General features: G+C 44.1%; 2 protein-coding genes across 26 annotated transcripts; both read left to right on the top strand.

Moving 5' to 3' along the window:
• Positions 1 to 11,147: 11,147 nt before the first annotated feature.
• EIF5 (eukaryotic translation initiation factor 5) lies at positions 11,148 to 19,077 on the top strand. Of its 5 annotated transcripts, none has more exons than XM_082317507.1 (13): positions 11,153 to 11,336; positions 11,507 to 11,699; positions 13,073 to 13,216; positions 13,771 to 14,050; positions 14,330 to 14,411; positions 14,646 to 14,818; positions 15,138 to 15,249; positions 15,831 to 15,970; positions 16,480 to 16,638; positions 16,834 to 16,995; positions 17,288 to 17,452; positions 17,725 to 17,859; positions 18,678 to 19,077. In XM_082317507.1, exons 4-13 carry the CDS (start codon positions 13,979 to 13,981, stop codon positions 18,768 to 18,770), a joined length of 1,293 nt encoding a protein of 430 aa, XP_082173633.1. In that variant the 5' UTR covers positions 11,153 to 11,336; positions 11,507 to 11,699; positions 13,073 to 13,216; positions 13,771 to 13,978; the 3' UTR covers positions 18,771 to 19,077. The 5 variants fall into 5 exon arrangements, with proteins under 5 accessions (XP_082173634.1, XP_082173633.1, XP_082173632.1 ...); XM_082317506.1 differs by having other exon boundaries at positions 13,020 to 13,216; XM_082317508.1 differs by lacking the exon at positions 13,073 to 13,216 and having other exon boundaries at positions 11,148 to 11,336; positions 16,483 to 16,638.
• A 32,437-nt stretch (positions 19,078 to 51,514) lies between these two features.
• Positions 51,515 to 116,788, top strand: MARK3 (microtubule affinity regulating kinase 3). 21 transcript variants are annotated; one of them, XM_082318727.1, is made up of 22 exons: positions 51,515 to 52,257; positions 54,330 to 54,445; positions 54,565 to 55,015; positions 56,324 to 56,465; positions 64,843 to 65,034; positions 71,017 to 71,070; positions 78,795 to 78,843; positions 79,555 to 79,620; positions 82,150 to 82,220; positions 87,733 to 87,789; positions 88,802 to 89,038; positions 89,133 to 89,252; positions 89,981 to 90,080; positions 90,370 to 90,482; positions 91,269 to 91,422; positions 93,169 to 93,386; positions 98,753 to 98,856; positions 103,646 to 103,810; positions 104,537 to 104,794; positions 107,170 to 107,196; positions 111,978 to 112,022; positions 114,232 to 116,785. In XM_082318727.1, exons 5-22 carry the CDS (start codon positions 64,846 to 64,848, stop codon positions 114,575 to 114,577), a joined length of 2,373 nt encoding a protein of 790 aa, XP_082174853.1. In that variant the 5' UTR covers positions 51,515 to 52,257; positions 54,330 to 54,445; positions 54,565 to 55,015; positions 56,324 to 56,465; positions 64,843 to 64,845; the 3' UTR covers positions 114,578 to 116,785. The 21 variants fall into 21 exon arrangements, with proteins under 21 accessions (XP_082174853.1, XP_082174854.1, XP_082174852.1 ...); XM_082318728.1 differs by having other exon boundaries at positions 54,569 to 56,465; XM_082318726.1 differs by having other exon boundaries at positions 54,565 to 56,465.
• Positions 116,789 to 122,867: the final 6,079 nt, after the last annotated feature.

The raw sequence follows: 122,867 nt of genomic DNA, 5'->3' as shown, positions 1-122,867 counted from the left end.
CAGCTCTGGGGTCCCCAACATAAGAAGGACATGGACCTGTTGGAGCAGGTCCAGAGGAGGGCCACAAAAATGATCAGAGGGCTGGAGCACCTCTCCTACAAAGACAGGCTGAGAGAGTTGGGGTTGTTCAGCCTGGAGAAGAGAAGGCTGTGGGAAGACCTTATTGCGGCATTCCAGTACTTAAAGGGGGCTTATAAGAAAGATGAGGACAGACTTTTTAGCAGGGCCTGTTGCGATAGGACAAGGGGTAATGGTTTTAACCTAAAAGAGAGTAGATTTAGACTAGATATAAGGAAGACATTTTTTACAATGAGGGTGGTGAACCACTGGAACAAGTTGCCCAGAGAGGTGGTATATCCCCCATCCCTGGAAACATTCAAGGCCAGGCTGGATGGGGCTCTGAGCAACCTGCTCTAGTTGAAGATGTCCCTGCTGACTGCAGGGGGGTTGGGCTAGATGGCCTTTGAAGGTCCCTTCCATCCCAAACCATTCTATGATTCTATGATCTTTTGAATGCTGCCAAAGTTCAGGAAAACACAGAACTGATATCTCTCATGTTCAGTTTTATGGCTTCAAGGCCCACAGTCTGACCATTTTGCCAGTCCAGAAATAGATAAGAAAGACAGTCTGAAAAGAAAACCAGTTGTAACTGGAAGTCGAGTCCATTTCATCATGTTATCTATAGCGAATGGCAGGGGGGATGTTATTGACAGGATTTATCAAGGTGGCAAAGCCTCGTCAGAACAAGAAGGAATTGTGCATATCCAGGTGAAATGCAAGAACTCTGATAAGACCATTCCTTGTAAAACTGATAAGAAACGCCGTCCTGTCTCTTTGAGGGATACGCACAGACACAGCAGGGCTTCTGCCAGAGCAAGGCTTGCATTAGCTGTGTTCAAAATAAGGTCTGGAAATGCAGGTCACACTGGTCAAGCTCTAATCCAAATGGGAACAGGGGAGCAATACAAATACTGTCATGCTGTGTGACATGGGATCAGGCAGACACACCAGCCAGTGCTAAGGGGCAGGTGATGGTTAAAGGTCTCCTCCCCACCTCTGCTCCCCGCTCCTTCCGAGACACAGAGGAAGAACTTCAGTCTCTTTCTCCTGTCTCCCAGCTGTGATTCAGCAGTGAATTCTCTTGTTAGAGAGGTGCCCCAGCATTCAGACACCCTCTCTGTCCCCTAGCCTGCACATTAGGGAGAGGGGAACTGCAAAGCCAGCTGCACAAATATCTCTGCTTGGCTGGGACTGAGACATACACAATGGCCCAACACATTCAAGGCCTTTCTGAGCACAACAAAGCAATGCCAAGAAACAGAAAAATGTCATCAAGGCCATATAGGTGGGTTTCTTGCATTTGTTCTGCATCTCCATCAAAACAGGCAGGCATAATGCAGGGAGACAAAGAGGCCTTTCTCAGCAAGCAGCGTGGCATGCGCTCCTGGGTCACCTCAGGCGGCTGTCTGTCTGCCCAGTCCCCTTTCCCCTGTTTTGATTGTAGCTGCATCCTTTCTGTACCAAGATGTGGATACTTAATGCATGCTCACCTTTGCCCTCAGCTACAAGCTGTTTCTGCTTAGCTAATGCTTTTCTTGGCAGGCTCAGCCAGGGAAGCCAGGGTTCAGTTTGCACCCCGATCAGCTGAAGCACAGATGACTGGCTCTGGGAAATGCTGCAGAGATGTGGCCAAAATGACTGAAGTCACTTATATGGAGCTGCAAATTGCTCTGTGTTGGTACTCGGCCAGTTTGACTCTGGCCCATGACTGGGCGTCCAGCCACAGCCAAAGGACAAATCAAAATAAACAAACCAGGAGTTTCTTCTAGGGACGTATTATGAAGAGATTTTCAAAGCAGGATTTAAGAACAGAATCCTGTCTGTCCTTAATGCCTCAGCATGGACTGTGCACAATGACGGACCCTCTAAAAAGCTTTAAACACAGTTAGTGTAAGTGGGAAATGGGCAAGGTATAAGACACGGGGCAAGAGTTAAGACATATAGGGCTTTTCACAGCTCTGGAAGAGCTCTCCCATGTAAGTGATGCACACCAAGCTTTCAAAAGCAGTCAGGGAGAATGGCTGAAGCTTAGCTGGTCCTGAGTAAAGGCTTAAAAATTTGACTTCACTTTATCTGATATTTTTATTTATTTCTTGAGAAGCAGCCATTAGTCAGCGCTCCATGAAAGAGACTGCTATGGGAAACCCATAACTAATAACTCTCCTTTGATTCGCTTGTTCTCATTACCAGGTTTTTTGGAAGAATACATTGCACAGCCTCTTGTGCAATAGCCCTGTGCAGAGTCCATGGATCTAGGGAGACGCACCTCCCCAACACTGATCACGTCTTCCAAAGATCTCTCAGCAGAAATACACAGGTTGGAATCACTATGGCAAACACAACACTACAGATCTGGAGCACAATAAGTAAACAGGCAAAAATCAGGCAAATCTGCCACAACCCAAAGTAAGATACAGAGCTGCCTCTTTAAGACCTTTGCTAGGGTAAGACAAGACATTACTGAGCGGTTTATTCCATAGCAGGGGATAAGGAGGTTTGTGCTGACTCTCAAGCAACCTAGCTAGCAGGCTGTGACTTGGCAGCCCATCGCTATTTTGCCCGCTTCCCTGCTGCTCCAGGAATTAAGCTGCGAGCGATCTGCCTGCACAGATCACGGCATACGCCTCCCCGCGCACCAGAATTAGCACGCTGCCGGGCAAGGTGGAGGGGCCAAGCCCTTCACCCTCCTGCCCACCCGAACGTGTTGCAGGGTGCAGAATGCAGTAGCTCAGGACTCTCTGCAGAGGAAGCGGTGGGACTCCCCACATCTGCAAGGGGAGCCATTGCAGGCTTCATCTGCATGACTCAGCTGTTCGCTGCAAGCCTCTGCGGGAGCAGCAGTGGCACTGAGATTCACAATTCGTTACCTATAAAATGAAAACAAGTTTTATCAAACGTGTACTAGTAAACATCCTCCAGAGCACACAGACTCGCGCAGAGACTTACCCTCACAGCAGATAGACTAAACTATCAAAACCCCTTGTCGCAGCACTTCTTGTCTTAGTGCACCAGGAAAAAAAGCAAGCAGGGAAAATAAGGGCCTTCTTTAGCCACAGTAGTGCTACTAATCAAAAGAACCAAATATCTACAAACTAAAAATAACCATTTATAAGCGTACATCTTTGAAGGCAGAAGTATTATATCTGTATGGCATAATCAGGGATAATTGCACAAAGCCACTACCAGGAAAGACATCCCAGAAGTAGCCTCTGAGTTAAACCGGCACATTACCCACTGGTATAAAATGGTGCATCTGCATGGACATGAATGAGCTCACAAGTATTTACATATGACCTTCGAGATCCCACCTGCACCCACACACCCTCCCTAACTTCATCTTGAAAGAGAATTCATCCATCACCTAGTCATCCATTAATCTGTCGACTGTGCAAACAATCAGAAACGAGAGGAGCTGTGTATTTATTACACATTTCTGAATAAGTCATGCCCAATATCTAGGACAAACAATACATTAAACCCTAAAGAACCCTTTGAAAGCTTTTTGCCTGATGGAGACAACAATGAAAAAGTAACATGATAGAAAGGGAACAGTAAATCATTCATGAGAAAACAAACTGTGGGTGAGGTGCAGCAAAACAACACTGAAAACAGCCAGTGTATTCTTCTTGAGTATCTCATCTTTTAGAGGGTGGAGTGGTTGTGAGCAACTTTAAGAAGTCCTGCTTTTTGTTCTTTAGTGCAGAGAAGACATACCAGATACAAAATGCATGGAAAACTGCACAACCGCAAGTAACAGCTTATTCAGGTGCCCCGTGACTACATCAGGCACTGAAGCAAAAATGCTATTGTGCTTAAAATTACTTGTGCAAATAAGGCTTAACTTAACAAAAAGGCACGTTACGGACACTAGTGAAATAAGGATCAATTAGACTCCCAAGGGCTGAATAACGCTTTACACCAGTGATCTCGCTTACACGCACACGATCATTTTGGAATCCTCAGATCAACTTCTGAAAGAGTTAGTGCCAAAATGTTCACAGCTACCACCTAATCCAATCCAGTTGCTCGTACCATAGTTTCCCAGATGAGTGTGGTAGCCACAAATCATGTTATTAGCATTTATTTTAGGTCCCTTCAACTCTACGAAAATGCCTGTTTCAGGAAAGCTTGTTTCCTAAAACTATCTCAAGTAAAAAGTTCAAAAACAATCAATGCAGACAAGATTTGTTTCTTAAAGAGTCTTAAAATAACATCCTTGAGCTTTAAAGCAAAATTCAGCCTCCATTATGCATTTGAGCATTCATTGACCCAACTGTGTGTCTTAAGACCTTTCAAAAACTGATTCTGAAAACAGCTCAAGGCAGTAATATCCTTGTAAGAAAGTTCTGACTTCAGTTTGTCTCCTGGGTTGTTCTCAAAAAGAAAAATCTACATCAGGTCAATAAAATCATGCTAGGCTTTACAGTCAACACCATGTTTGACCTGGATTCACATTCAAGGGTATTTTTAGCCTCATTTCTTAAACAAGCAAGATTTATGTGATCGTGGTGTGTGTATCTGTGTGTGTGTGTGCACCCGCCTGTCTCTTCAGCCCCGTCTACCTCTTCCTGAACCCCCTGGATAATTCCAAATACACTTGACATTCAGGTACATGAGGCATGGATAGACGGGTAGAGTGAGACATTATTAGTGCTTCAAGTCAGCTTTTATTAGCCATCACAGGGTCCCCACAGGCCAAAACCAGACAATTCATTACACCACTCTTGGAAACCATGTGTGTTATCAGCTATTTTAATAATGCTACTAGTCTATGTAATATCCTAAGCATACATAACGCTTGGCGTGTACAAAACATAGAACAAAGTTTCTGCCTCTATTTTCTTATTTTAAGTACCACTGCTTTTTTTTTTCAGTTTGGCAAATAATTTACTTTAGTAATATAAATATTTGAGCTGCAAACCACCAGAGCATTCAAAGACTTTGGCACTGCATCACAATCATGTATTATTTGCTTCATTACAAAGGGTAATCCCTGCATTTTTATTAAGAAGCCTGCACCAGCTGTACTCAAGCTCAAGGCAAAGCATACCAAGCAAGCAGCAAATTCTGAATTACAACCTACAAATTCAACATTACGCACTACAAAACCGGTAGTGCCCACAAAATACTTTCAGTGTTGCAAGAGAGGCAACTCCGTAAGGGATATAAAATCAGACTTTGGAGACAAAACTTTTTCTGCTATATGTCTAGCTGTCTGTTTGCAAATGCACGGCTCTGCCCTCCCAGCCAAACAGCACCTTCAAAGGTTTAGTTCTGGAGAATATGAAGGTTTTCCTTTGCCTTCAAAACAGACTTTTCCTTTGCTTTCAGCACAAGCATCAGGGATACCTGCTCCTTTACTAGATCTGCCAGCAGAAGCACAAACGTAATCCCTAGCTGGGCCTCAGCGCTGCCTCCAAACCCCCGCTCTCCCAGCAATGCCCTCATACTATTCTAAAGCAAAGAAACTCCTCCATGCTCAAATGAGCAGAACAGAAGAGCAAAACAGCTGTAAGCAGCAGTGCAGACCCCTAGAAAGTAGCTCAGCAGCCACATGTTTCTGCCCACTGGAGAAGGGCTTTGAGAGCACTTAAGATCTCCGAGGTCTCCCCAGACTGGGAGGAGGTTCTGGAGACAGGCTCTCAAAACAAGCAGCTACCACATCTTCCTCTTAGGAAAAGCAGAAAGCCGACAGGTAACTCTAAGCACTCATTACTCTTTTTTACCACTTAGAGTTAACATCTGCTGGGATCAATACTGATAATCACAGCACTGGTTGCCAGACCATCAGAGGCCAAAGAAAAAGGATGAGAGAGGACGTGTATGTGGAGGTGTTGGCAAAGCGCATGACAGCTGCTGTGGACCTGAGCAATTTCTTCAATGAAATGGAAATGAAAGCGTAAATCGCTAAAATGATACTGGAAGAGAGATTTAACTTAACGCACAAGCAGACAGATTTTGATGTCTGAAGCCTGGCTACGACAAGTAGCAGGGAAATGTAAATGCAGAGGTTGCTAATGGGCATAATGAACAGGCAGGCAGCTTTGACAGCATGCTCTCAGCTGAAAGCGATATTCCCCACAGACTCCTTATCTTCCACATACATTTCTTTCAGCAACCATATAAATGTAGCAGGCAGATTTGCCAACCACAAGCATGCAACTGCTGGATAATGCTAGTGGTTGCCAGTTAGGCCCGTAGCCAAGGCTGCTACCTGGACAAAACGAGGAAACCTGGCTTCTCCGACTCAATCGCCAACACTTCCACCTCTGCTGAGACACGGGGAGAAAAGGCAGCTCTCCAAGCCGGGGGCACCCCTCTTTCACAGACCTCCAGACTCTGCTGTGCTGAATTCACCTCCTGACTGAACTTCCACCCCATTTGCACTCTTCATTTCTGTGAGTTTGCCTTTGTTTATTTGCCTCTTTAAAAACAGACAGCCTGGTTTTATTTGCTCAAAAGGATGTTTTATTTTGTCCTTTCATCCAAACAACGACTGTCTGTAAAATTCCCAACAGACTCCTCCCACAGACAAAGAACCAGCCAAGTGCAATGCCAAAGGTAAAGGTACACTATTGAAAAACCACCAACACAGGAAAAAACATGCAAAGCAAATCAACGTGTTCATGTTAAAAAATAAAGAAATACCATGATGAAAATCCACAGTACCCCACCGAACACAGTGGGATCACTCAAATGGCCACTGAGTACATGCTGCCTGCTAGCCCAAATATCCACTTTTCTAATGCATTGCTGAAGATATGCACTGCTTAAAATTCAGAGATGCACATGACAGCCTTTAGCCCTTCTCTCAGCCCACACGGACAGGTATTACTCAGCTGTTCAGGAAGCTTGCTAGTTCTTCCAGATGTATCAGCTGGTCTAAGAAAAGACACGTTACTACAATTATTTTGGAAAGGGTATTCCAGCAAACATACATCCAGACGGAGCCAGGATACTCTCTGCCCACCTTAGCCTTACCCCTGGAAGCCCAAGTGACAACAGGCCCGCTAGGTTCGATGATGCTCTGGGAAGCCACCCCCTACTCTGTTTAATGCAACACGGTGAATGTACTCGGTGGTGGACGTAGCGTTGGTACAGGCGGGCAGCGACCCACCTCAGCAGATGACCCAGTGTGTGGGCCTCCTATCGCGCAGCGCTAACTGGAGCGTCAGGCCCAGCATCCCCTTAGCCCTGCTCCCCTACCCAGCCAGCCTGCACTCATCCCCCGCATTGCATCCCGATAGGAAACCCTAGGATATAGAAAAAGCATCCTTTTCCCTTAGCACTTACAGCTATCAAACACTAGTTAATATTCTGCAGAGAAATCCGGCTGCTTCTCCTTGCTGAGGCACCTCCCTTACGCAGGCAGATACTGGAAGGGAAAGAGGGAGGGCAGGAGGGAGCCTCACAGTGTCTATTGAGAGGGTAACAACAGATTTGGGGCAGAGCCTGCCTCATGCTGTCAGCTGAACACTGGGCCCTTTCAGGGCACTCAGACCCAAACACTAGCTGGGAGATTTTAGCATTTCTGCACAGTAATAGAAGCAGCAAAAACAACTACCACAAATAATGGCTATATGTGTATCTAACACCATACACTTGCTCTGCTTTTTTTCTCTGTTTACTGATTCCTGAACTACTAATAACAGCTAGCAAGAATGATAATGTTGCAGAGCATGGAAAGGAAGGCATTTCACAAAGTGAGTCTCCCCGAGATGAACAGTGAGCTGCCGGACAGCAATGAGTGTGGAGCTCCTGAACAGTAAAACCAGAATCAACCTCTGCCCTCGCTACTGATCAGTACCTAGAGTCAATCCTGATGGATTTTGGACTCATGTTTCTCCAAAGGTTGCCCATTCAAACCTGGCATGTAAATAATTAAACTTTCTCTACACATTTCCAAGATAGGAAGAAGAAAGGCTATTGCTATTCAGGGTTCAGTGTAACTATACTTAATCTTGGCCCTCTTTCCATCTTCTGAAATTACTGAAATTACAGCCAAAGCTGTGGAGACGGCATGACGAGGAATCACTTACTCAGCTGCTAAGGGTTCCTGCCTGCACTGGACAAAATAACAGCTCTGAACCAGCCACTGGGAGATAACACGTGTGGCTTACAGCAGAGAAAAAACATTCTTCAAGGCCAAGGTTACCGAGTGGGTATTGAAATAGGGTTATGTTTATAGCTAACCACATCACTGATAGAAGACAAACTTGCTGAAGAATAAACCGCAGACAGGACACAAGGTTTTCTATCAGAGAATATAAACACACATGATTACAATGCCCATTTTTGAAGATCTACATTTTAAATATAGACTTATATTAAGACTTGCAATAGAATTTTGATTTTGCTGCATTATCACAGACATTGATTCTTTGTTATTTTTAATAAAGACTGACTAAGGCAACATAGAACAAACTTGAATTGTTCAAGGCTGAACTGAATGATAATACAGCATTCCTGTGATAAGGAAACGCACCCTAAGGTCCAGTGGGAAAACTTCCCGTTCTCAGGCACGAAACCACTTCCAAACCCCGACTTACTAATGCCATTTAAAATGCCTTAACTACAATAGTATATATAAAACCTGCTTAGTTTCTACCAGTGAAATGCAAAGCACACAAGTGGTCTGTATTTTGAAGGTCAGACAAGCAATGTGAACTATGAACTTCAGGATTCATGAAACCATGACATTTGAAAGCAGGAGGAAAGAAAATATTTTTCTCTCTTGTCCAAGCCACGAGATACTAAAATGAACAAACCATAAATATTAAGATTCAGTAAAAATATTTGGGATCCAACATTTAATATTAATGAATTGTTCTGGTGAGAAAAAATTCGACGAGACACCGAGAAGACAATAATCCACAATTTTAGTCTGTTTTGTATAATCCAGGAGAATATCATATGACTTCATCCGTATAGGACCTGTGTTTTGCAGAAGGAACACTACCTTAAAAATTAACTCTCTAACTTCATGATGGCAATTTATATACTATAAAATAAAAAAAAAATCCTTCTTTATACTACTAATCGTAACTGTTCAGAGTTATTCATTATGTCAAATAGTACCAAATTCAGGGTCTCGTTTCCCTTTTGGTGATCAGTAAAGTGGTGTTGGCAGCAGTATGCTTTAACACTTGTAATTTATTAACCTCACAGGTGTTGTAGCATGGAACTAAAACCACAGACAGGAGGCATTTAGCAAGTTACACATGCTGCATATTTTCACAGCAAAGGAGTTCCTGCTGTGCTTTTCTTGCCTCCCACATTTTTATGATTTTTTTCCCCTCACGGTAACTGCCAAGCCTCACGTATTTTGGAGACGCTTCCTTATTTTGCCCTAACCCTATTTCTCATGTTTTAGAAAGCATTGCTGTGTATTTATCAAGGAGACATTTAACATATCCTGAAGAATTTTTAACTTTTTCAAATGCAGATAGTGAAGTCCAAAACAGACTCACATGACGTTTTACAGGTAGTGTCCTGGCTACAAAGATTTGCTATTCCATAGGCTGAAGAGAGACATGTAACTAGGGCAGCAGCCATCACATAGCAGGGTCTTGTTAGAAAGCACTGAGATGTGCACGTTTATCTCTGGTTGCTCCAGCTGAGGGAACAAGATTTTTATTATTGTGTGTCACTGGAAGTGTTCATAACAATAGCCCAGCTTTTATGATTTCTAAGAAAACCTCTTTTATCAGTCACCTTCATATTTTAATGCAGTTCTTTTGTATATCGCACCAAAAATGTTCGAGATGTACTTGAAGGTTCAATAGGAGGGGTGTTTCCTTTGACCACATCAACACATTATCAGTCAGCCGGGAAACCTACGTGTCAAAACTAACTTCAGGCAGGAAGAGATTTAGAGTATATGACGTTATTTAATGTCACTACGAGTTTTATCTTCGTTCCCTCTCTTTTCCTCTATACACCCACATAGCCATCAAGAAGCTTTACAATGTTCTTCAGCAAGACACGGTGACAGGAACTGAGGAGTATTGCTGGGAGTATTTATAGGGATAAGAGAGTTGGTTCATCACCCAGTTGAAAGTCAAAAAAAGTTCTTTGCCACTTGAATATTACTCGCATTTTAGAATGTCCAAAATACGTAATTCCTGTGATACTGAAAGAGCGAAGATGGAAGAAGATGGCAAAGAATAGAGCACAGGGAAGAAAGGACCAGTTTTCTGCTTTTTAAGTGAATGTAAATCCAAGCATGCATTTCATCCAGGGTCCCAATTCAGCTAGGGAGGGCTGGCAACATTTTACATTGAGAACAGAGAGTATATGCACATGGCAATTGGATCACCCTTGTAAGGCAGCCCAAGCACCCAGAGCTACCCAAAGCTGAGTCTTCATGACACTGAAGTTAAATAAGAGGCTCTTTCCTGCACCCTGAAAGCAGGCTGGACAGGAAAAACACAACTTATGCAGCAACTTAATTGCCTTAAATTATTTGTAACACAGTTCCTGTGATGTCAAGCATTCGGTCACTGCCGGTCTATTACGAGCCGAAACCCACCCAAATTTTCATTCCTACAGCATTGCAGGCTTCGCTTCCACCAGAAGCGCGGCCCCGCACGCCTCTCCCCAGCCCGGGCCGGCCCCGGGCCGGCCGCCACGGAGAGCGGGAGGGCGGCGGGGCCGGAGCTCCGCCGGCCTCCCCCGGGCCTGCCCGCCGCCTCCCTGCGGAAATCGAGGGCGGGGAGCGGGACTCGGGCCTTCCCCGAAGCGCCCAGCGCCGCCGGCCCGCGCGGGCCCGGCCCCCACGCGAGGGGCGCTTCTGGGCCGCGGGGGCTGCGGCGCCCCGCTCGCCTCCCCGAGAGCCACGGCGGCCCTGAGGGGAAGCCGAGGGGCCCCTCCCTGCCGCGGGGCGCGAAGCGGCGGTGACCGCAGCGGGCCGGGGGGAGGCCTCTCGGCACGGCCGGGGGAGGCGGGGGAGGCGGGAAGCCCCGGGCCGCACTGACTCAGCCCTCGCCCGCCCCCCCGGCCCGTTCCCGCGCTCTCTCGCGAGACTGGGGGGCTGTAGACGCGATGTCCTTCGGGGCACTGGCGGGGGGAGGGCGGAGGGGGAGGGAGGCGAAGCCGGAGGTGTTTTGATTGATAGCGGTGTCCGCCAGTGGGTAGGGGGGACGGCGAGCCCTCAACCAATAGCTTCGCCCCAAGGCGAGAGGCGAGCCAATGGAGGGGCTGGGGAGGCGGGGCACGCCGCTGGCTGATTGATCCCAGCTTTGGCGTTGTTCAGTCAGAGCGAGAACATTCTAGAGGTGAGTACGGGGCAGCCATTGCCGGGGTCCCGTCAACCGCCCCCTTCTGCCTGAGCTGCGCGCCGGCCGCCGCCTCTCCCTCCCCCCTTCCCTTTTCTCCCCCCTCCTCCTCCTCCCTCTCCTCACAGGTGTCGCCGCTAACGATGCCCCTGATTGTGTCTTGCCCGCAGATTGCCCGGCATTGCTGTCCCTGTTGATACCGCCCGCCCCAGGACGCCGGGACCCGGAGGCTGCGGCGTCCGCCTCCGCCTCCCTCTCCGTCCGGATATAAGCGCCCCCACGGCCCTGTTCTCCTCGCATACTCGGCTTCGTCGCAGCCCGGGGCGAGCAGCGTTGGGTTTATGTCTTTATTGGACGAAAACGGTGAGTATTAGGACTGGGTTAGGGCGGATGAGGGCTGTCGGGATTGAGAGGAGGCTTTGGGTCCTGAGAAGGTGGGGGGAACGGGCGGGCGCCTTCGGGTTGTGGGGCGTCGGGTTGTGGGTGAACGGTGGGTAGGGGGAGAGGTTTTGTGTAACGAAGTGTCCGGGACCTTGATAGGAGCGGGGGGGGGAGATAAAAAAACCCCAAATCTCCCAACGCTTCAATTGCGCCCTTTTGTTGGATTTTTTTGGTTGGTTGGGGTTTTTTTTCCCGTTTCCTTTTTTTTTTTTTTTTAATCGCCCACCAGCGCCATGCGACGAGACAAGATGGCGGCGGCTGGGGCCGCGCCTCCCCGTGCAGTGGGCGGGCGGGGAGGGGAGGGGGCGCGCGGCGGGGGGAGCTGTGGCGCAGTTACAAACCCGGGGGGCGGGGGGGGGGCTGCTCTGCCAGGGGGAGCCCCGGGGGGGACAAGGAGCGGGGGGGTAGCCGCGGAGCGTCCCCCTGCCGCGGCTGGAGAGCGCATGCGTGCCTGGGGGTGACTTCCCCCCTCTCTTCCAGGGCTGACTCAGTGCTTAATTGCTGCATTTATGACTCATCACAGGGCTGAGTGGGGCGGGGAAACGGCGCTTTGAAGCGGGGAGTCTGTCTGGCTTCCCGCTTTTTCCTCTGTGCATAGCATATGGGGGGGTGGGGTGTGCTTGGGATGAGATGTCCTAGGGACCAGGAGAGGGAGCTTTAGTCTACGGCAGACAAAAGCTGTAATCTGGAAGGAGGGGAAACCGCCCGTTCTGTCTGAGAGCTCATGCTCAGTCACCGAGATACCTGCTTCCTCAGCGCTGCTGCGAGCACGTGGTCGGGTCACATGGTGGCTCTTTTTAGACATTTTGGGGAAGGAAGCCTCGTGCTTGACACAAAGTCCACGGTGCGCTTTTCGCTGAGGAAGGGCAGAACTGTATCTGGGATAATGAAGAACATGAGGCACATACAAATCTATTTGCTTCTTGTGTAAAGAATTTGGAAGCCTGACTGGAGGGACTCAGACCACGTCGATAGACGTGCATATATACTTACGCATAAATACTAAGAGGGCTATTTTAATGTGTCAACGCTTCTGTCATTAATGATAACAACATGATGACGTGTCAGAATAGCTGTGCTGTAGTCAGGGTTGCCTGTGTAGTCAACCAGCTGTGGCTTAAGTACTCTTAGATCTGATTATAGAGACACATGTTAATTTAAATATGTAAATACTGCTTAAGGCAACTTTAATAATAGGATTCATCCTCCTTCCCCTTCCTCCCCCTCCCCCCTTCCCCTAAGAAAAAAATCAACTGGAAAAGCTGCTGCACTGCTCTGTACCTCTGCATTGCTAGGCTTTCTACAGTGAAGCAACTTATGTCAGACTTTATCAGGCTTATTGTTAAGTCAAAACTCAACAGAAGCTGCTATGAGAATCCATAAGTGAGAGGGAGAATTACCTAATTTTCAACTCTTTTCCACTCCGATCCAAAAAACTGGTAAGCCATGTAAAAATTATGTTGGGCTACAGATTGCTGCTGCTTCATCTTACTGATACTTCTCAACATTCTGACAGACTTCGGTTTATGTGATAGGTTCATGCTATGATGTGGAATTTGAAACTGTTTTCCAGATCTTTCTCCTGCTTCCTGCAGCCTGAAACGTATCACATGACCCTCTCGGTGCAAGAGCCGTTGGTCTCCATAATAAATCACACAGTGTTCCTTTCCCTTCCTTATTGATTGCAGCACTCCTTCAGGAGTTAATTGTACAGAAAATAGTCTTAAGCTGTTCAGTGCTTTTTGGGTAATGAGAAAGAAGAGGGTGGAAAGCGCTCTGGTGTAGTTGAGGAAAAGTTATTTAGCAGTACAATTCAAGGCTGTTGTTTTCAGTTGCAGAAGTTGAAGAAAGCCATAGCATAAAGAATGTACTTATCTTTTTTTTTCTTCTCCTTTTCACCCTAAATAAAGTCCCTTTTGTAGCTCTGTAGCAGAATCTGATTGGTGCACATTAAGATAAACTTAATTTCTTTTCTGTTTATTAACACTTGCAGAGCTGTTGCGCAGCCACTGGTACCTGTATTGGGGAAACATAGCATACAAGCAAGAACCTTACAGCCTCAGTGGCGAAAATTTTTTCATGTCAGAGACCGAGAACTCTTGCAGTCGTTTATGTCATCCCGTCTTCTCCAGACAGAAGATACCAAAAAACTGCAATCAAAGATCTCTTCATCTTATTGATAAAGCTACTAATAAGGCAAAATGTCTGTCAACGTCAACCGCAGTGTTTCAGATCAGTTCTATCGCTACAAAATGCCCCGTCTGATTGCCAAGGTAACTTCCTAACCATTAGTGCTAAGTAGGTAGTGTTTCATATTGCTTACTGTCTTGATAGAAGAGAAATAGAGATGTGAGGTAATGATGCCGATGTTTAGCCAGTCATAGGGCAGGGAGGATGTCTGCTCCTTTCTGTCCAGACTAAGTGCACATTAGCTCTTCTAAGAAGACGCACTTCAAAGCGGGACTTTGATGTAGTGACATGGGGAATACATACTGGGTTTGGCTGTTGAGTCACTTAGTCTTAAAATGACTTTTTTTTTTTTTTTTCTTTAGGTGGAGGGCAAAGGGAATGGAATAAAGACAGTTATAGTCAACATGGTTGACGTTGCAAAGGCGCTTAATCGGCCTCCAACGTGTAAGTAGACTGGAGTGACGTGGCATTTTTTTTTTATGCTTTTGTGTTTGAAGTAGTAGTGTTAAGTAGCTAATAAAGCATTAATCAGTACTGTTCTTTCAAGATTTCTAAGAAAGAAATGTTATTATTTCGGAATTAAATAATGAACAGAAAGAAGCAGTGGCATATTTACTTGCTGTTAAAAATCACAGTGAAGATACAAGGGCAGTGGTGGTTATTATACTTTCTTTACAGATCCTACCAAATTTTTTGGTTGTGAGCTGGGAGCACAGACCCAGTTTGATGTTAAGAATGACCGTTACATTGTCAATGGATCTCATGAGGCGAATAAGCTGCAAGACATGTTGGATGGATTCATTAAAAAATTTGTTCTCTGTCCTGAGTGTGAGAATCCTGAAACTGATCTGGTGAGTGCTTTCCCTCTGTATTAATGGTAACACTGTGGAAACACTTCATTAGATGTTTATGGAAGTAGTGCAAAGTTAATAGCTGACTTGCGTACCTATGAAGAGAAAATCCAGTATACGCCCACCTCCCCTTGGAAGGTTTTGGACTTCTAACAGCCCAAAACTTCTACTGCTAAACTTGCTCTGTTGGGGGTGATGTAAAGTATTTAAACCTCTGGCTTAATCCTGTGGAGGTGGTAATGTAAACATCAGGTTTAGGCTTTAATGCATACTTGTTTTGTAAGTGATGTGTTAACTGGAGGTTGTTCTTTTTGTACAGCATGTCAATCCTAAGAAACAAACTATAGGTAACTCTTGCAAAGCCTGTGGCTATCGAGGCATGCTTGACACAAACCATAAACTCTGCACGTTCATTCTCAAAAACCCACCTGGTAAGTGTATTTCCTTATTTGTTGGGGGTAAAGGGAACTTCTTCAGTGTGAGTGCTGTTAATGGAAGTAGAAAAACAGCTAGCTTGCATCTAATTAAAGTGTAAAAAGGCTCCAGCGTGCTCCTGGAGGACATTCGTAGGTTAGGATGAAGTAGCTGCGCTCATAGTTTCCATATGAGTAGTCTCTTCCCTTGTCATCCTGTATTCTTCCCAAGTAGAAATGTCTGTGAAAAGCTGCATTTGCCTGTGCTGGACAAAACTGAGCAGGAGGAGAGCTGGTCAGCAGGTGCTCCTTGCAGTTTTGCCCTTAAGTCAGCATGCAGTAAAAGGGTAGGAAGTAAAATGCTAACTGTAACATACCTGTCCCGTGCAAGCAACACTCTGTAGTAAGCATCTAGTTGCCTGCTGCAATTTAAGCTTGCTAGAATAGAAAAGTCTAACCTATTCCAGGGGCCTCTGCTTTGTGAGGTCTCCTGTTATATGGACTTGGACAACGTTGTTATGGATTTGGCAGAGGTACAATAGTGCAGGGACTTCATTCTATGAACTGGAGAGCGCTAAAACATTAAAATTCACTTGCAGAAAGTGGTGACACTGGTACAGGAAAGAAAGAAAAGGAAAAGAAGAACAGAAAAGGCAAGGACAAAGAGAATGGTTCTGTGTCCAGCAATGAGACACTTCCGCCCCCACCTCCGGAGGAGATTACTGCTCCACAGGTTGTGGTAAGTAGAAGGGAAAGTGGGGAGGTGAGGGTGTGTGGTGTCATGCTCTGATTTAAAACTTGCAAGTCAACATTGCACTGAAAGTTCTTGCTGTATCCAGAACTTCACTGCTGGAATAAAGTATTCCTGTCCCCCCTCAACAGCAGCTTCATCAGCTCTTCAGTAACAGTCAGTATGTGTGCTCCTTGCTAAGTGAAAGCTGCGTACCCTTTACAATCCACGTCCCTGGAAAGGAGTAGCTCATGAGTGTATGTACTAGGTAGAGTGGTGAAACACCACACCTAAGTAATCCTACAGATGGCTGCAAACGCATGTCTAGCTTCCATTACTTCTTTCCTACGTCTGGCCTTCCCTTGTTGTGTTTGACAATTAGTGTAACCCTCTCTTTAGGGAAAAATCAAAAATACTTGTTTACAAAAATGCTCTCAAGTCTGTGTCTAGAAACAACACTCATCTGTTACTAAGCTTGTAACATTGTATGAACCTGTTGGTTTGGTTTTGTTTTTGAGGAGGAGGAGGATGATGATGACTGGGGTGAAGACACAACAGAAGAAGCCCAGAGGCGTAGAATGGATGAAATCAGTGACCATGCAAAGAACCTCACACTTAGTGAAGACCTGGAAAGAACAGTGGAGGAGAGAGTCAACATACTGTTTGATTTTGTGAAGGTCAGTATTCTGTTGTCATCTGCTTGGTACCCGCTCTGCTGTAGTTGTACAAAACGTTGGTAAGGAGACTAAGAGCAAGCTGCTTATGCTTCTGCCAGAGCCCTGCTTCCACCGGTGGGGAAGGAAGTGGTGCAACAGAGCATGGACACAGACCTCAGTAGCTTTAAAAGGTTTCTACCTGTTCCTGTCTTGCAGAAAAAGAAGGAAGAAGGTGTCATTGATACTTCTGATAAAGACATTGTAGCAGAAGCAGAGAGACTGGATGTAAAGGCTATGGGCCCTCTAGTTCTCACTGAAGTCCTTTTCGACGAAAAGATTCGTGAACAGATAAGGAAATACAGGCGTCACTTCCTTCGTGTAAGCGGTCTCTTCTTCCGCACCCACCGTAACAACTGTTGTGTTGGGTTTTTGTAGCAACTGCTTGACTGAGTTCTGGGTTGCTTGGTACTGTGGGGAAGAAGGCTTTTTGTAGGGGTGGTTTTGTTTGTTTTTAAACCATTACTTCTTAGCTGGGGAAAACTGCTCGGAAGGGATAATATGAGCCGTTGTAAATTCTGATGTCTTGTTGATTTGAGAGCAGAAGCAGCAGCTCTTTCTGGAGAGGGGAAAAAAAGTTAATTTAATCACTTTGGTTTTATCACAATTTTAGTTCTGCCACAACAACAAGAAAGCTCAGAGGTACCTTCTCCATGGCTTTGAGTGTGTGGTAGCCATGCATCAGTCTCAGCTTATTTCTAAAATACCACATATTTTGAAGGAAATGTATGATGCAGATCTTCTGGAAGAAGAAGTCATCCTTGGCTGGGCAGAAAAGGTAAGGGGTAGTATTTCACATACCATACCAGTGGAGTACCTGAATGTAGCATCTGGCATCTGGTTTCTCCGTTCTGGTGCAGCTTCTTGTGCAGTTGTCTTTAAACAACTAATCCGAGCTGCGTTAACCGTCTGGGAGAAACCTCCCTTTCGAAACGGGGTTGTCGAAGGCAGTGGGGTGAGGTTAGAGCTCTGAGGCTCTCTGTGTTGGGGTATGATCTGGTGTACGCTCCTTCAGCATTCAAGCAAAGTCTGTGTACTTCTGTCTTTCAGGCCTCAAAGAAATACGTTTCAAAGGAGCTTGCCAAAGAAATCCGTGTCAAAGCAGAACCATTTATTAAATGGCTAAAGGAAGCTGAAGAAGAATCTTCCGGTAATGAAGAAGAGGATGAAGATGAAAACATAGAGGTAGGAAGGGCTCACTTACTGTAAACAGCTCTAAGGTTGCACTGTTCCTGCACGTTTAAGTCTTGTACTTTGTCCTGGTGCACTATAACATAGCTTTCTTCATGGGTTACTTGTGCATGTGGGGCACTGGAGGAGCACCTCCTTCCTCATGCTTTGGCAGAGCCTTTTTGCTGCACAGAGTCACTAAGATCGTCTTTGTAACAGTACAGATGCATCTTAATGGCCCAAGACTTGCACTGGGCAAGGGTACAAACGGTCTCTGCACAGCAGTAGTGCATATAGTGGAAGATTGACAAGAGGTATTGAGCGTAGAGCCTCGTATTTTGTAAGAGTGGGTGGGTCTGTGTTAGAAAAGCTGATTAAAGATCAAAGGGCTGTTTTCCTCACACTTCAGGCCTAGGTAACATCTGTTGGCTACACTCCAGCTGACTCTGGCTGGGATTTTTTTTTTTTTTTTTTTGCATGTGGGTTTTTTGTTTTGTTTCCTCCCGGTAGTACCTACTCCTGTTCCTGGATATGACATCCTGCTTCCTGCAAGCACACGTGCACACCTCTGCCTTCTAAAGACAGGGCGTTAAGGTGTAGTTGTAGTTTCAGCATGCCTGAACTCAGGTTTCCTGTACAGCCTTAGTTCTGCTGCTGGAAGGTGCTGCGCAGAGCGTTTCCCCTCGCGGAGCAGCGGCGTGTTAGGCAGCTCCCAGCAGTTGACAGGAGGGCTGTTGAGCGGGAGGGTGTTGCAACTCCTGATGATAAAACGATTCTGGTGCTTAACGATGGCAGTAGGTGCTGTAGTAAAAGGAAGTGTCTTGTCTCCACAGGTGGTGTACTCTACAACTGCCAGTGTACCTAAAGTTGAAACTGTGAAGCCTGCAAACAGTAAAGATGACGATATTGATATTGATGCCATTTAAAGCGATGCAGCGTAGCTTCCAGCATAATAATGCAGACTTCTCCGCATTTTCTGCCAGAAGTGTGACTTGTATGTGCACAAGCTGAAATGGCTTAACATCCTGCTACTCTTTGTACTCTAAAATGTATCTTTTTACTGTGACTGGTCTTGTGTAACTAAGCCTAATACCAAGGAGTCAGCACGTCGGTGAACTGATCTAGTTTGCAACTGGCATGTTCTATTTTGTTTTTCGAACTTGTGTTGGACACATGCTTGGAGCACATTTATACAGTTGTGGAAATAAAGGATTGGGTTTTGGTCAATCTTCATTTGTGACTCTGAACTCCCTTATTTCTTTTCCAAGTAAGTATTTACACAGCTTAATAAAATGTGTAAAGTTTGAGACAAAATGACAAAAACCTCTTGAATGAGACAAAAAAAAAAATGGCCTTAGAGGCTGTTGCAAGGGGGGAGATTTGAAATCTGGGCAAGAAGCGGGTGTTGGGTAATCTCCAGTGTACGGATGCCAGCTTCTTAAAGCAGAAGGAGACTGTCTGGATTCTGATCCTTGCAGGCTTTTTCTAACAAAAACGTCCACAGGTGTTCACTGTGTAAGTTTGGGTTGTTTTTGGGGGTGTGTTTTGAGGTTTTTCAAAGCTCTGCTGAATACTAGTTTTGGTGCTTTGACTGGCGCTGGGGAAAGGGGTACCGCTGTTAGCGTGCAGTGCTGCTGAACAGCTGGGGTGGGCGGGGGCTGTTGCCTTGGGCGCTTGTGTAGCTCTGGAAGTCGGTTTTGTGGGTCCTCGGCGCCAGCGCTGAGGCACCCGGTTCCTTCAGAAACGGTACCGAGGGAAACGGGGTCCCTCTGAATCGGGAAAGGGATGCGGCACGGTGAGTGGCGGGTTTTGGCCTGGGAGTATGGGTCAGTGCGGGGCTTGGGGGCGATTTTATCCTTCGCAGCCTTTTGCTCTGGAAAACCGAGACTGGCACGAGAGCGACAATGGGTTTTCATTGTGAGATTCAGTATTTCCCGTTTCGAGAGACTGAGGCTCCAGCGCACAGCGAGCTGCTTTAACTAATGGAATTGTTCCAGCAGAGCTCACGGTCGGATGAAGGGGAGGATTTTGTGTGCTAGTGACAGTAGCGGGGGCTTGAGCTGCCCTTTGTCACCCCCGAAACGGGGGTCTAGGTCTGCGAGCTCGCTGTTGTGGGGCGGGAGGCCCCAGCATCACGCTGTCACTTGGCACTAGCAGCTGTGGCAAACGGCGCTCAAAAGATGGGGTGAAGCCATGAGGCGTGTGCAAGTGTTCTTGTTTTACTTTAGATGGGTGTCTCACTGCAGTAGTACAAAAGTGTATTTAAATTTTTTTAAAAAAAAAAGGTGTACTCCTGGCTCCTTCCTCCTCTTAAAAAAACACTTGTTCTCCTTCCTGTTTAAACTGGATTTCTGTTTCAAAAATGCCACTGCTTGTGCTTGCCGGGAACCTGGAAGGTGAACTGCTGATCCCCGTGTGACCTCTCCAGAAGCTCCCTCCTCCCGGCGCAGGCACCAGCCTCCCGCCTCCCGTGTGTAGCAGCTGGGTGCGCACCCTCACAGGCGTTTGTCCGCCGGGCTGGAAGCGGACTCCGGGAGGGTGAGATCCTCTGGAAAAATACCGTGGAGCTGTTGGAGAGCTGGTGACTTTTGCCTGGTGCTGCCGTAGGCGACTGTACGGGCGGGTTTTAGTTCCGGTGGGTAGCGATAAGAGACTGGAATCTGCAGAACTTTTTTTAAAGCCAAAGGCTTTTAAAGGCCAAAGGGGCAGTGGCAGAGAGGGAAGGGTTAAAAAGACGGCCGGGTTGGAGGCCAGGTTTCAGCCCTGCTGGCCTGTACCAACAGGTCGGGCATCAGCTACACCCAGGAAACAAAACGGTTGGCGACCTGGGTGTCGGACTGCTCTTCCTCGGGTTGTGCCTCCCTGGTAGTCGCTTACCTGTTGCGGTGGGAGGTGGGTGCTCGTGCATCGGGCTGGTTCCTCGGGCGGGGGTCCGAGTTGGGTTTGCCTTTCTGAGCAGAATTCCCGCTTGCGGAGGGGATAACGAGAAGCCTTGCGCTTTCCCAGGAGCGCGTCGCAGCTGCGATGTTGAGAAATGCTGTGGCCCCTTCACCAGCTGCGCGAGAGTCCCCTGCAGCGCGGGCAGCACCCTCTCCTGATCCTCCCAGCCCGTCCTTCGCTAGCGTAGGTCAGCGCCTTCACCAGCCCCATCGGTTCATGGTCCGCAGGCGCGGCTTCGCGGATCCGGGGCGATACCGTCTCTAGGACGTGACCAGAAGGTGTCTGTCTCAAGTACGTGTTGCGCGGTGCTGGCTGCTACCGGCTGTGACGGGGTTGAAGCCTCATTTAGGGTGTAGTTACTTTCATTGTAGAGCAGACTGGATCGCAGTTGCAGGCTGCTGCCAAAGGCAATAATCTCTTATTTTCCACCCCAAGACCTAGTGACTAGCAGGACAGCCTGTTCCCTCCGGTAGGGAAACTAGGAAATAAATCCACCAAAAAAAAGTGTTTTCCATAGGATCAGTGAACTGATGATGTCATAGCAAAGCTATATGATGGTAGATTTGGGGTAAACACGGTGGGAGCGCGCAGGGAGTGGAAGTGTTGCTGTCTGTAGCAGCCTACAGGTGGGTCAGATGAAGTGTGTTGTAAAGTGGTGCCCTCATGTTCAGACACGGGGCACAGAAGCAGCGAGGCCAGCGCTGACTGGGAAACGCCGGGCACTCAGTTACGCTTCTCACCCTGTTTTCACGTACACATGGCTCTTTCCATCTCGGATCGTTGGGATTCCACCAGCAAATAAAAATGTGTTTTGTGAGTATTTCTTTAGGGAAGGAAGAAGTCTGACTTAAAAGTTTCCTGAGTCTTTGAATTTATTGCAGCTGCTATCTGATTAAAAATAAGTACATCTTCAAAAGGCAACCTGGTGTTTGGATACAATCTGCTGGAAGCTTCAAAGAGACTCCTGGCACCTGGAAAGGGAACAGTGAGTGCTGGCTGATTGCCCTCACTTCATCCCATGCCGTCTCGCTGTTTAAAGCCCTCCGCGCGCATGCCGCCGTTTGGCGGGTGGAAGGTAGCGGCCGGTCCATCAGCCTTGCCTTTACATCGTCTCCCTCCAGGAGCCTGCGCTCCGGAGCTTCGCTGCCGCTCGGCAGCCTTCAGCGGCGGCTTCTCTTCGTCCAGCACAACGGGGAGCTTCTCGGCTGACGGCTTTCCCGGGAGCGGCATCGCCAGCGGGTGAAAGGAGTGCCGTGGCTTCAACCGGCGTTTGAAATCCTGATTGGTGTGTGCGTGTGTGTGTGTAAAAGAAGTAAAATTGCTTGGTTTTACTTTTATCAATGAGAGCTTAAAAATTGTCATCAGAGGCCAGGGCCTCGCTCAGCTGGGTGTGGTAGACCTGTATGATATGAAAGGACGCTCTTCGCTCCCGAGAGCGTACAGCTCGGCCACGTAGCGAGGCGATGACTAAAGATAAGGGAAAAGCGACCTGAAGGGATCGCAGTAGGCGTAGTACTGTGCTGAACACTTTCTATTCCCCCTCGCTGTGGTAGCGGCTGCCCCAGCCAACGCAACCGCGATGCGATGCTCCCAAAGAGGTCCGCTTTTTAAACGGGGTGCGGTTTGCTCCGCGGGGCCTCTCGCGTGAGGCGTTACCACGAGGTTATCGTTCCTCCCCGCTAAGATCTTCCTTGTTCTTTGGGTTGCGATACTCGCTCAAAGATCCCGATCTCCACCCGTGTCAAACAGCTCGGTTGATTTGTTGCTGGCCAGATGTACCATGGAGTTAAAAGAGTTGATTTATAACTCTAACACTTAGTATGTGGGTGTATTCCAGTTGTGCAAGTTCTGAACCGCCATGTTTGAAAAGAGGAGGTATCACTGAAAAGTAGTTAATGTAGCGATCTGTAACACAGCTGTCCTTTCATTTGAGGGCTGCTACAGGGCAGTAATAAAGGTGAGAGCAATTCTGGACTCCCAGTGAATGGAAACAGCAAGGAGAGATGGAACAAAAGTAGGTGACCCACCAGTTTGCCTTCCAAACTGTGGCAGCTACTTTCTTCTCAAACTAATTATTCTGAAAGAGCCTCGGAGGGCTGTTGCTGAGGCTTGACTCCTTGGCATTCAGTAACACCGCTGAACCGTGAAGATGTGGAACAGAAAACCCAGAAGTAAAGATGATAAAAAGCAGCTTGAAAACAATGCTCTTCAAAGCCTTATCTGTGAAATGCTGTTTGCAGGCTTAACTTCCAGCTTACGTCTCGTGAAGTTTCTGGAGCCATTGGGATCGCTTCCCTGTGTGACAGGCTGCTGGCGTTGTCGATGGTTTTCATTTTGAAGGCAATCATCTTGCTGCCGCGGAGGTGTCGGAGCCAGTCTCCGGACCTGGCACTGGTGAGGAGCTGTTCTGGGGCTGCTGACCAGCTTTCCCAGGATGTCACTTCCTCACCTGCTGTGGACCAGCACCGGGGTATCTCCACAGCTTCATTAGAGCTGTTCTGATTGGCATCCATCAAGGATATGGCACCAGCACTCAGGTGATGCTGCTTTTAATTCAGTAAAATTCTGCAACTCCTTAATGTTTTTTGGAGGAAAAAGAAAAAAATCTTGGATATCTTGGGTTAGGAACCCAAGAAACAGGGGTTCACCTGATCATTGTCAGCAAAACAGAGGGAGCCGTTCCTTCTGTTGCGGTGAATGTTAGGGAAATCCAGTAAATGTTAAACCATTTTTTATGGGCATTGGCTTGTCTACTTGCACATGCTTCCAAGCTGGTGTTTATTAAATAGCTAAGGCTCCTTAGTAATTTAGCCTCAGCAAACACCTGTGTCCTGGCTTTCTGTAAATGGGATGCCATTACCTTCCAGTGGTGGCCACGCAAATCCGTCATGAGCGAGCAGGTCCAGGCTGAAGCCTGGAAGCCAGGTCAGTAAGGCAAGGCTGGGACCAGCAAGGCCGGGACCAGCAAGGCCGGTGGCCGGGTGCAGGCGTGCCCACGGGGGCCCAGCTTCCCAGGGGCCCCAGCGTAGGAGCGGCTCCCGAGCCGAGGTGGGGAGGCCCCAGGCAGCTGCTCCCAGCTCCTTCTCACGCTGCTCCTTCCATGTCACTCAGCTCCAAGGTTACTTGGCTGCACCGTATCGGAGCTGACCTTCAGCACAGGCAGCCACGCACCTGCGAGGTGGGGGAAGAGGTTGCAGAGCCTGTTCCTGCTCCCAGGACCCTGCCATTTTCTGAGGCTGGAGCTGCAGAGTGCTGTTTTTCCCACTGCTAATCTTATCTCATTACCGTGGTGGTAGATGTATTCTCTGCACCGTATTTTCTTTCCCAAGAGGGGAAGAGGTGATGCAAAAAGGAGAGCTCTGGTCTGAGCGTAGGGTTGTAGGTACTTCAGCCTCACATTGCAAATAAGGGAAGTATCAGCACCGGGAACTCTTCAACGGGAGGTTTGTGTGGGTGCTGCGTTATTCTCTCTGAATTTTTGCTTGATACTGATTTTTATATTTACCTGATATTAATAAAACTCAGCTACCAGCACTGACGTCAATGGAGTTTGGCTTTGTATCTGTGCAATTAAGGTAGACATCTGGCATCTTTAAAAGAAACATGAGGAAAGTATATTTCCCCAGGAGAATCCCATCCCTGTGTTGTCAGGGAATTGTTAATAAATTATAAATTAATTAATAATCACTCTTATGGACAAACTTACAGGTATACAAATTGTGAGCAGAGTAGCTCACATAGGAAAAGACTAAATAAAGAAGGAAAAGACTAAATAAAGAGACTAAGGCTTTTTCATGTGGCCTCTGAGGCTGGGAAGCCTGGATTTAAAGGCTTCCATCTCCTGCCTCCGTTGTTTCTTCCGCCTGTGCTCATATTCGGTATCGGGAGCCGGCGGTCCCAGCTGGACGTGCTGTGGGGCTCGGGGTGGTCACAGTCAGTGGGGAGGCACACTCGGGGGGGAAATGGGAAGCAGGAGCACAGCTGCGATGAGAGGAAAATACTGCTCTGTGTGGGAAGGTCACAGGATTTTAAATAATCTCTTTTAGGTTCTTATTTATCACCTGACATTTAACCCAGGAGTTTGCCTTCTCCATGAACAGGATGGCTAGATTTTAGTCTCCATTTATTCTGTTGAAAGACTCCTAGGTAAGATCCAGAACACAGAAGGGGCAATTTTAAGGAAAAAGACATTGACTGCTGGTGGACTTTTAACAAAATCCAAAGAACCAGTTTAAATGAGACGGACGATGTCAGGCAGGTCCCATGAGGTCAGATCAAGGCAGTAACCGCCTCCACTCAAGCTGCTGTCAGGAACACACCACCTCCAGAAGAGCCAAGTCCCCACTTAGGTGGAGCAGTACAGAAAGAGGGAGGGAAACCTTTCTGTAAGGAAAGCGGGCTGGATCCTACCCAGGAGGTCACTGAAGAACAACGCCTTCACCTTGCAGCCAAATGGAGGAGCCAGAGATTTTAGCTAGTAGCACGACTTGCTGAAGTCAAGAGTCCAGGGATGAAAAAGCATGATAGAAAGTACTTACGTGTAGGCAGAATGAATTAACTTTATGTTCCTCATGCTGATTAAAAACAAAGGGGATGGGCCGTGATGAGTCCTCCTGGCCAGCTCCTGGTCAAGCCTGATGCCGGAAGAGAGGAGCAACGCATTTGACTTTGGCAAAACAAATGACATAGGAAGAAAGGGGTGCTCATGAAGGCCCCAGAGCTGCGCAGCCAGCCTCTCCCCGCTAACCAGTCCCGGTGGACCTGGAGATGCTTTCAGTTTTGCACGGCCAGGTTTGGGTGCCCGGGTGAAACGTCTGCTCGGGACCTGTCCTTTGGGGAGGGCTGGGAGGGAGGCACGAGGGAAGCCAGGCTCAGCACCACGGGCACGGCTGGCTGCATCCCGGTCCAGGTCGGCGAGCGGGAAGCCAGGAGGTGAAGGTGGCTGCTGTATGTGGGTGGTGGAGGAGTGAGAGGCGACCGGTGAGGCCTTCCTGTTTTGTAACGCCAAGAGGCCGGTCCCGGGCAAGGGGCTGCTTTTATCTGAATCATCGAGGGGGAACCGAGTGTTCCTGGTGGGAGGAGAAGTGGGAGAGCAGGTACCTGTCTGTCGTGAGAGCCTCTTCTGGGGGCGTTCGGTGATGTGCACCGGGGAGCTGCGGTGCTTCACGAGCGCAAGGCTCTAACTGCTGCAGTTTCTTTTTTTTTTTACACAGTCTTTTATGATATTGTCGCTGCCTTTGTTCCTTTATTTTCTCAGCACTGGGGGGGTGGGACTGGAAGACAGAAAGCAGCAGCGGTATTGCTAATACCAGAAAACCTGTTCTGCAGGAAAACCTGCCAATGCGTGCGGACGGGGAAGGAGCGGCTGCGCTCATGACCCAACCTGCCCTGCACGTAGCAGGCCAGGAGGGTGATGGGGGATGACAGGCACCTTCCGCTGTCCTCCCCCTTCCCCATGAACCCATTCGCAGCCCTGGATCAGAGAGGCCGGCTGCTCTTCAGGGTCTGACTTGGTGACCTGTGAGGAGCTACTGGAGGGAATGCCTCCTCCTGGACCACTCTGCCTTTCCTGCTCCATGGGACTTGCTCTGCTTCGGTGGCAAAGAGTCCCTGCCTTGGTCCAGAGCTGCTCAGTGGGGGGGGATTTTGGTGTCTGTAAGGGAGACGCCTGTAGCTGTCAGAGGGTTGACCTCACGGAGCGGTCCGTGCCCTGCGGAGGTGCCTGGGCTTCAGAGGAGCCGCCGGTGCCGGGAATTTCCCACGACCCGCTTTCCCTCCCTAAATTCTGTTTCTTGGCAGTAGCAGAGACCCATTTCCCAGGAACGTCCCCAGGCTGTAGCGCAGGAGAACCTGGCCGGGGATCTCAGCTGGGACCGACCCCGCTCCCTCAAAGGCACGGCCGCAAGGCAGCCCGCGCCCGCACGGCCGCTCCGGGGTGCCGGGGCCGCAGCCGGGGCCCGCACGGCCGCTCCGGGGTGCCGGGGCCGCAGCCGGGGCCCGCACGGCCGCTCCGGGGTGCCGGGGCCGCAGCCGGGGTCCGCACGGCCGCTCCGGGGTGCCGGGGCCGCAGCCGGGGCCCGCACGGCCGCTCCGGGGTGCCGGGGCCGCAGCCGGGGCCCGCACGGCCGCTCCGGGGTGCCGGGGCCGCAGCCCGGGCGGGCGGGCGGGGGAAGGCAGCAGGGACAGATTTTGACCCGCACGCAGCCTGCGTGCCACCTGCGGCCCTGCGCACCCTGCCACCGCCCTGCCGTGGGTTTCGTGACCCCGGGTGTTTGTTTGTCAGCCCGGGCAGGAGGGCGCACGCCGGGGCGCAGAACGGCCCACGGAGCCATGGCGAGGTGTTTCGCCCCGCGGGGAGCGCGGGAGCAGGCTGGGGGAGCTGGGGCCGCGCACAGGCTACGGCGGGGACCCCTTCGTCCAGCGTCTGCGGGAAACGCGGAGGGGGAACGCGGGTTTCCCGGCCGGGACCCGCGCAGCCCGGCCGCCGCGCCGCGGCCACCGCCGCCGGGCCCCCCACAGGCCGCGGCCCGGCCCCGCCCCGCCCGCCGCGCTGCCGCGGCGCGGCCGCCAGGGGGCGCCCATGCGCCGGCGGCACCGCCCGCCCCGGCCCCGGCCGCGGCCCAAAGCGGCCCTGCGGCGGCAGCGAACACAAAGGGACAGAGGGAAAGAGAAAAAAAAATAAAAGAAACTAAGAAAAAACGAAAAAGAAAACGAAAACGAAAACGAAAAAGAAAAAGAGAAAAAGGAAAAGAAAGAAAAAACAAAAGAAAAAGAAAATAAAAAAGAAAAACAATAAAATGAAGCGGAAAATAGAAAAGAAGAAAAAAAAGAAATAAGAAAAAAAGAAAAAATAAGAAAAAAGAAAGAAAATTAAAAAGAAAAACAAGAAAAAAAAAGAAAATCAAAGAAAAAACACAAAAAAATCCCCCCCTCCTCCAATTTTCACACTCCCAAATATTTTATGGCTTCAGATCTGCCAGGATTGGTCTCCTCTCTCCCAGTACCCATTGAGCACTCATCTCCTTCCAGACGTTTTTGGGGAATAAGCGCAAAATTCTCTGTGTTGGATGGGAAGGGGGATCCCGGCCCTGGCCTCACACCTGGCCCTGCCAAGAGCCCCTGTGGAAAGCGGGGTCAGGCCCGCCACAGCGCCCCAAGAGACATGGGGAGCCTCGGGACAGGGGGGTGCCACAGTGGCCACCTTGTCACCCTCCACGCTCAGACGGCCATGGGCTTGCAGCGGAGGAGACGCCTCTCTGGAGGGAAACAGTGGGGAGCCGTGTGATGGGGCAGGTGGTGGATGGAGATAAGGGTGGTGGAAATAATCCTCTCCTGAAACTGCTGTTGAGAGAGAGGGAGAGATACAGCTGCCTCTCCATGACACACAGTCTATAAATCAGGAGATATTTTCTTCCAGAAGCTACAGAGCACATCCACGTTACACGCGGGGAGCTGACTTCCTTGCCGATACCCTCCAGCCTGTGTTATGCAGGATGGCCTTAAACCCCTGGTCCATGTAATCTCAGTTCACATGCTCCGAGGGCAAAATGATGTTCTTTATGTTGGGGGATATATTCAGGCCATACGTAGCCTGCTTACCATCGGCAGCACTTTTGCCTGCAGGAACAAGTACCACATCGCCACGCCCGGTGGAGCGAACGCTGCAGTGCAGAGGATGCTGAATCTGTTTCCAGGTAACGCGTCCTGTGAACGAGCCATTTCACCAGCTGCCCTTGCCCAAATGCCACACGCGAGGGGATCCTGCACACGCAGCCGGGTGCTGCTTTGCCCATGTGGGTGCCTGCCCTGTCCCGCTGCTGCTCTCGGGGGTTCAACCTTCCTCCTCCAGCGCGGGCTGCGGTGGCGGTGCTGGGAAGGAGACCGTCCCCTCTCAGGCACCAGTGACTCACCACGCAGCACCCTGCTGTTCCATGGTTCCCCCTCCAGCTGCATTCATGGCCCCTGAGATGCTGTAATTAAACACCTCCGAAGAGCTGTGTTGGTGTGAGGGGTACTCACAACCACAGGGAGCTGCAGAAAAAATACAACTAATGGCCTGGCAACGCCGTCCAGCTCCTGCCCAGCAGTCCAAGGGGATGAATCTGAGTATCTGGTTTTTTCCCACTCTCCTGTGATGGTATTTTTCTGCAATTATGTTGCACGCAGCAAAACTTAAATGAAAAGCACAACGGCAAAAGCATCAACCATGCAGGAGAGAGCTCCCTACGTGATCCCACCTGAAGCTGTTGCTGGACAGCAGGGCTGAGCATCTTGGCTTTGCTTGGGCAGTGAGAGAGGTGGCACAGGAGTGGTGGGATGGGTTGATGCAGGCTGAGTCGTCTGCCAGTGCAGAGTGCTGGGGGCACCGGCTGCTCTGCCATCCCCTTGGCTCTGGCAGAGATTGGTCTGAAAACTCACCTCCGGCATCTGGCTGCATCCATGTAGCTCTGCCGGGCACGCTAGCGTGGATTCACCTCTCCCTGTGGGATGCTGCGCCTGCCCGTGCCTGTGGAGGGGCTGACCAAGCTGCCACCCAAAAAGTAGCTGCAAATCAGCAGTGGGTGCAAATCCACGTGGCTGACAGCTCCGTGCATCACCTTAGCACCTCTGGTTGATTCACCCAACCTTTCCCACCAGCATCCTGGAGCCAAATGACTCCGCTCGCCCAGGGGCTATGGATATCTCTGGGAGACATGTGTGAGCATCTCCTTCTTGCCTAGGAACCGAAGGGATGCTCCTCAAGAAGGTGGTTTCACAGTGCGAGTAGCTGCTGAGCATCAGGCAAGCTTTGCCCAGCATCTCTACACACAGTGAGCAGGAAAAGATCATCATGGAAAAAAGGGAAAATTTTGGGGCGATGTCTTTTCTTGAAAATGGAAAAAAAATATATTTTTTTGGTAAATGAAGACAGCAGGGTGGGTTTTTTTGAAATGTTCTTTTTTCCCCATGTCTTCCTAACTTCAAACACAAGCGCCGCCTGCATCTTCTGGAAGGGCTTTTAGGTGACTGCCAGACAAGTGAATTTCTGGCCTTGCAGGTGTCAAGGAAGCAAAAACCTGATTGTCTGACTCAGATTCGGGCAATTTTAATGTATTTGAACTCCTCTCTCTTGATATCTGTGAGATGAGATGCCTGGGGAAAGGCTGCTCGGCCCCGAGTCTCTCCGGGAGGTGGGACCAGTTGGACACCGAAGTCAAAAAGCCGTGTGAGTCGTCATCCTGGGCCCGGGTGCTGAGTGCTGTTTGCAGGGATAGCATGAAGGCAGTGCCACTCACATCACCCGCAGCAGGACGGGGGGCTCCGGGAGGGTGCCTGCAGCCCCCCCTTCCCTCCCCTGCGCCCCGCGGCTCTCTGTAGTGCTCCCATCCCAGGAGGGACCAGCCAGACCCTGCAAATCTCGAGGGAGTCGCTGCGTTTCTAAGAAGTGGATTTTTTTCCCCCAAAGGCAGAGTGTGATGAGAGCTGGGTCTCTGCATCCCTATTTTATTGTTCGGCTCGGAAACATTAAACCCAGGTTGGGGCATTAAACCACCCCTTGTTTAGGCTTTCCCAGGTGGGCATTTTCTCCGTGCTGTGCTGCTGATGGAGATGGCAGGTTTCCCCCTCCCCACTCTCTCCCCACCTCCCCAGACTTTGATCCCAGCAGCTCTGGAAACTAAGCTTTGAAAATACAGTGATTTCACAGACGTGTTGATTAGGAAATGAAATTCCAAGAAGCAAATGACAACCCGGCTGCACCTCTTGGCTCTGCAAGGCTGGAGCTCCCCATCAGGAAATGTATTCTCATTTTTTTTTGACACATCCAGGGTGTTGTATTATTAATAAAAAATGCAGACAGAACTTCTTAAGAGAAAATGACTTCCAAAGAAACTGCTTTTTTTTTTTTCTTAGTTTTTCCTGTGAATCTGTTGTCTTGCTTGATGACAGCTCAATCCTTTCTCTCTTCTGCAGAGCAAAAATGAAGCATACATTTACCCTGGAGCAGGGACAGTCTCCTGGGCATGCAGAAAGACCCCAGGGATTTGCTTCCCCTAGCAGGCTGTTAATCAAGGTTTCCAGTTTCATAGGAAAATGGATTTAATGGAGGATGGAGAGAGGGCTGGGGACCATCAGGGTTAATTCTACAGAAAAATAACCCCAGCCTTGCAGTCCTGTGAGGACTGGATTGCATCCAGTGCATCCAGCTGGGATGGGGAGAGGACTGGCTGATGTGGCTGCCCCCACAGCAGCCGTGATGCCATACAGTGATTCTGAGTAGGTCTTTCTTATTCAAACACCCCAAAATCCAGCTCTGAAAAACAATATTTTTTTCTCCTCCCATCTGTATTAATAGCATCATGATTTTTTGAGTGCTCCTGACACTATTCTGAGTATATCGACCCAGGATGGGAGGGTGTTTTGGGGCTGATTCTTCTCATTTTTGCTACTGGGAAAGCAGGGATTGCCCTCAGCAGGGGATAAGCTTGGGCAGCTTTGCACTCCCAGTCTAGGATAAGTGGGATGCCGGATCCACCCTGCCTGGCTAGTCACCACTGCGGCGGCTGGGACCTGCCAGCCTTCACCGAGACCATGCTCCAGTCCGCAGCAGGGAGAAAAAAAATACGAATGTAGGCTCCCATTTCTGGAAATTGCCATTTCCTTGGAGTCTCTATGTCTCAGCATCAGCCTGAAGACAGCTGCGGGGTGGCTCAAGTTCCTCTTGCTTCACCTGTGGGTGCTTTGCTCCCTTGGGAATCAGACCCCAGGGAGCTCAACCCCACAGCATGGCCCCGGCAGAGCTTCTCACAGCCTGCCCGCCTCAGAGCTACCACACCCAGCAGAGCCCCAGGCTGCTTTGCAGGCACCCACCTGTGCAAGGAAGCAAACCCAGAAATGTTTGGGTGGTGGATGCGGACAAGGCGGGCTCAGCAGCTTAGCAGAGAGCCTGGGGATGGGACAGGATCCATCAGCCTCCAGTGCCGGCCACCAAGGGTGATGGCAGGGGCTGAGCTTGTTTGGTTTCAGAGGAGGTTCAAGGAGCTCCTTGAGGCTGGCAGAACTGCTGCAGGAGGGGAAAAAACAAAACGAGCTGTGCCTGTGCGGAGCAGCCACATATCCATGGGGTATCCAGCAACCATCCTTCGGCTGGGGCTGCACGGCTAGAAGGCGCGTCCCCTGGGTGGTGGATAGGGGATCCCTCTCTGGAGGGTGCACCAGATAAAATTGAAGAAGGTGCCGCGAACCAACGCAGCCTAAGGGAAGGCCACCCTGACAGAAAAACCACTGGCCCTCCAAGTCATGGGGGTTGGGCAGGAGGCCAACTACCTCCTCCCAGAAAAAAAGAAAATAAAAAGTTGCAGAAACGACGAGCATCAACTCGGAGATGGAGAAAATCAGTAATGAAGTGAGGAGGAGGAGATGGAACTGGATCGGTCATGTCTTGAGGAAAAAACCAACAGAAGACTGCGCTGTGGCCCTTGGGACCCCAGAGCACGCAGCCGCAGACCGATCGAAGTGGAAGAACGATGTTCGCGCCTTGTGTGCCTCCTGGCATTGAGAGAATTCAGATCAGATCAGATCCAGCAACCATGGGGTTGGCGGTGGTTTAGACCCGCTGGAGGGTCACAGCTGCAGCAGCGGGTGGGACTTTGGGGGGTATCACAATTTGCTTTGTCTCCAGTTTACAGTTAAATGGAAAGTTTTTAAAGAAGGCTTGAAAGGAAGATGAGGAGACGGTCACAGAACCTTTCTGCAAGGTAGAAATACCTCTGTAGGAGGAAGAAGGAATATAATTCCCTGGGAAACATGGCAAGTATCCAGCAAAGGAGCAGCCCATCTCTGGTTGGCACCGCAGGTTTGATGTGAAAAGGCTGTAAAGGGCCTTCCAGGAAAAGACAGATCATTTTTTCCTGGATGCAGTGAGGAAAGAAGAGCTAGGGACGCAACGCAAAGAAAACCTGTCAAAGCAACAAGCCAGGAAAAGAAGCTTTGCAGAAGTGCTTTGAATGGGTGCACGTGCTGTGACAGGGGATGTATCAGAGCCAAAGACGTTAAAAGTATATAAGATGAGAGACGATGCTGCCCTAGATGTGAAGGACTTTATGCTGCTTTTCTCTAGCTTGGATATTCAGAGATATCCAAGCAGACAAGGTCTGACCTCCAAACACTGAACAGAGGTAGACAACAATAGACCTGCAGATCATCTTCCCCACCAGCACAGAAAGGGTAAAACTATTTCTCTCTCAGTGGGTTACCTCCCTTCCCTTGGTGCTGCTTAAAAATCACTCCAAAAATTAAACCCAGGGATCAGCCCTTACATCTGTAGCTTGTTCTGCACAAGACACCCCGTTGGGAAGGGATTTTTTCTGGTGAACTGCAGGGAACTCATTTTGTGCTCCCCAGCGCTCGTGCTGCGGCAGGCCCCCTCCCTCCCGCCTCTGGGCCGGTGGCAGGAGGCAGCTCTGCCAGGGGACAGGGGACAGAGCCGCCCCTGTTTGGAGTGATCCCACAAAAACCCAACCACAGGCTGGTGGCAGCCAGGAGTCCGTGCTTCTGCCGAAAGTCCAGTTACAGGAGTGTGCGGGGTAAGCAGCTGCTATGCGGTGCGACGGCGCTGGAACAAAGGCAGCGGCTGAATTAATCTGCAGAAAGAGCCTCCTTCCTTCACTCTGCTGCATGCAGGGGGTTTGCTGCAAGTAATAACTGAATCACGACAGCCTCGGGTAATTAGAGGGTATGGAGCTCAGGCTCAGTTCAGCTGCAGGGAATCTCGCTCCCTTCCTTCCAAGGGACACTGTGAGTAGCTCTGAGGAATTCTGGTGCTGTCCTAATTAACGATGTATCCTGTTAATGGGTGATCCTACACACTGAATGCAGGCGTCAGACAGCAGCACCAAGGTGATGGATTTACCCATGGGAGGGAAGGAGGTGTTCTGGCATCCCGGCCCTCTTCCAGAGGAGGGGAAGACCCCAAGGGAGGGTGAGAAGCGGAGCTGCCAGGTGATGCTGTCATCTTCTCCGGGTCCTGTCTGCCCCCAACACTCCCTCCAGGAGGTAAAGTGCATCCTATCGCAGCCATGAATTCAAATGGAGCTGGTGTCCAGGGGCCTGACTGCAGGGATGTGGCAGTGGCAGGAGATTGTGGCCATGGGGGGCTTTGGAGGCTCTGCAGAGCAGCGATGGATGCTCTGTCATGGGGCTACCTATCGGGGTTGGCTCATGAGCATCCATACCAGGCCCCAAACCTTCTCCCTGCCTTTCGCTGGCCAGTCTGACAGGCAGCCCAGTAGCTGCAAAAGATGAACTGGCGGCCCTGTCTATCTTTCAGTGCATGGAAAAACATTACTTCTGCGTCTTTTTCTGGAATACATGGGAGCGCTAAATATGCAGGTCTGCCCCTCCGGAGCTCTGAGCCTCGTGGTGTTGTTTGCTCCGGTGCGCGGGCTGGAAGGTGCTGCTGGAAGGAGCTGGGGACCAGCTGCACAGGCGAGAGGTAGGCTTGCCCGGTTTGCTGGGGGAATCCCGATCTGCTTCTGCTCTCTTCCTCCTGGATAAAATGGAGACTAAAACTCAAGAGTTAGCTGAATCACTAGGGTGTGTAAAGCCAGGGAGATCTGAACCAGACCTAGTCTCTTACATTCAGGGAAATCAACTCCCGGTAAGATTTTCAGAGGAGGATGAACCAACGAGGCATTTGGATCTCCTGAGCTTTTGATGGGAAGCAAGTTGCTCCCATTTCATACCTTCTACTGCTTTTTATGTTTAGGGCTCCTGAAACCCTTGTCTACAGCGAATGCTCTCACCTTTGCACGCCTGGAGCTCTCTGGGGACTGGGACCCACCAGAGCAGTTATTACAGAGAGTTTTCCAGGGGCTGTCCCCTTCCCTACCCCTGCTGCCACTTCCCAATTCACTGGCCAGAGAGGAGGCACAGGCATGCACATCTTTCAGTATGTGTCTCATTTTTAATGCATTTATTTTTAGCTTGTTTTTGTGGCCGGTAGAGGATTCCACAGGAAATCCTGCAGCCATGGGATCATGAAAAGCTCAGGTTCCCGATTGTGTTACATACGTTAACAGAGATGTGATCTACACAGGGTTTTTTCAAAAGCAGCTATAAATACTTCCTCCAGCTGCACCAATATCCCCTTGTCCCTCTTCCCTCCATGGCACCTGTTGACATTCATGTACCCGGTTAAGATCAGCTGCTTCGCGGGGAAGGGAAGCCCCAAGTCCGGAGCCATCCCTCCCTGCCCTGTCGCAGCAGCACCTGGCCGGCCCGTTTTGGGAGGCCGCTTGGGCTGTCAAAATCTGCATGGCCCCGAAGGGCCGGCTCTGCCGCAGGGTTTGCTTGGCTCAGCAAGCAGCTCCCTGGGGGAAGAGGCCCAGGAACTGGCCCCAGGTGATGTGGTGGCACCTTGCCACCTGAGCCCCAGGGCAAGGGCAGACCCAGCCTCCTGGCCAGGCGGCACCACCACTGAGAGGAGGTTGTCAGTTCTCAGCCTTGCTTCCTTCCCAGTAAGAAGCTGGCCCGGGAAGCAGGGGTGCCCCAGGCTAGTGTGCGCATGCGGGTTTGCTTTTGCAGCCGTGGGGTGCGCTGCCAAGTGCATCATTTCCCTCCAGCTGTGGAAGCAGCTGGCTCTTTTGCAGGACCCCTCCAGGCTCCCTGGAATGAGTAATGCCTGCAGGGTTGGCCTGTGTTTGTAAAATATGGAGATGTGCAGTCTATGCAGCTCAAGTTTATGGCATCCAAACGCAGGGGAGACATTTGGGTTCTTTTGGCTAGAAGAAGAGGGACTTCTTGCCCATGAGAGGTGGCTCTCAGTCTCCCCACCGGCTCTGAGCATCGCGGGGGGAAGGTGCTGCACAGCGTGCCCCAGCCTGAGCTAGCGCACGCCTGGAGGAAGCACCCACCAGGAATCTGTCCCATCAGTTAAACAACTCACGCAGCCTCCGAGCTCAATCCCAAAACCCTCCTCCATGTAGAGAAAACCCCAGCAAGGTGAGAGGGAGCTGTGCTGGGGCTGGTCCTTGCTTCCCTGCAAAGACACCAGCCCTGTGCTGGCGGCTGTGGCAGACACCGCTCGGCAAAGTCCATCCCCGAGCTGTGCCCCTGGTTTTCCCAGGCCCACGTGTTGCCATTCCTGGCTGCTGGCAAGTCAGTCCTGGCCATGCTGGCCGCCTCCACAGCAGCTGTGCTCTGCTGCGCTGCAGAAAGCCTCGGCCATCCGGGGGAGCCCGTAATATAGCGGTTGCAGACGGTGTTCCCCTTCCACGCTGGGATGGAGCCAAGACTTTGCTCCATAAACTTTATGTTTATGCAGAAATTGTTCAATTCATAAAGAGAGAGTCCTTCATTTGCCGCTCTCTCCTCTACACAAGAAGCTCCCTGTCCTGCTCTCTGTCCTCCTGTCCCCCCGGGTGACCCATTCCCCTCCACCAACACAACTCAACCTCAGCAGGTGCAGGACTTGGACCAGGCTTCCCGCTCCCTGGGAGAGCTGGAGTCATGATGCAAATCGTTAAATTTGGTGGAGGAGTTAATGGTTAACGGTGGAGAAGAGTGACCATCCCTGCAAGAGCTGTTCAGACATCTTGCATCTCCTTAGCTCACTGGCTCCGGATCAGGCTGCTGGTGGGAGCTGGCAAGCATGGGATGGAGCTTGGCTTGGGGTCCCTGTGGTTCAGGTGAGTGCCATAACCCCTCGCACTCCTCTGGCCCTGGGCTTGTCCAGAGAGTCTGTCCTGGAGCCAGGAGAGCCACCTGATGAAAGTTTAGCTGAGCCTGAACCACAAAACATCTTGGCTTTCACAAATGAGCATTTGCTGGTGAAAGCTCACCCGCTGACTGCATCGTGAGACTTGGGGCCTGATGCACTCAGTTCCAAGTTAAAGCAATCGGACATTTACCCCGTCGCTTGGAAACTCTTCTGATCCTCGCCTACACTCTCTTAAACTACACCTCTGAGCGTGCCACGCTCCCAGGCTGGCAGCTGGGTTCATGTCACATCCCTCTCTGTCAGCGTGCAGGACTGACCACGAGTCAAGCAAAGCCCTTCTCCCCAGGTAGACCCTGCTGAGATCCTGACGTGGGTCCTGTACAAGGGCTTTCAGACGTGTGTTGTCAGCCGGGGGTCAGATGCACAGCCCCACTGTTGCTGTACCCCAGTAGGCCCAGCAGCTTGTGCAGACGGGGTGGCAGAAATCCTAGGAAAGGCTCGTGATACCAGCATGGAGAAGAGCGCAGAGGGAAAAGTGGGATTACACAGGCTCAGCTGATGGAGGAGAAGGCGAAGCCCTGGGCCAGAAGCAGAGAACGGTGGGCTTGGAGGTAAATGTGGTCTGTTTATGGAGATTTCAGACGCAGACCCAAAACACTGCAGTAAAGCCCATCCTGGAGGAGCTCTTGTCACATACCATGGGAACTGTGAGGTCCCTGGTCCTCCGACTACCCAGGGCCTCTGGATCTGGAGAAGGTCTTGGCAGAAGGATCGAATGTAAGGAGCGGGGGAAAAAGGAACAGCAGTATTTGCTTTCTTCTGCCCTGCTCCTCCCAGGCTGTCGCTTTTGTCAGGGCTCCTGACAGCCCTTTCAGCTGAAGTGCACTCCAAAAATGTGTGCCGGGGTTATATAAGACTCCGGTACCTTTGGTGACTCACGCGCCTTGTCCTGACATGCCGTTCCCCACAGCCGTTGTGTAACCTCACCGGGAAAGCACGCGGCGGCCGGCCCTGGCGATGGGGAGCTGCCGCGGGGACGGGGAGCTGCCGCAGGGATGGGGAGCTGCCGCAGGGATGGGGAGCCACGGCCCCGGGGGTCTTCTCCTCCCAGGGAAAGGCAAACCTACTGAAGGACCATCCCATCCCTCTTGTGTAGGGAGAGGAACGAGTCCTGCCACGGGGTTGGTCCTGCAACTGGAGGGACTGCTGGGGAAATGAAAAATGCAAGATTCATTGGACTAGAAAATTTGTGGTTGGCATCCAAACCCGTGGTTTTCCCTGTTGTGTGCTTGTAGTGAAAGGTCTACTAGTGCTTGTAATGAAAGGGCTTGTTGGCAGGAGGGCAGGAAAGGGGATATCTTCTTCCCTCAGCAAGGAAATCTTCCTCCTGCAGTAAAGGAGCCCGAGTTTTCTCTCGTTTAAGCAGGGAAACGTCAGGATGGACTCTGCTGCCGGCAGTGGAGATACCAGCTGTCTCTCTGGCACAAAAGGAGGATCAAGCCTTTGGGGAGCTCCTGGAGCTTGCGGCGGATGCGCGGGCAGGACGAGAGGCAGCCCGCCTTGCGGCAGCAAGGGGTGCAGGCACCCACGGGCAGCAGCATTGGGAGTGAGGTGATATTCCCAGCAGCGGGGTGGGGACAGAGCAGACCGAGGATGTCAGGATGGATAAGCCCATAAGGGCAAATAGCACATGGTTCCATCTCAGTGAGACAGGCTGCAAAGGGGAGCATGTGTGGCTGTGTACTGGGCAGGGAGTCTGCCCTGGGCTCCTCGCAGCCCAGTCCAGTTTGCCACATTTTGCCATCTGCTGGGATAGCATCTCCTGTGGCACAGAGCATGGCAGGGGCCGGCAGAGCAGAGGGGACCTCACGCCGGCCTCACCTTCCCTCCTTATTCACGGTTTGCAGCGGCTGGAAGGACACAAACTGCACTTGGGCAGCTATACCTCAGCATTTCATGTTGCTGTGGTTTGGTTTGGTTTGGTTTGGTTTGGTTTGGTTTGGTTTGGTTTGGTTTGGTTTTTCACCCTGCCCATATTGTGTTTCAATGCATGTGCCACGAATCGAGCTCAAACATCTCAGCCTCCCAAGGCAGCAGAGCTGCTGTAGATGTGGGTATGTTGGAAGAAGACTGAGCGTTGGCAAGTCAGCAGCAAACGTCTGCTCCTCTGAACTCACACTGCCGAGGAGGTTTGGACCTCGTCCTGCCTTGCACTTGTGTCTCTCAAAGAAATCAGAGGCACTGAGCAGCATGCTGCAGGTTCGGGTGCTGCCTTGTGACTTCAGGGCCAGCTCATCAGTTGGGACAAGTCAGGGTAGCTGCACTGAAGGCAGTCCAGATGAGCAAATATTTTCCTGACATCTTGCCAGTCCTTGATTTCTGTCCAGGACTCCACACCTACCCCAGCCTACCTTCTGGTGCAGAAGTGCTGGGTTTGAATCATGCAAAGGATTCGCAGCCTGGCTCATTAGCTGAACTGAAAAATAAAGTTAATGAAACTCTTCTTATTAAGCCAAGGATCTGGTTCTCAATGTTTAGTAGCTCTGCAATGGAGTGATAACATATTGGGGCTGACTCTCGGCTTCATGACTCCACTTTTAGACTAGTGTAAAATCACAGTAATGCAGGCATCAGACTCATTATTTGTGATATAGTTATAAATTATACAATTTTTCCCCCTCAGTCCATAGCTAGAAATCACCACTTCCCACATGCGGCATATGCAATGCTTTATTTTTAAAAAATAACTTCCATCTTTCTAAAGGGTAAAAGGAGAGCAAAAAGATGAATTAATGTCGCCTATTATTAAGTTATGAAATGCTTACAAGCCCACAAAAACATGCAAGCATTCAGCTTGCTCAGGAAAGAGGGCAACTGAACCAAATTTCAGAGCCAGAACCTGGTGGAAAGCAGAAGACACCAGCTTCAGCAGAAGTGTCTGTTCCCAACTGCAGATCCGGTTCCCAGAAATGGCTCACCAAGAAGCCCAGCACTGCTGACGCCGAAGGATGCTCATGAGAAGCAAACCAATTATTTTCCCAGATTAATAAGACAGAAGGATCCACAAGTCGTGTTCTAATGGCTACAACACCATGGCCACGATGAACTAAATTTGCAGGAACATGCCCTGCCTTTGCCAGCCATCCTCGTGGGCTGCTTGGGCACAGGATGTCTCTGCCGACTGGCAGTGCTGCCTGCTGTCAGCACGGCCCAGCGTTTCTGACTGTAAAACCTGTTTCAGTCCCTTACGTTTTGCCAGGCTCCAACCACCCGGGCTGGCCTGGGACACGCCAGCTGGCTGCTGCGCCAGGAGATCTCGGTCAAGGTAGTTTGGCAAGGGTGAGGCTGGGGGATAACATTTTGTCCTCAACAAAAAGCTCTGAGATGAAGAGGTAAAGAGATGCGTGTGTCCTGGGGACAGAGGGGGAATGTCTGAGATGGGGGTGGGATGGACGAGGAGGGGCAAGTTGGCGTAAGGAGCTGGGGGAGAGGAGGAGCTGGACTTCAGAGGACATGGGACAGAAAGAGGAAAGAGGAGTCCCTTCTCCCCATTAGGATGTGTCCCCTGCAATGCCTGGGATGAACAAAATATTCCCGTCTGCATTTCTCCTCCGTCATCAGCTGAAACACTCTGGGCCTACGTCTCACGTTGGTTGACACATTGTGGATGGCAGCCTTCCACTGTGGCAAACGCTTTGTTAGCTCCCGTCACACTTCTGCCTGGCGGCCTCGGCACTCTGGCTCTGCTGCTGGCCCCGTCACCAAGGCATGGTGGGCCCACTGGGGATCTCCAGTTTGCTCCGCTGCGACCCAGGAGCGCCCGCGCAGAGGCGGGCACGCGTGCAAGCGACCTTTAGAAAGCCGAGGTTACGCAGCCGGCCGCTCCGGCGTTAGGAGACACGGAACGAAGGCTGCCTCTGCATGTTTCTCATTTCACTGTCTCCTCAAGGCTCCCCACCCAGGCTCGCCTCCGCACACAAAATGGATGGCTCTCACCTGCAGAACAACAGCTAAGCAAAAATCCTGCTCGGAGAGATACCTGAAGCAGCCCTGTGTGAGCCCTAAAGCAGTTTAACTGCTGAGCGTAGGGGAAAGCAGCCCACTCCATTGCACTAATGCATTTATATTGCTCCCAGTAGAGGTACCTGCTCTAACCCAGCTAACCACACAGCACGGCCGTGCGCGGTCAGCGTATCCCGGTGAGCAGCTCTGAGATTTTCCTTTCTCCGTGCCGGCCAGCGTGTGGGCTCCACGCTGCCTTTGCAGCTGATTGCACAAACTTCCCTTGGACTTCAGCATCCGGGAGGTTTGCAGTCCCTGTTGAACACAGCTTTGCAGGCTGCAGTCCCCTGGGGAGACGCCTTCCCCCCCAGCTCCGCAGCCTCCCCACCTCCGGCAGCAAAGCCAAGGGGACTCCTCTCCCAGGTGCAGCTCTGTGCCCCCAGAGCAGGTCCTGTATGCTGGGGACTCTGGAAAAGCAGCATGCGGTCCTCTAATTAAAGCCTGGATCCTAATGTGCAAGTACGGAAAGGCCACATGCCAGCTGATTTACTTTGTAGCTTGAATAGCGTTTCTCTAATGTAGGTGGGTTGTTTTTTTGGTTGGTGTTTTTTTTTTTTTTTGCATGCGTGCAAGAAACATAAATAGGACTTCATCTTTTATGCATTTCCTTGTGCTTTCCACATCCAGAGCTCCTCGCCATCATTTGACATCATTCCTTGTTTTGAAAGACGCACTTACTAGAAAAAGATATAAGGGTGTTTTCATCGCAGTACATCATAGTCACATACATAAAATATTAAAAGCAATATAGCTGAACCCAAAACCAATGCAGTACTTTAGAAAATAATATTAGCCTTTTCACTAGGTGTTAGAGAACGTGATAAATCCTACTCTGTTATACGTTAGAGCCTCCATGGATTCCCAAGGGGAGTGAGTGTCACACTTACAGATACTGGGAGGGTCTGTTATGAAGGGAGCGGAAGGTGGTTTCCTGTTGTATGTATGCACACACAGAGGGGTATAAACGTATGTGTGTGTGTATAGATGCTTACATAGCATTTGTCAGCGCTGCTGAGTTGCATTGGCTGTGTCTGCCCCACACCACTATCTGCCGAGGACAGAGTGCATTTCCCAAGCCCTCTCCCAGTCCATGCTGGGTCTTCCCGGAGAAACCCTGAGAGAAATCCTGAAGTCCAAGGGCACAATGCCATGGAAGGGGCTACAGGACATGGCAGTGATGTCAAACACAGAGCAAACGTAGCCCTGTGGAAACAACATGTTTTCCTCTAACAGGCAGCCCCATTAAACGAGACCTTTAATGGCCTCCAAACATCCCTGCTCAACTCATTGCGGTCGGGCTTTGGTCCCAGGCAAGCCCAGGCTTGGTCTCAGGTGGCTGCAGGTGGTGCCTCAGACCTTCAGCAATGTCCCCTGGGGACAAGTGCCCTAGCAGGTCATCTGCCTCATATAAGGAGGCAGAATGATTTTCCTCCTCTTAAAGGGTGTCCTAGAGGCTCATCCCTGCAACAACCAACTGCAATATTTACTGAAGCCAGGTAGTATGAGGAAACAAGAACTCAAGCCACCAAGGATCATACTCAGCATGGGACCTAACGTAGCCTCTCCATTTGCTCCTCCTTAGGAGAGGAGCGGATTTACTCAAAAGGAAAATTCTCCCCGGGGTTAGTGCCCGCATGTTTTTCCAGCCACTAGTTCTCTCCCCGTCCCTCAGATCCGTGTGCTTTTCCAGTCTGTCAGATCTTCCTTCATGTCCCACATGTGTGTTCCCTTCCTCTTCTCCCCCCAGAAGCCTCCCACAGCCCATCCAGCCCCGGCCCCTCCGACACCGTCCCCTTCCCTTCCCCTCCAGGGACAGCGGGAAACAGCTCGGCTCCCATCTCCCCTCTTACTGGGGTTGAAACCATTTCATCTGCTAACGCAGACAGACAAAAGTGCTTTCAGCAAGAGCTGTTTGAAAAATAGGAGGAAGCATTTACTGAATCTTTTAAAATCTGCTTTAAGTAAGTCCTCTCCATTCTGCTGGCTTCCAGAGGGAGGAATCTTCCCTTAGCTCAACAAGTCTCAGAAAAGGTTTATATTAAAAATTACTGGTGACTCTTTTTCATGGGTGTTTTGGTTCTTTCTTCCTTTTTTCCATCTTGCTACTGAAAAAAAGGGTAAGTATAAAAGGTTTCTAAAGCATTCGAAGTCATACCCCTGCATTTCTCTCCAATATTATCTTGCTTTTCAAAATCAGCATGAATAATCTCTAATTATTGTGAAAGTTTTAAAACAAATTCAAAAGGCTGACTCCCAAAGTTCAGGTGGCTCAAACTTCAGTAGCCACAAAAGAAAGTAAAACCAGAACCAACAGAAAATAAGAAACCCCTTTTATGGGCAGAAAATGTTAATGGGAGAAACATTAAAGGTGTTAATAGTACCAACGCCACATTCAGCATCTCCTATAAATGGGGAAGGGAATGTTACTGTTGGCAACCTTAGGCAATGACGGGAAGTATTTATTAGCTCAACGGGATCCTATGTTTGCAAGGGTAAATCCTGCCAGGAAGACTTATCATTCTGCTGCCAGACAGGCAAAGAGGCCAGCAGAAGGTAGGTGGCAAAGTGGGCACTCAATGAGGGCAGGGGAGGGGTGCAGAGCCCCCCAAAAGCAGCGCTCCCCAGGCAAGAGGGTGCCCTTCACGTGGTGCAGCATCCCTGGGGCTCCCTGCCTCCTTGCTCCCTGCAGCTCGTGGCTGCGGCCGCTCCAGCGGTATTTTTAAGAATGGTGAAAGGAGACTTTGGTCCAACAAATCCCAGGAGAAGTACCAGGCTAAAAAAGGGAAGGGCAAAAGGGAAGAAAAGCAATGAATGATAATTAATGTAATATAGTTGTAGTTAGGCGTTTGCCTGTAAATCATGTGATGCTGTAGAACATGTGAAAAGAAAATTAATGCAAGCTATTCAAAAGGAAACTCCATGATACACGGAGAAAACTCTTCAGCTGCACGCCGCAGGCTGAATTTTCTCCACAGAGAATACCTGCAGCACGCACGGACTTCGCTGCCAAAAGGGACTATTCATTTATGAGGTTTATGTAGCACCAGGCACTTCAAGCAAGTCATACAGAGCTATGTGATTCATACAGACCGCAGACCTCATCCCGAAACCTTTATTGTCATCAGTGAAAAAAAGGCTAAGCTGTGACCGGCACTCTTGGCCAGGAAGAAACAGAGCCAGTGCCCTGACTATTTTGGGATGAAGATGTCCCGTTCCTCCAAAGCCTGAGCTGGGAGCACGCCCTCCCCGCCGGGGCGCGCCGGCCAGGCTCGCTGCAGGGGCGGCTGGGGGGAACCTGGCCCTCACCAGCAGCTTCAGATACCCGTTCAGATAAAGACAGATGCAGATGAATACAGGACTTACTATTTGCGTGTGTTTGAAATTATGATAGTCCTAATTCCTGCTTTTTATTTTGATAATATTAAAACATTCCTTCTAATTCATTTTGTTCTTCTATGCATCTTGAAAACTGTCCTGTGCTTAGATGATAAAACATCCTCTTTCTCTCCAGAAGTGTTTTTATGTTCTTGTGTGATGTGAATTCTAATCAGGATTGGAGCAACAGCATTAATGTGATATTTTTCCAATTCAATTTGAAGCTGTTGACCTTCTAGCAGGTATTTTCAAATCAGCAGCTCATCTTTTCCTACGAAACAAGCCCAAATATGTTATGTATTTGTCATCTCCTTGATGTTCTGAAACAAACAAAAAAAAAAAAAGGGACATGTTACTACACATCTACAGTAACAGTAGTAAGTATGGCCGTGTTTCTTCATCTCCTGGGTTGCTGTCACTGTCTGAAGAGAATGGAAGGCAAAAGGTGGGTTAGCACGAAAAGAGCAAAGGTGCCGTGAAGCACCATGCTGCGGACCATACACAAAACCCGTCTGTGCTGTGCATCCCTCTGGCTGGTCTTCCATAAATCCTTTTTTTAAATCCTCTGTGCATTTAAAAAAGACCCTTTGTAGCCATAGTACTACGTTGTGATACAGAAACTCAAGATAAACATGCAGAGGAAATATTTCTTCCCATGCTTTTGCAAAGGTTGTTTACGATTGCAGAGTTAATTCATTGTTCAAAACCCCCTTGTTTCAGTAGAATACATAACGCGGCTGGCTTTGTCAGGGTGATTATCAAGGATGTCTTCAATGCATAAGCACAGCACTACAGCTGCATGTGATGTCCAGTAACTTTCTGGGCAGTGGGGAAGCTCCAAAGGAAAGCAGATGTTGGGAAAGTTTTTGAAAAAGGCAGAGAGAAAGATCTAAGTATTTATAGGCCTGTCTCCTGACACGAGTCCCAGCAGTATAATGGAATGACTCATATGGATCTAGATTAACAAAGAATTAAGGGAGGGAAATATAATTAATGCCAATCAACAGGAGTTTATGGGAAGAGACCCTTTCAAACTGACTTGTTATCTTTCACCAAGGAGATTGCAAGATTGAGTGATAAATGTAACGAAGCTGATGTAAAACACCTGGACTTCTTTAAGGCCTTCAACTTGTTGCAGCAGGACATATTGATTAAGAAACCAGAACAATACAAACCCAATGTGACACATATAAAATGACTGTCTAACTAATCATCCCTTAAGCACCACCGTGGTGTTCCTGGCAGGGTGCTTGGGGCACAGCGGGCACTGCTCCCTGGGTGCCCCCCAAGACGTTTGGCTCAGTGTCCCCCTCCAACCATTTATCGAGCCCTCAGTCCTTGCGCCCCTTCCCTTTGCTCGCTAGTAGACCCCGGCAGTCAGCTGTTTTTTCTCCAAGTTGTTTATTTTCCCCTCTAGCCCTTTCCCACCCTGGGATGGCCAGTGCGTTGTGTGAATTTTCAAGGTAGTAATTACTTATCAACAATTTTTTAACGGCAGAAAAATGCAATATGGTCCTGTAACCCTGCAATACCGGTTCTTCATCTGCACCAATTGATATTTTATCAAGGACTGTAAAGAAAGGAAAAGATTACTGATAAGCTTTGCAGATGACACTAAGACGGAGAGAAGAGGTGGAAATTAAAGGATGTGTCACTGGTGCGGAGCAAACCAGTTTGCAAAATTGCGCTCAGGCAAACGATACACGTTTGAGTACGACGAAAGTTAAAAATCATACTTGTAGGAATAATAAAGCATACTCAAGATAGGAGATATGCATGTGGAGGGGAAGGGTCAGAGATACTGAAAAGGGCACGTGAGTCACAGCTGAACACAGGTTTTCAGACTCCAGAGTTACAGTATCTGAGAGGGCTAAATGGGTTCTTTGGCTGTGGCATCAGCAAAATAAGCTATATCACATCTGTATTTGGGTTTCGTGGTACTACAGCTGGAATACCATGTCCATGTCTGGTATCCGCAGCACAAACCAATAGATAAGATGGAGACAAATCAGAGAAAACATGCACGCTAGTGCTTACAAATTGGAATAGGATGCCTTTTGGTGACAGACCCTAAGATTTCAATCTCTTCACTCTCTTAAAGAGATGGCTGTGGGCTGAGCTGAGTCCTGGTTGGGAGTAAAAGTTTGATCACGTGGACAGTTTTCCTGGGTTGCTCATGGATTCCTTGCCTCTGGCGATATTTAAATGAAAGATACAGTCTAAATCAAGCACAAGTTACTTCAGGGAAATCCACACAGAGGGACTTCAAGGCTTGGTTCTGCCTGGGCCTTCACCTGAGGTGCCTTCAGAGACTACCGAGGCTCAGCCCAAGCTTGGACCTGAACACACACTCTCCTATAAACAAGGTGGACTTGCACGTGGGTTTGGGTGTACACTGAGCTGCCTGTGTAGACACACTTGGAGGTCTCTGGAAAATAAAGGATTCTTCTCAGAGCAGAGCAAGGAAGGGTATAACCAACAGGGACGGCGGCTGAGAGGCTCCGCTGCCCACCGAAGGTGCAAATGGTTATTACAGGGGGGAGCTGCAGGTTGGATGCTAGATGCTCTGGGGTTGGAGATGGAGAAGGAAGCTCTGTCTAACAACTCCTTGGCAAGTCTCTCCAAGCAAAACCCAGCTCTCGGGGCTTATGGTGGGCCCTGGGAATTTCAGCCGAGCTGTGTACTTTCCATTAGCCTGTTGACAATTTTAGATATTCCTTTTCGAACAAGCGTGGGCTATACCATTTTTAGATAACCTGTGCCCAAAAACCCTGGAATCTATCTCACTGCTACAAAACAATTACTTCCCACTAACACTTGGGCACACCAATTATTAATTTGCACTTGAAAACATTACGTGTGCTGGAGTCATCTATTCTTTTCCCATCATTGTGAATGGAGTCTTTGATTCAGTACCAACCACACAGGAAATGGCGTAGGAGGAACAGCAACGCGCCTGACTCAGACAGCAAAGCACCCGAAAGGATTTATGTTCAAGACGCAGCTCTGTTGGGATCATGCACTAGTGGGAATGGAAGAGGTTTGTAATAAAACACCTATTTTAGCTTCAAACATGCAGAGTCAAATTCAGAACTAGCATCACCACCAACTGGCTACTTGCCCTTTGCACCTCCTTTGTAACCCACAAGGCGTCAGGTTTACGGAAAGCTGAGGAGATATTTTCAATTCTCTCACTTTTCTAAACACTGACCTTGTGCCAACCCACGAGAGCAATGCTCCCACCCAGCTCTCTGGAGCAGTGTGATTCTGTCCCAGAGCATATGATCCGTACAGGCATTTGCGTCAAGTGGTGGTGGAATTAGTGCAGTTCAGGCACTTGATAACGATCCCATCACAAAGGTTCACATCTCATGCACCATGCCATATGGCTCTGCAGGCAAAGCACAGCGTGCTTGGCCTTACAGGCAAGGAATTAAATGAGGCGTGCAGTCCAGGAACCACCACTGTTTGCTCCTGTTTTCTCATAGTCGCAGCCCAGTGCCTGAACCTCCCCGATACCTGAGGAATGCAGAGCAATTGCACTGCCATGGCCGCTCTGCTGTCCCCAGGGACTTGCTCTTCTCCTGTATGGAAAGCCAACTTTGGAAGGTAAATGGGCACGGATGAAAGGAAGAAGGCAACACACACAAGATCTTCTCCCACCTTTCAGATCTCATTCTCTGCTGGACATGAAGTCGAGGAGGAAGATCTTTCCTCCTTCCATTGTCTTCTCTGCTGTCAAAACCACATTTTGCCCTGGCCTTGCAGTGGGTTGCGCTTGGGTCTCATTATAATTGAGCATGGACTATTGATTCAGGTTGCAGACAGTAATCGGTCCTTTTCTATCAATAGCTTTGTCATCCCCATTTTCAAAATCACACACTTCTTCCTACTATAAAACACAGTTAAGATTGTGTATTCTTTGGTAGTCGAAATTTTAAAAAACAAATACAAATAATGACTTCAAACTCAAGTAATGATCTTAGTTTTAAAGGCAACACTGATGATGAAACAGCCCTGGAAATCTTCCACTGCATGGGATTATCTTAGAATTTCTACAAGAAAAAAAAACAGTAAGGCATAGGAAAAAGAATGAATAATACTGCTTACATCCCTGTAGATGTAACACATTTTAAAATGTGTTTTGTAAAGGCTTAAAGAAACACCAAAAAGTTGCATCAGGGCTAACAACTACCAGTCTAAACTGATATTTTTGTAAAAACTAAAATGATTTAATATTCGGGCAAATTCCCAGCCAGTGTATACTGTCATAGCTGCAGCGCACAACAAGGCAGCTATAACAATTACATCAGCTGATTCTCTGCTTGCCTCTACCAACTGCTGTCTTTCAGTCCCCAGCCTTTAAAGTGAGGTGAGTGGAACAGAAATTCCTCAGTCAGTTCTGCATTTGCAATCCTTCTTCCAGAACCAAGACTCAAAACCCGTGCATTCGAATACATTAAAATCGAGCCCTATGTTTTGTCCAGCAATTGCAACCAATTCCAACGTTTCTTGCTCTGATTGCAAATGCTGTTCAAGTTAGGGTCTACTCTGTGCAGCGCAGTGTTAAGAGATTCTTAGTGTGACTTTTAATGTCCAGAAGAAAAAAAATCTAAATTCTTCACCACAATGATGTCGGTTTGTATCATATTGTTTTCTTTTGTTTTCGGTGTGTGGTGATGGCCAAAAGAGTGACATAAAAAAGGTACCTTAACTAGCAGATCTGCTTCCTGTGTGTCTTTGAGTCATATTCTCCAACTCTATTGGCAAAAACAAGTTTTTACAACTGTTAGCACTGTAACACTCAAAGCGCAAGTTATAGCCTATTCTGGATAACATACAAACACTGTCATCTAAGTTCCACTTAGGAAATGACTGTCACTATCACTAGCGATAGCACAAGAACCAGAAAGCAAGATTTGATTATCAGACTGCTTTCTGAGTTTTCAGAGCCTTTAGATAGGAAAAAAATCACCTTCTGATTTATGAATGCAGCTTAAGTAGTACCTGATAATATGCGGAATATTTATAGACAACAAAGAAGTAGGAAACCCATGCAATCAGTTTTTTGACTATGGCCCAATTTCTGAGAAGAAAATGAATACACTTTGAAACAAACTCTTCTGTTTAAATGGGAGAAACAGTATATAGCAACAATGAAATATAAAAGAAAGTAGCTGCTACGCAGTTTGTCATTCCCTGTGCAGGTTTTGCTACATGGAAAAAACAGCACTAATCAATGTTGCCATTTATTGGCAATAAAACAGCAAAATAAGCTGCTGTTATTTTTGTGGTCTCAAGCATTTTCTTCAAAAGTTCTTATTTCAAAATCACTTTGGCAATCAGAAACATGACTCTGAAAGACACAAACATTCCCTCTCCCACAACTCCCCTTCCCCCTGCATCCCCACCCCAGCCTCTTTTTATTTGGGCTGTGAGTATTAAATGTGGGCTTTATTGAGGGCGATAGCAGAACTCCTATTGCATCAAGAGGCCTAGGATTTTCACCTAAATATCCCCAATTGTATAGGTCAGATTTTATCTGAGTGACTACTACTTCCATGGAACGGCAACACAAGTACGTATAACACAACGCGTAGCTTACTTTAATACCCCTTCGTGCCTGTGCACAGAACTTCCGCAGATCTCAGTCTTGCCAAGGCCCGGGACAGATAAACCCAAAGGTGCAAACAGCACTACTGAGCTCGGCGTGCTGCTCACGCTCCGCGGATGGCTCCCCGGCTCCGACGCCTGCAGTTCAGCCTTCTCGTGCCAGCTGGAGCGCCCGTGAGCGCAGGCTGAGAGCATTAGTCTGGTTAACAACCCAAGTAAACCTCGGTCTATTTTTACCTTTTTTCCGACTCTGTTGTAAGTCAATTACAATTTTTTACAAACACATTGTAAAGAACATAGCCTACTGGCAACCGAAAAATATGAAGCAGCAGCCCTGTGGCAAAAGCAGAGAGTCAGGAGATCTGGATCCTTTTCCTGGCTTTGCTTCAGTCTTGGTGACTGACCTTGGCAAACCAGACAGAGGCAACTCCCACTCCCTTCTCCCTGCAAAGGGTCCCGCCTGCTACCCAGAGAGAGCAGCTGCGCTACGAGTACGTACCGTCTGAGCATATACGCACACGGACATATATGTACGCACAGAAATATGGATCATTTGCACAAGAGGCGAGTACTCAAATCCAAAATTCCTGTCATTGACACAGAGCAAGGCGTTAGCTTTACTTGAGAGTGAGGAAGATAAGGCGTCATGCAAGTCTACTGGGTTTCTCCTTCCGCAGGTCAGGTGTTGTGGAGCATTTTGTAGTCCTGATGATGAAGTAACAGACAAGTAACTTTATTTATATATTTTTTATATATATATATTTATTGGGTAGTGTTCAAAGGTTATCTTTCTTCGCTCATGTCTCTAAAAGCGAGGAAAGCATTACCTACATCGTAGGATGGATTTCAAGGCTAAGCTGGTAAATATTTATAAGAGACATAAAGTTTGTCAGATAAATTATGCTTTAGAAGGACAAAATGTTATCGCTAGGCTGCCAGATCCCCAGAGATGCCAAGTTTCTACAAATCCCACCAGATCTAGCGTTTTGGTTTTTTTTTTTTCTAGAGGTTCACATTTTCTCTGTAATAAAACAGAAATGGAATTGTTTCTAAACCACCTATATACTGAATATACACAAGTTATTTCTCTTTCTCATTTTTAATTCAGAATTAGATCTACTCATTACTATACTGCAATCGTCCTTGTACGCTTAAAAATGATTGTGCAGAGTAACTACTGGATATACGAGGCACGTTTTGATAGCCCAGGCTTCCACCCTCCTCCACCAAACGAACCAAGCATCACGTTGGTATGCAAACGCAGTGCTCTGTGTCCCTTCTTGACCACACACCACCTCCCGGGCCGGCGGAGCCCAAGGGAAGGGAGGGCACGCCTTGGCAGGAGCAGACCCGAGGACCGAGCCCCGAACGGGCCGTACGGCAGGCGCCTTTCGGGACTGCACACGCCAGTGCTGGGGCTGCGGGCTGCGGGCGGGCAGCAGGGCCTGTCCCCGCGTCCCTTCTCCGGTCACCGGCCCCCCAAAGAGGAGAGGCTGCCATTTCTCCCGCCACCCTCCGCGGCTTCATCCCCGCTGCCCCACGGTGCTCCCCGACCCCTCAGCTCCCCGCCCCGGCTCACACCGTTTCTCCTCTCACGCCCGGCCCGGCCGCCCCGGGGGTCCCGCGGCTCCCCGAGGGCCTGTTTAGGAGCGCGCCCCCCCCCCCCCGCCCCCGCTGCAGGCCGCGCCGCCCCGGGGCTGCTCCGGGGGGCGAAGGGCGGCCGAGCCCTGCCTGCGCCCCGCCACCCGGGCCGCGGGGACGGGCAAGGCTCCCGCTGACCGATCCCCGGAGGACGCGGCGGTGCGGCCGCCACACGAGGAAGGGCCGGGCCCGGGCCCGGCCCCAGCGGCCGCTGCCGGCCCCCGCCCCGCCCCGCCCCGCCGCGGCCCCTAGCAACAAGCCGCCGGCGCCGGCCTCCCCGGCGCGGCCGGGCGGGGGGCGGGCCCTTCCGGTTCATGTCGGAGCTGGGCTCGGCGCGGAGGAAGCCGGGCGGCCATCTTGGCTCGTCCGGGAGCGGCGGAGGGGCGGGGGGCAGGCAGGCAGGCGAGCGTCGGGCGGGCACCCAGCTTCCCCAGCCCGGCCGCTGGCCCGCGGGGTGCCGGCCTTCTCGGAGCCTGGGGCGGGCCGGGATGCGAGCGGCGGCCCGGTGAAGCGGGGCCGCGGCGGGGAAAGGAGAGGGGAGCCCCCTCGGCAGCGGGCCTGCGCTAGCCGCCGTGCCCCGGCTGCGGCGGAGAGCGGCCGGCCAGAGGAGCCGGGCTGCGCGGCGCCCCGCTGCCGCCTCCTCCCCGCCCGCCCGCCCGCCCTGCGTTCCCCCCCCTCCCCGGAACCGCTCCCTCGCCGCCTCCCTTCCCCCGGCTCCATCCCTCCCCGCTTGATGAGGCGGCCCCCTCCCCGCTGCTGACCCCCGCGGACCCCGGCCTGGCCGTAGGATGATCCCGGAGGACTCGGAGGGGGCGAGGCCGCTCCGCTCCCCGAGGGGGATCTAGCTCGGGCGTGGGGCGCCGCCGGAGGTGGGGGGCACCGACGCGACGCCGCCCCCCGCCAGCCACCTCGTCCTTCATGGTGGCTCCCTGCGACCACCATCTCCGAGCAGACGCGCAGCCCGGCCCGGGGGCCCGTGTGTGTGTCTGTGCGCGCCGCCGTCGCGGGCAGCGCGGCCGCCCGAGTGAAGTAAAATGTCCACTCGGACTCCATTGCCCACGGTGAACGAGCGCGACACCGAGAACGTGAGTACCGCCGGCCGCGGGGGGACCGGCCCGGGGGCGCCGGGCCCGGCCAGCCGCGGGGGCGTCGCCCCGCGGGGGGCTGCCGTTACCCTCGTCCCGCGTTCACTGTTCCCACGTTACCCGTTTATTTTCGATTAATTATTTTTTAAACACCCCCCACCCCCCCCGCAGCGGGGTTCGCTTGGTTCGTAGCATTTGCATCCCTCCCGCAAAGCCGGTGTCCCCTCCCGAACGCGTTATGCGAGGGCCGGGTTTGTTGTGGCGGTCACCGGGCAGAGAGGGGGCCCGCGGCGGGGAGGGGGGGCCCGGTGGGCTGCTGTCTTCTCCTCATGGGCAAACTTGCTGCTAAAGGCAGCCGAATAAACCTCCGGTAAACGGACAGGAGTCATCTTTGGAAGGGGTGGGCTAGGTGACCTAGATAATAGGCCTCTTCCCTGCTTAATTTGCAGGGTTCTAGATGATAATGACGCTGTTCGACTAGTCACCTGTTCAGATGACATTAAAAGGGATTCTTTATTGGAATTATCTTCCAGACAAGGGAGCCTGTTCCTCCTCCTTCCCCCCCCTGCATAGGCTCTGACATGTCCCCAAACGATAAACAGAAGGGAGTTGTCACTCGCTGTAGTCTAACATGAGTCGATCAGTAAACTTTGTATTCGGCTTTCTGTAAAGGCTATCTGATATTCTTTAGAAGACGCATGCTAAGCTTGACAGAGGAATCTTTTTTTTTTTTTTTTTTGCGAGGGCTTCTTATGTTTTGGACTGGCATAAAAAGTGGAAACTTTGGTTAAAGATCAGGAAAAACTGTTGGATTGTTCCAGACCATAAATAGTCCAAGAAAAGTGATGGTAGCCCCATTGTTTAAAACAAGACCAGACAAAGCATTAGAAAACATGCTGCATGGAACAATTACTGCATTACTAGGGATTTAGATTTTATTGACATAATAGGCACTTCTAACTTCTGTGATCTTTATTTGTTTTAGCACTAGATGCAACCTGCAGGCTAAGGGCTGTATTGAGCAAAAAGCCAGCTAAGCATATTTATTTGTAAAATCTCAATGAGCTTCCTGCCTTGTGGAAGAAAATAATTAAAAAATTATGCGGCCCTTCCTATGCCATGGGGAGAATTGAAGTTGTAGCATACTCTACAAAATACTATACAAAGTTTATTCAGATAATTGCTTTAGTCTATAAGCAAACCTGACTAAGGTCTTCAAGCTCCACGTGTATGTGTGGAGGCCACCCAGTAAATCATTTTAGAAAGTCTTCGATCAAGTTCTCTAACGTAATTAATTTAAACTCTGCTATGGATAACGGTGGAAAGACTTGGTATGTGCTCGAGGAAATACATTATTCACAAGCTGTGTGTTCTAGCACTTGAAGTTAGATTTTTTTACATGTCTTCCACTTAAGGCACCTTGTTCTCACTTCCAAAATATTGGTCTAACACTTCTCTTTAGTAATCTTTGTAATTTAACATATGGGGATTGTCTTGCTTGCAGACGAATTGCCTTAGGTTTAGATTAAGGCCTATCTTTCAACGGCTGTAATCTGGGCTGGTGACCACAGAAATACCTGTAGGTAGCGATATTGACAGGGAGTGATTAATCTGAGTAATCACCAAATCCATTGAACCGACCCCCTCACTACAATACCGTATCCCTCAAGAAGCTGTCTCTCATGTTCTGGCCATCAGCTATCTAGAAATTCACCAAAACGCATTCTTTTCAGCCTTGCTTAAAACTAAATTGGAATCTGACGTTTAGTCTGTGTGAATTACCTCTACAGTTGTGAATGCCAAGTCTCTCTTTTTTTTTTTTTTTTTTTTAATACCAAATGTGACGATTTTGATACTTCAGCTAGCTGTTCTTCTACCCCAAAGCTGGGTGTATTGTGTTGGCAGGTAAATGGAGCCCTTGATTCTCTTTCACATAAGAGAAGTCTAATTAGTTCATATTCATAGGACTCTCTGAAGCTCAGCTGGGAAGAGGCGTAAGAGGTGCCAAGGTATTCAGACAGGCTTTGGGCCGTGGTCGTGGACCCCCTTAACGCCTTCTCTCTGCTTGGAAGGTTACCACTGCTGACAGAGGCTTGGCTGGTGTGGAATCTGGTTGAAGCGTGCTGATCATAGCTTATCCGTGCCTATACTTGCAGTTTTGAAAATGAAGTTAGCCTCCAGAATGACGGTGAGCGTAAATTATCATTGTCTATGCTTGCAGTTAACCACGTTCAGTGGTTGGCAACTCCTGTTGAACAGACAAGGTCTAACTGTCAGTACTTGATTTTTTTTTTCTTTTTTTTTAAGGCAGTGTATACCACTTCTTATCGAGCCGCTTCATGCACGTACTGCTGAAGTGGAAATACTGTCACAGTGACTTTCCCCAAAAGCCACTCAGAGCTATCAAGCCTTTAGTGCCTTTGAGATTAAAGAATTTGGCTCCGAGTCACCTGGTTTTGAGAGGAAAGGCATCCCAGATGATCTGTGATCATAGGAACTTCACACTCGGACAGTTGGAAGCTGGCTGTTGGCCTGCGATGAGCTGGCTTCTCACTGCAAAGGTGGAGCAGCTCCTCGCTGGCCATGTCTTGTGCAGTAATGGCTGCCAGCTGCTCAGGGGACAGAAGCGAATGAGAGGATCAGATCTTCTCTGTCTTCTACAGAATTATGTTCTGCGTGTGGGAGGAAAAGCAACAGAGGCAGCAGAGACCTCCTTCATCCAAAACCGGGAGACAAGGCAGACACAGACTAAGGACCTGTAGGTGACAGAAGAATGAGTAAACTTGTTTTACTAGTGATGAGGAGGAAGGGAGAGAAGATGGAGGAGGAAAGAGTGTGCAAATGCAATGGTAAAGGAAGGTAGATGGTGGAAAACAAAAGAGGAGGCACAGAGGAATGTGCATATGGCAGGATGGAGGACAAAGAAATAGGAGCAGAAGAAACAAGATTGTGGAGAGTAGGACAAATATTCATTAAAAAACATTCCCAAAGAATGGCAAGATGATGGAGAACTGTAGATGGAAACAAGGAAATAGAGGTGGTATGGAGGTTGGCAGATAATTTTTTTTAAGAGCATGAAATAGAAAAGAAAAATCTTAGACTAAACAGTTTAATTTGAACCTCTGTGTCCATTGCACAGCTGTGTTTCTGGCAGAAAAAAGGTAACTGTTTTGAATGTTAGTACTGCAGGCCAATCTGAATTAAAAATTTAAGTAATTTGAGGAAAAGCGAGACTAAAATATACTTTTATCTCCATGACTGTGCCTAATGTGAAAAATTAGCTATTGAAAAATGCCAGTGTGATGGCAACTGTGCTTGTACAAGCTTGTACAAAAGGATTCTGTGCAGCAAAAGTATCTAATTTAATTTTTTTTTTTTATTTAAAAAGGTTTAGTAAAGGCAGGGTTAGGTTCAAAAATTTACTTTTAAGATACTGTGAAGGTTAGTGCAGTACCTTTTGATTTATTACCAATTAGCTATGAAATGCATTTGAGCATTTGCAGACAATATGCAAGCTTGCATTATTCTATATATTATTTATCAGTCTTCTCCTATTACAAATAGATCTGTAATTGGAATGCTTTCTTCCGTAGCATGAAATCCTGTTGGTTTGGGTTTTTTTGTTTTGGTTTGGTTTTTTTTTGAGAAGCAAGTGAGGAGGGAATCATGCCTGCGGCCAAGAGTTCTGGTAGATTTTCTTATACAGGGACCATCTACGTTCTTCCATGTTTTTCACCAGTTGTCATAAATGTTCTGGTTTGAATTAAATTAGGTGAAGGTGGCAAAATAACTAGAAATAAAATATGTTTTAGGAATTCATCTGGGATGTATTTTTTTAATTCGAAATTTTCACAGAGCAGGAAAATGCTTTTTGTGCATTTCTTACCGCCTGGGATGCCTGATAGGTCCAATATTGTGTTTGTACTCAAAAAATACCCGATTAGGTTGCGTGACGTTGCGAGTCACTGACTGTTAGTATTTTCACATTTTGAAGCGAGAGCTTTCATTCTTCAGCTCTGCTAAACAGCCTGTGCCGTGGTGTTTAATCCTTTGGTTTCACTGTCAGCTGGGACGGATCGGAGGCTGCTGGGGGCGTCAGCCTTGGCTGCCTCTTCCCACCCGTGGTTTGTGCCAGCACTAATTTCTGCGGGGCTGTGCGACGAGTCTGGTCGGCTCTCTGATCTGACTGAAACGAACCCTTAAGAAAGGTGGGTTTATCCCCATTCTGTGTGGCTGCAAATACTGACATAGAGAGGATGGGAAGGTCCAGTTCAGGTGGGGAAGGCTAGAAATGCTTCTTACTATTTTTGTTTTGGTTTGGTTTAAGCCAGTCATAGCACAGCACCCTGTAGCTATGATAACTTGAGTTGTGCCACAACTACAAAGACAGACGTATAACTGCAGTGGTCCACGTTTCACAAATCGTGCTATTCTGCTCCTGAAAAGAAACTTCCTGTTTTCCTTTTTTACATTATTTCAGTAACAGAAAAACTAAGCTACAGAACCTTATTCCAGAAGTTGTTAAAAAGTCAGGCTTAGTTCATGTATTTTATTAGCACCACTGAATGTGACTTAAAATTGTGGCCTGAGAAGTAGCAGTCTGAAAAACAGAACACAACTACAGAAATTATTGGAAGGAAATAAACGAGAGGAAATATGGGGTTTACTACACTAAACTTCGTAGACTTCTTCCTAGGCTTTCTTACCCACTCACCTAATATCCTTACCTGCTCGATTCTCCATTTTAATTCTAGTCAAAAGACGTCTTCACGTCGACGTAAGCAGACAATTCCTGTTGACTACACGTCTCAGGTGACTCAAGTCAAAGGAATACTAAGAGTGGAGGCATTTGTCTCTCCAGATCTCCATTTCGTATGATATATAAGTAGCATGTGTCTGCAACTTCCTCTTCTTCTCAGTCAAGTAATGCTGCCTCCTGGATGCCAGCCAGATCAAAAATGGAGCTCGCTTTTTTTTTCGGGCTCATGGCATATCAAGGTTGGCTCTGCTTAGCGTGGAGATCACATGCCACTAAAAATCTTTAGAACGTATGATGAATAGGTGCTTACTGCTCTTAAAAGATAAACCTGAAAGGTACTGAGTACACCTGTGGTAATACTCCAGTCAGTCTCCTGGATGAAACCCTTGGGTTAAGAAGAATTCTTGGCCCGTAAAGCAGCAACTTGTTGAGCTCTGTGTGTGTATGTATATATACATATAAACAAAAATTAACTTTCAAATAAAATTTGTTCATGCAGGGTTAAAGCCTAAACAAAGTTTTCTATCTGCAAGCTCAATGTGGTCTTTTAAAACCAACGGTGAGGGTTTTTTTTGTTTAGCATGTAATTACTGACAGTGATGATTCTGGAAACAACTTAGTTGGCAGTATTGTTGATAAAGAATAGAATATGGTTGGCTCTTCAGCTATTATTCCCCAGGCTGATGTCAATAAATATCCATTTTAATCAGCAGTAAAGAAACTTTGGCTGGAAAGATATGATGAATGTCAGATCTTGATAATGTGAAGCAACAAAAGAGCTTTTAAAAAGCTTTTCTAACTGGCACCAGACTTATCTTTTTGATTATATAAGCAGGATTTCTTCACTGTTGTGTTGTTCAGTGCTAATCATGGAATTACAGATTCACTCTTTTTCGTATGCAGTATAGAGTATGAACCAAATGATGTCAAATACATGGGCAGAGGCTGTAGCGGTTATCCGTGGAAAGGACTCCTGAGCCGGACCCTGTATGCCTGCAAAGGGGAGCGTCCTTCCTGCGCTGAAGGCTGTTAGTGCTTTGCTGTTGGTGCTCTCCCACTCTGATCTTCAGGGCAAGGGTGCAGTTGTCACTGGCTCTTCCCACCGCTGGTTTGTGGCCAGAACTGTGAGCGTGCAAGCATTGGCTTTGGCCAGCAATGCTCCCTCTGCCAAGTGAAAGCCTCCTGTATGTCAGTCCATACTGTCCGCCTCCATCAGGCTGCCCAGTGTAGGGAGTTGCATTGCTGTGCTCAGTTTGAGCTGTAGCTGCCTTGTCCTGACTGTTACTCCTGTTGGTTTTTTTTATTTTTTCCTTTATTTCGCCCTCTCTGCTGAGGTTTGGGAGAATTAGGAATGTGTGTCAAGAGGTATAGCCTGTGTGTGCTAAAGACTGTATTTACTCTTCAGGTTCTCCCTTTAAATTGGTTGTTTGACAAATATGACCTAATTAAACTAGCCACTCATTTTCATGAAGTGTCGTACCAGTTAAATGAATGAGTACTATGGTAGGCTGAGAATTGCGCAGCGAATTCTTCACCTTTTGACAATGGAAGCATCCAAATTAGTGTTTTTTCTCCTTTATCAGCTATAATGCATTTCTAGAAGGTCTGTCTCTCTTGCTGAGCTCTGATCCTCTCAGTTGTTCCAGTCGATCACAGCATCCATAATGGTAGGGCTGTAGCACACTTCGGTGAATAAATCTGCCTTCATGGATTGATAACTTCAGTGCCACATTGGATAGCATTTTCCTTTGTAGGACAGCATTTAAAATTTCATGAGATGGAAGCCGTGACTGTTCACGCTTAAGACTGATTATGTAGCAAGCTAGTCTAAAAGCTGCTTTTTAATTATGTGTGTTGGAACCAAAGAATTGGTTATGCAAACATCGGCACGGGCATACTGAGTCTGATAAAACCCACCTTGCTCCGTGTCCTGATTTGTGCCCTGGTCAGTGGTAGGAGGGAAGTAAGATCAGGACAAGTGCAGGACATCTTCAGCTGATGTCTTCCTATTTTATAATATAGTAAAATAATGTAATATTTTATAACATATGATTACTTAGGGATTCCCAGAGCAGTAACTGGTATATAGACAATTATGGCTGAGTGTTTGCTGTGACACCTCTTGGTGGTTGCCAGAAATGTAAGTCTGTGTTTTGACTTTCCAGTAGAATTCCTTCGTCAGCAGTCGCAGGATGCCCTGCTGTGCTGTTTCACTGATATATCTGCGCAATAAGGCACTACCTCTGTGAATATCCTTGGGGCTAACCTTTTTTCTCTTACGCTGAGTAGTACTCAGCAATCTGTATGTTTTTAAAGATGTTAATGATAAATGGGAAATAAAATACAACACATCGTTAGGAAGGGCTACAGTGAAATTTGTCTTCGCATGTTTCATTTAAAATACTTTTGTGTTTTAAAAAACTGTGATATGTTTCCTGATAGGTTTTTCTATAAATAAGAGTGCTGGTGGGGAGTGCACATCCAGAAATTATCCTGTATTTATATGTTGTGTGCCCAAGTTAGGGTAATGAAGCAATTTAGTGTCTCAAATGTTCATCATGTCCTGGAATGTTTAGATTATTAACATTGTAAAGGATAGGCTTTAAGTGCAATTTTTTCTTAATTATAATTAAAAATGCTGAATTGAGTGAGGCTGTCATGGTTGTTACTGGTCTGACAGCTTTCCAAGAAATTCTATAATATCACTTCATAGTATTTCATACAAAGATGACGTAACAGCTAAGGCAATAAACATTCCTAGAGACTTTTGTAAGATTACATTTTATTAGTTCATTTGGCTGATGAGAAGGTAGTTTTCACTATTGTATAAAATAAATGCTTTTAAAAAAATGTTGATACAGTTTGTCCTCCCTGTTTTAGAAAGAAAGCTTCCTACTTACTGTAAATAAACATGGATTTTTGCAGGTCTTGGGCATTCTAATTTCTTAATGTTTTTCAGCTCTTCGAATGGATATCAGATTCTGTCTCTTCCAGGTTTTTCTCAGCTGTTGGCACCTTCTTAAGCAGTATAAGAACTTTGATATTGGTCCTCCTCTGCCCTGTGTGTTTCTAATGCTCTGAATGTTAAGATATCGCTAATCATACCGATACTGGATAAAGCTAACATCTACCAAAAAGATTTCAGTTATCAGCACCTTCATACTTCATTTGCTTTTTACTTTCTTTCCTTTTCTTTTTCTTTCTCTTCATGCTAATCATTATCTGGCTATGAAAGGATGTCGGCTCATCATTGGGGGAAGGCTTTTGCGAAAAGGTGGGTTTTGCATTGTGTTCCAAATATAGTTGGTCTTAGGCTCAGTCCCTCCCTCGCAGTAAGGTCTTGCACAAATGGAGATGTTTTACTCCATTTCTGGGTTGAGTAATACCAGGGTGGGGCTGGGGGGAGGAGGAGAATGCTGCTTTTTTTTTTTATGAGAGGTTGTCTTGTTGGCTTGAAAATGCATAGGTTTTTAGGGAGTCCTCCTATGTGCAAGCCCCTCCCCCCCCTTAAAATATTTAAAAGATCTTGAAATGGAACCTGATACATGTCAAGATATGGAAGAAAGTGCTGTCTTGTCATGGGTGGATTTCAGGAGACTTATCTTTCAGAAGACATGATGACTCTGGCTAGCCTGAAGCCGCACAAAGTACCCAGTCTCCTTGCTTCAGTTCCCCATCTGCAGTATAATGGTCTTTCTTTGCGTGAAGACGGGTCCTTTGGGAATCCCTCAGCCGTGGTGAGCGTCATGAACGAGTGTTCCCCTTGCACAGAATGCACGTCCAGGAGATACAGCTCACCTACCACGATGTATGGAAACTTACTACAAATAAACACATGCTTGTTTTAAATCTTATGTTTTTAAGACAGCTCCCCTTTCTTGTTGAAGCCATATAAATGTGGACCTGGGAAAGAACCCTGAAACTGAACAGAATCTTCAGGGGTGAGGGAGGCAAAATCTGCAGAGCTGTGGGTCTGCTTGGGAAAAGAGAAATGACCTGCATCTCAATTTAGAGACCAGAGGATGCTATTACTGTTTCTCCGGGCTGAGACTGGAGCTATTAATCTGTTTGCTGAGGAAACTACCCAGGGAGGTAGCTGAGTACAGCCAAGTGCCTTACAAGCCAATGTGTGACTTGAACTTTTCCTGGATCATGTATATTTTTGCTTTTTGCCTACACCATTTAGCTTCCCATCTACCTATCATGGCTTCTTGAAAATGATTTGGGTGGGAGAAACGCTTTTACTCGGTTTTGAGTTTATGCCTGTTAGTACTGTATGCTACCAAGGCCTCTTCCTTCATTTCCATAAGCAAAAGAAAATCCATGTTGAAACCGGGAAGCTGTTTTCTGCAGTTTTTAGAAAGCTTGTGTTCTGTTCAATATAATAATCTTGTATTTGACAGAGGAAAGACTTGCTGATAGTTTTACTTATGTGAAGTGAAATAAAGTCCAAATTCGATACGGTTGCAAATGGACAGATTTCTACAGAGTGAAACATGGCTATGAGCAAGTCAGTTGGAGAGAACTGAACTACTTAGGAGCACACAGCTTGATATTAAAAAAAACACAGCTGAAAAAGGTCATATTCTTGAAAAGAAATAATTTGGGTTAGGGTGGAAATGCAAACCTCCATACAAGGAGATGGTGTTAAATTTATCAATGCTAGTCCAAGTAAGTTCACAGCTGTTAAGTCCTCCCTTTAAGTGCAAAGCTAGAAAGCGTGAAAAAAAATTATAGGACACAAGAAGTCATTCCTCAACAGAGGACAGTGAAGTTCTCAAGATGTGTTAACTGGGGTGGTTTCATATGTGGAATAGAATTTATTAGTATAACAGAATCTTTCTTTTACCTAATATTGTTTATGTGAAGTAGGATATGAGTAAGATCAGTTCTGAATAACCTATACACAGGTCCTCTGGTTTGGGAATACATAGTACCTCATGCCCATGTCTCAACTGCCTCCTAAGCTAGCTCAGGTCTAACAGTTTATTAGTTCAAGCACAAGACAGCACAGGTGCAGATACTCTGTTTTGAGTCAGCTGTGTGGTTCAAAAGCATCTTACTTGCTGAATCTGTCTGCTGGAGAGCCTAAGCTAATAAGCCCTGCTTGGAGGCAGGCTGGCTCTTGCTGAAGCCAGCTTCTGCGCCTGTGCCACGGATCCAGGTGTGAAAGGGCTGGAGTCTAAATAGTTCTGATACACTTCTTTTTCCGAGGTAGGTTATCAGCTCAGGGTAGTGCAATGTAAGTAGTACAGCTGTATTCCTGGGATGCTGTACTTGAACTAAAAGTGAGCCTTCTTCTAGTATGTCCAAGAAGTATCCTCCTGGGCCTGTACAGAACATCCCAATCCCTGGTCACTGGGGGCAGCAATGTAGGAGGACGTTAGCATCTAGCATCAGCAGTTGCTGCTTTTTTCTAGCTGGCCTGAATAATTTGACACTTGAAGGTACCAAAGGAGCTGACAGAGAAGTTCTCTGCATTGTGTGCTGCAAGGTTTGTTAGAAGTCAAAGTTTGGGGAGGTATAGAGGATTGGCATTGCTGTGCCAGTACATACAGGGGTAAATAAGATGGCCTGCACAACCAGCACCAGCCTGGCATTAAGGGCATGCAAAACAGTGAGATTGTTGATACAGGATTTCACTGGCTTTAGTAGTTCCTTCAGCTGGGTGACTGCTCTTGTCCTTCCTCTCCTTGAATTATTGATCAATAAACACTTATCCAGTTGTTACAGGTCTCGAGATATTGTTGAGAACAATGAATTGTTACCAAGCATTGAATTTTTACTGGATCTTGTTATGGGTGTGCTTCTTGTTCCTGTGCCAGTTGTTAGTGGTTTGGAAGAAATGTATACTACTGCTTCTGAAAACTAGGGTAAAGATTGCTAGAATATTAAATAGGGCAGGATGGGCCAATCATCGGGAACACGTAATAACCTGCATGTAAGGAAACTCTGCATTTCACTTCAGCTAAATGTGACATGCATGTAAGGAACCAGGAATGAAAGTCATTATGTGTCTGGGAAAGTCATTCCCATTAAGGGAATGGGATGCAATAATTCTTAAAAAGAGTTAGGGTCAGTGTTGGGTGATCATTTACAGATGATCTTCTGCCAAGAAGGCTAGTTCTGTCCGTGTAAAATCAGTGGAGTGCTGAACAGAAGATGCAGTCCCTGTGTTTAGTCCTACTGTACCTACTGTTGGTATGGCATGTCCAGTTCTAGCATGAGCCCCACAAAAAGATGTTAGAAAAATAGGAGAGGGTTCTGAAAAGAACTACAAGAAATGTTTCCTTGTCTTTAATCATTCTTACAGCAGCCTGTTTAGGGAACTCAATATATATATGAAACTTTTAATAAAATGAATGGATAATGTGATCATAGTAATTAGGTACCTATATGGGAAGTACAAATCTGGTGACAATGCAGTAGCCAGGCAGTAAGGAGAAGCTAAAGCCAGATTGATACTAAAACATTATATGCACCACAGTGTGTGTGTGTGTGTGTTTTTTAAAACAGTAACTATTGAAACAATTTTCCAAGAGTTGCTGTAGACTTCTATCAGTAGTATTTCTTAAATGAAATGAATGTGTTTTTAAAAATAATTTGATCACAGCTGTTGCACTCAAATTAACAAACCAAGGAACTTAAGATGCCAGAGTACGTGGTCACAAGGTTACATCAGGTTATTAAATAGAGTGTGAAACTTGCCAAGCGTCATTCAAGCATGGATTTGTTCATTTGTGCCTGTACTATGGTTGTTAGCTCTTGAGTTATGATCTCACATCCTTCTGCTACAGTGATTTGCAGACTGAGTGTTGCTGTATGCCGGGTTTTTGGTTGTCCCTGCTGGGTTTCAGCAAGAAGAGTAGTAGCAGAAGAGCAAGATCTGGGATTTCTTGGATGACTCTGAATTTAGCGTGTCATCTTCTGCGTAGCCAGACGTTTGCTCCACATTTGCAGACTACTGAGCATTTCTAACTAATACTTTAATTAGTGAGGTTGGTGTATAGACCTCAACTGTGACTTGAGAGCTAAGGGACATGAGGGGACCTGCTCTTTTGTAAACAGGCTGTCAGGAAATGAAAAAATACTTCACTATTATCTTAACCATGTGATCTAATGAATAAAGGCTATTATAGGTGTGATACATACTCATTCGTTTTTACAATTAATAGCTGTTCGGGGAAAGTGAGTGAAAGGAACTTAACAGATTGCAGACAGTATCTCAGATCTCTGTAACTGGTGCTCAGCCTATTAATATCTGAGGTTTCTATATGTTAGGTAAGATTTCTTCCCTTGTTCTCCAGGCCATCCTGGGTATTTTCAGTCATGAGGTTTTGTAGGAACAGGAGTCTAGTACAAGAGAAAAAAACCCTTTTGTTTTTTTATCAGTAGTATTAAACTGTCCAATAAGGGTGAACATTTTATTGTGTGTACTTTTGGAACAGCTTTGTTCGTGTCTCCTTTCCAAAGGCTTTCCTGCTCTAGTTAGACACAGTAATGCAGACAGAAATAATATCAAACACCTCCGTGTTCCATATTCAGCAGTCTGTGTAAGTTACTTACAAATGGTCGACTATTGCTGCAGTTCAGGTGGTGTTCCACTGGGTCTTTACCAGGTGATGAAATGGTTCTTGTGTTATGAACTGGGAACCTCTCTAGTTGTCCCCATCAGAGCAAAGTTCAGCGTGAATCTGAAGTTTGAGTTGGATCCTTTGAAGGTTTCTTCAAAGGAGTTGCTAATGTTTTCGAATGCTGTGTGCTTCTCATCATTGATGTGTTTTGTCTTTATTCCTCAGCCTTATCTGTGTATGTTTTTATTGCAGCACATGTCCCATGGAGACGGACGTCAGGAAGTTTCCTCTCGAACTGGGCGCTCTGGAGCTCGCTGCAGGAACTCTATAGCTTCCTGCGCAGATGAGCAGCCGCATATTGGAAATTACAGACTCCTTAAAACGATTGGAAAGGGGAATTTTGCAAAAGTAAAACTGGCAAGGCACATCCTAACTGGCAGAGAGGTAAAGTGATATGGGTGTAAACAGTAGTGAATTGCTGTAGGTGTGAAGGTTCTCTCAGAATAGCATCATGTAAGTCTGTGAATATTTAGCACATTTTACTAGAGATACTGCCTCTGATGTAGAAAAAAACAGGAATGAAAAACTGTATTTTTTTTTTAGTAATGATTACAAAACAATTGCTCTTGAAGGTGGACTCTTAAATTTGTATTTTTTGACAGATCCCTGTCCCAGCTGAATTGTGTTCAAGTTTGCTGCTAGAATTCTCTGCTAAATCCTCCATTCCCAAAAAAGGGTTCAATATATAGCAATTAAATAAGCTTGCTGGAAAGACTGCCTCTTGGTGTCTCAGTATGGCACAGTGCAGGGCTGTATTGGAGGGCAAGTCAGGAATGAGAACTAACATATCTTTTTGATTACGGTCTGAGTAGCCCAAACACAGTATTTTCTTGCCAAAGCATGTGTCTCCCAGGAGTTCTGCTAGTGTCTGCAGTGCTGGGCAGCCTTGGGAAGACACTCCAGTTTGTTCAGAGCCGTTTTGTGTGTCTTGCTCAGTGTTGTGTGGTGTAGACAAGCTTTCCCTTGTATCACTTCATAGTGTCTAACTCGGCTCCATAATTAGTTTCTGCATGCCATTGCAATGTAATTACTAACTTGAACTTAATGATGGTTCTGATTTGGTGAACTATAGTCCTGTTTGTTACATGAAGGTGTTTCTTGGTGCTGTTTTATTAATAGTAACTCTACCTACTGAAAGAGGGAGAAACACCTTGTTGACCTTTTTTTGCCAAACATGTCTAATGAAGTAAATGTTTGTTGATACCAGCAAGGACTTTTAAAGAAGGCCATGTGGCTTATTGCAGCGCTTTAAGGGAATTTCTTTTTTCTGAGCTAATATGGAGTTCAGTAGCACTAGGAGGAACAGAGGGGACAACATTTTGCAAGAGGTGTTGGGAAGGATTTTTTTTTTTTAAACTGACAGTTCCAGTGATCAGCAGTCTTCTGGTGTTAAAGTTAGTGCTCCTTCGTAGACAAAGGTTTTGGTTAATTGCTTTCCACTTAAACTGCCTCCTCTTTTTACTGATACTTAACACAGGAAATGCAAGTACTTGGTTAGTATTTCTTTGCTATTATTATAGGTATAGGAGTTGGAGGTAGGTATCGTGTCACACATTGCTTTGCAAAAATTGAAGTACATTTTCTTCATTTTCTTTTATTTGCACATAACTGTGTGCTGACCTCTGGTTCTTTTTTTTTTTTTTTTTTTTTTTTTAATTTTAACAAATAAAGTGATAGTGTAAAATCTTTGGCCAAATTTGGGAAGATTTAAGTGCTAAGTTTCTTTAACTCTCATGGAATAGATGTCATTCAGTCAGTTCTGAGCATAAATACTTTCCAGGACATGGCTATTGGTCCTAGTTACCTAGAATGAGTGGCATTCCTTTGAAGGGAACAATTAAGCTAGTTTTATAGGAATATCTTGAAGGTTATTTTAAACTCTCTTTTTTTCTTTGTAAGAGAGATGAGTAAAAGTTTCTCGTCTTGCTAGGTGAACTGTACAGCATTCATAATAATTACATATTTTAGATGCGTATGACCAGAATCGTTCACAATATTCTGGATAACAATTTCCCCAGTGTCATTAATTTACCCTTGCCCTTACGGAAGTATTTATCTGATCAATCTTTAGATTGTGCTAACCGTTTTCATGGCTGTCACAATGATGTTTTTTGGTTGTGATCAGCAACAGCACCTTGTACTTTGTTGAATCTCACTTTCTTTGCTAACTCATCTCCAAGGTTGTTTATATCAGTTTTCCATTGTATTTGATGGTGCCTCTTAACTCCTTCAACAGACTTAATCATGATGGTTTGACTCCCCGTGCCAAGGCCACTGATACAGATATTAAACAAGATAGGTCCCAAGTCTTGTCCTTGAAAAACTCTTACTCATTTATTTCCAACCTGATATCTCTTTAGCCTTTTTTTTTAATTAAAAAAGCTCTGTGCATATTTCAGCTTCTCTACTTCAATAATTTCCATGCATCCTCCTCGAGGAGGCTTTACAATAGTCCCGATAGTCATGTCTTGTGTGTTTCCATAGGGCACAATTAACTATAGGAAAATATGTTGCATTTAACCCTTCTGTCTGTTTCCCTATTTTTTCCCTGCAAGTTTTGAGCTCAAGAATTTTGTGGTAAATGGCTCTACTAGGAAAAACAAAAGTTAAGTCTGATACTTTCTAAACCTGTGCTGCCATTTTGTTCTTGATAGATGTTAGAAATCTGTGCTACAAGAATGCTTTATGTTCTTTTTTTTTTTTTTTTTTTCCTTTAAACCTGCCACTCTTAAGAATTCTGGGATAATGTTCTCAGTCTGGCCTCAGCCAGACGGCACTCATCTTCCTGAATTTGTGATTTCCTGCCTTACACACTCATTCCTGCTGGCTGTCCTGTCTTTGTTCCTGTTCTTTTTTCCATCTTATGTACCAAAACCTAAAATAAAATGCTTAGTTTTGGGAGTCACGCTTAAATGAGTTTTCATCTCTACTGTATCCTTGCTGTATTTGAACCCTGCTTATCCTCTTGTTACCTATGTGGCTATTCTTAATGTCCTTTTAAGTGTCCAGTTCAGTTTCACTTTATGGCAATTCCTTCTTTATATCTCTGCGCTGATTAACCTCTAAATCATGCAGCAGATCAGCATTTTTCTGTCACTTCTTGGGAGGAGGGTATGTTTGTTCAAGCATTCTTCTAGGGTAGTTGCTCATCTCCTTACATCTGGAGTCCTTCCCTATGAATTTTCCTGTTGCTTGAGATCCAGCTTTCGTGTTTACAACTGGAGTAGGTTCCAGGACTCTCTTTCATTTCCATCTTTAGTGTGTCTGGAGGATGTATGGTGAGAGCTCAGCCTCAAATTACGGAAAGGGAGAAATGTTTAGCCCTTCGGGGGGTGATCAGAACATCAGCCTAACTTGAGGGGTTGAATTGTCCTGCCAAGGAGCGCGCGGCCTTCTGCTCACTGCACGGGTATGGAGGGAGGGTTGGCTTCACTGCGCTGGAGCTGGGTTTGGAAACACTCTCCTTTGAGATCCCCTGAGTAGGAGAGCGTTATTTGTAGTCTGTCTGCCCTTTCGAAACCAAGAATCTTCATTGTAAATCTGCTTTTGTTAATTCTTTGACTTTAAGCCATGCATTTTCTGTTGTAATTTATCAAAGGTTATTTCCTCTGACAAGTTTGCCATACTTGCCAAAATTAATCTAAAAGATAAAACTACCTTTTGCTGTTACTGAGGTGGTTAGAATCACAGCCAAAAATATATGGGTCCTTCTGTTTTTAAAGTCATGTGTTCAGTTAATAGCCACAAAGCTGAAGTTTCCTAGTGAGACAGGATTCTTTCTGGATCCAAGTCTGACTCCAAGGAATCTATTGTCATCTTCTTTCTGTTCTTGCCTTGGAAAAAGTGAAATTTGAGGGAGAAAACATTCGGAATGGTAGCAGTTTGGCCAACTTGCTCAGTGTTTCAACTTCTGATTGCTTTAACTCCCTCATTCAAGTCATGTAGGAGGAATGTTTTAAGTCATGTTATTGTGAATGGTGAAAGCAAAGTTAATTTTAATTCTACTAACAATCTCACACAGAATATCGTGGCTGATGCAGCGGTGTGATGGTGTAGGTGGACTTGCATTCCTCCAACATTGGCCATAGCACACAATACTTGAAACCGTTCCAGGTTCACTTTGTGTAAAGAGAGCAAAGTTTCTGCTTTGGAAGGCAATTTGATGCTTTATTAACTATGTTTAGTAAACTAGAGGATTTTCTTTCTCAGGCTTGTCAGAACTGTTCTTCAGAGGAGGCTCCCTTTGTCTGTGATTTGCAGACCTTATCAAGGCACCTGAAATTGCTCCCTGTTCTGATGATGGGTTCAAGCTCTCAAAGTCAGTGTTAACACATTGTACTCGCAGTGTTCACATGGATAGGAATTCTCTGAATTCATCCTGCCTTCAAGGGTATAATTAGTGCACTGAACAGGCCTGGGAGTCTGCCTTTCAGAAAACTGAGGTGTGTACCTTCCGTGTATCTTCAGGGCTGAATTTGTTTGCCAGCATCAGAGACCCCTCTGACCATCGGGCACCAATGCACAGTGTGAGAGTTGAGCTGTGTTGCAGAAACCCAATGCCTTAAGACGTCGTGGGTTGAAACAAGTTTACATCTTTTAAAGATTGACCAGAATGGTACAGCTCAGAACACAAATGCAACTTTTTCTGAGTGGAATGCACTTAGCAAGCAAACAGCCATCTTCTGTGGCATGGGTAGTCTTGGGACACCAGGTGGCTTTCAGATAACATTATCTGCTGTTGAAAAAAGCAGTGGTCACTCTACATCCAGCATGGATTTATAAGAGATTGCAGGAAGTGAATAACTTTGTTACCTTTGTAACAATAGTTCAACAGGCATAAAGGTGGAGATAAAAATCTTTTTTGGTTTCGTACACAGCTGCTAATATAAAAATACCTATTGCTTAATGTGTTCATCTCTTGTTTGTATTTTTGAAGTGATTTCTCAAGGTTTTGCAATGGAATTTTGCCTCGGGAAGTAGTGATCTTTAATTTCAGTAGCATACCTTAGAAGAAAATACTCCCCAAAGCAAAAGTAGTCTTAGATGGCTTCTTGGTGACATCTCATTCTATCTTGTATCTAGAAGGGCTCAAAATGAATCTTGAATCTCAGTTTCAGAAAACACCATATCCATCACAGAATTCTGTGATGCACAGTCTGTTCCTCTCTTACCCTCTTCATCATGATGATCCATCTATGCATTTTTGCACTTGAATGTAGGGAAATAAAATTGCTTTGATAGAAGATATTCTTTATTCTATATGTTGCCAACCCCAAGTTAATGAGATCACAAAGGTAGCACTAAGTGATGCAGGGAAATGGGAGCTGTGGCATGGGAAGGAGCATTGTCTACTATTTGAGCCAAAAATTCAAGGGGAATTGAAAGCCCTTGCTTCACACCAGTGAGGTATTATAATCAGCTGAGTTGCAGCATCTTGCCTCTTTGAGAGGCACCATCTCCTTGGCTTCTGCAGAGTTTTTTCTGGTATGTTTAGTCTCTAATTTAGAAAGGAAAAATACCAATTGGCACGTAATTCTAGAAAGATTCACATTTCCTGTTCTAACTTATCGTGTATCCAAATTGCATTGCACGGGAGCCTATCTCTGTTGCTTATTCATTGCCTCAAATCTTGAGGTTCTGACTAGTTACCATGGTACTGAATTTCTCTTTTGATTATTTTGTGAAATTTCTATTTTGTTCTTTAGCATTTCTGTGCAGTATTTGATGAAAAGATGAGAACCAGTAAAGGAAGGAACTCACTCAAATTGTTGTACTACAGCCAGTGGGTTTTTGTTAATGCACAAATGATATTTCTTTTCATATCCATCAGGGAGCAAATTGATACAAATATTCAGTGAATTTCCAAAGGTGAACTTAGTTCTTGCAAAATGTGTGTGGAATTACTTTCAATTTGCTCTGAAATCTCAGCTGTTAGAAGCATCTTCACAAACTGCCAATGTGCAGTCAGTACTGTGTAATCTGTTGTGTAATTATACTGTGTAAATATTATCAGTAGGCACACTGCTCTCTATCGGGGCACTGGCTGGTGTTGGAGCTTCCCCTGGAATAAATGTGATGGTCTTAATGTTAAGCAAAAGACTAAGTGAGCTTCTCTCATCTTAATATGCTTAAAATACTGAGGTTTTTTCCACTCTCCTGTTTAGTTTATTGCAGTAGAAATGAGTTACACTTTAGCTGTTAATTCCAAATGTTTCTGGTTTAAATACAAGTACATAATTTGCTGAAGAAGCTTGAATGGGTTTTGTGTAAATTTCATGTTTTCCGTTTCCATTACTGGATTTGTCCATCTTGTAATAACACTGCATTGTTCATATGGAAAATACTGATTATGAACTCTTCCTTTAGGTTGCCATAAAAATAATTGACAAAACACAGCTGAACCCAACTAGTCTACAAAAGGTAGGTTTTTACAATTAATCTTTTGACTGTATTGTAACTTGTTTCGTGTCGCCACCTCCTTCCATTAACCCTGAATGCCTGTGCTGGAGAATCTGAAGCATTGCATACCTTGCACACGTCTGACTACTGTATTTAATAACTAGTTTTGTAACAGATATTTTTGACAACCCTGCAGTTGCTTGAGATGAACTCGTACAGAGCTGTAAACTGAGAAAACAGCGGTGCTAGCCACTTCCTTTGTCTCCCAAGCATAGCTAGCTCTGTAGAGAGGACGTTCGTGGTTTGGTGTCGTGCCCCCATGTCTCCTTCATGCTGGTCCCTTTGTTAAACTTACAAATATAAAGCTTATGTTCTGTCCTCTTAAACCGGCCTTGAAAATATGCCTCTGAACTGAAGGCCAAGCAGTATCTATGCCTTCCACGTAGTTTGCAGCAGAAAGGGTGCTGCAGTTTTATGGAACAAATTGGAGCATGGCTATTCTGGTTTCTTCCCTCTAGCCTCAAATGTTTAATGTGCTGTTACAGTTGTATCGCCTTATCTATTTTAGTAAGTAGTGATAAATTCTGCTCTTTCATCGAGCAAGCCAGTCTGCTTTGGAGTGCCTGCAGGAAGTACATTTAAATGTCACTTTTACCTAGGACTTTTCTAACTCTGTCCTTTTAAGTGCTGCAGTCAAAGGCTTTTTATTTACTTTTGAGTACTTTGATAAAAAAGCTCCTTGCAATATTTCTGTTTGAATGAGAGAATACCCAGAACTTACCTGCAAACAATGAAATAGCATAACTAGAGTAAATTGGAAAATATACACATTTGGATTTTATACAAATACTAAAAAGATCGTGTGACTAGATGTTTTTATCAAAATTAATGGTGCAAAAGTAAATTGGAAAAACACACAAGTTCTTACATTGTATGGTTTGGTTGAGAGGCAAAGAATAACCTATAGAAGAAAGGCTGCATCATCTGAGCAGGTAGCAACTTCCTACTGACTCTGTAGACTGGGTAAAAGTAGATAATGTGGTTCCAGTTTTCTCAGAATATTTTTCAGCCTAATCCCTGAGGTTATTGGTACTTTCTGGGTAAGCAGGCAGGAAATGAAATGCAAATTAGGTAATATGATGGATTAGATAAAGTTGATTTGTGTGGCAGATCTGTGCAACTTTGAATACCTGAAAAAATCGTTAAATGCTTGAAGCACTTGGAAGAGAAACAAAAGCTGTGTGATCTGAAGGGGAGGGGTCAGGGCATGGGAAAAACGGTCAGAGAAAAGTAGAGGGGCTGTGTTTTCAGACAAAAATATAAAATCTTAATCCTCCAAATGGTGTTATCTTGAGATTGGGCTGTAATGCTAGCTTGAGCTCGTATTCAGGTACAAAGCAAACCTTTTACAAGTCACAGGTGTTCAGCTGGCAAGGCCGCAAGCTGGAAGTGTGCTTGTGGGCCCTTTGGTTGCTGGGCTTCAGCCTGCTCGGTGTCCAGTCGTGTCTCCGTTGTAATTTCATTTTTATTTACAATTTAGAAAATTAGATTATAAAGTGTGATTTGTAAATTGGCCTTGTCTGCTACTGGGTTTCTTAAATGGGAGCCTGGAAGAATAGTACAAAATAGCAGGGTGGAAATCAGATAAAATTTGGGGAGTGAGATTGCTATTGTGCTCTCCTCTCTAAGCTCATTTGTTATATGAGCACAGAAAAAATTTAGCAAGATATGTCAGCGTTCTCAATTCAAAGACTGAAAGTAATTTTCTTAAAACTAAATGCCTGCAGAGCAGGCATGTAATAAGGAGAGCAGGCAATGCAATAAGCAGAGTGAATGCACAACTCATTACTTAGCAATTTTGCTTTATCAAGGCTTTTTTTGCAAACCCTTGCCCCTTCCCCCCCAGCACTTTCAGCAGTGCCGTAGCCTCAGTGCATTTGAAGCCAACCGCGCACGCGACCTGTAGGTGCAGGGGAAGCTAAGATGGAAGTGCTTCTGATCTTGCGCTTCTGGAGAGAGCGATAAAATATTTGAGGTATGGTGGGGAGGGCAGGGCTGTGCCGAGAAGAGGGTGTGGTATATAGTGTCTCAGCTGTGGTGTAGCTGCATACCCTAGTCAGCCTTAGGTGGGGAAACAAATGGTGATTAAGGCTGCCGGTTCTGATTTCTTTGTATTACGTCTTCCACGCCGGTACTTCAGCTGCCAGAAAGAAGCTGACCTTGTTAAGGAGCTGCTTTGCCTTCTGGAGCAGTAGCTCCCGGTATGCCCTGGCAGCGAGCTCTGGGCGCCTGCGGTCCTGACTGCTCAGTACTCAGCAGCGCGGCTCTTCGAAGAGTCGGGTCTCTTGCCTGCTGCTGGGGAAGTCTGTGGTAGCCACATGCAGCTACTCTTAGCTGTTGTTTTAGGACCTAATTACTACTGTGCTGCTCTTGCTTAGCGAAGAGGAAACTGTAAGCGGTACTTCCCTGCTTTGAAGGAACAGGGAATTCGTAGAGCTTTTTTCCCATGCTGGCAGTGTTAGTCATAATCACTGTTCTCCGCAAATGTACTTGTGTACCCAGTTCCAGTGAATATCGGTCTCGCTGGAAACAAGTGCTGATGCTACAGCAGTTCACTTCCTCCTAGACAAAAAAAAAAAAGCCACCTTGTTTTTTTTCCTTTTGAATTAGCAATGCCATTATATGCAAGGTTTTTTTTACCAAGCCCATGTAATAGCACTAAATCACTTCTCATTTTCCTTTTTTAGAACTTGGCTCCTCAGCCAAATATTTTTGTTCATTATGTGCAGATGTCTTGCCACTTGTTCGGGCCATTTCTTTGTTAAAGCTTTTTAGAGTTCTTAAACATCAATTTTAACATGGACCATGTGTCAATCGGTATTTTAAAAACTGCAAGAAAAGGATGAGAATTTAAAATGCTCAGGCTTTTCTGTTTATAACAAGTATTTTTTCTGTTTTCAAGTTGTGGTTTGTTTGAGGCAAACTTGTATTGTGTAGCGGCTTCCTGCTTGAGGCTCCTAATTATGTATAGGGCATATTTCAGTGAGCAGTGAGCCGGAGGAGCCTAACACACAGGTAAAGCTTGAGCTGGCCTGGGCCAACATCTCGTGAAAAGCCTCCCACTCTGGGGGGAAGGAGGCCAGGATATGTCGGTGCTCTGTATCCAACCAACGTACTGACTTGCTTTTTAGCAAACTTTTTTAGTATTTTTTAATTTATAATATGTATATTTATTTTTTAACTGAAACTCTTGCAATAGCTAATGCAGGAACACTTCTAATCTGTCTTTCGGTGTGTTCAAAGAGAGCTGGCTTAAAAGATGGGTCCTTCTTTTCCCCCCCCACTCCCTTGTTGTTTCGGATGTGTCAGCATAATAAAATTCAAGTAAAATTGATTCAAGATTATTACTTAGTGTGTGGCTGTGCTTCCATTGCTGGTTTGTTAGGATTTTTTTGCTCGGTTTGTCAGCTAGCAGCATTAATTAAATGTAATTCTTTCCCCGTATCTAATATGGCTCGCAGTCAAAGGACCAGACCACAACAAAGCTGAAAGCCATTTGTTTGGCAGACTGAGGATGTTTGTCTTTGCCTAGAAACTTTTGTAGAGCTCCTGTTGACGGAAAATGAGCTGTTCAACAAGTTGGGAGTAGTTTTTAATCGGTATTAGAAATTAAACTGATAAGCACTGTTTTCAGTTGTCTGCCTTTATGTTCTCATTAGGACAAGTTCCTAAAACTAAGAAGATTATTTGCTGTACTGGAACCTTCACATTACATCTTCTGATGTTATACCTTCTGCATTCCTGTGGCAGAGAACCTCAGATGTGTGGGCTTTTATCATACCTCGCTGTTTGCAATTAATTTTACTGTGTGATGATAATTACCGCTTCATTTGCTAGAAGTTGATGCACATAATATTTTGGGGGAATGAAATCTAGGAAACCTTTTTTTCAGCATACTGTGTGAAAGTTGCATGATGTTTTATGTTGTACTATGTATTATATTCTATTTCTGATAGAAGAATACAATGTCAAGTATTTGCAGATATATCTGCGGAAGCTGCTATCTGTGTCAAAATGCCAAACAACATTTAAACCGACTAGGGGAGGAGCACAATCTGAAGTGCATTTATCTAACAAAAATTCTAATAAAGAATTTGGTGGTGTTTGTATCCTATTCCCAAGTATTTTTATTTCGAATTTCCTCTGAGACAAAAATAGTCTTTTTTTAAAAAGCTTGTTTCTAGTCACCCACTTCAACAAATGGCTCATATGTAGAAGCTACTTTTTGACATGCTTCATTTGGGTTAGTAATACAGAGTAGTCGTCTTGTGGACCAATGATATATTTAGAGCAGCCCAAAATGTGGTATGAGCCTGGCTTTATAACATTAGACCATCAAGTGTACAGTGTACCATGGAGGAAGTAGCTAGCTCTAGCCAAGTCAGCATACTTTACTGAAAAAAAAAAGAAGGTTAGAGTAATGAAAATATTCATTTACATGATGATAACTCTGAATTTTAGCCTCATTCTTACTGTCATATTCTGTATTGCCCTTGGTTGACTTGCTTGGTGGCACCAATTATGACTTTGCGTATATTTCCATACTTAATCCTGTGAACGTGTGGGTTTTTTTTTATATTTAGGTGGGTGAGGTGATGATAAATAGGCTAACGGCTGAATAGCGGCCAAGGTCTTCGTCTGTGCAGCAGTGGAGTTGCCCTTGGTGAGAGTCTGACCCAATAGGCTTTGTCTGAGTATCGGGGGTGGTACATAACAACAATCAATTAAGAGCAAATTAAGCAAACTGTCTTCAAAACTTTAAAAGCTGACCAGAGGCTTTCAGTTATATAAGCTGTGATTAAAAGTATTAATGGAGTATTCAGAATATATTGTGCACCAGTTCAGCTGAACTAAATGAAAAACAAGAAAAAAATAGCTATAGATTCAACTGCTTTTAAGTTTCTGATGATCAGAGAGAGATGGTGAAGTAGTCTTGTCTAATTATATATGGAAAAGCTCCAGTAATAACATAGTTTAAAAAAAAAAAAAAAAAGCAATTTACTTACCTCTCTGGGGGAAAAAGAAAGCATGCATGCGTAGTTTTTGAAACTCTATGTTGCGTGGCCAAAAATTTACTTGATCAATCAATCCTGATTGCATTTAAGCAGCTTGTCATCTAGCGAAGTGTCAGGCATAGACGTGGATAATGATAATAAGATTTAAAAGCATTTGGAAAACTGGTTTTGCTCTGCGTTCAGGTAGTGTGCCATTCACAGCTGTGGCTGTAGCATGGGGAGGAAGGTCTGTTGGGCAGTGCAATGAGGATTGCTCCCCAGATCTTAGCCTTTACAGAAACATCAGAAAGCAGAGAATGGTTAGAAGAGCTGGTGTCCAAATTGTGATTTTTTTTTTTTTCCTATTTATGTATTTAAATCCCACCCCCCACCCCCCACATTTATTAAAAGACACAAAGGCACAAGGGTTTTGTTTTGTTGACTCTGTCATTTTCTGTTTGTTTCCTATGTTTCACTTTTTTTTTTTTGCTTTTATTGAGTAAGTACACCTACAGGTTTTTGAGTCATTAGTAATACGTGTAGACATATTAAATGACCTCACTTAATCTGAAATCTGACCTGAGGAAAATCTTGCAGCGGCACTTTTTGCTTCCTTACTGTTAATAACAATGCTGTTATCTCTTATTTACAAAACTCTTTATTTTCTCCTATGTCTGCATTCCTGTGGAGCTGTGGACTTTCATTCTGCTGCAGTCTCTTTACATTAAGTTCAGAATGATCTGTTACGTTACTGGTATTGCTGTCAAAGTTGGTGTTTGGTTTATAATAAAACCACTTGATTACTCCCGCTTTTTGAAGCATGCTGTTACAAAATAATCGAGGCTTAAGAATGTCAGCCCTCTGGAGTCTTGGGCTGGCGTGGGGGGGGCTGCAGAGGGAGAGCAGCTATGCACTTGACTGCCATATAGTGTACCTACTAAAAAGATAATTCTTTGGGTTTTCCAAATATGGTAGTATTTGCACTTCAGTGTTTTTTGTAATCACTTTTTATCTTGCATCTTTTCTGGGAGAAGAAGTGGTACTACTTTTACTTCATCTGCTATTAGCCAACTTCATTAAAAGCAATGTTTTATATTGCAGTAACAACACCTGTGGCATTTTTAGTATTACACTTACAGGTTTGTCAGAATAGAATCATAGAATCGTTTAGGTTGGAAAAGACCTTTAAGATCATTGAGTCTAACCATTAACCTCGCACTGCCGAGTCTACCGCTAAACCATGTCCCTAAGCACCACATCTTCATGTCTTTTACATACCTCCAGGAATTTATGTGCATCTTATAATTGTCTTTTGCAGAAGAGAGTTTTCAGAGGTGAAGATAATTAACAGCTGATCAGTAACAGACTTTGCTTTCAATTATGGCTTGTTACATGTTGTTTCTCTATTATCGTCCAGTTGCAGGAGGACAAAGTTCACTCTGTGACAGGCAAAGTTGAACTGTTTGGAAATAACTACTCAAGCAAGACCCTCTTCCCATGGGTATTGGTGTTGGGAGGGGGGCAAGATCCTTACAGTCAGTACGTGGTCTCTGGATGCAGCACCGCCGATCTAACGTGAAGCTTGATATGGGCAGTTGTACTCCCTCACCACCCATCTTGCCAAAACTGATGTGCTGGGGTGGCCAAAGGAGCTGCAACAGAAAACTTAGAGATGGAGTGTTTTTGTTTGGGGGAGTTGTGTGTTTTATGAGAGTTTTCTGTTAAATTCATTCCCGGAGCTTGTGCGTCAGTCCGGGTTAACACCAATGCTTGCGTAAAGGGAAGCGGTACAATCCTATTGCATGGGAAGGTGGATGGTGAAGAGGGTGGGAGCAGGCTGATCCCTTTGAGGCTGTACCCCTGAAGTAATGGTGTTTCTTCTGTTTGCTGGGGATCGTTGGGTCAGGAAAACACCGCTTGTGTTCTGCCCTATTAATTTTGGCAGGGATGTTCAGCGTGTTGTACTGGCCGAGCAGGCTTGGAGGCTGGATGTCTGGCAGTGAGAGTCAGTGGAGCTGCGGTGACAAACCCAGGACTAGATGCTACTGTGCCTCAGTCGCCTTGCAGGAATGCTTCTGAAGGGCCGAGGGGGAGCCTTGCCTCCCCATCTCTCCTTAAAACTTGCTCCTTGCTGGTGTAGTTGGATAACATGCTTTTTGTGCGATATAAGCAGCTGACTTTTCAGCTGTGAGTTCCTGTGGTAGTACAGTAATTCCATGGCTTTAACAGAGTACTGAAGAGTGATGAATTCATACCGGTAACATACTGCAGTGGTCTTCAAAAGGTGCTCTGGTGGGGGTTCACGAAAGTTCGGAAACAGTATTTTCTGTGAAGAGGGTGAAAGGTGGTGTGAGATGTACTGGCCAGCAAGAAGCTGCATGGGTTCATAATGGTCTCTGACCCCAAAGGTCTGCAAACCTCAGAGCTAAGATCACTTCTCTCCTGAGCGATCTGGAGCGCTTAGTGGGTGTTTTCAGGTTTTTGAGGGTTGATTTGTTTGGGGAGGGGTGTTAAAAGAAGCAGGCACTTAATTCTTCCCTCCAATAAGTGCTTATTTCATGAACTTCATTGAAATGCTAATAGTAATTTTTGCCCTTTGTGTTTAAATAAGTATATCAAAATGATCAGGCTTTAGGAAGAATGGGTGTGACCTATTTCATTAACTTATTTCATGTTTTTTGTTTATTTCAGCTCTTCAGAGAAGTAAGAATAATGAAGATCTTAAATCATCCAAATATAGGTACCTTGTTTCTTTCGCATAATTTTCAACTCTGGAGAAACTTCAGCTTTTTCACTGTTAAAATTGTTATGGTATGAGTTTAAAAGATGATTTTGCACTAGGGTGTCAATTTACTGTAAAGTAGCAGTAATAAATACTTTTTCAGAGCTGTGTCTTTTATAAAAAAAGTTTTGGTCCTTTTGCAGAAAACTGTTATTTGCATAGCTAACTGGTAGTTTTGCTCCTTTTGAGTATAATACTGATTTTGACTGAATTCAGGCTCTCATTGAGAATAAGTATATACTAAAACCAAGAAGTGGTCAAGAAATTGTTCAGGATTGTACATTTAAATGATGTAGCATTGTTATGGGACTGTCAGCAAACTGACTGATAACTCATTTGTCACCATGTATGCCAGTTCAGTGCATAAAAATGGCTATTGCTGATGCTCAAATCTGTGGACGTTGTGCTTAATTTAGTTGGTTTTCCCATGTAACAGAAGCAAAGTATTGTTTCTTGAGAAGATGTTGTTCTGTGTGAATTGACCAAATGTGTTACACTATTTTTCCATTTAAGAACATTAGACAGAAAAAGCTTCTTTAGAGTAATAGTCTGATACTGTCAAGCAGCAAGCAATTAGGTTGGGTGTTTTTTTTCTGACAGAATTCTCTGTGGGGTTAACATAATACTTCTGCAACTAGTTAACTGATTAATACTGGCTTTCTTTTCTAGTGAAGCTATTTGAAGTCATTGAAACTGAAAAAACTCTCTATTTAATAATGGAATATGCAAGTGGGGGTAAGTACCTCTCTGCTGCGATGACGCATGTAAACAAATTGCCAAGTGGGAGAAAGCACTTATTTTTTTTTAAATGGTAGTGTAAAATCTTAAGCAAAATCTTTAATATTCTCTGGGACTTCTTTGGGCAATATAATTAATAATAACTTTTAAAACCAGCTTCTGAACTTACTGCAACTTAGTAACATTTGCTTTTTTTTTTTCACAACTCAAATTTAACCGGAATCTTTATTCTAACGTTCTAACTAATTCTATTTGTTCCTGTCTAACAAGTGCCAACCTTCTTAATTTATTGTATTCAGCTCCCTACCTCTGGGGCCCTATTTTGTATAAGATATTTGGTAGAAACCTGTTCAGATGAAAAATTTCTATGTTTTTTAACTGTTGCTTTCAAAAGCACGAGTACTGCAACTTCTGTTTTTTAGATGTTGATGACATTTGACATATCTTAATCACAGACCTTCTACTGTCAAGAATTGGTAGGCTTAGCCTTATGCCGTTTTAGGAGGAACTTAAACATTTATTCCTGATTGCAAAGGGGGAGGGAAAAAAAGCACACATCATGCAATGTCAGATATTTTCACGAGAGCTAGAATTAAGGTATTTGGTCTTAAGTTACTCCTTTCTGGCTAAAACCTAATAGCACTCAGTTTGTCAGTGTGACCTTTTAGCATCAGCAGCTGGGAATCTCAAATAGTTGAGGCTTTTCTTTAGTTTTGGGAGGGAGATAGAGAGACTTATTTTCAGAGAAAATCAGCGTTAAATTCTGACTCTGACTTTAGATTATGTGAAGTTTAACGAGTTACTGTAAATCAGGTAATGTTTCTCTACCTGCCTATGTTTTCTTCTAGCAGCTCCCTAAACGCTCAGCCAAGATTTTTCTAAACAGAAACAAAGTTGGTAAAATACCATTAAAATATTGGCTACTACAGGTGTTTGTGGAGGCATCTTTGTGCTGTTTGATGGTACTAGACTTAAAAGTGAAGTCCTGTTGCCATCTAGTGATTAGCTTCTAGGAGGTAGAAGGGCCAGTGGTTCTCTAAAGCAGTGAGGATCTTTCTTAGGTTAATGGAGAGATGCATACTGCGCTGATCTAAAAGGCCGTGAGCAGTGCCCTTTGCACATGCTGTCTTGTGTAAGACAGGAATTGCTGGTAATCTCAGTGGCAGGCATCAATTTCCCATATTTCCTCTCTATCAAGATACTGGTCACGCATGATGCATATGAACTCTCTGGCTGCAGGATGACAGAAACTATTGCTACAACTGCAACACTTTGCATAAATTGGGGATAATTCTTTCTCTGGTGTCATTTTCCCTGAATTGTGAAGAAGCGTTCAGGTTTGTTCCTTCAAGGTTTTGAAGAAACAGCTGTGAAATACCGCTGAGAGAGTTATCCAGGTTGAGTATTAAATAATATACTCCAGAGGGAAGTAAGGCTATTTTGTAGAAAATCCTGACGTTCCCTCAGATTGCTCAGTTGTTGCTTTCCCTGCTGTATGACTCTGGGGTTTTTATTCAAATTTGGTGGAGTTGCTTCTTTTCAAAAATAAATGTGAAGTTACTCAGCTCTTCCCTTGTGAAGTGGCTATCTACAAAACAGTGTTTTCTTGCTCAGTAGAGAATATTTAGATATTTGATCCCCTTGTAAAGTTTTTATTAATTTTGCATGTTAGCAAAGAATTTTTAGAACTGTGTACTAGTCTGTGTTTGTAGAAGTTCTTACGTATGTGACTTGGTTTTTAGTAAAGAAAATCTCCCATGCTCTCACAAACATGTCAGTGTTTCATGGGCCAGTTGGCTGTACCTAAAGCTCAAATGTTGTAGTCTGTATTGACGTGCTATAAAATGACTGCATCGATTAAAGGGGAAAAAACCCAAAACCCAACAGATCTTTAGTACTGCTTTAGTAATCTCTTTTAGTTATCCACAACCATACAACATTGAGCTTGTTCAGGAGTAATCCTTCTCAATGTATCTTACAAATCTGATAGTTGTGTGATGGATTATGTCAGTGTGTCCTGCTGTGCTCATTATTGTCACCTTCCTTGTGGGTACCTCATCCAAGCCTAGGTTAAAGCTAAGTTTTCTGATTTTGGTTAGAACATGTTTATACCTATGCACAAAGAAAAATTCTAGTGCTGGTATGACAATATTTACAAATATTGTCAGATGTTCTCATATATGAAGCTTTTTTTTTGTGGGGCAAAAGAAACAGTTGTGAGAAAGTCTGTGAAGGGGTACGTGTCATCTTTATTTACAAAACAGAAATATGCTGCTCAGTTTCTATCATAAATAATGAGAAGGATTTTTTTTTTTCTATATCCAGTCATTCATTAAGTCTTCTTATTTTCTTGTATAAGAGGTGACGGTGTAGTAAATTGCATAGCAGTTGTGCCTTGTTCTCTTGAGCTAACCTGTAATCATAAACTTGAAGTACAATCATTCCAGTGAAGCTGCTGTGGGCAACAGCTAGAAAGGAATCTCTAGATTCTGAAACTGGCATTAATGTATCATCATTGAATTGTAGGGGAAGTGTTTGACTATCTGGTTGCACATGGAAGAATGAAGGAAAAGGAGGCTAGAGCTAAATTTAGACAGGTATGTATAACATTACTATACATCAGCTTCCCCCTCTTCCCCCCCCCCCTTTTTAATGCTGAAATGAGTAAAACGGCTGTCCTTTGCGTTTGACTTCTAGCAGTGTTCAGCATGTTGTGGACTTGTAGCCCCGAGTGAGAGAGAACTTGGGTTACAGTAGTACTTCGAAGGGGTTAGTGGTCCATTCAGTGGTGCTAGTTTCCTTAGTGCTGTGTGTCAGGGTGTCCAGGAGTGCCAGAACACAGTGACTGCTTGATTTGGAAGCATATTCCGTCCCAAAATTCATTTCCTCTGGGTTGTTTCACATATCCTTAGTTCAGCTGGTCTGTAACCTTTTGGAAGTTATTCAAATGTAACAGGCTACAAACAGGCCAGTTTCAAAATGCAAGGCAGTGCCTGTAACAGGCATCCGTTCACATCCATCTGATTACATGAAAAGGTGCAGTTTAATAGTTATTCTAAAAAGTCATGGAAAAGTAATTTCTAGGCTTGTTAGTTTAGCTTTCTTTATGATGGATAAACTAGCCCTGCAAAGATGTTGGAATTTCATTGATCTGTAAAAAGCTTTTCCATTCTACAGTAAAGCAGTATTGAACATAACCAGATATTTTTGCATAACTAATTAAAATCCAAATCTCTGTTCTTGTAGCATCTAGAGTTTCATTTGCAGATCCGACTGGTCTGATACACTCTGATTTCAGCTCTTGTGCAGAAATTTGTAAATGCCTATGTTATTTCCATCCCTTTGGTCACTTGGATAAACTAGATAATGTTGGGAAAAGTAATAAATGTCAAAATTATGCTCCTGCTTAATGACACTTTAAAATAATGAATAGGGACAAGAGTGTTTTATTGAATGATATGTAGGGGTTTTAAACTGGTGAATTGTGGCAACGACATGACACTGTTGGAAGGGGAGGCCCCGATAGCTTCAATTCTTAAGTGTAGCCATACAAAAGTAGAAGAAATTTGATATAATATATGAGACTTCCAGGAAATTGATTCATGACTTTCACAAAATGCCTTGTAAAGAAAACATTTACACTTCCCTAGTGTGGGTAGCCTGACCGAAAGGAACAATTTGGGAACTAGGAAACTGTGCCACAACTGTTTTGCTCCCTCTGCCTCATATAGTAAGAATTGTGTGTAAACAATATAAACAATAAGCTCAAAAGTAGCAATGAAAGTAAATAAAAATAGAAATGTATTTAACCTAAGGAGGCAACAAAAGCATTTCTGTGAAATCTTCATTCCTTTGTTTTCTGTCATCTCTTTTAATCTTGTATTTACCCTCTTTCATCTTTTGCAAAAAAAAAACCAAACAAACAAACAAAAAAAACCAAAACCAAAAAACCCCACGCAACACCAAAAACCAACCAACCAAAACAAGCAGCTGCAGACTTCATATCCCCAGAAGTGATTTGTGATTACTGGAGCTATACAGCTTGATAGTAAGGAAATTTTTCTTTCCTCGTCAACAAAATCTTGCATGTCTTTTTAAAGCTGCTTCCCTCCCTTTCATATTCCGGCAGGTAGAAAACTTTCCTTTGTGATGGAGGGTTTCTGGTATGTGTTTCTGTGCTGTGTTGGAGTAGATGTGATGGGTTGTGGAGCAGTCATTCCCACTTTAGCCGTCTCTTCTAAATCCCAGACTGTTGTCTTGCTCTTTGTAATGTCACTTGAAGAGCTTCAAAGTAACTTGAGAGGATTTGCTCTTCTCTCTCAGATATGAATGTTGAAAACTTCTGCTGCTATGGTTCTCTGCTCTTTGTCCTCGGTTTCTTTTATCAGGAGTTGTGTGGAAAAAGATCTTGCAGTAACTCCATTGAAATTGCACGTTTGTTCAACAATTACCAATTTTTTTCTAACAATTCGACTCACCTTTAAGTGAAAACTTGTGGAAACAGGTCAAACATGTTTTACAGGTACACTTAGTGCTTAATTTTATGCAATAATGTGGGTAGTACAGGATATATGTAACTTCATTTTTCAAAATCAAATGTGAAGGGAAGGAATTTAATAGTTACCTGCTGAGCTGGGTATTTGACCCATCAGGAGTTGATTTTATGTACTTCAGACTCTGTTTGATTTTTTTCTTTTTTTTTTTTTGTACTTTGATAGAATAAATGCGGTTTGTAAAGATACATAGATGGCCTCACTTGAATCCACTGAAATACACAGAAGTATGTTTTCAGTTTCTTCTTACAAGTCTTGTCTCCTGGCCCGGGCGGCTGTGCTCTGTCCTCCCTCAACAGCTGACTTCCCAGCTACTGAGCTCAACCAATTTTAGAGGACCTTGATCTCAAAGACGTTCTCGAGAGCTTCAAAAGCATGAGTGCCTGGAAAAAAAGAGAGAACCCTAGTAATAACCCGAGGAGAGAAACTATAGCACGAGCATATTGCACTTTGCTAGAGAGAAGAGCATGCAGGCAGGGCAGAAGTCAGGAAACTTTGATCAGTGCTTGGCATTTATTAGATACTAGGACTCTGACTGTGGGACAGTGTCAAAAGAAACTAGATCTTGCTGGGTTTGCAGGTCATAAAACTATTCATTTCACCTTACTGTAGTCCCAGAATAGCTTCATATAGCTTTTAGCCATTGTTGGAGGGAGAATGCTCTCTGTAGACCTTTTATCTGATTCAGTGCAGCTGTTCTCATGTTAGATAGGGACTTATGACATAATAGGGGTTTTTTTTATTTAATTCACTAACTGGTTTAGCAGACGGTGGCTCTCTTTAAACTGAAGAAACAGTTGTGCCATGGTATCGAGCTTAGTTCTTACAATAGGTTGTATTATATCTTGTTTTCAGATCATGTTTCTTCTTTCAGTAGATGTGATTTCTGGATGAAACACTTGTGTTTTATCTGAGGAGGTACTTCCTCTATAGCAGGCAAAGAGCAGAATTTGGTAATTCTCCCCTCTTTGCTTGTTAAAAAAATATTTTTTTGTCCATTTTGTTATGCATACTTAAGGTTTTTAGCAGAAAAAAAAGAATGTAAAAGACAGTGATCACATTATTCCAGTCACGCTTGACAAGGAACACAGGAGAGGGTACAAACACTAAAAATACAGCCATGCTCTGCAGTTCTCCATTTCAAGCTCCTTTTGTGCAGCCATGTGTGAGAAATTCAAATCCAGAACGTTTTGCATTCTTAATGTCACCTCGTTTTTCTTCCCCTGTTACAGGCTTTCAAGCAGTTCTGGTTCGATCTTACCATCCTTTTTCCATAGAAAAATGTGCCCATATGGATAAGAATTAATGCAAAAAATGGGAAGCCAAGACTTAGGGCAGGGGGTCTCCCAGAATTCATGTGTGTTACTGCCCTCTCTTCCTCTACTGCAGCCCATTAGATCTGGCCTCCTTCAGTCCTCCCACTGTTGCCTTGCAGAAGCAGTTCAGGATTTTTAATGCTGGTAGATGTTAGGACAGATCTTGGAAAATAAAAAAATCCACAAACTACATCTTACTTGTACGTTCCAGTTAAGAAACAAAATACTCTTGACAGTGTGGAGGGGACCTTGAGAGGTCATTTATCTATCCTTTTGTCATTTAGTCCTTATGAAGAATGGTTTGTCTGCCTAGAGATAACTTGTTCTAACTTGTTCTTTAAAACCTATGATTATACAGATTTTTGAAATCCCTCCCAAGAAATGTATTTCGGTGCTCCAATTGTTACCTCTAGCAAAAAGGTCTGCTGTTTCTTCCCCTCTTCTCCCCACCTGCCAAGCGTCAGCAAATTTCTCACACTCAAGCAGGTTGGGGGTGAGGGGGCTGTCAATGGAAACAGTGATGGAAGGTGGAAGACAAGGGAGTCAATCCAGTGCAGCCGTGCTTTGTGCTATTTTTCATTCAGTTTTGACTGCTGTTTTTCAATTATTAATGTCACGCATGTTGCATTATTCCCCCTCCATGTAGACTGGACTCCCTTCTGCAGTCTTTGTGCTATCCTGTTGCAATGCAAAGTAGTTCAAAAGCATCTCCAAAGGAAACTACTGACTGATCATCTGCTAGACCTTCTGCTCGTAGATAGTAAGAGTAAAAGTTTAGGAGCGAGTGGTATAGTCTCTGCAGTCCTGAATAAAGCTTGAGGTGTTTGTCATGCTTGTCAGCCTTGGAAGCACCTGCAGAGCGAGCTTGTCACTGGCACTGAAGTAATGGTAGTGGAGAGGAAGGGAAGGAAGACCAAAAGGATGGTACAAGTGGTGGCATGGGAGCACTTTGGCAGTTTTCAGTAACTGTAAAAAGCTGAACTTGGAGCCTGAAAGAAGGAGCCAACGCATGAAGGAACAAGCAAAAACAGAATGAAAGTGTAGGGAATGGAAATATTTCAACTTTTCATAGACTGCTTGGTTTCGTTTGGTGGCGTTTTGCACCTGCGTGATTCAATAATACAGGGGCACAAAGATCGTAACATTGGTGCTTAAGTTTTGAATGCAAAATTGGCTGGTAGGTCAGTTACTTTCACCTACTCTAAATACGGAGGATGAGAACCATTGCTTCTTGCCAGTACAGGAGGATCCTTACGCTAAGCTGGGCTGATGATGAGTTATTTTTTGTGACAGTAATGATACCTCATCTTTCTGTGTTGGAAATCTTAATCTTGAACAAAGAATGGAAATACATTTATTTAAGCGTAGTTATTACATTAAATCGGTTTTATGTGCAGTTCCACTTATTTTAAGGAGTCATAACATCTGCCTCAATTCTGACCATGTATGTGTGACAATAAAATGTATTTGACTGCATTTGTGATCAGGTAACAATAAGGCTTTATCCAGCTTTTCCATACACGTAGAGTTCTGCAGCAATGCTTATGACTTTAAGGCAATAATATACTAGGACACTGTACTGTGTAAATAGCTTATATAGTTTGCTATATAAAGCAGGAAAAACTTAATGATATTTGGAAATGATGATGGAAGAAATTATTCCGTTACACTTGAGAGGCATAAGAGTTTTTTCCATTGAGCTTGCTACTCTTGTACAGTATACAATATACAGTAAACCATATGCACTTAGACAGCAGGCCTCTGTCAGATGCACAGTTGCTTCTCACTGCGTAAGTTTTGACAAACAAGCTGTTTCCCAGTAGCTTCTGCAGTAGCTAAGCCCATTTCTTACCCTTTTCATGCTGCGGCATGAAAAATCGCCTTTGGAGAAGGGCTGGAAAACTTCAGTCTAGAGGGAAAGCTTTTATAGCTCTATACAGTATTGGAATGGAAATACTTCAGTAACCTTTCTGAAAGTCATTGCTTCTACTGGTCTATAATTAGCCACACAGGAAAAACAAAATCCTCTTTCAAGTATAGTAGAAACTAAATAGATCAAATAACAAACACCTAAGTTATTTAACAGCTTTCCCCCAAACATGCTGGTCACTGTAGTAGTTGGTTGTGTAGCTCTGAGTGGTAAGCACATGTCAGATTTAGTAATAAATGTTGAACTTTTTGATTAAAACTTCTGTTTCTTTGAGATGCCACTTATATAATTGGGCTTGTTTTCTATCCAGATAGTATCTGCAGTGCAGTATTGCCATCAAAAGCATATTGTTCATAGAGATCTCAAGGTGAGTAGCAAAAAGTGTACGAAGTGTGTGTGTGTCAGCTTCTGTACCTGTGTGATCTTTATTGTGCCGATAAAATGTAGTGTATAGTAAGCTTTCTGATTTATTTATTTTTTTGCATGTGTTTATAGCAAGGTTTGAGGAATATTTACAATATAGAACTATTTCACATAAAAGGAAGAGAATTTGTAAGGCTTTTAAATATAGAAATTTATTGGCTGCTGAAAGATAGCCTCTCACCCTGTAGTCAGATTCAAATCTGATGCACATCAGTGTTAGCTGAGAGGTCTTTGGGGAAAAAAAAAAAAAAAGGTGGTTTGATAGAGATATGACAAGTTTTGGTCTTGAACAGAATGAATTACCAGTTGTGATGATGAAACTGAAGTATGGCTTCTTTGTAGCTTGGCATGAAATGGTATATCCCTTCTTTAAACTGTGCCCTTTATATTAATATTGTTGCTACATAACTTGTTCAACATGTCATAGCTTTGTAATGTAAAAAAAAAAAAAAAAAACAAAAAAAACCAACAAACAAAACAAACAAAAAAACCACAACCAAAAACAAACAACAAAAACACCACCCAAAAAAACCCCCAAACACCACCACCAAAAAAAAAAAAAAAATCACCTGAAAAAAGTTTAAGGTTATGTGTATTACCAGACTTTTACAAGAATGACACTTAATGTATGGATAGTGAGACTATATCTTGTTTCATCTTAATAGATCAAAAATGTAAGTTACAATAGCTCAGGATGTGTTTCTGTGGAGAAAACAGCTGGTAATAACACAGTTTTCAGGTAGTGTAACAGCTCCCATAGTCTGAAGCCATTGTACAGAGATTTTTAAAATAGGGGATATGTGAATGATAGACTAAAACATGCCTGAAGACCTTGCAAGGAAGGGAATGTTAACAGATATTTCAGCTTTTTGCATTTTAAGAATGAGTAAAACAGACAATAGCATTTTAAATCAAGTATTTTAAGTTCATCTTACAAACCATTCTTTCTCTTGCAGGCTGAAAATCTGTTGCTAGATGCAGATATGAACATTAAAATAGCTGACTTTGGTTTTAGCAATGAGTTTACAGTTGGAAATAAACTGGACACCTTTTGTGGCAGCCCACCATATGCTGCTCCAGAGCTCTTTCAAGGGAAGAAATATGATGGACCTGAAGTAGATGTTTGGAGTTTAGGTGTTATTCTTTATACCCTTGTGAGTGGATCTCTTCCTTTCGATGGACAGAACTTAAAGGTGCGTTTTTGTAGAACACATTGGGTGTGTTTACCTAATGTTTTAAGTGATTTGCTGCTTACAACTCACTGTCTGTTTTTCTTCTGTTACCAAGGAACTTAGAGAAAGAGTGCTAAGGGGAAAATACAGGATTCCTTTCTACATGTCCACAGACTGTGAAAACCTCCTCAAACGTTTCCTGGTGCTAAACCCAACAAAGAGAGGCACTCTAGAGGTAATGGCACAAATAAGGTGCATCAGAAACCTAGGCATAATATTTTGCAAACTGTATTTTTGAGCTGTAACTTATTATTGTCATACCATTCCTAAATAGTTTATTTGGAGTGGCTTGGGGGGGATTGGTTGAGTAAAGCATATGACTTTTTTTTTTTAAGATTTTGTTTGCTGGGGTTACAAGACACCTGACCCCACAGTTACTTTCAAAATTAATGTGAGGCTGCACTGGATATGTCATATAACTTTTCCTGATGGTTACATAGTGGATTCCTGCATTAATGAGTGATCCACCAGGGCTTTTTCCACACTTTCAAATGTGAACTGGAAGTATTGACTGCTAGATTATGGTGTGGCTGCCTTTTGCCTGTGTTTTGTACCATCGTGGAGGAGAAAGGCCAAAACAGTACTGGCTTCCGTGGACTTCCATAGTCAAGCCTGGACCTACTAGGCTTGTCAGAGTTGTCGCACTGCTCCTGGTCTGTGTTATGGACTTTTAGCTTTCAGCTATGTGCTAGAATACAGCTGACTGGGAAGCAGCTTGGCTTGATGTGCATTGTTGATTCTCCTCACTGGAGCAAAACAGAACTGAGTAGGTGCTGGGGCCTGTTCTGGAAAAGAAAAATTAGAAAAGGCCTTAGTGTGTGCTAGATAGGGGAGTTGTTCTTTCAACAGCTTGTTTTCTTTGCTGATAAGTGTATTGTACTAACAAAACCCTTCCTTTTATAGCAAATTATGAAGGACAGGTGGATCAATGCAGGGCATGAGGAGGATGAACTTAAACCTTTTGTTGAACCAGAACTAGACATCTCGGACCAGAAAAGAATAGGTAATCGAGTATTTTTCAGAACATGATACTGTTTGCATGATGTGGGTGCTTTTGGGGTTTTTTTGGTTTGTTTGTTGTTTTTTTTTTTCCCTTCCACCACTCTGTATTTGTTTGCCATTTGGAAAAAGTAACTAATCTTTTAATATTGATACTGCATCAGGCTTATGTTCTCACATTTAATTGTTTTGTTTAATTCTTTAAAGGTTCCATTCTTTCTCTTGAACTTAAACACTCAGCCAGCCTAAACATCACAGTGTTTGTTACTTACAGAGTCTGTGTTTATTTTTAGATATTATGGTAGGAATGGGATATTCTCAAGAAGAAATTCAAGAATCCCTTAGTAAAATGAAGTATGATGAAATCACAGCTACATACTTACTGCTAGGAAGGAAATCATCAGAGGTAAGTACCATTCTTACAAATGCAAAGAAACAAAGGAATCAGAAAGTGTGGTTAGCAAAGTTACAAGCAAAAATTAAGTCAGTAACTGTAGGCATTGCAGTCCTGCACAAAAGTCCATTACACTTAAGATCACATTATTCTAATCATCAGCATCAACTGTCCAAATGATGCTGTGTTTGTTCTCACCCTGATCTGAGTCAGTAAACTCTTGCCTTTAGGCTCCCCAAAACTACCCTGCTTGCTCAGCAGTTACTCCTCTGAAGGACTTTGTTACTGGCAGTAACTGCCAGTTACTGTCCTGTCTAGTCTAGGAGCTCAAGTGTGAATGTGCCAGCTGTAAATATTTTAAGAGAACCAAGGAGCGGGACCAAACAACCTAAAAAAGTTCTTGCATTGTAGATTACCTTTCCATCTGCTGAGAGGGCTCAGCATCAGTAAGCTGCTCTTGGTTCCTCTGCTGGAGGAGTTGGTGTGGTGTCTTCTACTAAATGTATCCTCTCTTCCTGTTAAAATCTTAGAGAGCTCTGAGGATAGAGTACTGAAAGTAGAGATGGATTTTCTTCATCTGATTGTCCTTTGAGGAGCTGCAAATTCTGCTGAGTTTCGCCTAAGACAGTTGCACAAGCATCTAAGAGAAGTTGGGGCCTCTAAGCAAATTCCTTGCTGTCACAAAATTTCCTGTGTACCAGAGCCATCCTTCTGCCTCCCTGTTACTGCTCCTATAATGTGGTGGATGTTTAATTTATTTTGTCTGAACTTGTTTTAATATTCTCGTTTGTATTGTAGTTGGATGCAAGTGATTCAAGCTCCAGCAGCAATCTTTCACTTGCCAAAGTTAGGCCAAGTAGTGATCTTAATAATAGCACTGGACAATCTCCTCATCACAAAGTTCAGAGAAGCATATCTTCTAGCCAGAAACAGCGGCGGTACAGTGATCACGGTGAGCAATTCTCATTTTCAGTGTTGCAGAATATAGTGACTTCCAGTTCCGTTCGGTTTCTGAATTTGTCTCCATCCCCCAAAGGTAAGGAGGATGACAGCAGCGTAGCTCACAGCATGGTGGTTAAATAATTTACTGAATAACTAATTTTTTTTTTAAATTGGTTTTCTTACAAAGCCTTCAAAAACAGCTTCTAGAGGAATGCTGAATACACCAACTTAATTCTCTTATTCTGCCTTGTGTCATCCCTTGCATTCCTGACCGTGCTGGGAAAGTCTTGTTACACAAATTGAAGAGAATGTTGCAACCCCCTTTTTCATGAAAAGCACGGCACTCCTCCTCCATGCTCTTGTGTGTCTGTTCAGCTTTTGTTTTCTTTTGACACTAGTAGGTCAGCTTGTGTCTAAAACTTGGAAGAAATGACAATTTGCTGATATTTCTTGTTTCCTGAGGGTAGTGTCACTTGACTGTCCTGCAGGAAATAAATTTCTAAAGATCAGTGACTCAGACAAACTTAGAACTCTTCTGCTGAATGAGTGTGGAGGATAGTAGCTTAGGGTTTTCTGTATATCTTAAACATCTTCCTGCCCAGACACTAACTCATAAAAGGAGTCTATATTTAGGTCTATTTTTAAATACCTCAAGTGCATTCAGAGATTGTTTCCCTTGGGGAGTCTCCTGAGGTGACAGTTGTTGTGTTTTATGATGCTTTTTAATATATATTTATTTTTATATATGTTTTATATGCATTTTTATATGTATGTGTATATACATACACTTTTTAATTAATTGCTATTAAAACAGTAACTACGAAGTTGATGTATCTTGATGTATCTCTTCTGAGGAGGTGTAATTGAGACGACAGAAAACACAATCCTGACATCCCCACAGGCTTTTCCTGGTGTCCAGGAACCTATTAAAGCAAGAGAGAGCTTGGGGCTGTTGAAGGGGCGGCCTCGTTCTCAGTGTTCCTGGCACACCCAGGGAGGGTGGTGGCAGACCGCCGCTGCTTCTGGGCTGTTCAGGAGCGCAGTCCGTCGGCCCTTAGTGCCACTGGTGGTCCAGGACTGTGTCACCACGTACCTGTCTCAGGAGCCAAATTTTATCAGAAATTGGCTTGAACAGCATGTGCCAGCTTTGTGCTAATGAAGGTCCTCTGACTTGAATGAGAATCAGTTAAGATTCTAAAGGTTTTTTCCTACCAAGCCAAACTCGTGTCAGTACTCAAACACCAGAAGACTCCATTAAATTTGTAATTCTTTCATGGAAATCAAGTAATATCTTTGCCTAATGAATTCAAATAATTGTCTGTTATTATGGCTCTCCTGTCCTTAGCAAGGTAAACAGAAGAGAGTTACCTATCTTTTTGATTTGTGATATAAGGGGAAGCCTTACTACAGTTGACTTGAATATCAAATCTGTCAGATTTTATTACAAAATGGGGGGCTTTGCTTCAGGGTGTCATGTCCGTGTGTTGTCATCGCCTGCATCCCGTCCCCCCCACCCTTAAAGAGGGGGAAGAAAAAAAAAAAAGAAACATTTGGAAAGTGTTTTGTTTTTCACAAAATTTTACTGTCATCCGAAATATGTATATTTCAATAATTTAAATAATTACCCTTTTGCAACTCTGATTTCCAGTGTTAATTGTTTTGATTCTCGTGTGTGAATACATTTCCATTGCAGGGAAGAATAGCTAGCGGACTTCCGAGAAGAAAAATCCTTTTTCTGTTTCTTTTGTTTTTCAAGCTGGACCCTCCATCCCCTCAGTAGTGGCATATCCCAAAAGAAGCCAGACTAGTACTACAGACAGTGACCTCAAAGAGGAAGGAATTCAGTCAAGAAAATCCAGCAGTAGTGCTGTTGGAGGAAGAGGAATTGCACCAGCTAGTCCCATGCTTGGAAATGCCAGCAATCCCAATAAGGCTGATATTCCTGAACGTAAGAAAAGTTCGGCTGTTCCTAGTGTAAGTAGAAGTGCTTATTTATCAAAACTGTGAAATGTTTTCAAGCGGTGGAAAAAGTGTTGAACCTGTGATTTATCAGTGGTGTTGGTTTTACTTTTCATTCATCAAGAGTAAATGTACGTATCTCATACTCTTGCCTTTTTTTTTTTTCCCCTGCATCAGTGAGCTACTCAAGTTACCTGTTAATATTCTTGAAGTAGTTAGTAGGTATTAATAATTAGCACTAGCAGCTGTTAGTGAACAGACATAATTTGGGTATTAAAAAAAAATTAAAAAAAAAGAAGAAACTGAACTCAAAGGCTGTCTCCTGAAATTTCATATGAGTTATTTCTGCTATCACCAACTTCTCTTCTGTGGCGTTTTGTACAGAAGAATGAAATCTCTATTTGTATCATCCCATTTTATAGTTTCACATGTTTAAGGAACCACCTAATCTTTGTCCTCAAACAGGCTATTCCAAGTCATAGTTACATATATTAAGATTATCGAACAAATGTAGCTCTAAAAACTATTCAAAGGTGTATTTCAACCTGTGTTTGAAAGCAGTGTGCCTGGCTTTTGTCCTTGTGGGCTTCCCCCATCCACCCCTGAACTCCAACAGCAACAACAAACCGCTCTAAGGTGTGTAACTAGTCAACTTACAGGGTCGAGCGCTAGGCAGTGAGCCAAAAGAAAGAAAATCCTTTATTCAGTTCGGCTTTAACTTGTATACTCGTGGTGCCTCCCTCTGAGGCAAAGCTGGAAATCTGTTTTCATATAATTGCGTATAGTATATTGTTCATATACTCTTGAGTCTTGTAACATTTGATTTCTAAAACTTTGGGATTTTGTATTGAAAAACTTCCTTCTTTTCAGAAGAAATAACTTCCCAGTCCTTTATTCAACTTGCAATGGAGTGGGTTTTTTGGGTTTTTTTGGTGTTTTGTTTTTTTTTTTAAACTCTACCCCACAAAGCTGTCATATTTGCTCATATACTCAGCACCGTTACTTAAAACAAATGAGAACAGAACTTCCTGAGCTTACAGCTTTTTGACAATCTGAAGCAAAAGCAGTAAAATAAGATTTGTTTTACTTTATTGGCTCTGCATTGTCAGTTGGCTCAGTGGCTGATAGTGACTTGGCTGGAGGATTTCAGTCAAACAGATTCCTTGGAAAGACACGTCTTCTACTGCAGCATCTGTTATTCATAAATATGAACAAGAGCTCATGATTTTGGGGGACCCTTTTTTTTATTTTTGTGGTCCCCTGCCCTTTCCCTTCTTGGTTTTTGATCAGTCCAGAAACCATTCAGATTTTGTTTCTTCTTACATGACAATCCTTAGCTACTGAGTCTCAAAATGGTAGGATAATTAAATCAGTTTTGTCCTACATTGGACTTCACTCAGCATTGTGTAATGCCTTATTCAAGAGCTTTGCATCATAGTTACAACATATTTTACTTTTAGTGTCTTTAGTATTTTGATGTGCTGTGCTACACCACTCTCAAATCCAGTAGTCTTATTTCAAATTTTGTACTACTGTAGCTGAAATAAAATTTCAGCTCATAACCATACGATACTTCTCTCTTCTGATTTCAGCGTGCAGCTGATCCAGCTGATCTTTTACAAGCAGTGGTACAAGGTGGTGAACATGGAATCAGACTGACAGTGTCACTTAATTAAGTAGTGTTTAAAATTGTCTCTGTTTTATAGCTTTCCATGTCAGACTGTGCAAACTCTCTTCCCCCTCCCGTCCCAGCGATTAGTCTTTTGCTTTCTAGCTGTTGGGGATGGAGGGAAACACTGACTTTTTACGTAATTCCTGGAACTGATTAGGGAGTTCCACTTCTTATGGTATTTGCATGCATCTAGAAGGTAAAAAAAGAATGTTGGAGTTACCATGTTGTCCTGAAACTGAAAAAAGTTTGAGGTGGAGAGTGTTTGTGTTCTCACTGAGCACTTTAGTCCTAAAATCAGTAATATGATGAGAAGATCACTGAAGAGACAGAAAAATACTGTTTAAAAACAATTATTACTTTGACAGATACAGCAAAAGTAGTAGAACTGGTCCTTGCTGGAGACCCTTAGCCAGTTGTGTGCTGCTCTTACTAAATTACAAAGCTTACAAGCATGCACTTAAGGATAAGAGTTGTGCTTGTAGAGCAGATAGGTAAGTCTGGGGTTGGAGCAAGGGGCTCCAAGCTGTACTTCTGAAGTTGACAGAGCATTTAAACTCTTGCAAAAGAAATAGTTCTGCAAGCTGAACAAGTGCACGTGAAAAATCTTCAGGTTCATTGGGCAAATACTAAATTAATAACGAAAACCTGCTACAGGGGTTGCATAGTTAGCAGCAACTAATAACTCCTTGTTTATTACTCACAGCTTTGGATTTTTCCTCAATGCTTGTAATAAGGCTGTCCCAGAGCCCTTAATATAGCTTTAAGAAAACTGGAAGAGGAGAATAGATGGTATGTTTGGAAAATCATCTAGGACCAAAAAACATACTAGTGCTCTAAAGTAAATAGATTGGTTCATTATTGTAAGCCAGAAGCTGATTTCTTTGGAAGTTTTTCATCAGTCCTCGCCTTGGTGTCTCTTAATGGGAAAATAACCTGCCTAAGCAGCGGGCACAAGATTCTAGGTCCTAAAGAGGAGGACTCTGTACCACAAATTCATCCTTTCTGCTGTGATTGGACCTTGTGCATATGCTCAGAAGTCTGAACACGTCTGCAAAGAAGGCAGACGATGCCATGCGGATGAACTTATGCAGCTAACCCTTGGGGTTGTCATTCCGTCAGGAAGCATGGTGCTGTTGACACCAGTTTCAGGCTTCCTGTGGTGTGCACCTGTGCAACTTAGCCATGTCCAGAGATTAATGGTCCGTAGACTGGCTGAACAAAAATGTCGTAGCTGAGGAGCTTCCTAGATGAATCATGGAAGGAGGTCATACAGTAAAAAGTGTAAGGGCCCCAATACCAAAACTGTATTCTTGCTGAAACTGAAATTTGAAAGCTTGAAATGCTTCAGTCTCCTCTCGCAACCTCTGAAATCTGAGAAAAACAAAAAAAAATGGATACTGATCCTTCTGTCTTTGTATTCCAGAAAAAGAGCTGGGAAAGTGCATGTTTAGAGTTCTCTGATTTCAGATATGAATACCAAAACTTGTTCACTCCCTGAAAGCACATAATCTTTAAAGTTTGATCCAGCACAGAGATTGCTGTCTTGACTTTCTAGATGTGCAGCATCACAGTACATTTTAAGGTTATGTGGTGTCTGCTCAAGGGAAAAAAATGTTCTAAGGGAGCAGGTGGAAAGAAGGAAGCCGCCCATTATTGTGCATATTTCCCACGAGACAAACACTGTCGGATATTCTAGGTGCTTCGTTTTCTAATATGTTCAGGAATGCAGGACAAAATTATATACAAATATTAATATTTAATAGTTTAATGTACCATTTGGTTTGCAAGGGCTTCACAAAGCATCTTGCACAGCATGGCCTCATGACCATATAAACAAAACTTCACTCTGGGTGCACAGCTTTCATTGCTAGCAAGTTTAGAAAAGGGAGGGTAGTTTGCACAATGGCAAATGTCAGAGGAAAGTAGAAGAATCAATGTATTTTTAAAAATAAGCAGATTTAAAGAAGAGGGATGTGTAAGGAATAAAGTACAAGGAAAGGGCCAGGGGGACTTCTGCTGATGCTTGGCACATGCCTATCCCTAAGGAATATGCAGTGAAGAATACTTGGGAACCCTTGAGACAACTACATACATCTTATGATTTAATTAGTAGTTCCGCTAATCTAATATACTCTTTATACTCTTTGTACTTCTTAACACCAGGAGGTTGCGCAGTTCACTTTTTCATTTTTATTTGTCCATTCACGTAAAGATGTGTAACGTCAGCAGTCTTTTAAACAGACAAGATGGCTTCATGGTTAAATCTGCAGCTCAGGGATTGTGTTGCTTGAGACTCCCTGTATAGCAAATATTTTGCCTTAAGGCACTGGAGGAGCTTTTGCTGGTTATTGAGGATACTCCACTTAAACAGTTTTATTTCAGGTTCGGAAACAAAAAAAGGTTTGGCTACTCTCCTTTTGTGCTTGAACTGTTTTTTCCTTCCTTTTCTTTTATCCTCCTTCCCACAATTCTCTACTGTGACCATTTATGTGAAACCTTTTCTTAATGCTATTTTAAGAATCCACTGAATTTCCCTTGTCTATCATAGCAGTAATTCTTCAAAGAACTCCAAAAGGTTAGTTGAGCATGAAGTCCCCTGCCTGATTCTTAGTGGCCATCCTTACTCAACATGTGCTTATCCAGGTGCTGACCAGTCATTCCCTTAAGCTAGCCTCCTCCAAGACTTTCCCCAGCAGTGATGTTTAAGGTTAATAGCCTATTTTGCTTCCTGCTTTTCCCCATGATCCTTTTCTTTAAAGAAAATTTTAAAAAGTTTTTTCCACTTTCCAACCATATGCGGTTTCCTGTGTTATGTTCTTGGGGTGGGGAGAAAAAATACAAGGCTTGCCGGCTCTTACTTCCTCTACAACCTGGGGGTGCATGTTTACCTGGACCACCATGCTTTTCCTACAGTAATTGCATCTAACTTTTTATAATTCTGTTATCTGTGAATTACCTAGCTTCTCAGTCGTTCCTGGAAAATTGACCGCCAACTTGGGCATATCTCCACCCTCTTTCTCTGTAAAGACAGAGGCAAAGTAATTCTATTTCTTTTCTCCCCTCTTAAGTAAGGTCTGTAGTTTAAGTTCCCCTGGCTCTCTTGTCCTCAATGTATTATGCTTGTATTTAAATGTATATTTTTAAAAATGTCTTATTAAAATTCTCTGCAATTTGTCTACTTAATTTCACTTATTCTTCCCTGTTTTTAAAACTTGTCTAATGTTTTATCGTATTTTAATATTTGAAACTCCATGTTTACCTTCCCACTGAATTTTACCACATTTTACCACATTTGTTTCTTAAGTCTTTGCTTTTCCTATCTTGTTTAAGGGTATGATTTTAACTTAAAGGAAAATTCTACAATCTATAAGTGGTAAAGTATTTCAAAAATAGGATGTAAAGACATAGGCTATCCAGATGTAGATGAATGCTATACATGCTGGTAATTTGTAATTCAGAACATTGGTAATTAAAAACTTCAAGCAATATTAATTTTGAGCTATCAACATGAAATACAAGAACAACTTCTTAGAGATTGCATTATTCCTTAAAAATACTGAAAGGTGTTCGTATATTAACTTATTTAATTATTGTAAGTTTTAAAACTGTGTAGAACTAGGATGAAGTAAAACAGCCTTCAATTATATGTAGACTTAACCCCAGAAAAGCCTTTTGTGGAGAATAACAAGCCTATGTTTTTTAATTGTAGAATAATACTGCCCCCGGAGCAATGACACGGCGCAACACATATGTTTGTAGTGAAAGAACCACTGCTGATAGGCATTCAGTGATACAAAATGGCAAGGAGAACAGGTATATGAAATGTCTTCCTATGGTGTATGTCCCTTGTCTTCACATTTCCAAAAAATTGTAATGCCTGATTTAAAAATCAGTAATACTCTAGTGTAATTCTTAATGAAAGGTGAGTACAGATCTCCGGTTATGAAGCACCTGTAAGTATGTTGGGGTTTTTTTTCTATGCTTAATTCATACAGTCTTTATACTTAGAATGTAAAAGGAAGATCCTAATTTCTGGTTTAATAAATGTCATATTTGTACAGCCTTCATCTTAAATCAGTTAACTCCTGTGGCCAAATAACATATGCTTGCAGAAGAGGCTTGTTTAGTGTCAGACTACAAAGTCCATCTCTCTTGGGCCATTCTCTTTTTACACTTCACTCTAAACTGTACTTTGTTGGGTTTATTTGGAATACTGTTTTTTCTACAAAGTTTCAGGGAGAAAGTCAGTTTTTTCTGAGCAAAGATGAAACAGTGATAGGCCATTGTCTTGGACTAATAATGTTCATTACTGATATCCTTGTAGTCTAATTGCTTCCCAGTATTTTCAGAACTCATCTTGAGAAGGGAAGCACTGGTATCTCCATATTCTGAGTGAAAACAGTCAGAGAAATAACAGGTTTCCTCTTACTTGACTGAATGAAAGCCTGACTGGAGCATGCAATGGAATTCAAGTTAACCAGTTCATGTGTTAGCACCATAGCCACATCTATTCCCATCCTTCCCTGTGTACCAAGGACTGAGGAGAACTGTAGAAAATAAATATAATAGTGAACGTAGACATTAGGTATAGAGTAACATGTGAAGAATACCACCAAATTTCCTGGCTGGCTGAGGTGCTTTAAGTTCCAACCAACTGTTCTTCACAGAATTTTACTGGTCTCAAAAGCTGGTAACAATTAAGTAGTTGACCGGCGCCAGGAGAGCACCCAGATAGCTCGTACTTAATAAAAATGCTTAAGCTTGGAGGAATGTGTACCTCTCTCCCACTCTTCCCAATTTTCTCTGCCTCTTCCTAATTTTATGATATATTGTAAAGGGTGGGAAGAAAATACTTTTCTTCTAGCTCACGTTGGTGAGAGATGTGCCATTTTTTGCACAGAATTTTTCCCCTTCCTTTTGGCAGTTTATAAGGAAGAGTGGTGAAGTTGTGATGTTGAATGGAAAGTCTGTCTGTCCCTTGTTTGACCCCTGGAGCCTAGGGACAAAAGAACATGATTTTGACCCTGTCTCTTCCTTCTAGCTTTCTGCAAACCGAAAGTGATTAAGGCAAAAGTCAAGTATAAGTTTGAAGAGTGCCAAAAGTCTAGCTGGCCAGCTGGGCCTGCAGTCAACTGTCTTGTGAAGTACAGCACAGCTATTTGGTACTGTCTCTTAGTGTGTCTGTCTCAGCCTTCATTGGTTAGTCCTTGTTAATGTTACCAAGTTTGTTTAGATTAAAGCTCACCATCCTTTCTTTGATTTGATATGTTAATAGCTTTTTTCTTTCCAAACTCTTTGAAAAATGAATCTTCCTGTCCAAATCAGTTTTGATCAGATTTGATTACCTGATTTCTTGGTTTAAAAACATTTTTGTTTATCTTTAAACTAGTATCTTTGCAATATTTTGTCTACAATTTCTTTATTACATTTTTAAAAGTTATTAGATATTGTTTACTAGGAATGCTTGAGTTTCAGATGTCCCCTTAATTTAGGAGTAACTTCATACTCCTAAGGAGCTGTGTTTTGAAGTTGTTATTTATTTTTCACCAGCTTTGAGTTTCTCGGCAAACTGCTGTCTTTCTGGTTTGTCACATATGGATGTTAAGCTCAAAGTTAACATTGAGTAGTACTTGTCAACTATATTAATTTTATTTTATATCCATAATTGGTTATCCTTGTGTAATTTACCTTTTATTGTCAATACGGTATCCAAACATCATTTGCTTATCCTGCAAACTTTAGCCCTATTTGGGTCATTTGAAATGTCTGAGCATTTATATTTTCATTGTCAGGGAAAAAAAATATTCATAGCTTTTATTGTGTATTTTTAATTACTACTTTCATTACTCTTTATAGAGGGTTAAAACAAGAAAAGATAATGAGAATGCATTGCTGTTTTACAATTTGAGACTTCTCATTGTCTGAAATGCCTCAACACTAAACTGCACATTCATTTTGGCACAGTTTCAGAATTACTGTGATTTGGCACAGAGTTCAGAATTTATGTCTGAATATATTTTGTTGCTGTAACTGGGCAAAGGCTTGACTGATCACGTGAAATGCAGGGACCTTTAATGCAGGCTGAATAAACATGGCTATTGACAGGACTGGCTCTTCAGAATGAATTTTGCCTGCCTTCAGATGTTTCTATAGTATCTCTAATAGTATTGTACTCTCAACTTGGCAGAAAGTACCTTTAGATTGGTACCTTTAGATTTCTAGTGTGTTTTCTTCTGTGAAGCAAGATCTGAAGTAGAACCTGGGCTTTGTATAAAGCCAAAGTTTTGTTAAAAATGTTTTCTGTGCTTTTGAAATGTCTATTGGTGGCAAGTGTTAAAGGCAGGAGCAGTTATTATAAATGATTTGTTACAGATTGGATTTTAGATTTTCCATAGCCAGTCAGATACTAACTGTGACCCAGTGAAAACTTGGGAGACTTGCCTTAAAAGGCAAGGTGTGCACATTTAAAGTCTCTCTTCTTTCTGTAGAGAAAGTGGTAAAATGTTGCCTGTTCTGTTTTTATCTGGTACATTGAATTCTGAGAAGGCACTGTTTCTGAAGGTATGGAAACTTTGAAGAATCGATAGTCAGCTACTGGACTTGATGTTGGAGAAAGCAGTCTTGAAGACCCCGTGCCAGACTGGTAGAAGCAAAGGGTTTTTAAGTCTCACATCCCTGCTTTAACACATTGTGTGGCTGACACAGACATTCTGCTGGCGAGGACTCTGTTGGCTTTCCTCCAAAGCCTGAGCATTAATTAACGCACTTGGGGACTCATGAAACACTCTTCATAATGATAGGCAATTGCTTTAAATCATTTGTAACGCAAATGATTTACAACAGCCTCAGATTTTTAATAAGCCTTGGCACTAATTGGTGAATGTTAGCTCGCTGTTTCTGTGTTCCCAGGCTGGGAATCCAAGGAAGCTGATTTCTAGCAAAGCTTCAGAGGAAGAAATAGAAATGCTTTAATATGTGTCCTGGTACCTTATTGACACCTTTAGCTGTCACATCTTTGGAGGCAGGTGACCAAATAAAACTTGGGTCTAACATGTTGTAAAACTAGATTCTTTCTGCTTTATCTTTTGCAACAAATTGAGAGGAAAGGAGCTAGAAGTGCTTGAGAGGCTAGTGGCCAATTGTTTGGGGATTACTTGACTTCGGGGTATTGCTTTTGAGATGAATGTTCATTTCCTTACAATTTCTTAATGCCCTGGGGTAATGTAAAAGCTGGGCTGTGTTGCAGGCTTCGTTGCAGTAGTGGGTGTAGTCGGCACCCTGCTGGATTCGGCATTGTAAAGAGATGCATGCATGACTCGGATGAAGTTTTCTAGATTCTGAAAAGTTAAAAACAAACCAAAAAAGTAGATTTTGCTAACCATTTCAGCCATTTGTTCTGATGTCTGAGCTGTGAGGTGTTTTCTCCTAGTGCTTTGAGAGCTAAGCCTGAGAAATGCATCAGCTGATACTTGTAGCTGGACTAGCGTTCTCCTCTCCACAGTCTGACACACCAGAATGGGGTAACAGGACTTGAACTTCAGTATGTGTAGCCATGAACTAACTTGGAAGTGAACATGCAGTGTCGTGAAGCTGTCGCTGACAATTACTGATTTCTTAACCTCGAACAATATTTCTGAATTACAATTGCCTTACTTTTAAAGCAAACTTAAGATGAGTGTTTTATGATGTTGTAGCCGGAAAGGCCCAATACATCTTGTGGCCTCTCAAGTTTTCTCCCATCCTTATCATTACTAGATAATGTGAAGGCTGCAATGAGTATTTTGGTCCAAAGAAACAAACAGATTTCATGCTCCTGTTTTAACATATTATACAGCTGGCAGCTTACTGGCCATTCTGCTAAGACAGCACTGTAGACCATTCCTTCAAAGCCTGAATGGTAATTTGGAGAATTTAAGGTTCATGGCCAAGCAATACGAGATGCTCTTCAACAGTCATACCTCTTCCTTCAGAGGACACCAAGTGTTATTCATTGCCTCATACATGTGCAGGTTGATTAATAGTAGCCTTTTTGTTTGGGCCTCCATGGACTTGTTAAAGATCATGATACTGTTGGTTTTGATTGTGCCTGTGAAGTCCCTCAGTTACCAGATGTAGATTAAGATTTGACAGCTTGCCCAACTTACATTGATTTCTTTTAACACAGAGACATTCTGAAAATAATGTATTTCACTGTGGTAATGGAACTGTCATCAGTCTTTTGGAAAGTGCAGTTGGTGGGGTTTTTAATGCATTTTTTTAATGTTAAGACTAATACAAAATACATCAGTGGTTTATACTAGTGCTTTGGCACAGAACGCTGGGTTATTCGGGTTCTGTACGTCAAGGAGGGTATCACCGCAAACTAATGCTAATGGTAAGAGAATGATCACTTCATAGATGTCAAGTGCTATAGTAAGGATGTTTTTTAAGGGGAGTGTAGGGTAGTTGCTGCTGTTTACATAGAAGAGGGCTGTTAGAGTTCGTGTTTTTGATAAATCAGTTAATAGAAGGAAAAGTTTTGCTTTTTTTTCTATGCAGTAGTTTGTTGTTGGTCCATCATGCTCTTCTTTCTGCCTCTGCCTGAACCCAAACCCCCTCACAGCCTGACAGAAATGTTCGCTTACGCAGCTAGCCCTGCTTCAGTTTGTACTACATCCTTCTCCAGTGTTCGGCTGCGACATCAGAAGTCGATGTCCATGTCAGCCTCTGTGCACACGAAGATGATGTTGCCTCCAATAGACAATGGCGCAGATAACTTCAGGCCTATGTAAGAACCTGAAATCGTTGTGAAACTAACTTATACCCACTGCTTCTTAACTTTGTGCTGTGGAATTTTAGTCCTAGATTGTTCTAGTATATATTGCCCACAAGATGTGTGTTTCCTCATTTTTTTTAGTCTTGTTTACATTTGTCTTGTGGTGTGTCAGGCTGTCTGTGACATAATCCTGCAATAATGAACCTTATTTTTTTCCCTAGTGTTAGGAGTATTGGACATTCCATATTGTCAAAGTTTGTGGGAGACTTTAACTGTGTATCCTGAAGGACTTCACTACTTGGAGTGGTTCGCTTGTAGAGAATTTTGTGTAGGATACTTTCAAATTAGGAAGATTTTCAAAGATGTATATATAGAATGTGCAGGGAGAGACACTAAAGTTGCCTATTGCTTCTCTTTCCTGGGAGGAAACTTTACTCATCTATTCTTTTATCAGTCTTCTCAGTGAAACATTGTATGCCTAGTTTATCTGGTCTTTTCCAGGATACTCCTGATGCATTTTTCTGCCTATGTAGGTTTCTGTTTCGGCAGCCTTTTAATCCTAACTTCTTACAAGTTTTGATTCCATACAGTGCTGTAATAATGTTGATATTTCCAACCCTGGCCTATATAAAAGTGTCTGCTTTTGCTTTACTGTAGAATGTAGTGTTTTGTGTTTCCTGCAGAACCGTAGTGCTTCTGTAAAGAAGTTCTAGCATTGTTTCTTGTTTTCTGCTCTAGCACTATTCCCGATCAAAGAACTCCTGTTGCTTCAACTCACAGCATTAGCAGTGCCACCACACCTGATCGTATTCGTTTCCCCAGAGGAACGGCTAGTCGGAGCACTTTCCACGGCCAGCTCAGAGAGCGACGTACTGCTACCTACAACGGACCGCCAGCCTCCCCCAGTCTGTCCCATGAAGCAACGCCACTCTCACAGACTCGAACCAGGGGTTCCACTAATCTATTTAGTAAACTAACTTCAAAACTAACAAGAAGGTAAGCCTCCTAAAATGGTAATGCAACATTTCCTTTTTATCGGGAAAAATACATACCTAGTAGTTCATTGCTTAGGTTGTTTTGTCCACATTCTCTGATTAATGGCTTAACTATTTCTGCAACTTGGCTTATGATTTTTTCATAGTTCTTTTTGCTTACAGAAGCCATTTGTTCTTAGCAGTTGAATCAAATGGGATAAAAAGTGAGACAGCTTGGTCCATGTTGATTTTTCTCTGCTCGTTGTCCTTATGTCTGAGGTACAAATGCTGCAGAGCTGAAAGGTTTCAGCTCAGTTCAAAAGCTGCTCACTGACTGCATGGTCTGTCAGTAGACAACATAAACTAGGATCCCAGTCTTGATATTTAATGTAGTATTAGAAGCTCAGGTTGTGTTTCTCAATCACTTATGCTATTAATATTTTCAGAAAACCCTTGCTGGCAACACGTGAATGGAAATATCAGAGGTGAAGGGGTAGGGGCAGGAGACTAAAGCTTCTTTTGGCAGTAGTGCTAGTATAGGTCATATTAAAGTAAGGCAGTACTGTGGTTTCAGTCTAGGCAGGAGTCTGGCCAAACCTTGAAAAACTTACTCCTATTTTGACCTTTAGTTCATGTGCAGATTCTGGTTTTGGTGTGCAGGTGTGTTGGTCTGGCCAAAGTCTAGCTTAAGCAGGTGTTGTTCCTGCACTAACAGTTTTTATTCTAATTGGTCTTCTAGTTGCAAATCCACGTACAATTTAAATTAGTTCCTACAAACCCTAAAATTGAAAACCACCTATTTTCCTTCTATATTTAAAACCTGTTGCTTCACATACCGCATACTTCAGACCACTTTGATATCCACAGCTTGTGTTTGCAGAAGTGAGGGTTTGTTTATCTTTGCCTTAAGATAATTTCCATGCTTTTACCTTCCTCATCATGTGAAACTTTTTGGAATATATCATTCTGATCTTGGCCCGCTTGCTTTTGTTTTAGGTTTATATCACATCAGCACCAAACCATTTCCTTCCTGTCTGTTCTGTGACTATACGTGCCCCCCTCTCAGCGTCCTCTTCATAGTCTCTTATTCCTACAAAATAATGTTAAGCCAAACTCCAGTTTTTCACAACTGGCTGATGTCAATTTAGAGAATGAATTTCTTTAAAAATGTAGAAGTTGTTTCTGTGAAAAATGAAAACGTGACAGCCTAGCGTTTGGTAAATGTTTTACCCTGCTCAGCTCTCTGCCAGCTAACACTTCCCTGGTGGCTGTTGTTTTTCTTCTTTTTCTGGAGAGAGAGAGAGAGAGATAAAGGATTAATTTGATTTTTTTTTTTTTATAATTAAATCATCTGCTTTTTGTCAAGTGAAGTCTTAATCAAAGACATCCTTTTGGCACATCTTTCTGTACTTTTGTTTGTAATATCCTTACTTAATTTTCCATCTGACGTTCCAAACGTGGAGCTCAAACTGTGAACATGCAAGCTTTTCACTTGTGCTGCTGGAACATACTATTTAGCATTGTGTGTCACTCGGGTGTTCAGGCAGCATTCAAACTTCTGTCATTACCTCCGAGTTTCAGCTTTTGCAGTGCAGTGTGGTTTTCTTGAAGAAGTTTCTCCCTGCTACTCTTGGCAATAGTTTAAATTCCATCTGGACTTGATGAAATAACGTGCAGTTGTAACACAATAGCGCTGTTGCAGATGCTTGAGTTTGCACTTGGAGGACCTCTTAGGTTGGGGCTCTGTTACACTAGGTGCTGTACAAACTACTAAGGAGGTGGATAGTGCCATCAAATGACGTGGTTATGTTTCTTCTCTTTAAATAAATTAAAAAAACCTTAAAACCTGTTAATTTATTCTAGCATTCTTTATGGGGGATCAGAATCCTTTTGATTATGAACTACTTATGTTCTGGTGTAGGCAATTGTTACAGCTTCTGCCACTAAATGAAATATTTAAGGCAGTTTTTGGCACAACGTGGCTGACCTAATGTTATGAAGGAAGGAAGAAACCTAACTCTGAAGATACTCAAGATCTAATTATAGTAGAGTTACGGATGTTTGCTTTCTATTTGAAATACATGAAGAAAATCCAAACATATTTTTATGTGGCCTTGCAGATTATGAGTTTTAAAGTGTTTTGACACCAGTATGTTTTTTTAATTCATAATAACTACTGGTGGCATGTTTCCCAGAAAAATTAAGTTTGGAAGTCGCAATGCAAAGAGTTTGACTCTTCAGACCTTAAATCATCTGCCTAATCTCAGAATGTATTGAAGTGTAATTTCATTGTGCGTTTTAAATGAGTCTTTTTGCATGTTTCGCTCTAAATGGCTTTTTCAATTTATTTTGTACAAACCTTTTTGTTAATTATTATTTTGGCTTAATTTCTTTTAGAAACATGTCATTCAGGTTTATCAAAAGGTAGGATTTATTTATATTTAAAAAAAAAGTGGCTCCTGCAATTAACAACAGATTTGGCTTTCTAGCCTTGGTTTTCTGAAAACTAAACTTTCTGCTGAGAACTAAATACTTTCTTTCTTGAGAGGAAAGCATAGAATAAATCCATTAACTCATGATGATACTTAAGAATCTGTGGCACCTGTATAACAAGATGCTAAGCATGCCTTGTGAATTCTTCTTTCTTTGATAGAGTTGGTAGTACCAAAGTAATTCTGTTCTCTGTACTAATACACTTAGCATGCTTATGTTTGAAGAATGAGGTGTTTGATAACAATGATGAAAGTATAAACAAAACATAAGGTTACAAGCAAATAAAGGTAAGTGATGCTAAATTTACATTCTCTCTTTGTTTTATGATACTTCAAAAAAAATCAGTTCAAATTGTTGTCTGCAGTTGATAGAATAGAAAGCAAACTGAGCATAGTTGTGAATCTAACAGTTTTTTACAGAAGATTGAATGAAGATGCAATGGCTGTGTATTTTAAAATGGGATGCATTTGCTGAAGTGAATTGCAACTGAAGTGCAAATAGAGCACTTCAGTTGTAAACAAAAAGTGTAACATCTGTGCAGATTTATTAGCAAAAGGGAAAAGCTTGGAAGTTTGATTCACATTTCAAGCCCAAAGGATTTAATTCAGTTTTACAATTTGGGAATGAATCAAGCTGCTATATATCTTGTTAATCCATTATGACTCGTGAAAGTTGGTTATACAATTTTGATCCGCAGGTAAATTTTCCAGTAGAATTTTGTAATACTCTGTTTAGTTGTATCATATCTTGGAGCTTCTTAAAGGGTGGGACTTTCAATTTCCAACTACTGATCAAAAATAAGGAGACAGGGCCAAAAACCAGACATCTGTTTTAACTTTTAAAATGCAAGGCTATGCATGTGACTGTAATTTGAAGTTTGTCAGACCATTTCAAGGAAATACTTAAATTAAGGAGGCCTGAGATACGAAAATTGCTGCCTAAATTTGGGTTTATTCTGTACAATCTGAGTCTAAAGGTACCCTACCCGATTAAATGAATAAATTCCATGCCACAGTAATAATGAGCAGGGCTCTTCCAGACATGCCTATGTTTAGAACTGGTGTTGGTTGGGTTGTCTGGCATTGTCACAGCTGACTTGAGAAAAGGAACATGCACCAACCGTTAGTTAAGGAAAGAAACCATCCAACACGGTATACAGATGAAACTATGCAGCGGCAATAGTTTTAACCCAGCGTGCATCATGAGCTGTGGGGTGCATGCCACTTTGTGAGAAGGAGCTTTCGTCTCCCTGTGGTCACGTTCCTTGTAAAACAAAGGATTGTGCTCTGTGCAACCTCCACAACTGGATGCATATAAGTTTGTTACTCTGCTGCTCTGAAGAAAGATGAAAAATGCTAATATGAGTACAGTTTTAAACTAGAAGGTTACTGTTCAAATTTGAGACTCCAAAAAGGTAATTTTTTTAATCATTGCTAAAAATTTTCCTTTGACTTGAGGCCAGGAATCTCAGACTATTGTGGAAATAGCTGCTGCAGCTTCCATGAATATGTCTTTTGGATAAGAGATTTGCAAAGTCTTACACCACCTACACAGGACCAGACTGTGCTTTTTAAATTCTGTTTTAAGTGTGCGTGGTGTCCCTCCATACCTGATCTGTATGTAGGTACAAAATTAAATTTAAAATGTTGGGCGTTTTGGCAATTTCTTCTTGCTTTATGTGCTATGAATCTTACCTAAACTCACTGTCTTTAAGTTTAAGAACTTCTGTAACCCAGTAGCATGTATATATAGTACTGCAACATCATTTCAGGGAGCTGAGCAAAATTAGATAATCAGTCACTCCTTTTTAAACTAGTGAGTTCTAATACTGTACTTGGTACACAGAGGTATAAAATATATATATATATACACACACATATATATATATATCTTGTACCATGCACTGTCCTTGCCAATCTGCATATTATGGCAGTCTAACTTTTTTTCTGACAGCAAAAATCACTTTCTGTGTTCTGGATTTTATTGCAGCATCTTTTCTCCATTTCGATAACTTCATCTTATTTTAGCGCCTTGCACTTTTTGCTGTTTTTCCGTATCCTTTTAGACAGTTTTCTTTGTGTTTACTTGAATTTTGAATGCAGAGTGTACAAAGATGTAAAGAATAGAAAACACAGCATAACTCAGGACAGATGTATGGAAACATTCTTATTTGTGAAAGCCTTTCACAAACCGTAAAGGAGATAGTGTATAGGCATTGCATGACAAATGAGAACATAACTTTCCTGTATATTTGTTCCCTTCTCAAGACCAAGGAGCGCCTTGGTCCGTAAAAGCAGAAAATTTAGAACATAAACTAGCAATTTGCGGTTCCCGCAGAAGCGAAGATTGTATTAGCAGTGAGGAGGCCTCAGGGCTGCATCTGACTTGCAGACCCACCGAAACAATACTGGCAGTACAGTAAGTGTCTGTTCCCAAAGCAGCAGTGCTGGGCTGTAGAACTGGACCATAATCATGTCCTTCGTCAAGGAAGGAGCATCTAGAGAGGCTGGCACAGCTCTCCACAGCTTGGCGTGATGGCTCATATTTGAGGATGCGTGTCACCAAATGCAGTTCCTTGTGCTAAATGAACAGAACACTGATGCATGGAAAAACTGAACAAAGTAAGGACTTTCTGAGAGGCTGCCATGAAAGAGTGTTTATTATTTCAAAGTGGCAGGTATTTTGTAAATAATGGCCTTTCTTAGATTTAAAGTACAGTGGTTTAGAAACTGAACAGTTTGGCTTAATTTCAAGATGAAAAGGGTCTAAGAACATCATTAGGGATTTTTTCTCCCCCAGACTTTTCTGGACGGATTCCAGTAACAGTAAGACTATTCAGTGTTGGGAAGACTGGTTATGCTCTTGTTTTCTACAACCTTTGGCAAGTTTCAAAAAAAGAAAAAAAAAAACCACCAAAAAAAAAGTTCCATAAATGCTTGCAGCTCTTAAAGCTGCCGTCTTCCACTTCGTAGGAATACAGTAGGCTCTTTAAAGTTCAAGTACTCCCAATTTTTCAGTTGAGCAGTGTCTTCAAACTTGTTGCTTGCTTTGCCCAGTAAAAACGAGCCTTTCCCAGATCATCTGAAAGGTGTGGATTTGTTCAGTTGGTACACGTGATGGTTTCTCCCTTCCCACCTACCCCCTTCTCTGTCCTGCAGAGTTTTTGTAAAGGATGAGTTCATGGACTATATATGGAGACCTTAAAAATCCTTTTCTACCTTCTCCTATATCCACCACAGATAAGTAGCACGAGATCTCATGAAAATAACTGCCATTAAAAACCCACTTTGAAGCACTAGAATTAGCTGAGGACTTGTCAGTTGTTTTCTTCTCATTATCTTCCCTATACTTTTTGCTCGTGACAGCCGTTCATTAGTCAGTGGCCAACGTTTCCTAGCAGAGACCCCATCGTACCGTGTGCTGTGCAGTGCCTCAGAGAGCAGGGTTCTGATCGGATGCTGTTGTGACAAGCAGCTCATAGCTGAGTGACTTACCGCTTTCTTAAATCGCATTTCTATTGCAGTAGTAGCGTGAATTTTGAACGAAGAGCAGGCTCCATAGCCTGTACAGCGAGTGCTGCCACCATGCTCCTCGCGGTGCTAGCACAGCGTCTGTTCCCTTGTGACAGGGACTGCGCAGTCATCTTACAAGCCTGTTCCCTCGCTGCAACCCTCCAAAGGAAGGAAAGGAGGAAATTAAGCCTTGTAACACCCCACAGACCCTGATATAAATACCGCTGCGCATCAAAAAATAAGCTTACTGTCTTATATTCCTATCCCTAGACACCTGTCAACCAAACTGCTTTAATAATTTACGTTATTCAGTGAAGCCATGTACTAGCTTAGAGTAGTCTTGATAAAAGCCTTATAAAGGCAGCTTCCCTGCGAGCGGAATTAACGCTGAGATGTCAAACCATGGTGCTGCAATAATGGGAAGGTAGAGGAAGATGTTTTTGCCCTTAATTCTGCTTGATACTGGGCTTTTAAAAAACGGTAGTGATTAGCAAGGTAGCTTCAAGCCATGCAAGAAGACAGCAGGCTTAAGCTTACTCTTGGATGTGGAAGATGCGTCAATGTGGGAATTAATAGGACGGAGTTACCACAGCTTGAGAAATCTTGCATTTACGTCTAAACTTTTGTTAAAATGTATATGCGTCTTGTTCTTTTGTGTTAAGGTATTTGGTATTGTTTAAACACCTAATACCTCAGATCTGATGTGCATGTAAACACACAGGATGACCAGACTTGTCTGTAAATAAGGTATCTTTTCAAATATGTATTATATTCCCAGATAAAACTTTTAAATATCGTTAGTCTAAAAATAATTGGGGATTATTTCTCTTTTAGGAGGTACTTAGAAATAATACAGTAACTTCAATGTACTTTGTAACTTTAGTTTCACATTTTCTGCTTTTAGAAGTTCAGCTTTATTCAGTGAGTTCTACAGTATTAATATATATAAACATACATTGTAAAAATTATGATGGTCTTTTTAAAAACTGTAGTTTATAGACTTCCATTTGGTTTGACAATATTTATATTCTGAGTTTGGTCTAACCTACGAAGTTCTTTACATCTCTGTTGCTTTGTATTTTAACACACCTTTGGTATGCTTGCAGTATCTTTTAGCAGCTACTCAGATATTGTATATTGTAGTGTAAGATTTGTCTTCTCTTTCCCACTTCCTTTTGCTTCTGCATTCTTTTCAATGAGGCTCCCGACTGAATATGAGAGGAACGGGAGATTTGAGGGCTCAAGGTGAGGGTAAAATTTTTGTTCAAAATGTTATGTAGGTGAGTTTGAACCTTTCTCCCCTTGATTATGTGGCATAGTGGCTTCAGGCAGCAGCTTTTGTTTCGTGTAAGGCTTTGAAACTAAACAAAGAAGCATTTCTGTCTGCAAAGCAGCTATTAAAGCACTGACTGACTTGGTTCTAAACTTTCATCTTTCCTGTTGCCTTTTCCTCTGTGTGTTTGTTTGGTTTTCTTTTGCATTTTAGTCATTACAATTTGCTGTTGTCTTGTAGATGTCTAGGTAAGTGGTCTCTAGCGAGGCTGCAAACGTGTAAGATAACCACTGAAGGGTGATAAGATATTTCTCATCTCCAAAGTCACGGATAGTTAAACAATAGTTTTCATGTTATACTCTTCTTCCAAAATCAGCATATCAAAAAGTACTAGAAATGATCAAACTTGTGCTGGTTCTGCCAACTGTTTTCAAGTAGAAAAAGCTTTCAAAAATAAAATGAGCATTGAATGAAAGTTGGTGTTCCCCCTGCCCCCTTACAGCCTTATTAAATTAAAACCTTAAAGTTAAAGTACTCTTTAATTTGCTTGCTGGATTTTATAACATCTGGCAAATCACATAGCTGGATTTGACAGCAGAATGCTGTGACTCTCATGGTTACTGGAAGTCTTTCAATAGAAGGTAAAATTATGAAATAGGTTGTCTTTGAGAAATATATTCATTTAGTTTTGACCTTGCTATCACTTTTTGTTTAACTTTTTCATAATTTTCTGCTTAACGGTGGTAGAAGGAAAGCATTGTGTGACCAGAAGTTCATTGCCAACTATTTTAAAGAGCAGCTTGACTTAATATTGTAAGTTGAACTTTGAAGCTCAACATGAGACCTAAACTGCATGGTTTGGGGTCAGTTAGGTTAAGTATTTTCAGAAAATATTTAAGCATGACAGTCAATATATTTAAGTCTCTTGTCATGCGGACAAGTAAATTTGAAGAGGCGACTGACAGCGTGCAGATATTCATAAAGCAAATCCACCATATTTTTTCCCTGGAGGTCCAAATGTAGTTCCTTATTCTTTAGCTGCGTGACCACTGATTTTAATTGAGGTGGAAGAATCATTGCAAACTAGAAATTTCTGGAACGTTTCTTTTCTTTGTCCTATATAACTTTATTTATCCTTACCAAAGGAAAAGCTTTTTTTATTTAAAAAAAAAAGTTGCAGACTTGGGAAATGTAGCATCAATATTTTGTGCTTTATCTCTTAAAGCTGTGACAGTAATAGTAACCCTCTTATTTGCCATCTTTTCTAACAACGTTGAGGAGGTGTCCAGTACCGACTTCCAGCTCTCCTTCCTGCATTTCAGCCTCAAAGGCACTCAGCTGCATAGCTTGTGGCAGCAAAAGATTTCATTGCTTTACCTCTATCAGTCATTGGTATCAAACAAATTACTGACCAACTCGGAGACAAAGTATTTCCTCCCTGTTGAAGGTAACCCAGTATCTTACAATGTGGTGGGTCTCTAGTGATCATCTCAAACACCAGTGCAGGAAGGCCAGGGTGAAACCGAACCTGCCCAGAACCGGGTGGCAGTAGGTGTGCGACCCCTGGCAAGGTCCCCCAGTCCTGCTGTCCTTCCTCCTGCTTGCACCTAGCTACTGTGGGTCTCCGTGGGCCCTCCCAGCGCTTGGTCTCCAACCTGCTGCACAGGAGGAGGTGCAGAGGAACCCCCAGGACCTTTCTGCACGGGCTCATCCCCGTTGCGTATGAGTGGGCACCTCCCATGGGCTGGCACTCCCACCACCTGGGCTGAGCACCCTTTCGTCACAAGTCGCTGCTATTTGAATGTTCCAGAAACTTCTAGCACAGAGCGTGTGTTTCAGCTGTCCATGTGGCCCGAGAATAGGGCTTTGAGCAGAACCTGCCTTAAAATCAAGTCGTAGGTGATGCATGTAGTTCTGCCTCCACAAGGTCGTTTCCCTCATGCTCCTGACTCCAGTGACTTCCAGTTGTGTCACCCGTCGTACCATACCGTTTCAGCCCCAACAGCTAATGCTTTACCTTGACTGTGTGTTTGTACAGCAGCTAGGAAAGCGGGGCATTGCTCGCAGCCAGAGCCTCTAGATGCTGCTCTAATACCAGTAGTGTGCGTTTAGTTTGCTTCACTAACATGAAATGTGGAGAAAGTAGCTGGCCCTGCTAACTAACACATTCCTGTCTTTCAGCCGCAATGTAGCTGTGGATCAGAAGGACGAGAACAAGGAAGCCAAGCCTCGGTCGCTGCGTTTTACCTGGAGCATGAAAACCACCAGCTCCATGGATCCCAATGACATGATGAGGGAAATACGAAAGGTCCTGGATGCCAATAATTGTGACTATGAACAAAGAGAGCGTTTCTTGCTTTTCTGTGTCCATGGAGATGGGCACGCGGAAAATCTTGTACAGTGGGAGATGGAGGTGTGTAAACTGCCAAGACTGTCCCTGAATGGAGTTCGCTTTAAGCGGATATCGGGAACATCCATAGCTTTTAAAAACATTGCTTCCAAAATTGCCAATGAGTTAAAGCTGTAACAAGAAAAATAGTTAAGTTGTAAATTAGTTAGCAATTTCAAGTGGTTTTGAGAATTCCAATGGAAATGTATAGAATAACATTTAGGCAATAACTTCTGCATCCTTCTGAATAGTGATATTAAAAAAAAAAAAAAGCTGCTGAGCTGGGAGGGAGAGTTGGACTTTTTTATAAGTGCACTACAGCATTAAAGTTGCCTACTATGTAAAATATTACCCCTTCTGCTTTATTTCCATTGCTCCTAAGTCTTTGACAACAAATTGAAACACAGAATATATTCATTTAAATATGCCTCCTGTTTGTGTGGACGTGTGAATGTACAGTATGTGTGTATAATATATAAAGTATTATATGTAAACAATTCATTTACAACATCGAGCTGTACCAGTACCTCTTTTTGGGCTAATTTTGGTGCTAAAAATTGAAATGGCCAAGGAGGAAACACTTGAGTTAATATTTAAAATAACTGAAGCGATAACCAGTAAATACAGGTTTACAGTTCACTGCTGTGTTAAGAAAAAAAAAGTGTGTGAAGGGTTTGGATTTACGGTTGTGAACATTATTAGGTCTGTTTTCTAAGTAGATCTCATGAGATTATTAAAAATTCACTTTTACTGAGTAAGTCTTGCATTATATTTTGCCCACCTATTTATTATTTAAGTCTGAATCAAATTTTTAAAATGTAGTTGATTTGTGCATTAAAATTTGGGTAAACGCTTCCATTCTTCTGCTTCTGCTAAACTACCAAAAGTGTATCTTTGTCCTTTTGGCTTATGAGTATTGATTGCAGCTAAGAACACTCTTCCGTTCTTCCACCGTTCCTCTGCAGAATGAGGCAGTCTAAAAGGATGTGCTAAATGCTTACTAGTGACTTTTTCTTTCAGACCAAGTTCTCCACGTTAGACTAGGTCAGACTGATACAAAGCACAAAAGGACTCTCAGATACCGACTGTATTTTGATGCAAGTCGCTACGTCCGAGTCGGTGCCGTTCTGAGGTATTGCTGCACGCGTGGCAATGCTTCCCTTTGCGTTCTGGGCGCGCACGGTACTGAAACCCAAAAGTGGGAATCAAATTGGCTACTGATCTCTGTTGTAATGTCAAACTTGCTAAACTACAGCCATAGGCAGTAGCAGTTCAAACTTTTCCTTGCAGCTTTCTTCCAGCGTGCTTCCACTTGGCTCTGGTTGTATTGCTTTTGATGGCTTTATGCCAGTTGTGTCTCTAGCTTCTGCTGCGGAGGGAGTCCGCTGACGCTCTTTTAACGTGCAGTGTGGAAACCCGCCCTGGATGAACTCTCTGGTGGCCAGTTAGCTTTCTGTAGGACGCGAAGCTACTCTGGGATGGTCCCCGCTTTTTAACCATCACTGTGGTGAGCCGGATTTGATTTTTGCAAACTAGAATGAAGAGATTTCTTCATGTGTTGTTTCCTACTGATACTCAGTTTATTTCATCAAGGACTTCTGTAGATAATATCCTGCGTTATCTACTTGACTTTTTGTATTAATGTTTCATGGTTATATTTCAGTGAAGCACTTAAGCATGTACTTAACATGTGCTTTAAACTGGAGCCTAAATTTGCATTTTAAATTTGCAGTGCGCTAATAGTTATTCATAGTACACAGTTCAGATTTGACCTGAGGTGAAAACGCAAAATCCTTAATATTTTGCAGGTTAGTTCTTGTGATCTGTAGTCTGTGAAGGCAGCAGACTTCCTCTCTCTTTCCCTAAGCATTGATATTGATTATGCTAGTTTAAAGGGTAATCATAGTTGTTAAATGTAGTAAATATTCCTGAATTTGCATTTTATTCTCTGTATATTCTGTATCACACCATGGCTTGAGAACTCCAGGTGCTACTGGAGTTCGGTTGGCTTTCAGTGCTCTGGCCGTGCCTGTGCTGCTCAGTATGACTTTTTTTTTTTCCCCCCCTCATGAAAACTCCATTTTGTAATAGCAATAAGACATTTCAGGGCCGTCGTACTTTCTCAGGTGAATGGTCACCTGTCCTTTCACTTCCTACGTTTTAAGCGCTCCTCCAAATGTATTTTTTTCACCTGGCAGTGCACTTTGTTGTCTGAACTGAAAAAGTGTTCTGATAAAATGATGTAAATCTGTATTCGATGGAAGTTCCAAAAGATTTCATATTAAATGTTTTCTGAAATACTGTCTTCCTACTTCACCTGTTAAGTATGTAATTGTTTCTAGAAAGTGCACCAGTATCATACTTTGGATATTTAAAGTTTGTACTTAAGTATTTTTCTTAAAGTGTTCTCAAAAGGTTCTTTCAGAGTAAATCTGTGTTTGAGGTATTTAAAAAAAAAAAAAAAAAAAAAAAAACAAAAAACAAACAGAAACAGATTTTTAACAGATTCCTTCCCAAATGCCTTGTAAAATTACCAAGTTGCAAGAACATACTCTTGTTTCTTTAGCATACTGCATGCTCACTCTTCAAGCCTCTAGGATTTGCCTGGAAAGGAAAACGGCTTCCTTCAGATCTCCAAACCAAAGATGAACTTCTTCCTGGACACAGGCCTTTTACGTGTTCATATTCCTTGGGGATCTGTGTAGGTTTATCAGCACTGCTGGTGATACGACTCTGCAGACCTACAGCTGGTTTTTCTCTCCTTAAGAGACAAGTTTTAAAAATAATCAGAGGTCACTGTGTGGTGAGGAGGTAGCAGCAGGCCTAGGTGTTTTGAGATGCGTGTCTAGCAACCGAGAAGTGGTTTTATGCAACGGCGTGACTGGTGTCCCAGAACGCGTGGTCCGAGTGGTCTGTTGGGGGGTGTTTGTAATGCGCTTGTGGCTAAAGGTTTGCATCACTGAAACCCGTGTCGCCCAGTTCTGAAGGTGTCTCTTGGTTGCTGGATCTGGCAGGGAAAAATGCCAGTTTGGTTTGGGGGGAGTTGACTGCTTTTAATTTAAAGGTTTTTAGAGATATGTACATTAAAAAAAGAAAATCTGGACACTGAGCAGGACCAAACGAGTTCAGATAAACTTTTTCTCCTGCAAACCTTTCCTGCACTTGGGCTTTCTAAAACTTCAGTCTGTTTTACCCCTTCAGAAGGTCTAAGGTCCTCAGCCATGCTGAAAAGAAGTAGAGAGAGGTGGGTTAGAGGAACAGCTAGTCCTGCGAGTCTTAAGTGTTTTGCATACTATTTTTATTCAAGCTACAGCATCTGGTCCAATCTTAGTGGGTTCAGAGATTTTTAGTACAGGTTTGCTCGAGGTTCACCTTTTTCTCTTGTACTACAGTGAAATTTCAAGATCAAATGTAGTGAGATACTGTATCCCAAATTTTTTTTAATCGCAGCATTTTTTGTCAAGGTAAATTAAAAAAAAAAATATCTGAAATTAGTATCTATGTGTTTATGTTAAAGAAATTAAGTCAGAGGTTCAGGAGTCCTTCTAGTTATATGGAAAGATTGTAGCAGATCTGGAATTTAAGTAGAGCTCTCTCCTAATTCAGTTAAAAGCTCAGATGTACATGGGCCTATTGGGATAAAGTGTAGAGACTTTTAATCGGTCTTTCCCACAGCTGCTGTGTCATACAGTGTGCTGTGGATTGCAATTTAATTACGACTGTGGCAACCCAGAGAACCATTTTCTCCGCTAAGCCCTGGTCTGGAGCAGCAGTACCTCCACGGCCACTTCAAGGTAAAACCCGCTTGGTTGTGCTGGTTTTGGTTCCCGAAGGGGCCGGGTACCTCGCTGGCTACGGGCAGAGGCCGCCTCCGAACTCGTGGCGTTCTCTGTATCAGATACAGAGAACTGTGTGGCCGGCTGTTTCTTGCTGTGCAGTCTGTGAAGACTTGCTGTCCAAGACCGTGTCTTGTCTTTGTAACCTGAAGAGTTACATATTTGAGAATCTTGGTTAGTAGATGGTATTTCTGCCTTTTGGCGGGGGGGGGGATGATACTAATGTAAAATTTCATTCTCCAATTCACATTGCAGATGTTTAGGAAATATGGCATACAACTTTGAAAAGCTGGTCCTACTGTAGATTAATGTTTAATTTTAAACATGTAGATTTTCAGTTTCCCATATTTCCAACTTGTCAATACAATCTCATTTCTCTAAGTTTTCATAGAAAAGCCCTGGAGCTTTCCTGCAAAGATAGGCTCACGTTATTACAAATCCCTGGTGCTGGCCATTAAGCCCCCGATCTGACATTCCGATGAAGCGTGGTGGTGAAAATTCCACCTTTGGCAGGAATTTTTCCCACCAGTAGCAGTGAATTGTTTCATTGGTTTCACCACCAACCATTACTCCATCGCTTCAGAGAAGAAACTGTTACCCAGCGAGAAGCAAGCCAAGTTTTGGGTAAAAGCTCGACCTAGTGCAATTAATAAGAATTGTTCTAAAAGTAACACTTTTTCATTCCAAAGGCCCATCGGTGTCCTGTGTTACAGCGGCAGTAAATGCTGAGAGAGGAGACGTCCAAGGAACAACACGGATGTAGTAACCGTGGGTGTGTGTGCTCCTTACTTCTGACGAACTAAGCAGCAAAAAGCTAACCCGTAAACGTACTCAGCTCGATGGTTTTTGTGTTCCTGTTTCTGCTGGTCTCTTCTTCATGTACTGCCAGGGACTGCCTCCAAGCAAAGGGGCTGGGTAAAGTGAGCAAAACCATGGAGTCTCTTCACCCCATGCTTCTGAAGGTGAAACAGTATGCTATTTGAAGCAAAAGAATTTGAAAGACCCTTAACTGCTCTTTTTTAGCTTTCCAAGAGTGTTTTAACCTTTGGTACGAACAGTAGGCTCTCATTCCAGCAATAAGTGAGAACAGAAGCTGTGTCAATACTAAGACTATGAATCCTGTAAGCATCTGTGCAGAGCAGCTGCGTTTAGGGCATTAATGGCCAGTTATCGGGAGTTTGTCCTCACCTACAAGTGCCATTAACACCTCATAGCGGTTGCGACTTGGCAGGTAAGATATTTATTGCAGAAAAAAATGCTTTTGCTTGGTTTTTACTTGTGTGTTGAGCACTTGGAACTGTGTGTTCGGAGACTCGGATGTAAAATTAATACAGGGCGGCCATGGTTATGGTTGCTGTGGGAACCACAGCATTGAATTTCAAGGCATAGAAATGCTGCAGTTCTCAGTCATCCCGTTAATACCCTTATGTTATCGTTTAATAAAATCCTTATGAAATTCAGGGTGTAAAACCAAAATATTTACACAGTTCGTATTTCCTTGTAGTTGCTGATCACACCGAAAGTATTAGGTGAATAAAAATCAGATACTCAAATATCTCGCCATGAAAGTAATTCTGTTAAAGCATATGGGGATGCAAAATTGGAAAGCGAAATGCTACTGGCGTTACAATCACATAGTTTTCAATCATTTGCCTATCTCGAGGTGAAGTCCTGTTTCCTTGGAGCGTCTCTTACCAAGACCTCAGCTCAGCGCGAGCCCTGTAGTCGAACAGAAACAGCAAAGTCTTTCTAAGCACAGAATTATCCCCCCCCCACCGGCTTACCCAGCCAAAAGGCATGAAGTGAAGTGCTTTCACACATGTTTCCGCATAGATGGAAAAAACACCGGCCTGATAGGAGCTTGGAGACGCTTGAGAGCATCTGTTTAATTGTCCTCTGTCTGCGGTGCCCAAAGGAGCAGGAGCAGGGGCTGGCGGCGTGGGGCTGCCCGGCAGGGCCGGGGGAACGGGTGGATGGACAGATGGACGGACAGACGGATGGATGGACGGATGGTTGGTCCCTCCTGGAAGGACGGGCGAGCTGCAGAGGGACGTTGCAGTGTCTGCAGTGGCCACAGGATGTCTCTCAAATGCAGAAACGGGGCTCTGGCTGTGTTCATCTGGAATATTTTGAGAGAAGAGCTCCAAGGATCACTTGCTCCACGCAGAGCGGCGATTTCACATCGGGTATCGGTGTTACCATCCGCTCGGCAAACTTCGACTTACTGTTAAAAGCATTAGGGGGAAAAATGTACCACAAGATATTGACCAAAGTTGCATATTTTTCAGGTTGAAAAATACCCTAATGCTACATTTAACTTTCCATTATGTTTTATTGCTTTCGGAGCTGAGGTGTAGTTAAATGGTCTTTAGCTTTGCTATGGAAAACCTGTAGGGCTGCAAAACCCTCTTCCACTTCTTTGTCAAGCCTTGTTCTGTCTCCTTTCCTAGAAAACGACTGTGTCGGGCAGCAGGCTTTTCTGCTGAGAAAGGTAAAAGGAATATTGAATATTTAAACTCATTTCCAGCTTTGTAAAGAGTAAGAATCTTTGTTTTCCTGTTCGGAAATTTAATTACTGAAGCTATTTTGCTGTTCATCCTTTAGTAATTGGTCTAATCAAGGCTGTAAATTGCAGCCAGCCTCTTCTAAAATAATCTGGGATCACTTGCCATTTGTATTTCACTGTATTAAGTAACTCTCTAAAGCTTTATGCCTGGCATTTTCCATGCCTGCAGTCTGTTTTAATCTTCAAACAAATCTTGTCGCTTGTGCTTTCAGTAGGCAAGAAGTGAAGCTTCCTTATTTGCTCAGGATTTTTTTCAGATTACATATTTTGCTGCAGCTTTCACTTTTATTGTAATCAAAGTTTTGCCGTTAGGGGATTAACAGTGACTGGTACTAATATTTATCGCTGGGATGTTTGGATTCAGTGGGTGGAAATGGAGAAGCTATTTATTTCGGCCAATCTCAGACTTCTCCATGTTCTTTCTGTGAAGGAGCCCTGCAGCTCGTCCCCTCCCTCCCGCAGCTACAGACCCCGTCGGCTGCTGCCGAGCCCTTTCCTGCGCCTCCCGAGGCGATGCCCTAACAGCGTTGGTTGCGGTGGGAGTCGCGGCGAGCGGCGTGCGCAGGGCTCGTCGCTTCGTGCGTGGCCGTGCCGTGGGAGCAACAAAAGCAGAATTTTGCTGTCGGGAAGTTTTGTTCCTCATCACCAATCTGGGAGCAGCCACCAGAGCAAATTTGTAGGGTCAAATATATATATATTAGTGGTTTTATCTAACTGACCCCTTTATGAACCTCTTTATGGCATCTGAAACTTGTTGCTTTCTCCTTATCTCCAGAGATGAGCCTTGGCTGAACCCTTCTGGCCAAATGCTTCTTCGAGCTAAAGTCTAGATTCAAGGGACAGTCCCTTTTTGAGGTCTCCTGTGGTGTCAGAGCTCCATGAATCTCTCCAGACCAGGTCTGTAAGTGGTGTTCTAGCTGGAGAAAGGAGAAGCGTCTCAACCCTGGTCTGTGGTACAGAGCCTGGCAAATGCAAAGGGATCTCCTCGGTGTTAGGTTGCTGAAGTGATTCTTCAGACCTGGGGGACAGTTTAGGTCAATAAGTGCGAGGCTGTAGTGCATGGTTGAATTTAGAGCAGTCCCTAGGATAAGGAGGAAGGAGAGTCATCTCTTCTGGATGACTTCAGTTCCTAGGTGCTTTCCAGACTTACTGTGGCATCAAACACCTCACCAGAAGGCACAGTTAATTAGACGTATTCTGTAACGTATGCAGGGCCTGCACAGTGGTGGGCAAGGGGCGCAAGAGCAAAATGCCCCAGCGAGGAGCGGTGTGGGCAGGGGCAGGACTGTCCTGTTGTGGCTCTCCAGGGAGCAGCGACCACTGTATTCGTGGTGCAAACAGCCCTCGGGGTAACGCTGCAGCTCGCAGGGGCTGCATGGAGAGGCCCGTTCCTCCTCTGAGCTCTGTTTTCAGGGGACTCGCAGGGATGTTTATCTCCAATCTGCCCATCGATTCTGGTTGAAGCTAGCTTGGAGGTTCAGCAGCTACAGGGAGGATGGATCGAGCGGACACAAGCACAGGCGCTCACACACAGTGCGAGGCTACACAAGGCTTGTTTCCCTAGGAAAGCAGCCTAAAAACCGTGACAGTTCACAGCAGGGACCAGATCTGCCGGATCAAGAGGCAGCTCTCCTTAAAAGGTCACTTTTCAGGTCAGAGCTGCGCTTGGGGTGAATCCTGATGGAATAGGGATGAATTCTGCTGTGCACAAAAGGGAGCCGAGCTCTAGTTTGTCCACTTAATGACTTGCGTAACTTAAAATACCAAAGACTGTTCTCTAATTTTCTTTCAATTGCTGATATTGTTAGCTTGGTCTGCCAGGGTGAGTATTGCATGATGTAAGTCAGATTTTTTTTTTTTTCCCCTGACTATTTTGCATCTGGCTAATTCTGCTGAAGAAGCGGGGAAATGTGGAACCACCTTTGCAAAGCAGTAAAAGCAAAGTCAGTGCCAAAAGCATTCGTCAAGGATAAAAATAAAAAGGAGGGATGAGAGCCAAGGTTTATGGGGAGACACACTGTTTATT

The sequence above is a fragment of the Platalea leucorodia genome, assembly GCF_965183815.1.
Source record: "Platalea leucorodia genome assembly, chromosome: 7".
NCBI lineage: Eukaryota > Metazoa > Chordata > Aves > Pelecaniformes > Threskiornithidae > Platalea > Platalea leucorodia.
This window is presented reverse-complemented; position numbering and strand designations above follow the sequence as displayed.

Coding starts and splice junctions, on each gene's coding strand:
- EIF5 (XM_082317504.1), top strand. CDS start 13,979: ATGTCTGTCAACGTCAACCGCAGTGTTTCAGATCAGTTCTATCGCTAC. Junction 14,412..14,645: donor GCTTAATCGGCCTCCAACGT/GTAAGTAGACTG, acceptor CTTTCTTTACAG/ATCCTACCAAATTTTTTGGT. Junction 17,453..17,724: donor TCCTTGGCTGGGCAGAAAAG/GTAAGGGGTAGT, acceptor TCTGTCTTTCAG/GCCTCAAAGAAATACGTTTC.
- MARK3 (XM_082318711.1), top strand. CDS start 52,207: ATGTCCACTCGGACTCCATTGCCCACGGTGAACGAGCGCGACACCGAG. Junction 79,621..82,149: donor AATGGAATATGCAAGTGGGG/GTAAGTACCTCT, acceptor ATTGAATTGTAG/GGGAAGTGTTTGACTATCTG. Junction 93,387..98,752: donor AAAGTTCGGCTGTTCCTAGT/GTAAGTAGAAGT, acceptor TTTTAATTGTAG/AATAATACTGCCCCCGGAGC.